At 48.6% G+C, this 124,960-nt stretch overlaps 1 protein-coding gene across 2 annotated transcripts; it reads right to left on the bottom strand.

Moving 5' to 3' along the window:
* Nucleotides 1-9,513: 9,513 nt before the first annotated feature.
* Nucleotides 9,514-108,478, bottom strand: LOC119967581. Of its 2 annotated transcripts, none has more exons than XM_038800294.1 (14): nucleotides 108,339-108,478; nucleotides 106,931-106,998; nucleotides 103,163-103,273; nucleotides 85,361-85,471; nucleotides 77,205-77,381; nucleotides 70,222-70,310; nucleotides 60,193-60,355; nucleotides 56,726-56,783; nucleotides 54,137-54,490; nucleotides 47,719-48,114; nucleotides 29,095-29,469; nucleotides 21,760-21,907; nucleotides 19,468-19,545; nucleotides 9,514-9,710 (listed from the first exon to the last, which is right to left on the bottom strand). In XM_038800294.1, exons 1-14 carry the CDS (start codon nucleotides 108,343-108,345, stop codon nucleotides 9,701-9,703), a joined length of 2,145 nt encoding a protein of 714 aa, XP_038656222.1. In that variant the 5' UTR covers nucleotides 108,346-108,478; the 3' UTR covers nucleotides 9,514-9,700. The 2 variants fall into 2 exon arrangements, with proteins under 2 accessions (XP_038656222.1, XP_038656223.1); XM_038800295.1 differs by having other exon boundaries at nucleotides 54,317-54,490.
* Nucleotides 108,479-124,960: the final 16,482 nt, after the last annotated feature.

Here is a 124,960-nt window from a genome sequence, read left to right as displayed (position 1 = left end):
CAGGAAGATGACTCGCGGATTGGGTGCCGTTTTTAAATGCTGGCCCAATCTTTTGACCCTCCTCAGGGATTCCACCCAGGCCTTTGATCTCCCACTGCCCTAACTGACCTCTTAGGGGGTCTTCTACCCCCCTCACCCCACCTCTAAAGGGCTGGGCACCCCCAAGCCTGATCCTTGTCACTGCTAGCCTGGCACCTTGACAGTGCCCCTGCCAGCCTCACAGCGCTACACAGGCATCTTGGCAGTGCCAACAGGGGTGCCAAGAGTCCGACCACTCAGGGGCATTTAATGGCCTGGAAGACCCCTCCACCCCCCAGATGCTGTTACGCCATGTCCACATTTGTGTGGACCAGTGCTAAACGGCACCCTGGAGAAGTCACCTAGGTGAGGCCGTTGTTATACGTTTAGCTGCTGTTGCATAAAGAGTCAGAGGTACTGCTCCTTTCCCACAGACACCATTAATTTACTCCAACAGACTGCACAAAACTCTAACATCACATCACCTGACACAAAGACCACCTGAAGCCCCTTTAAATATCAGTGTCAATTATTGGATACATAACATAAATGAGACAACTAATTGGAATGTCTCTTAACCCATTACTTAAGTCTCCCCTTCCTTGGAGAAAAAAAATAATGAGGTGAAAACAAAATTACAAGAAATTCAAAAACACACGTGCAATTTCCCCCCCCTTTTTTCATTTTTGGAAGAAAAGTAAAAACACTCACAGAAACAGAATCCCACCCGAGGTCAATTAACAATATCCAATAGTTTCTGTGAGTTAGCCCCTCTTTTTGTAAAACAGTCTGATAGTTGATAGCTACTGCCAACCCATTTAATCTTTGCTATTTCCCCTCTGTCCAACATCTGCTTCAAACTTGCGATGTCTGTCCTTAACCTTTTTTCATTGACACTTTTTGCAGAGCGCACATTTTTCCACAGGGATTTATTGTCAATGTGACATTCAATAGGTATGTTACCCAAATCTCCTAATACCAAAATTTCTGTCAATGTCTAAGATATATAAACGGCTATATCCAACGCCTCTACAAGGCTTAACGTCACAGCAGCCAAAGTGCTTTTGACCACTCTCCTTATTTTCTTTGTTTCCCACACAAGAGGGCAACATTTACCATTGTTCCCCAAAAGGAAAATTATTAAACCTCCTGCGCTTGAAGCCCCATCACATAAAATAGCATAGGACGAATCACTATAAACCAGTGTTTTTCAAACTTTTTTTCCGGGGACCCATTTTCACTAAACGGCCAACCTTCGGAATCCAACCCAGCCGACCTTCGCGACCCATGCAGTCTGACCTTCGCGACCCACGCTGGCCGACCTGCGCGACCCACCATTTTCTCTTACCTTGTTTGCTGCTGACAAAAATGGAGGAAATGGTTTTGGGTCCCTTTCGCACTCGTACACACTCCTCCAATGGAACCTGTTGGATGAAGATGAAGCCATCCGATTTTGGAAGGTATGGACTCTCTATCTGCCCAAAGTTCTGCATTTTTTTCCTGTAAAATTTTATCAAATAATACTCCCCCCCCCCCCCCCCCCCGAACTTGTAAAAAAATAAAAACAAAATGAATAAAATAAATGAAAAAATAAAAATTAAATAAATGAATAAAACCCTCCCCAAACGTGTAAAACAAAAAGCTGCGACCGTTTAAAAAAAAGGCGGCAGCACTGCACATGCGTGCCTCATCATTGGCGCGCTTGTGCATAGTTTTGCGCATGCGCGCCGATGATCTGGCACACATGCGCATTGTGGCTGCATTTTCTTTACATGTTTGTGGCCATTTTGAAGGCCGCTTGCAGCCAGCGTTATTAACAGCTGGCTGTTGCACGCAGATTTGCGCAATCGGGAGCGCTGCGACGAACGGCTCCGCGACCCTCCTGACACCCGCACGCAACCCACCCGCATGTCGTGCCCCCGAGTTTGACAATGCCTGCTATAAACTATGAGTTTCAAGTGCCTAAAGTCACCTAAAATCGGGAACCTCAAAACACACTCCTGCATTTTTAGTTTGACCAACACTTTATTTGCTCTTATTATGTCTTCCACTTTGGAATTGTTCATTTTTGTACTCAGCTCTAAGACATCAAAACTCACGTTCGGTCTAGTCTGACTACCTAACCAATTCAGTTGCCCAATTAAACTTTGCAGTTGCTCTTTTTCCATCTTCGAAACCATTGCTGCTTTTTGTGAAACCCAGCCACGGCTAATTGCTATTGAGCTGATGCTTTCCAAATAAGATTGCCAATATAAAGTTGCCCCTAACTTAGTCTGTCCGATTTCCAGTCCAATACATTTAATTGCACCGGAAGCCTGACGTCCAACCCTGAATTCTTTCCTCAAACCAGAGATTACAATAGCTTTGAAATCACTAGTCCCACTCCACAAAAAATCATCGACATGCATCATAAAGATGCCAGAAAGATTTCCAGTAGTGCCAGTAAAACATTGCTGGATCTGCTTTCAACTGGCAACAGCCTAACTTTCACAAAACTGACCTTACCGAAAAATACCAGACTCGAGTCGCATCATTTAATCCATATACACATTTGTTCAACTTCCAGAGTATCCCTTCTGTGTTAGCTGCTTCTTTAGGAGGATGGAGAAAAATGTCTCTCTGGAGCTGATGCCCCTGCAAGAAGGCAGCTTTTATATCTATAGGTTTGCATTCCCATGCCTTTGTGGCTAATAGAGCCAAGAAGATCTTTAAAATAACATTTCCTGCCGTAGGTGAATCTACCCGTAAATCCTGATCTTCTAAGTTTTCTTCAAATCCCCTCGCCACAAGCCTGGCCTTTGCCTTATAAGTTTCATCCGGAAGAACCTTTTCCGGGCAAATCCATCTGTGGGATAGAGCTCTTTGTCCCCTATCCGGTACTTTCGTGTATACCCCAAATTCACTCCAACTATGCAGTTCTTGCTGTTTGGCATCTTTGATAACTTTTTCATCTAACTTATTGGAAGCCACCAAAATCTCATGTGCATGTTGGCTTCTACTATTAGTATTTGTAGTCTTAATCATGTTCCGAGACCTTGATAAACTACATCCCCTCTCCTGCCTGGTTCTGTACTGCTACTGCTTGATCTTTCCCTTCTGCTGTGGGATGTCCTTTCAATAGTTCTCGACATTTTCCTGCGGACCTGTTCACTATCCGATGTACTATCTGACCTGGCACTGCGTTTCTGTGCCCTCCATTTTATGAACTTAGTTCATAAATCCATTTGTTCCCAATCCATTGTCTTGACTCCCTCCCCCGAATGCTGTACATTCAACCAATGTTTATACTTTCCAGTGGCCTTCCCTGCTCTACTAATAACAGTTGTGTCCTGCCATTGACGAGACCCTTCAGGCAAGTCTGTCACTTTTGTACCAACTTTTGGCAGTTGTCCTTTTGGAACAATGGCCTGTTCTAAATCATCAGAAGTGTTGTGTTCCTCTACAGAAACCCTGTCTATATCAGTTAATTGGTCTTCATAGTTCTGTAACATGTGCGTACCAGATGGCCCTGGTTGCTCATCATGTCTGTCTGCTCTGTCTAAATTTGAAAATTTGTAATCTGTACCCATTATCCTTGTTGAATGTACCCTAACAATTTGATTGTCATGTTGCAAGATAATTGTTTTGCCAACTATGCCTATGATGGGCAGCACGGTGGTGCAGTGGGTTAGCCCTGCTGCCTCACGACGCTGAGGTCCCAGGTTCGATCCCGGCTCTGGGTCACTGACTGTGGAGTTTGCAAATTCTCCCCTTGTCTGCGTGGGTTTCACCCCCACAACCCAAAGATGTGCAGGATAGGTGGATTGACCACGCTAAATTGCCCCTTAATTGGAAAAAATTAATTGGGTACTTTAAATTTATTTTAAAAAATAATAATAATAATAAACTATGCCTATGATCTTCCTTGGACCTTTCCATTCATTAAAAGTGTCTCTCTTATAGTATACCATGTCTCCTTGCTGAGAAACGGTATTTAATGGCCATACATTATACCTCATAATTCTGCAAATTCTTTCAGAGACTTCTGCTTCCAAAAAAGCTTTTCTACTGCTATGTAATCTATTTAAATGCTCAGCAAAGGCACAGATAATTGTAGTCCCTTCCCAAGCAGAGGCTGGTCATTCAAAATGGACGGAATTTTAGGATTTCTACCAAACACTAATTGATAGGGACCATAGCCCCAAATCATCTGCAATGCATTTTTTTGCACGTACTGCCCATGCTGAAGCTGAATTTAGCTTGCAGTTTAGTCTATCTGCCAAAATTTTGCAGAGCATGTCATCTAGTACCGCATGGTTTCTTTCACATACACCATCACTAAATGGGCTTTCTGCAGCTGTATTCAGAACTGTGATATTCAAGTTTTCACGCATATCCCTAAACTTATCATTAGCAAATTCTCCCCCATTGTCCATAAGGAATTTTATCGGTGGGCCCATTCCTGTCCCTATCCATTTTTCCACGATTTGATCCAGAATTACTCTCTTTTCTTTACTTCCTACAATCGTTGATTGACTAAATTTGGTTGCTAAATCTACAAAATGCAAAATATATTATTGGCTGTATCCCAGATCTTAAGGTCCACGGCCACAATGTCGGTAAAATCCCTGGCCAAAGGTACGGTTACTATTGGTCGTACTGGTGTCCTTCTGTACTTCCTACAAACTTCACAGCAATCACTAACCTGTTCTATTAGCTTAGTATCTTCTTTATCCCTTACCCCTGCATCCTTTAATAAATTTTTCAGCCTCCGAGGAGACGGATGCACAAATTGCCAATGCAGTTTTAATAGAACAAGCTTTTTTTATCAACTAAAGTCCCATTTTCAACTGCCATTAACACATCCTTAACAACTGTACTTGAAATATTATTTGTCAGTAATGGAATACAATAGTGTCCCGACTGTGTAAATTGTTAGTCCACAGTCTTTCGAAAAACTGTTGCCTTATCCTGTTCCATATCCAGTTTCGTGTGTGCTTTCTTCATCGACGGTCTGCTCAGAAGCAAAGGTATCTCACTTGATACAACAACCGTGCTAATGAAATGATTCACTCCGGCAATATTGCAAGGGATCACCACTCTTTTCAGCGACTTCAGAGTATTATCATCCCCAAACCTGAAACTTATAGAACTTTCAAATTCCTTAACCTTGTTACGATTTTCAGCATTCACGGAGCCCAGGTAACATTTTAACCAGTCAATCCCACACACAGTAGATGGCAGCCACTGTCCAATACAGTATAATTGAGGGATTCTGCAACCAACACCCTCATTACCGGGTTAAACTGCTTGTTATTAGGGCAATGCCTTCTTTCTGGTCACTATCTTTTTCCTCTTCTGACTCTTCCGTAATATGTGTGACTTCAAACACTCTTATTATAATGTGTTGGACAGTTGAAAGCATAATGGTATTGAGAGTCACATTGAAAACATCGATTTATCATGCCCTGTGCATTTCTGGGGTTCACCTTCCTGTTGTAGGTTCTAACTGGGTTTCTGTCTTCATAATTTCCGGGTCCCGATCTCCTTCTATAGTCTTGGAACCTGTTTGCAGCCTTGTGATTTCGCCATCCTGTTAGTAGTGTATCTTCCATATTCTGCTACATTGCAGACTGACCTATTTGGGTCATCAGAGCCATCGGAATCGAATGTTTCCCCATAAACTTTTTTAAAGCTTCTGTCATCTGATCGAATAAGGTATCCTTATCCGCAAACTGAACTCCTGTCAAAACCAGGAGCCTATCCATGTTGCTCACTCTAGCACAGTCAAGTAATTTAAAGGCCAACACAGACTGTGGAAATTCCAGGTTGTGTTTCTGCAGCCTTTTATATAGTCTGCCAAATTCCATTATATTGTCTTCAAAGGAGAAATCCTCTATTTTCCAGAACCTATCAAAATCCGACCATATTTCATACGCACTTAACAAGTCATCCTTCTTATAAATCTTATCCATATAATGTAATAGAATCTGCAGACCTTCTTCTGAGTCTAACTCTTCCAATTCCAGCTCAGAAAACACTTTGCTCCGGATTTTACTGTCATAAGGTAGAGAAAGAGCCAATGTCATATCTTGTTTTCTCTTTCCCTTAGTTCACATAACTACTGCACTTCTCCATTGGTCGTACGATCCCCTTTCAGAAAATAAGGTTGGGGGGGGGGGGGGGGGGGGGGGTAGTCATAACCAGCCATCTTTATCTTAGTTTCAGCCATATGTAGAACATAGAACATAGAACAGTACAGCACAGAACAGGCCCTTCAGCCCTCGATGTTGTGCCGAGCAATGATCACCCTACTCAAACCCACGTATCCACACTATACCCGTAACCCAACAACCCCCCCCCTTAACCTTACTTTTTAGGACACTGCGGGCAATTTAGCATGGCCAATCCACCTAACCCACACATCTTTGGACTGTGGGAGGAAACCGGAGCACCCGGAGGAAACCCACGCACACACGGGGAGGACGTGCAGACTCCACACAGACAGTGACCCAGCCAGGAATCGAACCTGGGACCCTGGAGCTGTGAAGCATTTATGCTAACCACCATGCTACCGTGCTGCCATATCTTTGGGTTTTTTTCTCACTCACTCCTTGGTTTGGTCTGGAAAAGTTGTATCTTTCAACCCTTCAAATTTGCATAGCAACTATTCTTTGCTACCATTTATTATATGTTTAGCTGCTGTTGTATAAAGAGTCAAAGGTTCTGCTCCTTTTCCACAAACACCTTTAATTTACTCCAACGGACTCTGCACAAAACCCCAACATCACATCTCCTGACACAAAGGCCACCTAAAGCCCCTTTACATAATCAGTGTCGATTATTGGATACTTAACATAAATGAGACAACTAATTGGAATGTCTCTTAACCCATTACTTAACAGACATTAGTTCCCGGATCTCGGGAAAATCCGGCGTCGACATATTTAAATGTGCCGAATGCCTCACTAAAATCTGGATCTTGCTCAACGAGGGCAAGATCCGGATCACATTATCTCGTGAGATTTCGTCACCTCTCGTAAGGCATTCCGAGCATCGCAATCTTGCAAGAGGCCTCTCACAAGATTTAACGGCTTCATCACATACCGAGTCGGGCACGACGATGCCATTAGATCGCATCAAAACAATTATTTAGGGCCGCACGCTGGCGCACAAGTTAGTACTGCTGCATCACGGCACTGAGGACCCGGGTTTGACCCAGGTCCCGGGTCACTATCCGCGTGGGGTTTGCACGTTCTTCCCGTATCTGCATAGGTTTCACCCCCACAACCCAAAGATGTGCAAGGTAGGTGGATTGGCCATGCTAAATTGCCAAAATAATGAATTGAATACTTTATATTTATTTTTAAAAACTGGTTGCGCCCAAAGTGTGGGACTGGAGAGACATATGTGAATATCTGTTTCCTGAAAGGCCCCATCCTCAGTGCATAAGGAAGTTGGATTATGCCAAAATTCCAGTGTTTCTCTCTGCAATGCTCCAGTCACTCTTGTAAGTGTTTCAAGTGTATTGTTAATAGTAGCTTTGCTGTATTGTCCAATATCCAATCATATAACTGAATGCATAATAATAAGGTCTGCTTATAATCTGAACCATGTATTGTGAATTTTGTACGTGCCCTGCTGTTCTTCAATTTTTCTTTAAACTAGATGAAAGTAATTTTGTGAGAGGAGGCCTGATATGAATACTTAAACTGCCTTCCATTTTATGGACATCAAGTGAACATACAGGGTTATAGGTTTGAATCGCTTTAATCAAATTCACATCAGGCACATCCTCAAAAAAATAAAAAACGTCTTCATACTTTCCTTATTAAGAAGAACATGTCACTTTTTTGGTCCACCTTTCTACTTTTGACTGGCTCTGGGCTTGAGATGAGTGTTGCATAATAGATTCATGTAGAGTCAGTGGTCAAGTAACAGAACTTATAGCAAATTAAGTTAAAGACAGAGAGTAATGATTATAGAACATAGAACATAGAACAGTACAGCACAGAACAGGCCCTTCGACCCTCGATGTTGTGCCGAGCCATGATCACCTACTCAAACCCACATATCCACCCTATACCCGTAACCCAACAACCCCCCCCCTTAACCTTACTTTTTAGGACACTACGGGCAATTTAGCATGGCCAATCCACCTAACCCGCACATCTTTGGACTGTAGGAGGAAACCGGAGCACCCGGAGGAAACCCACACACACACGGGGAGGACGTGCAGACTCCGCACAGACAGTGACCCAGCCGGGAATCGAACCTGGGACCCTGGAGCTGTGAAGTATTTATGCTAACCACCATGCTACCATGCTGCCTGAGTAGTTACTCAGAATGGTGGTTGCTGGGAAGAACTTTTCCACAGGAATTATTCTGGAACCTATCTGGTTTGCCATGTAAAAAAAAAAATTGGATTCAGGAAGTAGAATTGCAATGTCAAAGTTTGTGGGTGGCACCAACCTGGGGTATAGTTGAAATTGGTGATGGCTGCTACAAAATTTAAGATGTTAACAAACTTGCAAAATGGGGTGGTGTAGATGGGAATTTACTTTCAATATAATTAAGTGTGAGGTGGTGCCTTTTGGCAGGAGGAATGAGGAGGCCTCCTACTCTGGGAAAGATAAGGGCCTAAGAGAGGTAGAGGCACAAAGAGATTTGAGTTTTAGATACGCAAATCATTAAAAATAGCAATGCAAAAGCTTAGGGTTGGGAGAGCAGAGAAGGGTGGGGGGTGGGTCAAGGGGCACAAAGCAGAAGGAGATACTACCCTGAGTGTCGGATTTACAGGCAGAGACGAAAATACCTGGACTAAGAGCCAGTGCTGAAGGAGACTGCCGCTCTCGAGGCAGATGGTCACAGCCATATGTGTCGTCGACAGCGCAGACCTCTACAGCATCTCACAAGCAAATTCTGAAATGCATGGTTACTCTCCTGAAGCATATTTTAAAATTTGAGACAGTCGTCAGCAAAAAGGGTGGGCTTGACACAGCGATGTAAGCTCATGGCTGAAAGAGGTTTCTCCATCATCTGTATGGACATTTAGAACATCAATGAGACCAGAATCTTTTGATCAGCTTTTTCCCAATAAAAGCCAGGCCAACGCTGGTGATGCCTGTGGTGGCAGTCAACCGATCCAAAATCAAGTTAATGAGTTGATATTCTATTGGGACGAAATATGAATAGTGCCGAATGGTATCACCATTCAGTATACATTTACATAGTGGTTTATGATGAACAAGGTAGATTGATAATTGCTGTGGGAGGGAGCAAAGTGGGTTTAAGATTATGTCACACAGCAAAAGTAAAATGAGATTTATATGCCGAATTTCATGTCACCAACTACTTAAAAGGTCAGATATAATCACGTGCCAAATCGCTTCATCTCCTATCTCTTTATCCTTGACTTTAGGGAAGCACCTCCTACTGTATCTTTGTAAATGTTGCATTTCCCATGTCTGGCCTTTGTGTGACATTGCCCGTATGCTGTGTGTACCAACTAAAAAATTGAGTTGCAACCAAGTTTATTTCAGACATGATTTCTACAGTGAGCGGAGACAGAAGACCTTTAGACAGATAAAATCTAAAATGTTGACTGTAATGATGCATCAAATCACTTCGATATCAAGCACATCTTGTTCCTATCTAGGAGCCACCTGATAAAGTCGGAATGTGTTTTGTCCATCATTTAAATTCACATAGCTCTGTAACAGAAAAAATATCCAAGTTACATTTAATGGGACATATATCAACATTTCAATTGTTGACAATTCTACACAACTTTGGAGGTTATGTGAGTGGATCTAACTCTTAATCCATCGGCTAATAAGGGAACCCAATAGTCAAACCTACTGACTGTAAACTCAAATCAGGATTATTAAATTTAGTTTCTGAGGAAGAGGCCACCCTTATCGAGGTTTGAGGCTCTCCAATGACTCCAACAGAAATTAGGTGGACATGAGGAGGAAGTTTTTCATTAAAAAGATTTAAAAACTGCTTCATGAAACATCAATAATAACACAAATCAGTGATGCCAGAGTGTGAGGAAAAAAGATTAAGTAAGAAGTGATCTGAAACAAAGTCGTGAAACATTTTTAAGATAATAACATGCTTTCACTAATATATTAAAATACAACCGATAATGTATTTATCTGACTTTATAATGGCAGTAATTTCCCTGTTTTCCAGTATTCCTGAAATGTATGATGAATATATATATATTAAAAAACAAATAAATTAGTTTTTCTGAAAAGTTAAATGGAAAGTCACTTCGAACCTCCAACCATAACATTGTCAAAATATTATATTATAGTGAAGAAGGTTATATAAGTTTGCAACAGGATCTTGACCAATTGGGCCAGTGGGTCAATGAATGGTAGATGGAATTTAATTTGGATAAATGTGAGGTGATGCAGTAGATCAAATCAGGGCAGGACCTACTCAGTTAATGGTAAGGAGTTGGGGAGAGTTACAGAACAAAGAGATCTAGGAGTACAGGTTCATAGCTGCTTGAAGGTGGAGTCGCAGGTGAAGACGGCATTCAGCACGCTAGCTTTTATTGGTCAGAATATTGAATACAGAAGTTGGAACGTCTTGTTGAAATTGTACAAAACATTGGTAAGACCACACATGGAATACTGTGTTTAGTTCTGGACACCCTATTATAAGAAGGATATTGTTAAACTAGAAAGAGTGCAGAAGAGATTTACAAGGATGCTACCAGGACTTAATGGTCTGAGCTATAAGGAGAGGCTGGATAGGCTGGAATTTTTTCCCCTGGAGCATAGGAGGCTTACGGGTGATCTTCAAGGTCTATAAAATAATGAGGAGCATAGATAAGGTAGATAGTCACCATCTTTTCCCAAAGATAGAGGAGTCTAGAACTAGAGGGCATAAGGTTAAGGTAAGAGGGGAGAGATACAAAAGAGACCAGAGGGGAAATTTCTTCACACAGAGGATGAGCATCTGGAAGAGCCTGCTGAGGCAGTGGTAGAGGTGGGTACAATTTTGTCTTTTAAAATGCAGTTAGACAGTTACATGGACAGGGTGGGTATAGAGGGATAAGGGCCAAATGCGTGTGTGTGGGACTAGCTTAGTGATAGAAACTGGACAGCATGGACAAGCTGGGCCAAAGGGCCTGTTTCCATGCTGTAAACATCTATGACTGTAAGATTTTTACAACTTTTCATCTGTCAAAGCAATGCTGAGAAATAGGGAAGCCACTGGGAAAATTCTATCCTGGCACCCAAACTACATTAATTGAGTTGTAAACAATCCTTGTGAAGAGCCAAATGTTTACTAGAAATGGATAATATTGATCAGACCTGCCGATCGAACATTATTGTGATTCTGTTTGTAATTGCAGTATTAATATAGAGAACAATGGATTTCCAGAAATGGTTAAAAGGCAATAATTGCATTGTTCAATTCAAGTTAAAATCTGCTTTGACAAAGAGTCATCGATCTCGAAACATTAGCTCTATTCTCTCTCCACAGATACTGTAATTTCTGCTGAGATTGTCCAGCATTTTCTGTTTTTGTTTCAGATTTGAGAATGACAGTAATTTGCTTTGATCTTAAAACCTCATCTGTTGGACTGAGATTAGAGGTTGCAAAGGGTTATATAACCTGTGAATCTTATGCAGGTTGCATTACGTTTTCTTCCCTCACTGGCTTAGTGTAAAGGACGAGACATATAATCTGTCCATAGTTGTGAGGTTACGTTCATCGTGGTGAAACAATTTTATTGTTAAAAATACAATCCTACTGGTCAATACTCACTTAAATTATTGGGAAATTCTATTTGAAGTGTCTAACAATTACATAGAATCCGATATCAATGTTGCAACTTTGAGTCCATAAACCTTGACCCAGCCTGGTTGATTAGTATCTGAGTTATTTACTGCATACTCTTAACCCCAATGCAAACAATGTTTCACTTTGAACAGCATGACAGCTGTTTCCGTTTCAGCACAAAATGCATCAATTTTTTTGTCCATCGATAACAGTTGCGCCTATTTTTCATTTGAGAGACTGAAATTCACATGAGATGGATGCAGGACACAGGAACTTTAGTAAATTTAATATCAGCAATGAACAGGACAAAATAATAAGCGTTTTCAAAATAAACAGAACTCTGTGGCCCACAAAGATGATAACCACAACCCCAAAAGCACTGACTGGTTCAATGTTTTATGTTCTGTTTTAAAGTGGATATAAAAAGCCAATGTCCAAGAGGCTGGTTTAGCTCACCAGGCTAAATCGCTGGTTTTAAAGCAGACCAAGCAGACCAGCAGCATGGTTTGATTCCCGTACCAGCCTCCCCGGACAGGCGCCGGAATGTGGCGACTAGGGGCTTTTCACAGTAACTTCATTGAAGCCTACTCGTGACAATAAGCGATTTTCATAAAAAGCCAATGTCCTGCTCTCTAAAGCTGCTGTTTGCTCACTCTACAATAATGTTTCTCTGGAGTTTTTATCAATTGCAATTGGTCAAAGTGCCTGTTTACTGTGTTTTAAAACAGGGGTCAGGACTGCCCTCTATGGAAAAATCAGGAAAATAACAGTAAAAGTGTGAAAAGTACCACAATGCAGAAGTGTATGAGAAAATAGGAAACGTAAAAATGTTGAAACAGGTAAGGTGTAAGTAAATGTATGTATTAAAACAAAGTAGCTATGAGCAATGGAATTCTTAAAGCAGTGATTCCATCTTTAAATCCCGTTTTCCTTTTTCCTTGATATCCTTCCACTGTGGGTGACAGAGCCTTTGACCATGTGTGTTCCATTTCCTCTCCCTCCCGGAACCATGATAGGGTTTCCCCCAGTCCTTGTCTTCCACCTCCCAACCTCCACACTCAACAAACAGATCGTCCATGGCTATTGCTGCCACCTCCAGCATGATGCCACCACTAAACACCTCTTCCATTCCCTTCCCCTTTCAGCGTTGCAAAGGGATGTTCCCTCTGTGATATCCTGGTCCCCTCCTCCAATTACCTACAAACTCCTTGCCCCCTACCCACGGCAAGCTCAGGAGATGCAACACCTTCCCTTTTACCTCATCTTTTTCCTCTGTCAGAGCCCTCAACGCACCCACCAGATGAAAGAGGGATTTCCATGTACTTCATTCGTTTTTATACAATGTACTATACAATATCTCCAATACTCACGATGAGCTCACCTCTATGTTAAGGACACCAAATGCAGATTGGGTGCATGCTTTGTGGGAAACCTCTGTTCAGTCCACAAGTGCAGCACAGACATTACTGCCATTTTACGCTGCTCCTTATTCCTGCTCTGCCTTAGCCTCGTTCGTTGTCTCAAATGAAACTCAGAATGTAAACTCGACGAACACCTTTGGTCGGATTCTCCATTCCTGAGACTATGTATTGACGCCGGGGCAGGACTCATGGACTTCTACGACAGCAAAACTGGTGCCGCATCTGGACCAATTCAATGACTGTCAAGGGGCTAGCACTTGTGCCATGTGGAACACAATCAATTCTAATTGGAAATGGTGCGTGATTCACCGGATTCACGATTGACACAAAGGAGGCTGACAATCTGCAGCCCCAAATACACACTTCACTCCCCAGACACACACCATCCCAGCCAACAAGATGGTAGTGAGGAGAGCGGCACTCCGTTTCATGGATGCCAAGCTTGCAACCCTGCTCGACGCCGTGGAGGAGAGGCGGATGACCCTGTACCCCAGTCAGGGAAGGAAGCTGCCATTCGCTGGGCCTGGGTGCAGTTGGCAAAGGTCGTCAAAGCCGTGAGCAACACCATTCGGACCAACCAACAGTGCAGGGAGGAACTACACAACCTCCTCAGGACGACCAGGGTGAGTAAGCAGCACTATGTCCCAAGTGTCAACCCCCGCCCCACATACCAGTAACCTCATCCCCCCCCCCCCCCCCCCCCCCCCCCCCCCCCCCCACAGCCGGAGGGCTGTTGAACCCCCACCCTTCATCACATGCCGGTACCCATACCGGCAGCCAAGGCCAGGTGTCCTGGCCACTGAAGCCACCAGCTACCCACTCCCTAGGCTGCATGCGTCGGAGTGTCTAACACTGTTGTTTTCTGTTTCTCCCTCCCGCCCCAGGAGAAGGCCGTCCACAACCGCCGGGAGCAGGAGAAGATGGAGGGGAACCACCGGACCTGCGGCCCCTCACCGCAGCAGAGCAGCGGGCCCTGGACGTGACCGTCAGGCCTGAAGGAAGGGCAGCCGCCGGAGTGCAGGCCTGTATTGGGCAAGGAAGTGAGACCCCACTGAGTTGCGGTTCCCCATGACACGTATGTTATCCTCCCAACACCACCCCAACCTCCACCCTCACCCAGCCCCCTCACACCTCCACACCACCCCCTCCCCCCCACACCCCCACACAGCCCCCACACCACCCTCACACCAGCCCCACACCAGCACCACACCACCCCCACACCACCCCCACACCACCCCCACACCCACCCTCACACCACCCCCACACCACCCTCACCCCACCCCCTCACACCCCCACACCACCCTCACCCCCACCCTCACCCCACCCCCTCACACCTCCACCCCACCCCCACACCACCCCCACACCACCCTCACCCCCACCCTCACCCCACCCCCTCACACCTCCACACCACCCTCACACCACCCTCCCACACCCCCACACCACCCCCACACCACACCCACACCACCCCCCCACACCCCCACACCACCTCCCTCCCCCCCCACACCCCCACACCGCCCCCACACCAACCCAACACCACCCCCACACTGCCTTCACACCCACCACCCTCAGCCGGGGGTACGCCTCCTGTGCCAGGATGAATGTGTCGAGCACACTGCCCATGTATTGGGTGCAGACGTGCATGACATGCATCTGATGGTTACATATCAGCTGCAAGTTCATCGAGTGGAACCCCTTTGGTTTGTGTAGACCAGCCTGTCATCTGCAGGTGCTCGTAGGGCCACATGCAACCCCTCAATCACCCCCTGGACCCAGGGCATCCCGGCGATGTTGGCAAACTCTGCTGCCCGGTAATCTTGGTGGGCTCAGACCACACTGAAATGGATGTATTGTGCCGACTGGCCATATAGGATCCCCATGACTGCACAGATGCATCTGTGCATCGTGCTCTGTGAGATTCTGGATGTTCACACTCAGTGCCTGGAAGGACCCTGTGTCATAAAAGATCAGGGCAACCATCACCTTGACGGCCACCAGATGTGGGTGCCATTCTCCATTGCTCCATTGTTCCAGGCGCGCCATGATCTGGCAAATATGTCACACTGTCCCACGCTTAGCCACAGTCTTCAATGACATGCCGGTCTGGCAGGTCCTCAAATGACAGGCGGTGCCTCGACCCACAAGGCCTCATGTGGTGCCTCCTTTGCACCTCCTCCCCCTTGGCCTGTTGGGCGGCCGGCTGTCAGTCCTTGGCGGCTGTCTCCTGTTCCTCTGGGGCAGGCTCCACTGCTGCAGCTTCCTCTTTCTCCAGCAGCTCCAGCTGCAGAGTACAGTTGCAGTGCATCCCCCAGAGCTGCGGTAACTAGCAGGAAGGCCACCAGGTTGTAGTCCAATATTCATTGTATACAGGGGTTGGAAGGCCGCCATGTTAGCGTGATGCTTACCCTCGTGCCCAACCAGGTCTACCAGGCACACAGTGGCCCTAGTTGGCACTGCAAACTCTGCCCCCACATGCCCATCCTCCCCATCCCCGCACCCCTAGCTCTGTCGATGCCTGGCACTGGTGATCGGAACCTCTGGCCCTTGTTCCAATCCTGTTCTCAGAGGTACCGTCGGCTGGCGATGCCCATGCCAATGGTACACTCCGCAGCCCCCGACCAGCGCCTCCCCTATAGAGGCTCTTGTGGGCACTGCCCTTGGGCGGGCCGCGTGATGCCCTGCCAGCAGGTGGCTCCACCCCCAAGGAGCTTGGGGTGGAGGGTGGGAGTTGGGGTGAGGGCTGGTGGGGTGGGGGCACCCATATAGCCAGTGGCACTCTGCAGAACCATTGGCCAAGATGGGTGGTCAGTGGGGTGCACAGCAAGATGGCTGACTTGCAAGCTGCAGCAATGGCAGTCCATGCCTGCACACCACCCCAGTCCCCTGGGGGGTCACCAGAGCTCCACAGCCCGTCAACCCCCTCCAGGCCCTGGCAGGGCCCCCCCACCATTCAAACCAGCCCAGCCAGTGACAGGACTGGCAGCCAACGGTCACGCCTCTCCGTGCCCAACTCCTCTCTCTCTCTCATCAGCCACAGCAGCTGTTCCTCAAATTTTAAAAGTGCAAGTGAAACTCGACGTCGGGAATTCCACCCAGTGGAGGCGGAGAATTGCGGAGGCCCCCGAGAATATCAGGTCAGGTCCGCTAATGAAATGCAAACGGTGTTTACTGTACATGCGGAGTGGAATGCATTAACGCCGCTGTCAAGGCAACGGAGAATTGCAATTTGATGTGAACCCAACGCCTGCCACAATTTTGCCGTCAGAACCGACTTTCCGCCCAATTGCCTTTCCCGATTTCTGCATCGGTTGACGGAGAATCCTGCCCTTATTTGTCAATCAGGTAATTTCAGACTGGGATCAACTATTTTGTATGATAACTTTTCCCACCCTCCTCTTTCCTTTTGACCAGAATTCACTGGCTGTTCACAGTGGTGGGATTGTCCTGCCGGCAGCGCACAAACTTCCGCGGCCTTCCCAGGGGTGTGGGGTGGCTTCAATGGGAATTCTCATTGTCAGTGGGGCAAGCAGAGAATCCCACCATCAGCAAACGGCACATCGCCTCGTGCTGCCAAAAGTAAGGGTCATTCCTATTTATTTCCTTTCTTCCCCTTTAAAAATTTTAATTGTTATTATTTTGGTCTGTGGACCCATAATCGGGATGTACCTTTGAGTAGCAGACTTCATTGTTGAAACAGCCTGACTGCCAGGACACTGTGGGGGCAATTCTCTGAGCCCCGCGCTGGGTTGGAGAATTGCCTCAACCGCGCCGCGACAACGGCGCGCGATTCTCTGAGGTGCGGAGAATCGGCGCCATTTGCACCGGCGCGTTTGACGCGGCGCTGGCCGCGGGCCGCTGGAATTGGCGGGGCCACCGATTCTCCAGCCCGGATGTGCCGAGCGGGCGCATGGATACAACAGAGTCTCGCCGGCGCTGTTCACCCCTGGTCGCTGCCGGCGGGAACTCTGCGTGAAGGGTCGGGGGGGGGCGGCCTGTGGGGTGGTGCGCGGCTGGCCCCTGAACACCACGCCATGTTGAGTCGGGGCTGGCGCGCTGAAGAAGTCCCCCGCGCATGCGCAGGTTGGCACGACCCAACTTCGCATGTGCGCGTTGGCGCGGCCCAACTGGGCATGCGCAGGTTGGCAAGGCGCCCATTTGGCACCAGGAAAGGAGGCGTGAACCGCTCCAGCGCTGTGCTGGCCCCCTATGGGGGTGCCCGATTCGCACTGTCGTGAAATGCGACGGCGTTCACGACGGCGCAAACGCTATGTTTCCAATTGGAGAGAAGAAACCAGAGTCCTCGGCACCGAGTGGAACTTAGGAACCAGGTTTAGAGGGAGTTAGTTCAATTGGTTAACTGGCAATCAGTGGATTCAATAAGAAGTCTTACAACACCAGCTTAAAGTTCAACAGGTTTGTTTCAAATCACTAGCTTTCGGAGCACTGCTCCTTCCTCGGGTGAATGAAGAGGTGGGTTCCAGAAACATATGTATAGACAAAGTCAAAAATGTAAGACAATACTTTGAATGCAAATCTTTGCAGATAATTAAGTCTTTACAGGTCCAGATGGAGCAACTGGAGAGAGGGATAATCTCAGGTTAAAGAGGTGTGAATTGTCTCAAACCAGGACAGTTGGTAGGATTTTGCAAGCCCAGGACAGATGGTGGGGGATGAATGTAATGCAACATGAATCCAAGGTCCCGGTTGAGGCCGTAATCACGTGTGCAGAATTTGGCTATGCGCATCTGCTTGGCAATTCTGCGTCGTCGCGCGTCCTGAAGACCACCTTGGAGAACGGTTACCCGAAAATCAGAGGCTGAATGCCGTCGACTGCTGAAGTGTTCCCTGGCTGGAAGGGAACATTCCTGCCTGGCGATTGTCGCGCGATGTCTGTTCATCCGTTGTCGCAGCGTCTGCATGGTCTCGCCAATGTACCACGCTTCGGGACATCCTTTCCTGCAGTGTATGAGGTAGACAACGTTGGCCGAGTCGCACAGATATGTACCGCGTACCTGGTGAGTGGTGTTCCCACTTGTAATGGTGGTACCCATGTCGATGATCTGGCACGTCTTGCAGCGATTGCCATGGCTGGGTTGTGTGGTGTTGTGGTCGCTGTTCTGAAGCTACCCAGCTGTGTCCTTGGTTGCGCATGCGCACGGCGACGACCTGCAGCAGTCGCGCAGTACAGCATGGTGCCGGCCGCACGCGGACCAGACCTGCCAGATAGTGCCCCCCTCGACACCTCTGGGCCACCCCCCCACCAGTCCCCCCAGCCCTGCGGAACCCCCCCCCCCCCCGGCCAGCAGCATGGCCCTGTCCAACTGTGTGTCTCTCACTCTCTCTCACTCTCTCTCACTCTCTCTCTCTCTCTCTCTCTCGAATTTATAAAATGGAATAATTTTTCCCTGGATATTGTGGAATTCAGTTACTAAATGAGCTCCATATATTCCTCAACTGCATGAAACGTATTCGAACATGATGGTGAAGAAATGAAAAAAAAATTTAGAAGTGAAGGTGCCTTGTTGTTTATCTTAATGCAGTACCACCAGGTGGATTTTAAAGGGTACAAGACTGAATGAAGTGGGGGCATGGAGATCCCACTTTTAGGGCTGAAAGAGGGGTGGGGTATGGTGAGGAACCGTGCTGGGGTGGGAAGTGGTACCTGGGCAATATTTTGCACCATCTAATTGCTGCTGGCCCAGTCAGAGGGTCTAGCAACTCAGCAGCCTCAGCATCTCCACAATTAACGGTGGCCCAAAGCTCTAGCTCCAAGAAGGCACAGGGACCTCAAAGGAGAGGTGGAGGTCAGCCAGCCAGGCAGTTCCCAGTGATTTGAGCGGGTGGGGGTAGGTCATGTACCAGTGGCATCATTGCGGCGGTGGCAGCCATTTCTGCTGGGGTTGTGGAAACTCCTCCCAGGGTCATGGAATCTCTATCAAGGAGGACACCCATGGAAACCAAGGCCTAACTGGCAATTTCCCATGTAAAGGCTGGGGAGATTCCCCAAAAAATCCATCTGGCCACTTAAGTAGCTCAATTGGTTACCCAGTGGGTGACACACTGCCAAAGTTCCTGCTGTCATCGGCAATATGCCATAATGTAGGCTCTCTCTCAACATCTTCCCCTGCCATATTGCCAGCCCTCCTGCCTCTCAGCCAGTCACCAATGGACCAAGAAAGTCAGCTCAGTGTGCCCAATGCAAGTAAAGATCAGACATTAGTTAGGAGAGTTACACTAGTAGTTTCACCTGAGTTTCCGTCTAGCAGTTTTTATTTTTCGATGGGGGAAGCCACAGGATTGAACTGAGTTCGGCAGTCTTGGTGCTCTGTTACAAGAGGAAAAATGGAGAGCAGCCATTTCAGCAAATTGTTTCTCAGTAATTCCTTTCAAGTTACACAAGGAAAATTTAGACCCTTATTTCCAAAGTTTGCTTCTCATAAAGACGGTGGTTCGGTGCCATCCACTTCTGAAGTATGGCAGGTTCTTTTTCCAATAGATGTGATAAGCAAGTATTGAAATATTTAATTTAACCATAGCTGATGCTCAGCAAATGAATGTTTGAAAACTATGTTCCCTAAATGCAAAGCCAAAGGTGTCATTTCAGGCCCAGCTGTATCCTAAAGGCAAATTTCTGACAATGATTGTCCCGAATTATCACTTTCCAACCAGTTTGGAGACCTGAACTGGGGACTGCTTCTGGTTTGTATTTCAGACTAGATAAAAAGTTTAACGGTTTAACTGTTTACAGCCTTTTCCATTAGCTGATCCTATGAGAACTAGGGGACACAGATTTTAAAGATTTTGGCAAAAGATTCAGGTTGGTGGGTTATGTGAGGACGAACTTCTTTATGCAACGATTGATAATGACCCAGAGTTTTCTGCCTATGAGAGTGGTGGAAGTGGATATGATCAATAATAAGGAAACTGGATGGGCACTTGAAGGAAATAAACTTGCAGTGCAATGGGGGATAGAGCAAATGATTAGGGTTTATGGGATTACAGAACAGACAATGGCAAGGACTTGACGGCCTCTGTTTGTCAGATTTCTGCGGAGTGGAGCTGATTCCAGACATTTTAAAAACTGTTGAGCAGGATCTGGCTGTGGAAGTCCTGCCCACCATTTCCAATTCCCCTGCTTAGTTCAAACATACCCTATTTTCATTGTTCAAAGGGCCTCAACCCACAATGTGGGGAACAGGATTTTAATGAGGAGGCGTAAATGTTCATGAATAGCTTCTAAGGCCTGTTTTAGAGTCATGATCTGAAGTGTTTTAAATCTACAGCCAACTCAAAATAAACAAAACAGACGGCAGCTTTCAGTTAGATTATAAAAGCAAACACCTCCTGCTGGAGTGCGTTGATTAACAAACAATCTGGTGTTGCTTTGGAAAAAAACATTAGCCACCTGTTCTTGCAGTTTCAATGGATTTCATTGTTGACATTTCCCAAGGGTTGTTATTACAGCTCACCTTATTGCGAATGCCTGGCTGGATTTCAAAAGCTCTAAAATTACTTATCTCATCAGGGGTCTAGTTTACAGTTTGGCAGTTTAAAGGGTGATTAAATGATTAGCTATCTTTGATATGGTGAGTGAATATAAGTTGTTTTTGTAACAAACTGACCACTTGGGGGATTAAAAATTTTTGAATGTGTTTCAGAAAAGGGGATTTTTCAGTTTCAAGTGTGTACATGTCAGAGATCACTTCGATTTTTTGAAGCTTAACCTTTTTTCCATCTCCACGTGGCTTGTAAGATCTGTCCATAGATAGTGGATGAATGACTATGGAGTGGAAATGCAGATCATGAAAGGTCACGGATGTCTCATGGGGCATACGAGGGGATATGGGACTATGAGGGATCATGGAGGTGCTCTGGGGGTTATCGCGGCCATAGAAGTGATATGGGGGACATGGAGTAGTAAGGGGTGAGGGATAGAGAGCCTCACAGCTTTTTATACAACTGGATTGAATCTCAGAGAACTGAAGCGAGACTTCTAAGGAGCCTGTTTGGCATTCAGCCTCCTCCGTGGCCACCTCTGAACTGTCACTGGAGGTGACTGGCCCAAAGCCATTTTGCCCACCTCTCCACTGCTTCAAACTCCCTGGAACAGAACATATGCTGGGTGGGGGTCCTTTTACTGAAGATGAGTCTGCCAAGTTGGGAAATTTCTCCTGCCTCGATGGTGAAATCCCACCCTGTGACTACCACCTCTCTAAGTTCACAATTACCAATATTGAATGTGGAGAACTGTTCTTGTTTTAATGTGCTAGCTGCAGGTGTGTAGACTGCTTTGCAAATATTGTAAAGTATTGACTGAATGTGTCAATGATACCCTGTTAGTAGAACATTAATAACTACAGTAAGCTTTTCCAGATTTGGAGGCCTGTAATTCTTTCTGTGTCTGATATAAACTGGACAATTGAACATTTGGAGCATGGTGTCAAAACATTTTCATGAACACATTATAGTGGAAGTGTGTCACTGTCGCGCTGAGAATGGGGCAAACGGGAAAGTGGACGTGTTAAGTCACTGAACTTACCCAATGGTGACGATAGGTGTCAAACTGAATGATTCCTGGGAAATGTACTGGTTCTTGTTCTTTGCTCCAAATCGAAAGACCGCGTTATTGGTTGGATAACCAAAATTACAATTTGGAACCAAGTTACCAGAAAAATGGTAACCAGGCCCTGCAAAGAGATTAAAAACAAATGTTGACAAATTTCAAACGATAATCCATAAAATGCTATTAGACAAAACGCTAGTTGTAAATTTGATTCATTTTCAACGCATTTTTAAACATTTATGAATATACTGATCTGATTATGTAACTTTTGGTGATTTCATAAACAGAAAATGTACATGTGTCTATGGTTATCGATGCTGTCATGAAGAAAGAACTTGTATTTATCTATCACATTTCATGACCTCAGAATATCCCAAAGAGCTTCACAGCCAATGAAGCAGAGTCACTGTATAAGTGTGGCAGCCAATTTATGCTCAGCAAGACTCCACAAAGAGCAATACGATAACAACCAGATAATCTGCTGGAAGTATATAAAATCCAACTATAATTTACATGATGAGTCAAAATCTGGAATTATTCATGGTATAATGTAGAACCAATGCATCCTGATAGTCTGTGTCTATATGTTCCAGTACTGGTATTGTAATGTCCCTAAAATTGGCTTTGCACTGTATGTGCTATTTGCCTGATGGAACCTACTTGTGTTTATTATCAGAGATTTATTGCCTTTATCCAATGAAAATGTTGTATGTTCAATTACCATTATTACCCTTCATAAGCCTTTAATTGAACGAAACAGAATCACATTAACAGAATGGTTACTGCACAGAAGGAGGCCACTTGGCCAATCTTGTCTGCGCTACCCCTCTGAAAGAACAATTTACCTTGTGCCGCACCCTGGCCCTCCCCATGTGCCCCTCCACATTCTACCTTTTCAGATAATAATTCTCTCATAAGTTCTTCAATTGGCCCTGCCTCCATCACACCACTCTCAAGCAATGCCTCCCAGATTCCAAACACTTGCTGCATGAAACATTTTTCCTCATGTCCCGCAAACAGAGCAGTCCCATCGAGGATTTCCAGGGGACGTGAGGTGGATTCCCCAGGGACTAGCTGCCGTCCCGACGGGTCTCAGGTCTCTGAACAGGACGGTCCCATCAATGTTGGAGATGCAGGCACAGAGCCAGGTACTACAGGACAGAGTGTCAGTAACCATCCAGTGCCTGCAGGCGTCCAACTGCCTTCACGGGCAGGAAGCGGTGTCAACATTACGTGCCACCGAAGGCAACACCACATAGGTGGTGCCCGAGGTGGAGACCTTGGGTGCCAAGGCATCGGTCATGGGTCAAGATGTTCAAGGGCTGGGCACTCCCTGCGGGCAGTGGCCGAGGCCCAGGACAAGGCCGCCCTGTCACAGGCAGCCATGTACCAGACAACATGGTCATTGCAGCAGCGCTCCAGAGCTTGACCCACTCACAACAGGTCATAGCTGCGGGCATCAAGGACATTGGCCTGGCGCAGAGGGACATGTCTCAGTCCCTGAGTGACGTGGCACAGTCCCAGTGCTCCATGGCCGTGAGAATGGAGACCCTAGTCGAGACGAGAGCGTGCTTCCTGGACTGGCAGTGCCATGTGATGGAAGAGCCCTCAGAGCTCACTCTAGCTGCGCTCCAGTCCCAAGGAGTAGCCCAGGGGCCATCGGGCACCACAAGGGAGGAGGAGGTGGCGGGGCCTGTGCTGGTGACTCCCGCAGGGGATGTGCCGGAGCACCACAGCATCTCTGAATCCCCTCTACCTATCCCTGGCGCATCATATGGGCAGCAGGCAGAACAGGGTGGCACAACCAGTCGCTTCAGAGGATGGCTGCCAAAAGGTACACAGGTTGCAGGGTGGAGTTACGTAACGGGCCACCTCCACTTCTGATGTACCGTCTAGGGGACTCACTGGAAGGAGAATTCGGACATGTAAGATCAGAAAGCTAGACACCAGTTAAGTTGGCATGGGTAATTCACATAGGTTAGTGATAGGGGCAAGGGGGGGAGGCCAGTGCTGTGGGGCTCAGGTGTTGGAGGTGCACGCAGGCCAGGACCCCCTGGGCAGTCAGAGGTCACCCCCGGGGTTTCCCTTAGAGGCGGCAGGGGAGGGGACCAGATATGTGGGGGCCCGATGAGTGACACACCACCGCACACCGCCCGTGTACCCAAACCCGCCCCACCACCAGAACCCGTTCCCCCCCCCGTACCCCGATTTGCCTTCCTCCCCCTGCCTCCCCCCTTCTGCCTCCTCCTCCATCCCAGGGGTTCAGTGGGACTGTGAGATGGATTAGCTAGCATGCATGTAGGGGTCACCTGGGGCCGACGGTGGAAAGTGCTGCCTTGGACTGGAGTCAGACCTCATCAAACAATGCGGAGAACCAGAGCTCATTGTTGATTGAGTCGTCATCATCCTCCATCCCATGGACCAGCCCCAATGATACTGCCAATCTGAGGCCAACACCCTGTAGTGAAGCAGGTGGGAAGCATGGAAGAGGGGTGCAGATGGGGTGGGGGGGGGCATGTAGGTGGGGGTTGGACTGGATTATCTCTGCCAGTGGCCAGATCCCCGAGTGGGTGAGGCGATCAGATTGTCCCATGGGTGGCAGCTGGCCGGTGGCTTACTACCCCCCCCAACCTTGCGCCAACCCTGCTGGCGGGGTATCACACCGTGCGGTTTCCTGTTGCTGCCTGGGCCCCATGTCCTACCGATGGCCTACAGACCCTCCTCTGCATGCTCCTCATCGAACAAGGCCTGGTATTCATCCTCCTCCAGCATGTCTCCTCCCTGCTGAGTGACACTGTGGAGGATGCAGCAGACCCTTCTATGGCTATACTGGAGGGCCCCACCAGAGGGGTCAAGGCACCTGAACTGCAGCTTCAGCATGCCAATGTGCCACTCAATCACACACCTGGTCGCAGGATGGGCATCATTATAGCAGTTTCCTGCATTAGTCTGTGACCTCCGAATAGATGTCATCAACCATGACCACAGCGAATAATCCCTGTTGCCCAGGAGTCAAATCCTCACCCGGGGGTTGTGCCTGTAATGTGTCGGGCACCATCAAGTGCACCAGGATGAAGGCATCATGCATACTGCCCGGGTATCGGGTGCAGCGTGCATGATGTGCATGACGGCCACACACCAACTGCACGTTCAGCGAGTGGAACCCCTCATGCGACGGTGTTCGTAGGGGGAACCTGCATCCCGTCGATTACCCCTGTCGGCATAGGTACTGGTGGCTGGCATCATCCATACCAGTGGTACGATCTGCGGCCTCTGTCCTGTGCCCTCTTGTGGGGTTACTATGGAACCCCTCTTGGGTGAGCTGTGTGATACCCCGCCAGCAGGGTTGGCGGCAGGTTGTGGGGGGGGGAGTAAGCCACCAGCAGGTGTCATGCTTGGTGGCATACATGCTGGCAGGGCCATGGGTGGGGTTTGCCCAGGGAAGTGGGCATCTGTTGGAAGTGTAGCTGTGTTGTGCTGTGGGTCCTTTATGTGGTGCACCAGCCAGTGGCACAACTGACAGCCCACTGTTACGCCGTTGGTAATTTGGCTTGCCTCCTCTCCCATATCGGCCATAGGGCCTGTTTTCCAATTTTAAACACCACAAGTGAACCTCGCCGTCGTCTCTGCCGGGGGGGGCGGAGCATTGCAGGAGGCTGGAGAATATCGGGTCGGGCCCGTTAATGAAATACTCATGGTCGTTCTGTACAATTTACATGCCCATGCTGCTATCGAGACACGGAACATGGCATTCTGCTGGCCGCCCAGAGGCAACCTAGATTTTCGGCTGACTCACGATTCTCCGCCTGATCGTGATTCGCAATGACATCTTCACTGGACGGAGAATCCCGCTCGTATTAACCACTACTCTCTGTTCCTATTACTCAACCAATTTTGTGTCCATGTGGCACCATAACTTTTATTCCATACATTACAACTTTGCTCCTAAGTCTGTTGTACGGTATTTATCAAATGCTATTTGGAAGTCAGTGTTCACAATCAACAGCATTACCCTCATCAGCTCTCTCAGTAACCTTGTCAATAAAACTCCAGCATGTTAGTTGGTCACAATTAACTGCCTCAACGACTACCGACCGGTGGCCCTGACGTCTGTTATCATGAAATGCTTTGAGCGGCTCGTCATGAGATGGATCACTGCCAGCCTCCCAGACGGTCTCGATCCATTGCAGTTTGCCTATCACCACAACTCGTCCACAGCAGATGCTATCTCCCTGGCTCTACAATCAACACTCGAACACCTAAGTAAGACTGCTGTTTATAGACTACAGCTCCGCCTTTAACACCATTATCCCGTCAAGACTAATAACCAAACTCCGCAATCTTGGACTTAACCCCTCCCTTTTCTAGCTGGACTTCCTCACCAACAGACCACAATCTGTCAGGATAGGCAACATCACCTCCTCCACAATAGTCCTCAACACCGGAGCCCCACAAGGATGTGTGCTCAGTCCTCTACTGTACTCCCTATACACGACTGTGTGGCTAGATTTAACTCCAACTCAATCTGTAAGTTTGCGGACGATACGACTGTGGTGGGCCATATCTCAAACAACGACGAATCAGACTACAGGAAGGAGGTAAATCACTTGGTTGCATGGTGTACCGAAAACAACCTCTCTCTAAATGTTGGAAAGACCAAGCAACTGATCATCGACTTCAGGAAGTGACAGAGCATGACACACACTCCCATCTGCATCAATGGCTCCAAAGTGGAGATGGTCGATAGCTTTAAGTTCCTGGGGGTCACCATCACCAACAGTCTGGTCTGGTCCACTCACGTTGATGCAACAGTCAAGAAAGCCCAACAATGTTTCTACTTCCTATGGAAGCTAAAGAAATTTGGCATGTCTGCATCGACTCTCACAAACTTATACAGATGTGCGATAGAGAGCGTCCTATCCGGCTGCATCACAGCCTAGTATGGCAACTGCTCGGTCCAAGATCACAAGAAACTACAGAGTGTGGTGAACTCAACCCCACTCATCACACAAGCTTGCCACCCCCACATTGACTCTGTATACACCCCACGCTGCCTCAGGAAGGTAGACAGCATTATCAGAGACCCCTCCCACCCACTCTGTCTTCTTCCAGACCCTTCCATCAGGCAGAAGGTACAGAAGTCTGAAGACTCGCACATCCAGACATAGGAACAGCTTCTTCCCCACAGCTATAAGACTCTTCAACGACTCCCCCTCGGACTGACCTGTTCCCTGTAAGAACACTATTCACAACTCCCTTTGCTGCTCTTGCTCATGTATTTGGTTTGTTTGGCACGATAACCAATCACCGTTTGTCGATGTACCATTTATCAATGCTCTGTTGATTATTCTTTTGTCTACTATGTACGTACTGTGTACATGCCCTCGGCCGCAGAAAAATACTTTTCACTGTACTTCGGTACATAGTGACAATAAGTCAAATCAAATCAAATTAAAATTTGCCCTTAACAAATCCATGCGGACTTCCCTTAATTAACCTGCATTCACCCAAATAAATACTAATTTTGTCCTGAATTATTGTTTCTAGAAGCCTCCCCACCACTAAAGTTAAACTGACTGGCCTGAGACTTATATTTACATCCTTATTTTGAACATTTGCTTTTTGTGATTGTATAAACCGTGTCTGATCAATTCCAATTAGCTAGGATAGATCTTTAAAGTACAATTGGAAGTAAATTTTCCTTAAGGCACCACTTCAAGCCTCTTATTTTGCCAAGACAAACTCATCTGATGATTTCTGTATACTTTATTTCCTCTTGTTAGAAGAAGACATTTTCCAAAGTTCATCATAAAATGCATATGAAAGAGGAGAGTTTAGTGGAGTATTTTTATCAATGCACAACCTCACATCTTAGTTGTATGAAGGTAGATAGCAATCTAGATAATCCAAAGATGTGCAGGTTAGATAGATTGGCCATGCCAACTTGCCCTTAGTGTTTAAAAAGGTTAGGTGGGGTTACTGGGTTATGGGGATAGGGTAAAGGTGTGGGCTTAGTGCTCTTTCCAAGGATCGGTGTAGGCTCGATGGACCAAATGGCCTCCTTCTGCACTGTAAATTCTATGAATAAAAGGTACTACTTTTTGTACCAGATTGATTTTACTACCACTGGAATTCCTCATTTTCTGTAGCAATAATGGAGCTGTCTAACAGCGCCAGGGTCCCGGGTTCAATTCTGGCCTCGGCCGACTGTCTGTGTGGAGTTTGCATATTTTTCCGCATCTGTGTGGGTTTCCTCCGGGTGTTCCAATTTCCTCCCATAGTCCAAATGTGTGCAGGTTAGTTGGCCTGGCCATGATAAATTACCCCTTTAGTGTCCAGGGATGTGCAGATTAGTTCAAGGGGTTATTGGGATAGCGGGCAGGGAAGGAGTGCTCTATCAGAGGGTTGGTGCAGATTCGATGGGCCATTCTAAGATAGGGATTCTAAGATTCTATGAAAAGAAACTACTGTTTCGATTTACTTTGCAGACAACTTTGGCCTGGTTCCTCAAATGGTCCAAAGGCCCATTCAGGTGGTGGAGTTGCTCTAAGACACACAAAGCCCATTCCCAGTATGTAGGAGGGAGAAAAGGGAAGGGGACCCTGCTCTGTTAAGTCTATCTGGGCTGCTAGTAACTCGGAAAGGTTTCTGCAAAAATCAGATTTAGGGCTGGTGAGCACAATATGTGGCCATGACTCGTGCAACCAATTTCAGTTTGGTCGGCAACTTCAAGCCACTATGACTTACAGAATGGAACATAATTTCTGCGAATCACATGCAATGTAAAGTTCTTCCAGTCAATTTTTTAAAAAGGCAATTTTTCTTTTTCCTAAAATCAAATTGACAGGAAGAATTTCACCCACAAGTTCATTTGTCAGACTTGTAACTGGAAAGCCCTGTTTCATTAAATATAAGCCTTTAGGGCAACACGGTGGCCTAGTGGTTAGCACAACCGCCTCACGGCGCTGAGGTCCCAGGTTCGATCCCGGCTCTGGGTCACTGTCCGTGTGGAGTTTGCACATTCTCCCCGTGTCTGCGTGGGTTTCGCCCCCACAACCCAAAAATGTGCACATTAGGGGGATTGGCCACGCTAAATTGCCCCTTAATTGGAAAAAATAATTGGGTAATCTAAATTTAAAAAAAAAATATAAGCCTTTAATCTTGAATATTCTTCAAGTCCTGCTGGGTTTTTCCTGACCTTACACCAAAGTTTAAGACAGCAATCGAATGAGACCACACAAAAAAATCTACTCCAAAGTTTTTAGCGAAAGCTACTTGTCACAAAATGATCAGAAACTTCACAGAGCATACCAGTCAGTGGAAGCAACGATGAATTCCCAGTGATGGCAGGTTTAGCCACTCCACCATTGGTTGGGATATGAGTCAAAGCAGGGTATTTCCAGCCAAAGGCAGAAGGGAAAGTGCCAGCGGACGCAAACGTTCCAGAATTAAAATTGTTGCCGTCTGTTTTGGTAGAGCATCCAAAGAGGAAAGGAAAGAACTGAACTGGTTTGCTGGAGAATGCCGTTGTTGTCATGTCTGACTTGGTTGATGCATGGACATAATGCATAGGTCGTACTGCAGAATTGCTTGCCGCGTAGATAGGAGGCGGGTCAAAAACACACGGTAAAGAAATGGAGGCCATTGATTCTTGGATTCTGCAAACTTTCTTTGCTGCAGGTTCATCTGCACATAGATGGGAAAATTCATATTATTTGAGGAAATGTATCATATGCACACAGAAGATTATTATTTTCAGCGTCCGGGTTCAGCGGCAGTTTCATCGGGTTTGTCAAAAACTACAAAATAAGAGAGGGTGGTGAAGTTGTAATCTTAAATTCAAATTATTTCACAATGTTACCACAGCTCCAATCTGATCAGTCAATTATTGCACAAGTCATTTTCTCTTCTGGGAGCTGGTATCAAAAAATTATTTAATCAAGAGATTTTGATTTGATTTCCAACTGGTCCACGTCCTTCTTTACAAAGATGTCAATTTTTTTTTGAATCAATTAGCTGACACCAAATTTATATACACAAAAGGAACTTACTTTAGAAAGAACCTCAGAGATTTGAACACTTAAAGAAATGAATGGAAATTATTGACAAGCACTCTAATTGCATAATGTAGTCTACTGGATAATCTACTGGACCTCTACTTGTATAACCTGCAATATAAAACACACACTTCTGGGGCGAAATTCTCCGACCCCCAGCAGGGTTGGAGAATCGCCTGGGGCCGCCGAAAATCCCGCCCCTGCCGTGGAAGAGATTCGGGGGCGGGAATCACGCCACTCCGATCAGCGAGGCCCCTGCGGCGATTCTCCGGCCCGGATGGGTCGAAGTCCCGCTGCTGGGAGGCCTCTCCCGCCGCCGAGGTTTGAACCACCTCTGGTAGTGGCGGGATCGGCGCCGTGACCAGGCCCCCGGGGTCCAGGGGGGCGCGCGGGGCGATCGGACCCCGGAGGGTGCCCCCACGGTGGCCAGGCCCGCGATCGGGGCCCCCCGCTCAGACTCCGGGCTAGTGCCCTGGGTGCACTCTTTCTCCTCCACCGCCGCCACTGCCTCCGCCATTGCGGAAGTGGAAGAGAAACCCACATTGTGCATGCGCTGGTTATGACGTCAGCGGCAGCTGGCCGGCGAAAGCCTTTCGGCCAGCCCCGCTGCCGGGCGGCAGGCCTGAAAGGCCGCTGGCGCCGGTTTTTTGCGCCAGTCTTCTGGTGCCAACCGCTCCGGCGCGGGGCTAGCCCCCAAAGGCGCGGAGAATTCCCCACCTTTGGGGAGGCCCGACCCCGGAGTGGTTGGCGCCACTCCGCTACGCCGGGACCCCCCGTCACGCCGGGTAGGGGTGAATCCCGCCCCTGGTCTGAAATAAAAGCAGAAAATACTGGATAAACTATTCTGATATGGCTGCATCTGTGGAGCTAACAGCCAAGATTCTCCGATCTGAGTTCGCCCGCCACTACTGCCAGTGAGAACGGAGAATTTGGCGCTCAGCAAAAACTTAATTCACTGCAGAGAATCCTGCCGGCATGAATGAACAGAGAATTCCTGCAAACATTTCGAGTCCAAACAGCCCTTCGGCAGAAACCTATGCCCTGTTTCTGATCTGTTTTAATTCAATCTGTCGCATGTGAACATAGGAATTAGAAGCTGGAGTAGGTAATTCAGCCCTTCGAGCCTGCTCCGCCATTCAATCAGATTATGGCTGATCTCTTCCTGGTCTTAAATCCACCTCCCTACCTGTTCCCCATATCCCTTTAACCATTTGTTTTATCAAAAATATATCTATCTTCCTCTTGAAACCATTTAATGATTCGGCTTCACCGCACTATGAGGCAGCGAGTTCCACAAATTCCCTGCCCTCTGCGAGTAGTGGTGTCTCCTCATCTCAGTTTTAAATCTACTTCCTCTCAACCTATATCTGTGACCACTCGTTCTAGATTGCCCCAGAAGGGGGAACATTTGGTCTATGTTTATTTTATCAATCCCTTTTAGTATTTTATACACCTCGATCAGATTCCCTCTCATCTTTCTAAATTCCAGCGAGTATAAACCCAAACTATTTAATCTCTCCTCTTCCATCAATCCTTTCATCCCCGGAATCAATCTGGTGAACCCCTTCTGAACTGCCTCCAATGCCACTACATCCTTCCTCAAATAAGGAGACCAAAACTGGACACAATACTCCAGATGTGGTCTCACCAGCATCCTTATACAATTGCAAAAACACTTCTCTACTTTTATACTCCAGTCCTTTTGCAATAAACGCTAACATTCCATTTACTTTTCTTATTACATTTGTACCTGCATACAGACTTTCTGCGATTCATGAACAAAGATCCCTCTGTCCAGACACATCTTGAATCTGCTTTCCATTTAGATAATAATTTGCCTGACTAATTTTTCCGCCATGGATAACCTTACACTTATCCACATTAAATTCCATCTGCCAAATTTTGGCCCAATCTCCTAGCCTATCTATAACCGTCCAAAATATCTGAATCTCCTCTTCGCTGCCTGCTTTCCCACTATTTTAGTATCATCCACAAATTTTGGTATGTTACACTGTGAAGAAACTTTAATTTCCACTTCCATTTTATTCCTGAAAATTTTCTTCTGCTAGCATTGACTCCTCACTATAATATAGCACAGATGCTCTCCAACAAATCCCTCAATTAACTATTGGTCTCTGCGAGACAAGTCAGTGAGTGCCAGGGCGGCACGGTGGCACAATGGTTAGCACTGCTGCCTCATGGCATCGAGGACCTGAGTTCGATCCCGGCCCTGGGCCACTGTCCGTATGGAGTTTACACATTCTCCCCGTGTCTGGGTGGGTCTCACCCCCACAACCCAAAAGATGTGCAGGGTAGGTGGATTGGCCACGCTAAATTGCCCCTTAATTGGAAAGAAAATAATTGGGTACTCTCAAAGGCAGTGAGTGCCAGCAGGATATCTATGGATCCTAAGTTACCACAGTGGAAGGCGACTAACAAAAGCTCAATGGAATTATTGAGAGGTAATGCATCAGAACAGTGAGAGAATTTAATTCCTGGATCTATTCTCACTCTGTGCTTCCAAGTTTAATTTGGGGCTTGAGCCATAGTCGAGGTGAATGTCACAGCTAGTTAAAGTGTAGTATCAGTATTCTTTGTATACCCATTGATGTTATAATTGGTTGGGAAGATCCCAGAATGGAATTTTGGCTCAAAAGCCTGGAACTTTTACTTTTTTCAATAAAACATACATCACCAGAGTCACAGGACTGCTCATTAGTTTTAAAAAGGGAAAAACATTTACTAAAAGTGATAAAATTGGATTATGATACAATACTCCTTTACTCCTCATTTGGCTTAAGAAATACACACAGATTTTAGGATTAACATGAATTACAAAGTACAATGGTCTCTAACACAAAGTCCCTTTTAAGCACACAAGATGACTGTGGTCAAATACACACACACACACACACTCCGCTCTGAACCCAAGTTAGGCAGACTTTAAATGCATCAAGAAGCCCCTCAAGGTCCTTCCAGCAGCCTGCCAGCTCCTGGACTATAACGGTAATGCCATCACGGCACTTGGGACCTACCATCTAATCGTCTCCAACCGGAGCACCCATGCACGGCTAAGGTTTGAAATTGTTAAGCTGGACAGGGAATCCCTACTGGGCTCGCATGCCTGCAAAAAGTTAAACCTGGTGTAGCGGGTTTATTCAACAACATCCTCCAACGTGGATCTTCAAGCTGGCATTGACGACATCCTCGCTCAGTACCCAGATGTGTTTGACGGGATGGGCACTTTGCCGTATCAGTACAAGATCCTACTGCGACCTGATGCCAAGCCAGTGGTCCGTGCACCATGCCGGGTCCCGGCTTCGCTGAAGGAGCACCTGAAGGAGCAGCTCAAGTAGCTGCAGCAGAAGGAGATCATTTCCAGGGTAACCGAACCGACTGACTGGGTCAGCTCGATGGTGATGGTTAAAAACCCCTCTGGAGACCTGCGCATCTGCATTGATCCCAAGGATCTCAATCAGAATGTAATGCGGGAACACTACCTCATCCCAAAGCGGGAGGAACGGTTTTTCATGAAGTTAGATGCGTCACATGGATTTTGTCAAATCCAGCTGGATGAATCCAGTAGAAGGCTCTGCACCTTCAACACACCATTTGGCGGATACTGCTATAACCGTATGCCGTTTGGCATCGTCTCGGCATCGGAGATATTTCATCGCATCATGGAGCAGATGATGGAGGGCATCGAAGGGGTTCGTCATCATATGGTCCACGACCCCTGAGGAGCATGGTTCCCACCTCCAGCAGGTATTCCGCCGTGTCCACGCCAATGGCCTAAAGCTGAACAGGGCCAAATGTTGCCTTGGCATGATGACACTCAAGTTCCTAGGAGACCAGATCTCTCAGCAGGGCGTGTGCCCCGACACAGACAAGGTCAAGGCCATCGCAGCCATGAAGGTCCCGGAAGACAAGAAGGCTGTGTTGCGCTTCCGCATGGTCAATTTTCTGGGCAAATTCATCCCAAACATGACCTCACACACCACGACGGCCTTACGAAACCTAGTGAAGAAGTCCACTGCCTTTGAGTGGAAGGCGGCCCATCAGGCAGAGTGGTTGGAGCTGAAAGCCAAGCTCACCACTGCACCTGTATTGTCATTTTTCGATCCAGACAGGGAAACAAAAATCTCGACAGATGCGAGCCAGGATGGCATCGGTGCAGTCCTGCTGCAACATGATGACCGGTTGCCTACGCATCAAGGGCAATGACGCCCACTGAACAAAGATATGCACAAATCGAGAAGGAATGCCTGGGCCTTCTCACTGGCATTCTCAAGTTTCACGACTATGTCTCCGGCCTGCCGACATTCACAGTCGAGACGGATCACAGGCCCCTGGTCCACATTATCCACAAGGACCTTAATGACATGATGCCTCTGTTGCAGCGCATCCTCCTCAAACTCAGAAGGTATGACTGACCTGATCTGCACGCCTGGCAAGGAGCTCATCATTGCTGATATACTGTCCCGCTCCATCGCCATGCCTAGTGAACCACCGAACGTCATCCAGCAAATTGAGTCACAGGTTGACCCACAGGTGCAGCTGTGTGCTAGCACCCTCCCGGCATCTGATGAGAAGGTGATTCGTATCTGTGAGGAGACAGCCAAAGACTCCCTCTTGCAGCGTGTTATGCAATACCTAGCCAATGGCTGGCCAAAAGGGCAGTGCCCTCAATTTTTCAATGTAAAGGATGACCTTACAGTGGTTGATGGTATCCTCCTCAAATTGGACTGGTTTGTAATTCCACACAGTTTCCAGAGATTGGTGCTCCGTCAAATCCATGAGGGCCACCTGGGTGTGGAAAAGTGCAGATGCAGAGCCAGGTAGGCTATCTACTGGCCCGGGATCAGCCAGGACATCGCGAACATGGTCCTTAACTTTGCGACCTGTCAACGCTTCCAGCCAACGCAGAGTAAGGAGACGCTCCAGCAGCATGAAATCGAAACCTCTCCGTGGTCCAAGGCTGGCATTGACCTCTTTCATGCAAATGGTCATGATTATGTGTTAATCATTGATTACTTTTCCAATTACCCTGAAGTCGTGAAGCTCTCAGACCTCACATCTCGGACCCTGTCATCAAGGCCTGTAAGGAGACGTTCTCCAGGCATGGTATCCCACTCACTGACAATGGCCCGTGCTTCTGCACCATGAATGGTCTTTGTTTGCCCAGTCACATCAGTTCAAACACGGTCACTTCCAGCCCACACGATTCACAATCAAATGGAAAAGTTGAGAAAGGGGTGCACATAGTGAAGCAGCTCATCCGCAAGGCCGCGGATTCTGCATCTGACATTCACATTGCGCTGCTTGTGTACAGGGCGACCCCACTGTCCACTGGCATGTCGCCGGCTCATCTCCTGATCAACAGGGACCTGCAAATGACACTTCCAGGCATACACTTGCCCAACCCGGATCACCTCCTGGTGCTGCAGAAGGTGCAGCAACTCCAAGACCGGCAAAAACAGGGCTATGATGCTCATGCCACCGATTTGCCCGTGTTATCCCCGTCAGACACTGTTCAAGATCCCTGATGGAGGCTGGTCAGCTCCAGCTGTCATTGTTTGACAGCCTGCCCCCCGTTCGTATGTTGTACGTATGGCTGATGGTTCTGTTGTGCGACGAAACAGACGGGCGCTACACAAAGCTGCCTGCCCGCAACCGCTTTCTTCTCCAATTCCTTCTGTTGTTTTGCCACCACCTGATACCTCGACTCATGAGGCCACCAGTCAGGCTTCAATCCCGCCCATCAAGGTGCTGGCGTCCCCACCACCACCTCTCCTGGTCGACCAGGATCAGACGCAAGCCACAGAGACTGGACTTATGAATATTTGTTCTGTTTGCTATGTTGTGTTCTCGCATTAGACAGCTGTTTTCACATGTACAGATGTTCACATCCACTGCATGTATATATGTTAATATTGGCCTATTCTTGTAAATACATTCACATATGTCATCCAAACATTACAAAAAGGGGAGATGTCATGATATGCAGGCACACACACAACACACACACATAATGATATACAGACAAGCAGATAGTGGACACAGAGAACAGGATATGACCAATAAGCAGGCAGGACACTGAGGGGTGGGATCTGACTATAAAAGACACGAGGCACTCACACTCCGACTCTTTCCACTGATGAACATCTAGAGAGTCAGTCAAGGGTGTTGTTACAATCTCACACCTCCACCACGTGGCTAATAGCTAGTCTGGTTCAGTCAGACAGAACCACACTTAAGTTAACAGAGAGTCGAACTCATAGAGAACTGTGCTAACTGTGCTATTAGTTCAATAAACCTGATTGAACTAACTTCAAGGTCTGGAGTATCTTTCTGATCCAAGCTGCATCCAGTTGCAGCCAGTGTTTGACCAGTGTACCTAACACGACACTGACATTGTGCTCCAGGCTTTCCACTGTAGTTGCCACCCTAGCAGTGTTGGTCTCGGTGCCATACATTGCTGGCACCATCTCCTGTGCCCTTAACCTCTGGAACTCCTCCAGTCGGATATGGTCCCACTGGCGTTTTGCTGACATTTTCCTCTAAATCTCACAGCCACACTGCATCAGCTCCAGGATAGCCTGGTCCAGGCTCAGTATCAGGCTGGGACTCGGCTGCATCCTGGGTTCTAGCAGACCTCCGACTGCTGTCTCCCCTGGACATTCCTTCCTCCACCTGATGTGCATCAGCAACTGTGTGGTGTTCATCAGATCGTGCCCCAGATCTGCGGGATCGGTTTAAATGCTGATCCTCCTCATTCGTGAGGAGCTGCCAGGCACGGTCCCGGTGAATCAGCTGGTGGAACAGTCAGTTAGGGTGCAAAGCCTGTGGGGCATCATTAAGTGCCCTAATTAACATTAGATACCAGTGACGGCATCGGCGGTTCAGCCGTCAGGAAACACCCGGCAAATCCCCCTCGCTAATGAATTCAGTTAGATCAAGCCCGGTACATTATTTCTAATGTTTACCAATGCAAATATAAGTCCCTTAAAACTATGTTTGTTTTACTTTTTTTTAAAATAATTTTTATTCAAATTTTTCAACTACAAATTTTCTCCCAACAATAAAATAAACAGAGTATAAAAATAAACCGAAAGAACACCCCCCCCCCCCCATACGAAAATGAAAACCGCTTATTGTCACGAGTAGGCTTCAATGAAGTTACTGTGAAAAGCCCCTAGTCGCCACATTCCGGCGCCTGTCCGGGGAGGCTGGTACGGGAATCGAACCGTGCTGCTGGCCTGCTTGGTTTGCTTTAAAAGCCAGCGATTTAGCCCAATGAGCTAAACCAGCCCCTAAAAGCAATACAAAGCAATAAATTAATAACAATACAAAAAAACAAGTAAGTAGCAGACAAACTCGCAAAAACAAACCCCCTTAACAGGTCCCTAATCCACCCACCCCTTCCCCCCCCATCCCCCCCCCCCCCCCCCCCCCCCCCCCAACCACCACCACCACCACCCCGGGTTGCTGCTGAGATTGACCACCCTCTAACACTCCGCCAGAAAATCGAGAAAGGGCTGCCACCGCCGGAAGAACCCTTGACCGACCCCCTCAGGGCAAACTTGACCCTCTCCAGTTTGATGATGTCGTTAATCCAGGATTCCGGGCTCGGGGGCTTCGTGTCCCTCCACTGTAAAAGAATCCTACGCCGGGCTACTAGAGACGCAAAGGCCAGGATACCGGCCTCTCCCGCCTCCTGCACCTCGGGAGCACTGTCATCTTAACTGACTGGACCCTGCCCGCCAAAGAGAGTGGCAACGCGTCCCACCTCCTGAACACATCCTCCATCTGTTCCACCAACCTCGAAAAGTTTAGCCTATGCAGGGCCCCCCAGCTCCTAGCTATCTGGACCCCAAGATATCTAAAGTTCCTCACCGCCCTCTTCAACGGAGCTCTCCTATCTCCCTCTCCTGGTCCCCCGGGTGCAGCACGAGCAGCTCACTCTTCCCCAAGTTGAGCTTACAGCCCGAAAAATCCCCAAACTCAAGTATCTTCAGCACCTCTGGCATCCCCCCCCCCCCCCCCCCCCCCCCGGCCGCCAGATCCGCAATGTACAGCAGTAAATCATCCGCGTACAGCAACAAACGGTGCTCCCCCACAATCCCCCTCCAGTTCTTCGAGTCCCTCAGTGCCATGGCCAAGGGCTCAATCGCTAACGCGAAGAGCAGGGGAGACAAGGACTGCATGCATCCCGGTCTTCATGCTCCCCAGCGCCTCTATCAGCTCCTCCAACTCGATTGGGGCCCCCATACCCTCCACCCGCTCATCCTCCACTCTTGCGAACTCCAGCTTCTCCTCGTCCCCCGGGACAGCCGAAAGTCTTCCAACCTCCTCCCATTCGTCACCACGCTCGCTACCGGGGAACTATACGGCAGCCTCACCCAGCTAATAAATCCCTCACCAAACCAAATCTCCTCAACACTTCCCACAGGTAGCTCCACTCCACTCTATTGAAAGCTTTCTCCACATCCATCGATTCTACTATTTTCGCCTCCCCATCCGCTGACGCCATCATCAAAGCATTGAGCAGCTGCCGCACATTAACATTCAGCTGTCTCCCCTTCACAAACCCAGTTTGGTCCTCGTGTATAACCATCAGGACCACATCTTCCACCCTCCTGGACAGTATCTTAGCCAACAACTTTGCATCCACGTTGAGGAGCGAGATCGGCCTATAAGACCCACATTGGAGGGGGTTCTTATCCCGCTTCAGGATTAGTGAGAATATTGCTCGAGACATCGGCGGCGGCAAAGCCCCCCCCCCTTCTCCCCCCCCCCCCCCCCCCCCCCCCCCCCCCCCCCGCCATCGCCTCATTCAGGGTCCTCACAAGCAGCGGGCCCAGCAGATCTGAGAATTTCTTGTAAAACTCCACCGGGAACCCATCAGGCCCCGGTGCTTTCCCGGTCTGCATGCTCCCCAGCGCCTATTTCAGCTCCTCCAACTCGATTGGGGCCCCCAGACCCTCCACCCGCTCATCCTCCACTCTTGGGAACTCCAGCTTATCTAGAAAGCGGTCCATCCCGCCCACCTCCCTAGGGGGCACCGACTGGTACAGCTCCTCATGAAAGGATCTGAACACCCCATTAATGTCCCGAGCACTCCGCACCAGGTTCCCTCCTGCATCTGTGACTCCTCCTATCTCTCTCGCTGCCTCCCGCTTCCGGAGCTGGTGGGCCAGCATCTGGCTTGCCTTCTCCCCGTACTCATATACCGCCCCCTGCGCCCTCCTCCACTGCGCCTCCACCTTCCGGGTGGTCAGTATATCGAACTCCGCTTGGAGACTGCGACGTTTCCTCAAAAGCCCCTCTTCCGGGACATCCGCATACCTCCTGTCCACCCTTACCATTTCTTCCACCAACCTCTCCCTCTCAACCCTCTCCGCCCTCTCCCTGTGCGCCCGAATAGATATCAGCTCCCCTCTAATCACCGCCTTCAACGCTTCCCAGACCACCCCAACTTGCACCTCCCCATTGTCATTAGATTCCAAATACCCCTCTATGCACCTACGGACCCGCCCACATACTTCCTCCTCCAACAGAAACCCCACATCTAACCTCCACAGCGGGCGCTGATCCTTCCCCTCCCCCAGCTCCAGGTCCACCGAGTGCGGGGCATGGTCAAATATGGCTATCGCCGAATACTCCGCCCCCACCACTCTCGAGATTAGCGCCCTGCTGAGGACAAAAAAGTCAATCCGGGAATAAGCCTTGTGGACATGGGAGAAAAAGGAAAACTCCCTACCTCCCGGCCTCAAAAACCTCCAAGGGTCTACCCCTCCCATCTGATCCATGAACCCCCTCAGCACTGAGGCCGCCGCCGGCCTCTTACCCGTCCTTGACCTCGAACAACCCAGGGCTGGGTCCAACACAGTGTTAAAATCCCCTCCCAAGATCAAGCCCCCCGTCTCCAGGTCCGGGATCCGGCTCAACATTCGCCGCATGAAGCACGCATCGTCCCAGTTGGGGGCGTACACATTAACCAGAACCACCCATTCCCCTTGAAGCCTACCACTCACCATTACATATCTCCCTGCACTGTCCGCCATCACACTCAATGCCACAAACGACAAGCTCTTGCGAACTAAAATCGCCACCCCTCGATTCTTTGCATCTAGCCCCGAGTGAAACACCTGCCCAACCCAGCTTCGTCTCAGCCTCACCTGATCCGCCACCTTAAGGTGCGTCTACTGGAGCATAGCCACGTCCGCACCCAGCCCCTTCAGATGCGCCAAGACCCGGGCCCGCTTCACCGGCCCATTCAGCCCCCTCACGTTCCATGTGACCAGCCGAATTTGGGGGGTCTTCCCCCTCCCTCTGCGCCGGTCAGCCATAGCTCTCCCTCGGCTCACCACGTGCCCACAGAACCCCCCAGGCCCGTTCCCCATGGTGGCAGACCACCCCCCTCCCAACCCCCCCATCACCAGCAGTTCCCCTTCAGCCTCTGCAGCAGTAACCCGGTACACCCCCCCCATTCCCCCCCCCCCCCCCCCCCAAGTCCCCCCCACCCCCCAAGCTAGGGCCCTCCCTAGCTGCGTAACCCCTTCCATTGTACTTCCGTAAGTCAGCCAACTCCTGCTGACCCCGGCTGCTCCCGCCATCCCAACGACCCCCCCCCCCCCCGATGCAACACAACCACCACTCCCCCCCACCCATTGCCGGCCCCGCCCACTGCCCCTCCAGCACGGGAGGAAAGCTCGCGCTTCCATCCCAAACCCCGCCCTCCCGATCCAACACGCGGGAAAAGACAGGCACATGACCCAACTGGACCGCGAACCGCTCCCCAACCCTCCACCAGTGAAAAAAAACGAAAAAGCACCCAAGTAAACAAATTAAAAGCAGAACAGAGAAAAGGCATCATCAAATACAACCAATAAAAGCGAAAGGATACCAAGGAGGACAAAGCCTCCGGAATGTGTACATCATTCCCCAGCCCCCAGTCCTCAGTTCGAGTCCAGCTTCTCTGCCTGGACAAAAGCCCAGGCCTCCACCGGAGAGTCGAAGTAGAGCTGGCGGTCTTTTTTTTTAAAATAATTTTTATTGAAATTTTTCGATACAAACATTTACCCCTATTACATTTTAAATTATAACACCACAAGTCCCCCCTGGAAAATCCTCCCCACGCCCTCCCCCGCGCGCACCCCCCCCACCCTCCCTCCCCCCCCCCCCCCCCCCCGCGCTATCAGTCTAGCAACCAAACCGTTTTTCCCTTTCTGCCGATGGCCTCGGGCAGTCATTGCCCGCGACCCCCCGCTGACGTGCTCCCTTCGTTGCTATCCGCCCCCCCCCCCCCCCCTCCCCCCCCCCCCCCCCTTTTCTCCCCGGGTTGCTGCTGTTTCGGCCTCCAGTTCCTATCTATGATCCAGAAAGTCAAGGAAGGGCTGCCACCGCCGGAAGAACCCCTGTACCGACCCTCTCAGGGCGAATTTGATTCTTTCCAATTGGATGAAGCTTGCCATGTCGTTTAACCAGGTGTTAACACTTGGTGGCCTTGTGTCCCTCCACTGAATCAAGATCCTTCTCCGAGCTACCAAGGACGCAAAGGCCAATATTCCGGCCTCCCTTGCCTCCTGTACTCCTGGCTCCACCCCAACCCCAAAAATCGCTAGCCCCCACCCTGGTTTGACCCTGGTTCCCACCACTCTCGATACCGTCCCCGCCACCCCCTCCCAGAACTCTTCCAGTGCCGGACACATCCAGAACATATGTACATGGTTCGCAGGGCTCCCGAACACCTAACACACCTGTCCTCCCCCCCGAAGAACCGACTCATCCTAGTCCCCGTCATATGGGCTCTGTGCAGCACCTTAAATTGGATGAGGCCCAACCTTGCGCACGACGACGACGAATTGACCCTCTCTAGGGCATCCGCCCATGTCCCATCTTCTATCTGCTCTCCCAGCTCCGCTTCCCACTTGTCTTTCAGCTCCTCTATCGGTACCTCCTCCACCTCCTGCATTATTTTGTAGATGTCCGAGACCTTCCCTTCTCCGACCCAGACCCCTGACAGCACCCTATCACTCGCCCCTCCATCGGGAAGCAAGGGAAATCCTTCCACCTGTCGTCTGGCAAATGCCTTCACCTGCAGGTGTCTAAACGTGTTCCCCGGGGGGAGCTCAAATTTCTCCTCCAGCTCCCCCAGGCTCGCAAACCTCCCCTCTATGAACATGTCCCTCAGTTGCCTGATGCCCGCCCTGTGCCAGCTCTGGAATCCCCCGCCAGTGTTCCCCGGGACAAATCTGTGGTTCCCTCTCAGTGGCGCCGCCATCAGACCCCCCACTTCCCCCCTGTGTCGCCTCCACTGCCCCCAGATTTTAAGGGTGGCCGCCACTACCGGACTCGTGGTATACCTTGTGGGGGGGAGCGGCCATGGTGCCGTTACTAGCGCCCCCAGGCTTGTATTGTCGCAGGACGCCCTCTCCATACGTTTCCAAGCTGCCCCCTCCCCCTCCATCACCCACTTGCGCACCATCGATGCGTTCGCCGCCCAGTAGTATCCGGAAAGATTGGGTAGCGCTAATCCTCCACTGTCCCTACTCCGTTCCAAGAAAATCCTTCTCACTCTAGGGGTGCCATGTGCCCACACATAGCCCATAATGCTGCTAGTTACCTTCTTGAAGAAGGCCCTGGGGAAGAAGATGGGCAAGCACTGGAACAGAAACAAGAACCTCGGGAGGACCGTCATTTTGACTGACTGCACCCTCCCTGCTAGCGACAGCGGTACCATGTCCCACCTCTTGAACTCCTCCTCCATCTGCTCCACCAGCCTTGAAAAGTTCAGCTTGTGGAGGGTCCCCCAGTTCCTTGCCACCTGCACCCCCAAGTACCTGAAGCTCTTTACTGCTCTCTTAAATGGGAGCCGCCCAATTCCCTCCCCCTGCTCTCCCGGGTGTATCACAAAGACCTCACTTTTACCCACATTTAATTTATATCCCGAAAAGTCCCCAAACTCCGCTAGTATTTCCATTACCTCCGGCATTCACCCTTCCGGGTCCGCCACATATAACAACAAATCATCCGCATAGAGTGATACCCGATGTTCCTCCCCTCCCCTTGTCAGTCCTCTCCACCCCCCTGAACCCCTCAGTGCCATCGCCAACGGTTCGATCGCTAATGCAAATAGTAAGGGGGATAGGGGGCATCCCTGCCTGGTACCTCGATGGAGCCCAAAATACTCCGACCTCCTCCCGTTTGTAACCACACTCGCCATCGGGGCCGAATACAGCAGCTTCACCCACTTGATAAATCCCTCCCCAAACCCAAACCGTTCCAGCGTCTCCCACAGGTATTCCCACTCCACCCTATCGAATGCCTTCTCCGCATCCAGTGCTACCACTATCTCAGCCTCCCCCTCCACTGCTGGCATCATAATTACATTCAACAGTCTCCGGACATTTGTGTTAAGTTGTCGTCCCTTTACGAAACCCGTCTGGTCCTCATGGATTACCCCTGGCACACAATCCTCTATTCTGGTTGCCAGGACCTTTGCCAACAGTTTGGCATCTACATTCAAGAGGGAGATAGGCCTGTAGGACCCGCACTGTACAGGGTCTTTGTCCCGCTTCAGGATCAAGGAGATCAGGGCCTGTGACATTGTCGGGGGCAGAGCCCCCCCCTCTCGCGCCTCATTGAAGGCTCGCACCAGCACTGGACCCACCAAGTCCACATACTTCTTATAAAATTCCACCGGGAACCCATCCGGCCCCGGCGCCTTCCCCGCCTGCATCTGGCCTATCCCTTTAACTAGTTCCTGCAGCTCTATCGGCGCCCCCAGCCCCTCCACCCGTTCCTCCTGGACCTTTGGGAACCTCAATCTATCGAGGGAGTTCTCCATTCCCCCCCTCCTCCTGGGCGGCTCAGACCGGTACAATTCCCTGTAGAAATCCCTGAAGACCCCGTTCACCTCCTGCCCCTTCTGCACTACGTTCCCTCCCTTCTCTCTCACTCCCCCAATCTCTCTGGCTGCATCTCGCTTGCGCAGCTGGTGTGCTAGCATCCTGCTCGCCTTTTCCCCGTACTCATAGACCGCACCCTGTGCCCTTCTCCATTGCGTCTCCGCCTTCCTAGTGGTCAGTAGGTCAAACTGGGCCTGTAAACTGCGCCGCTCCCTCAACAGCCCCTCCTCTGGTGTCTCCGCATATCTCCTGTCCACTTCTATAAGTTCCCCCACCAGTCTCTCCCTCTCCTGCCTCTCCTTCCTTTCTCTGTGTGCCCTTATGGAGATCAGCTCTCCTCTGATCACTGCTTTCAGGGCCTCCCAGACTACCCCCACCTTCACCTCGCCCGTGTCGTTCGTGCCCAGATATCTCTCAATGCCCTTCCGGACCCTTCCGCACACCTCATCGTCCGCCAGCAGCCCCACATCCAGGCGCCACAACGGGCGCTGGTCCCGCGCTTCCCCCAGTTCTACCTCTACCCAGTGTGGTGCATGGTCCGAAATCGCAATGGCCGAGTACTCCGTGTCCTGCACTCTCGAAATCAGCCCCCTGCTCAGTACAAAAAAGTCTATTCTGGAGTACACCCTGTGGACGTGGGAGAAAAAAGAATACTCCCTCGCCCTTGGCCTGCCAAATCTCCAAGGGTCTACCCCCCCCATCTGCTCCATGAACCCCCTTAGTACCTCCGCCGCTGCCGGCCTCCTATTCGTCCTGGAACTCGATCTGTCCAGCCCAGGGTCGAGCACTGTGTTGAAGTCCCCCCCCATGATCAGGCCTCCTGCCTCCAGACCCGGAATGAGGCCTAACAGGCGCCTCATAAAACCCGCGTCATCCCAATTCGGGGCATATACATTTACCAGCACCACATTCTCTCCCTGCAGCCTACCCTTCACCATCACGTACCTACCCTCCTTATCTGCTACCACCTGCGCCGCCACGAACGACACCCTCTTTCCCACCAAAATCGCCACCCCCCGGTTCTTTGCGTCCAAGCCTGAGTGGAACACCTGTCCCACCCACCCCCTTCTCAGGCGCACCTGGTCTACTACTCTCAAGTGAGTCTCCTGCAACATTGCCACATCCGCCTGCAGTCCCTTTAGGTGTGAAAAAACCCTTGATCTCTTGACCGGTCCGTTCAGCCCCCTCATATTCCAAGTAATCAACCGGGTCGCGGAGCGACCCGTCCCTTTCCCCTGTCTATTAGCCATGTCCTGTCCCCTGTTCGCCCCGGGTCGACCCTCCCCTTCTGACCCGTTCCCCATGGCGATGGCCCCCCCCCCCCTCTCTCCTCCCGTTCTTCCCTTCCCGTCCTCAGCCTTTCCAGCAGCAACCCGGTATCCCCCCCTAACCCCCCTTTCTCCTCCCCCCCCCCCGACTAGGACCCCTCCTAGCCGCAGTGTATCCACCATCGTACTCCCGAGAGTCAGCTGGTTTTCGCTGACCCGGCTGCCCCTGCCACACTCCGACTCCTCCCGATGTGGGGGGGGAGGGGCCTCCCCCCCCCCCCTTGCCATCCCTCTCTGACCCCGCTTCAGCGCGGGAAAAGCCGCCATTGCTGGCCACACCCCACTCTTCTCTCCTCCCCCTTCCTCCGTCCCGCGCGCGGGAAACAGGGGAGAGCCCGCGCTTTCGCCCGGCCACACCCTACCCCGCCATCTTCAATTCCACCCCCGTCCCCATCCATGCCGATAACAAAGCCCCCTTAAAACGAGAGGAAGAAAAAAGAGAAAAAGAAAACACGCATAACCAACTTGCTTCCCCCCCGTCCCGCCTCCCCAACTTAACAATATAACAATATGAATAACAAATCGCAAATAAATACATAAATACATAACTATGCCTGCATAACTAAATAACTAAATAACTACCCAATAATAACGTACTTAACCATCACCCTCCATCGAACAGAACAGTAACCATAACCCTTAAAGAACAGATCAAAAAACAGTAAAAAAGCCCCCCCTACAACAACAATAATTAAGGGAAGTTGGCAACGGGAAGAGACACACAAAAAGGAACAAAGAAACCCCCCATAACACAAGTTTCAAAGAAACCAAACGATCCATCAACTTTAACCAAGTTCCGACCTGGCCTAAGAAAGACATGGGCCACTTGATCAGTCAAGGGTACTCGGGTGGCCTCGACCGCCGGCGTTCCCAAGTTCTAGTTCAGGTCCAGCTTTTCCTCCCGAACAAAAGTCCATGCCTCCTCTGGGGTCTCAAAGTAATGGTGCTGGTCCTTGTAGGTGACCCACAAGCGCGCTGGCTGCAGCATTCCAAACTTGATCCTTTTTGCGTGCAGCACCGCCTTCGTTCGGTTAAACCGGGCCCGCCGCTTTGCCACCTCCGCACTCCAGTCCTGATATATCCGCACCGTCGAATTCTCCCATTTGCTGCTTTTCTCCCTCTTGGCCCACCTCAGCACTTTCTCCCGATCGCAGAGACGCTGGAACCGCACCAGCACCGCCCTCGGGGGCTCGTTTGCCCTAGGCCGCCTAGCCATGACCCGATATGCTTCTTCCAGCTCCAGGGGCGATGGACCGGCCCCCTCTCCCATCAGGGAGCTCAACATCTCTGCTACATATTTCGGGAGATCAGGCCCCTCCAGGCCTTCTGCTAGGCCCAGGATCCTCAAGTTCTTCCGCCTCATTCGCGTGTCCAGCTCCTCAAAGCGGCTCTGCCATTTCAGGTGGAGTGCCTCGTGCACCTCCACCTTTCCCACGAGGACCGTGGCTTCCTCCTCCCTCACCGCCATCTCCTGCTGCAGCTCTCTTATCGACGCCTCTTGGGTCGCCTGGGCCCCCATCAGCCTTGTGGTCGTCGCGTTCATGGACTCTAAGAGTTCCACTTTCAGCTCCGTAAAACACCGGAGGAGAGCGGCCTGCTGCTCCTCCGCCCATTTTCTCCAATCTTCTAGTGCGCCACCGGCCGCCATTTTGGTCCTCTTCCCCCGCTTTTTTTGGGGAGCTGCTGCCGCTTTTTTTGTCGCCCCACTCCGAGTACCGACCATAAAGTTGGTCTCACTCTCCTCAGGGAGCCTTCCCCCACCGGGATTCGTCTTTACAGTACCGTCGGGGCCCTCCAATCGGCCCTTAAACACCTTTGTCGCAGGAGCTGCCAAATGTGCGACTTAGCTGGTCATAGCCGCAACCGGAAGTCCAGAGCTGGCGGTCTTTATACGTGACCTTGTGAAGTACTGCCTTCGTCCGATTAAAACCAGCCCTTCTCTTTGCCACCTCCGCACTCCAGTATGTTTGTTTTCCTAACAGTATCAGTTTCCCATTTGCATCATAGGATCCCAATAGTTGCAATTTTCTGAGGCCCTTGCTTCCCTGAAGCAAACACCTCTGCCATCTCTCACTCAGGAGAACATTGATAATGGGGGCAAGGGAAGCAAGTAGTCTGCCCCCATTTAATCTCCCTGCATGCCCCATTTTGTTCAGTGAAAGGTGGGGGCGGATGGTAACATTCAGAGAGAATAATGAGTAACAACTGATGGCAGAATTGCTGTTCAGCATTTAAAACATATCATCGAAAGCAGAACTGCAATATTTCGACAGATTTCTCAACACCATATTGGCAGCTGGTAGCATTTACTAAATTTGGTCAACAAAACTGTTTTTTATGGTTTCAGCATGGCAGAGACACAAGTTCTATATGAATATTGTATCATTTCAATTCTGAAATAAAATTAACAGAAGTCCCAGTGGGCGGGTGGTTGCTTTTTATCTTGAAAAATGGTTTGGCAACTCAAAATGTCACCATAGCTTCTCCTCATTCAGTTCCCCAGTTGGCCAACAATCGCACTTAAAGGGGAACCTCTACGTTATTGTTGAATGGAAAAGTCTTACAAAAATGACAAAATAAATGAATAATCACCGTCAATATAAATCAAGCTGAGCCATGAAATAGAATTTCACTCACCTGGATCAATGTCTTCTTTGTTGACATCCTGTGTCAGCGTTGGCTTTGAAGGAGGTGAGGTCGCATAAAACATATTTTCATTAGCTTTAGTTCCAGTGGACACAGATGAGAACCAAGCAGTGTTGCTTATTTCAGTGGGTTGGAGAATGGTTGCACACTCTGTGCCAGTTGGAAGAAATTCCATTGTCATTCTCTCTTCAGGACTAGGGGGTAAAGGACCGGCTGAAGAAGACACTTGTGGGACAGAGCAAATTAAATCAATCATGTGAGAAGAGGAGGAGGAGGTCGCCAATGACGCAAACATCTCTGTTCCAGAAGGAATCTGAGGGGCTGTTACTCTTTCAATTTCCACCCTGCATGGATTCATACTTCTTCTGTCAGTGCTCATTTCTGTAACTAAGCCATAAATGCAGAAGGTTTATTCAGAAAGGTGACAATCATTTTCATATACTCAACCACTAAGGTAAGGCAATCACAATCTTACCATTCCATCTACGTTCTGATTTTTGATTCACTCTGCAAAGGTCTGGCTTTCAACCAGATTGGTCCAGATCTCGGAGCTGGATTCCATAGAATCCTACAGTGCAGAATGAGGCGATTTGGCTCATCGAGTCTGCACTGACCCTTTGAAAGAACACCCTACCCGACTCCCCCGCCCTATCCCTGTAACAATGTAACCCCACATCACTGGACACAAAGGAGCAATTTTTTTCTCATGTCCAATCCACCTAACCTGCGCATCTTTGGACTGTGGGAGGAAACCGGAGCACCCGGAGGAAACCCATGCAAACACGGAGAGAAAATGCAAACTCCAAAGACAGTCACCCAAGGCTGGAATTGAACCCAGGGACCTGGCGCTGTGAGGCAGAAGTGTTAACCTATGAGCCACCGTGCCACCCTTCCATGACCCCTCCTGCTTGAATTCCTTCACTTAATCTCTAACTATGACTCTGCCTTGATTTTTTGCACTCAAATATTTTACTTCAGTGACTCCATCCTGCCTTCCTTGTTGAAATGTTCTGATGAAGTGAGTGTCTTCCGATCCCGTTCCAGAGATTTGCTCTTTTGGTGGCTGGAATCTCCCCAAAAAGGCAGTGTTGGCTCAGGTGAGAAAAACAGTGTGAAGCTCGCAGGCTGCACAGCATATTGTCACCATATTGAACAGATTTCTACAGTTTCAAAGGGGAAATAAAATTCACACAGCTGGAGGGGCAGGGATTAAGAAAGCTGACAACACCGGGAATCCCATGATTGAGGCATTCTTTCTAAAGGGCGCCCTGATCTCCCATTTCAATAAAATTCCTCCCCTGCCACGCACATCCAGACGCCAAGGGGCAGTATCAGGGCACAGTGCCAGAGTGCAAGGGGGCAATGCCCAGACATTTCCCTCACCACCTGAGGCTATACTTACCTGTGCACCTCCAGCATGGTCATCTCGACTGGTTTTCATTTTTGATGATGTAATTTTCCATGACGCCACACCGGCTGGGTGGGAAGTTCAGATGAGAGTGGAAGTAACGGCGTCAAGCTGGCAAATGTGATGTTAATCTGTGCAAATAAGGTTCATGCCTTTCCTGGGAGTTAACCTGGTTATGTGACCAGCAGGGGGACAAGGAAGATCTCATTCTGAGGTATCGCCAGCGCAAAATCCTGCTTCGGCCTCTTGTGAGATTTAGCGGCCATTGTGGGATTTGTGCCCACAGTCACAGGATGGTTGGATTGTGGCCAGTGATCCCAACTCTCCACCCTTGACAGAAATTTGCTCCAACTGTTGCAGTTTCATCTTCCTCTGCTTCACCTGAAATATTTTGATTGCAATGATTCCAATTGCCTTTCCAATTATTCCCTTCAGTGAGAAGATTTGCTCACCCAGGGGATTCATTTAATCACCATTTTGTCACAAAATGTAATAAGACATGCCCCAGAGCACTGTTCTCCCATTTTATTTAACTGTGAAGCACCAATTGGCACAGCAGAATAAATATTGTGCTACTTAATTTAAATGTATTTAAGACACACTTAACAACTTTGTGTAGAACACCAGAAGGGACAACATTTCTTTCAAAAGCGGACTTTCAATGATACACACAACGCTGCAGTGCGGGGCTCTGGCCAATGGGGAGGGCCCTTACTGAGAGGTGACTGTGGAAACAACATGGGAGCACCAATCAGAGCCTGGACGCTCTGAATTTGCAGGACATCATGCTCTGAGTGATGGACCCCACTTTAGAACGGGAAAACAGTTTGCCAGATGTTGGGAAGTGGCTGAGACTTGGAGCAGTTCAGATTTCCTGAATCGGTGTGAAGTTTCTGAACTTTCATTGAAGAAAGGTGCAAAGCAGTAGCCAGGCTGCTAAATTCAGCCCAGTGGACAACCTGGGACAAGTAAGGTCGCTGACCTAACATCAGGGTGCGAGACTGCAAAGCAAGGAGGAGACACTGGCCAAGAGCCGTCGAGGGAAGCAGTGAGGTGACTCTCCACTTCCAGGCCAGGCTGAGGAGGGAGGGAGAGAGGGCAGGCAGGCAAACAAAGCATAGATGCCTAGCCAGCAGCAGCAACACTCACCAGGAGCATGTGGCTGTCGAGGCTTAAGGCCCGGCCACCCAGGTGAGAGCCGAGAGGTGAGCAGAGCAACATGGGAGGAATGTGGTGGTCAGGTAAGTGCCTGCGTCATGGTTTTCGGGAAATCGGGGAGCAGCATCCACCGGGAGCAGGGTGACTCAACCAGAATCAAAGACCAGCCAGGGTGGGAGTGAGAGGGTTGGGTAGCAACCAACATCCTGTTGTTTTCACATGTTCAATTTATTGCCTTTTGGGGGTCATTTTGTCTCTCTGATCGGTGCCGGATTCTTTTATGATACCCTTGACCATCGCCATCTCACCTTTCACAAACATTTCTGCAGTTATTCTGGTGGGATTTTTCCAGTGAACTCACACCAATTCTTTTCACAATTTCTGAAGATTACCAATTCTCTCATAAACTTTGTTCAACTGGTCACTGCTTTTGAGCAGCTCAGACAATCAACTGACTTTGCTTAAGGAGGGTTCACTCGACAGAAGATTTTAAAGCTTCATATTCATTGAAATCAAGACATTTAGTCAAGATGAAGAGACGCTATGGAAGTCATACAAGTTGAAGGCGAAGCAACAGGATGAATCTGGGCAAAAAGACAGTTTGGCATTTTGCTTTAAAAGATTTGCAGTATTGAGCAGTGCCCAAACTGCACATTCAACCTAAACAACAATATCCAAATAGGTTTTTGAAAAATACATTTTTTTCACGGGATGTGGGCTTCGCTGGCTAGGTCAGCATTTATTGCCCATCCGTAATTGCCCTTGAGAAGGTGGTGGTGAGCTGCTTTCTTAAATGACTGCAGTCCATGTGGTGTAGGTACACGCACATTGCTGTTAGGGAGGGAGTTCCAGGATTTTGACCAGCAATGTGAAGGAACGGCGATATATTTCAAAGTCAGGATGGTGAGTGGCATGGAGGGGAACCTCCTGGTGGTGGGGTTCCCATGTATCTGCTGCTCTAGTCTTTCTAGATGGTTGTGGTTGTGGGTTTGGAAGGCGCTGTCTAAGGAACCTTGACGAGTTACTGCAGTGCATCTTATAGATGGTACACATGGCTGCCACTGTGCGTTGGTGGTGGAGAGAGCAAATGCCTGTGGAAGGGGTGCCAATCAAAAGGGATGCTTTGTCCTGGATGGTGTTGAGCTTCTTGCGTGTTGTTGGAGCTGTACTCATCGAGCAAATGGAGAATATTCCATTACACTCTTGACTTGTGCCTTGTAGGTGGTGGACAGGTTGTGGGGAACCAGGAGGCGAGTTACTCGCTGCAGGATTCCTAGTCTCTGACCTGTTCTTGTAGCCACAGTATTAATGTGTCTAGTCCAGTTCAGTTTCTGGTCAATGGTAACCCCCAGGATGTTGACAGTGAGGGATTCAGTGATGGTAATGCCATTGAATGTCATGGGGCGATTGTTTGATTTGCAGAGCTTAAATCTGATGCGTTGTTGTGGAATCGCTCAGCTCTGTCTATGACTTGCTGCTTATACTGTTTGGCCCACAACTAGTCCTGTGTTGTAGTTTCACCAAGTTGACACCTCATTTTTCGGTATGCCTGATGTTGCTCCTGGCATGCTCTCCTGCACTCTTCCTTAAACCAGTGTTGATCCCCAGCCTTGGTGGTAATGGTAGAGTGGGGAAATGCCAGGCCATGAGGTTGCAGATTGTGGTTGAATACATTTCTGCTGCTGCTGATGGCCCACATCGCCTCATGGATACCCAGTCTTGAGTTGCTAGATCTGTTAAAAGTCTATCCCATTTAGCACAGTGGTAGTGCCGCACAACACAATGGAGGGTATCCTCAATGTGAAGATGGGACTTTGTCTCCTCAAGAACTGTGCGGTGGCCACTTCTACCGATACTGCCAAGGAGAGATGCATTTGCAGCAGGCAGATTGGTGAGGATATGGTCAAGTATGTTTTTCCCTCTTGTTGGTTCCCTCACCACCAATCTAGCAGCTATGTCGTTTAGGACCTGACCAGCTCGGTCTGTGGTACCAACGAGCCACTCTTGGTGATGGACATTTAAGCCCCCACCCAGAGCATATTCTGCACCCTTGCCACCCTCAGTGCTTCCTCCAAGTGGTGTTGGGCATGGAGGAGTACTGATTCATCAGCTGATCATGACAGGTACGTAGTAATCAGCAGGAGGTTTCCTTGGCCTTGTTTAACCTGAAGCCATGAGACTTCATGGTGTCCAGAGTCGATGTTGAGGACTCCTAGGGCAATTCCCTCCTGACTGTATACCATTGCGCCGTCACCTCTGCTGCGTCTGTCCTGCTGGCGAGACAGGACATACCCAGGAATGGTGATCGTGGTGTCTAGGATATTTTCTGTAAGGTATGATTCTGTCAGTATGACTATGTCAGGCTGTTGCTTAACTAATCTGTGCACATTGTCCTGTGTTGTCCTGCACATTTAGCACTGGACACTGGTTCAATAGTTACCCCCTTATAGGTGCAGTGCCTAGAGATCCGTGTGCTTCCTGCAACATTGGAAATTCCACTATCTTGGCAAAACCACATACCCAATCCTTCAATTTCTCTCTTTTTAGAGGGAAGACAACAAAGTCCTCTCTACTGGTGGACAGGGTCTGGATGACCTGGATCAGTGCTAAATGGTGATCTGAGAAATGATGGTAATGTTGCTGGTGATTGCTGTCCATCCAGGAAGGATTTGCTAATATAAAAATTGAGGGGCCATGGAGACCTAGATGGCCATGCCATCCTTGCCTGTTGTGATCTGCAGGTCCAGATCGAGGATGTGACACAGTTCTGTAACCAGCTCCGAGTGATGTACAGCTACCGCAAACGCTGCTCCTGGCTAAGGAGCAGGTAAGAGAAATGCTCTGTGAAGATGCTGTGTAAATAGGAATTCCTGCTGGGAACTCTTTTCTTTCTCCCTCTGGGAACAGTTGCTCCTCTCTGCTGCCTCTACACAGGCTTCTCTTTTCTACAGAAAACAATCCCAGATTCATCTATTGCTTTGCACAGCTCTCTTTTTATGAGACAAAGGGTTCTTTTTGGCAGCATACGAGTGATCTGACCAACTTTCAAATTCTACTCGAAAACTTCCTTTATTGACTTGCCATCTTCTGGACTAATTTCCGAAGTGAGGTGGTATCACATACACATAAGTACAGCACAGTGTCACAGTGGTTAGCACTGCTGCCTCAGAGTGTCAGGGACCCGGGTTCAATTCCAGCCTTGGGTGACTGACTGTGGCGGAGTCTGCACGTTCTTCCCGTGTGTGTGTGTGTGTGTGTTTCTTAGAGGTGCTCCGGTTTCCTCCCACAGTCCAAAGATGTGCGGGCCAGGTGGACTGGCCATGCTAGGTTGTCCCTTAGTAGCCGCCTCCCGGGTTGCAAGGTGCTTATGTTTATTGTTGTTCTGGATTGCCGTTTTTGTTTGATTTGCACAGTTGTTCCTGGAATTCTGGAAATGTTGTGGTGACTTTGGTGCTAAAACAGAAAATTTAAATATGATGGGTTAAACCATCCTCTATTTAAAGCTGGAAGAAGCGTTCTAAAATCGATGCTGAAAATGATAGGAAACCTATCAGAACCTTCCCTCCACCCCATTGCACCCAAAGGTTAGGTGGGGTTACAGGGAGGGGGAAGTGAGCTTGCATTCGCTGCTCTTTTGAAGGGCCAGTGCAGACTCAATGGGCCAAATGGCCTCCTTCTGCACTGTAGAGATTCTATGATGTATGTAATATCAATCTAAAAACAATCTATATAAATTACCAAGCTGGTTACTTAGCAGTGTCAAATTAAAAGGGCGCATCTATTAACTTCAACATCTTGGTAAAGGTATCTATAGAACAAGACAGAATTCTATTGAGAATTTACCAGTGGACTCAATCCTTTTACAGCTCTGCAGTATAATTCCATATTTCAGTATGTTACAGCCCCTGCATCTCACCGCTGGAGCTTTATTTGGTAACGAACATGTGTCGCAAATCCATATCTCCTGTGAATTGGGAGGGTTTGTCTCATCGCAGCCATTGGATTCTTTCAGCAAACTGGTACCTGATGTGTTGAGCAGCTTTTCACTGAAGTGAGTATAAGACAAAGTCTCAGGGTTTGAGATAGCCGCCTCCCGGGTTGCAAGGTGCTTATGTTTTTTGTTGTTCTGGATTGCCGTTTTTGTTTGATTTGCACAGTTGTTCCTGGAATTCTGGAAATGTTGTGGTGACTTTGGTGCTAAAACAGAAAATTTAAATATGATGGGTTAAACCATCCTCTATTTAAAGCTGGAAGAAGCGTTCTAAAATCGATGCTGAAAATGATAGGAAACCTATCTGAACCTTCCCTCCACCCCATTGCACCCAAAGTCAATGGAACTAGCAGAATATAACAAAATGTCAAGCAACATGGGGACTCCATTGGTGTGAGTACAAATGAAAAAAAAACTCAACAAATTGGTTCTCATCTCTAAAATGAGCTTGAGGATGCAAAAGCAAAGAAATGCTCAATTTTAAATCAAAGTAATGGTATTTTGGGACAGGTGCGGAAACACACTGGCAATTGGTCACGCAGGAGGGCGTTTGAAGGTTGATGATCAGGGCTGGAGTGGGGAAGGCTGGGGTAGGTGGTCAGGAGCTGGGGTGAGCTGAAGGCATGTTCGAGGGGCTGGGCTTCTGGAGAAAGGCTCTAACCTCGTGGAGCCAGCACTTCCTGACTCCTTTCCACTTATAAGTTTTCAGACCCTGGGAAACCCGATCAGCAGCAATGGATTTTAAACTGGGCTGTGGGAGCCTGATTTAAAAAGTTAATAATACCCCCTAGCTCTCATAGGCAGTATATTCACACACATAGATTTTTATGGCTGTAACAAAGGTGGCAGTTTGATGCGCAGTATATTGGGGCGCTTATTCCTTATTCAAGTCTTTAGCCCATCGTCCTTTCATTGTAGGGCGTGGGGAGGGCCCAAGGTTAATTGTGTGACCAATATTAATAGTGATTAAGATGAAAATCCCATAACGACTTTGAATCTTTTCTAAACTGCCATTGAGATATCCCCCACCAAAAACTGAGAAATAGGATTCTGAAGTGCAAAGTTTTAACCATTATTAGTTGTTAGAAATTACCTTTAGTCAAACAATTCAGGATTGAAAGGTAATTACAAAAAATGAAAACAATGGGTGACACAAAACACACATAAAAATACAATACCCTGTGATATGGAAAGATTCTCTGGAAAAATATAAGAATAAAAGGAATGGTCTGATTAAACCTGTTTGGATTGGATTGGATTTGTTTATTGTCACGTGTACCGAGGTACAGTGAAAAGTATTTTTCTGCAAGCAGCTCAACAGATCATTCAGTACATGGAAGACAAGGGAATTAAACAATATTCAAGAAAAGACAAGAAAATACATGAGAATACATAATAGGGCAACACTCCATCTTCTCTTTGCCATACATTGGATTCAGTCAGAGCATTTTCATCTGCACCTATCTCTTTCAAAAGTAATTGCTAACAGTATGTTCCAAAAGAAACTTCTTGGGCTGGGTTCTTTGTTTTTGGGACCTTGTCCCCACGTCTGCATCAAAGCTGTGGACTTTCCACATATTGCTAGCCCTGCAGGGGGCTAGCAGGGACACGGCGTAAATCCAGCAGCTGCAGATAGCATGCGCACGGCGGCGGCATCCAGCGGCAGCGCCATTCTCCATGGCGGACTCGGACCACGGAGCTGGACACTGAAAATAGACCCCCCCCCCCGATCGGCTGCGCGCACAACCCTGACCGCCCGCCCAAACATTCCCCAGCCGCATATAAGGGTCCCCTAGCCCTCCAATCAGCCAGCCCCTGACCAGGGTGGCCGCGGACTGAGACCGCAGCCACCATGCTAGTTTCCTGACTGGCAGGACCACATTAGATCCATGCCGTCAGGACTTCGGCCGGTCGGGGGCAATGAATGGCGGAGCGGGCCTCCAACAATGGCCCCAGGTAGGTCCTAGGTGGCGCGGCATCGTTTTTCGAGGCCCGCAGAATCAGGGAACCGGCGTCGGTCCTGATTCCATGCAGGAAAATGGATTCTCCGCCCCACTGCTGGCCACGATTTCAGCATCGGGGTGCGATCTGGAAAGCAGATCTGGGAAGGTTAATCCAAACGAACATTCCAGATTTACTTGCAAGTTAGCCTCCAAGCCACTGACTTGGAGCAATAGCATTGGTCCTTCACTGTCACTGTGAAAATCCTGAAACTCCAGCCTTAAACATCCCTGTGGGAGAAACCGCTCCAGGTGAACTGCAGCTGCTCCAGAAGGTCATTCACCACAACCTTCTTAAGGGCAATTAGGGATGGGCAATAAATGCTGACTCAGCCAGTTAATGCACACATCCGAAGAAAAACAATCCCCTGTTTCCATTAAATTTCCAAAATAATGCAGCTTATAAACACTTAACTTTTCACAAAATTTAACAAACCTTACCTTCTTGGCAACATGTTGGAATAAATGCAGTATCCTCGGATTGGCCACCATTGTCTTTCTGTTAAAAGGGAAGAAACAGAATAAAATAACTGACTGCTTTAGCAGCTGTGAAAATCCATCATCATGAGTTCTCACTGAACTCAACACAAATATCTTGTGATGCTGAACATTTACTCCAATACCAACATGTTTTTGCTGAAAACCTTTTTAAAGTATTCATGTATTTTAGTTTTAGTCCTGATTTCACATTCCTTCTAAAGTAAACTTTCAGCTAGTATTATGCATATTGTGGTGAATTTACTCTTACAATGCTGTTAGGTAGTGGGTTCATGATATTGACTCAGCACCAAAGAAAGAAAAGTGACATACATCAGGATATTGTGTGACTTGAAGGGAAATGTGGAAGTGATAGAACATAGAACAGTACAGCACAGAACAGGCCCTTCGACCTCGATGTTGTGCTGAGCCATGATCACCCTACTCAAACCCACGTATCCACCCTATACCCGTAACCCAACAACCCCCCCTCTTAACCTTACTTTTTAGGACACTACGGGCAATTTAGCATGGCCAATCCACCTAACCCGCACATCTTTGGACTGTGGGAGGAAACCGGAGCACCCGGAGGAAACCCACGCACACATGGGGAGGACGTGCAGACTCCGCACAGACAGTGACCCAGCCGGGAATCGAACCTGGGACCCTGGAGCTGTGAAGCATTTATGCTAACCACCATGCTACCGTGCTGCCCCAAATGGTGAAACCAAGAAGAAAATGCTGGAAAATCTCAGCAGGTCTGGCAGCATCTGTAGGGAGAGAAAAGAGCTTCGACAAAGGGTCATCTGGGCCGGGATTCTCCAAAATCACGACAAGGTGTTGACGTTGGCGTAAACACCGGAGTGTTTCACGGCGGAGTCAACGGGCCTCTTGGCCCAGCGATTCTGCAACTCACAGGGGGCAAGCACGGTGCCAGAGTGCTTCACGCAGCTCCAGCTGCCGATATGGGCCCCAGCATTTCCAGCCGCGGATCCGTGCATGCGAACGGTGGCATTTTTCACGCCGTGCCCCATGCAACATGACAGCGACCTACAGCGGCCCGCCGCAGAATACGAATGCAGGCGCCCGCAGATCGGTTGCCCCCGATCGTGGGTCTGGCCATCGTGGAGGCCCCCCAGAGTCTGATCCCCCGCCACCCCCACCAGGACGGCCCCCACAGCTGCAATACGGAGCTCCCACCGGGTGATACCATCCGGGAACCATGCCGGCGGGACTTGGCGGAATACAGCGGGAACTCAGCCGGTCGACCGCGGAGAATCGCCGCGGGGGCTTCTTTCAATGGCCCCCGACCGGTGCCGCGTGCGCTCGACTGGCATCGATTCTCCGCTTGCCGGAGAATTGCGTCTCAGCGCCGGACCTGATCGCGGGCATTCTCCGCCCCCGCTGATCACGATTTTGGCTCGGAGAATCTCGCCTTAGGACTTAACACATTAGCTCTTTTCTCTCCTTACAGATGCTGCCAGACCTGCTGAGATTTTGCAGCATTTTCTTTTTGGTTTCAGATTCCAGCATCCGCAGTAATTCGCTTTTATTTGGAGGGGATGGTGTTCCTCAGCACCTGCTGCACTTGACCTTTTCAGTGGTAGGGGTCATGGGTTTGGGTCATGCTGCCAGATAAACCTTGGTGACTTGCTGTGATGCATTTGTAGTCAATACACATTTCAAGCATGGTCAGCAATTGGTGGAAGGAATGACTGTTTAAGAGGTGGATGGGATGACCATCACATGTACTGCTTAGTTTTGGGTGGTGTCAAGCTTCTTAGGTGTTGTTGGAGCTTCACTTTTCCAGGCAAATGGAGGGTATTCCCTCACAGCCCTGACTTGTGAACCATCAGCGGTAGAGAGGCTTTGAGGAGTCAGGCACTGAGCTGCAGAATGTTGAGCCTCTGACCTGCTCTAATAGCCGTGGCATTTATATGGCCAGTCCAGTGAAATTGCTCAACTTACAGTAATCTACAACAGAACTAAAAGCAGTTTTGTGATTTTGGACTTTAGTCCTTTAGAGGAAAGCATAACTTATATAAATAAGATGTACAAAATTATCGCATTTAAACATCACGGGGTTTGAAACATTTGTCCCCTCAGCCTTTTCTATTGCCTACAAGACACAAGTGGAAATGCTCTCCACTGCCTGGATAAATGAAGCTCCAACAACGCTCAAGATGCTCAATACCATCCAAGCCAAAGCAGCTTGCTTGCTTAATTGGCCCCACTCCACCACTGTCAACATTTACTCCTTCCACCGGTGAACAGTGACAGCTGTGAATACCATTAACAAGGTGCACTGCAGCAGCACCCCAAGGCTCTTTGACAGCGCCTTCCAATCTTGTGATCTCTGCCACCTATAATCTAAGGGCGGGAGGTCAAGTTACACACTCTCCTGACTTGGAATTACATTACCGTTCTTTTATCGTCACTGAACTTTCCTTGAACTCTCAGCCTAACAGCAAGATGGCTGCACCCACACCAATTAAGGACTGGAGTGATTCAAGAAGCCAACTCACCACCACCTTTTCAAGGGTAATTAATGATGGCTAATAAAGCTCATTTTAATGAGTAAAATGTAAAGTTAATAAGATCGAAGTAGAGTTTGCTGAAAGTGAAGGGACAATATAAATATTGCTAACCTTTCTGTCTCGTCTCCCCTCTCTTCGCATTGATGTACTTCCTTCCTCATTGATACACCATAGGCAGTGGTGGCCCTCTCGTACTTTGCTCAACTACATTACCCAAGAGCATGATCAGCTGGCTGTGAAACTGTAGAAGGCAGCGCACTTCTGCCTGATGAAGTTTTTACTTGACACTCCTCAGCCGTGCTGCTCTGCATTCGGGGCTGGTTTAGCACACAGGGCTAAATCGCTGGCTTTTAAAGCAGACAAAGGCAGGCCAGCAGCACGGTTCAATTCCCGTACCAGCCTCGCCGAACAGGCGCCGGAATGTGGCGACTAGGGGCTTTTCACAGTAACTTCATTGAAGCCTACTTGTGACAATAAGCGATTTGCATTTAATTTCATGCACACCATTTCGGTTGGATGTCCCATGATAAGAAATGGGAATGCTGACGTATCTTCTTCTTGTGGATAATTCTGGTAGAATCCTTGCTGAACCTGCTGAGATTAGTTAACTCAGCACCGACTGCTGATCTCTCCGACCTTTCTTGCTCAGAAACAGACTGCTTGTTTTAAATCCCTGAGTCTTCAACACAGCTATTAGTTTACTCTGTAATACATGGGGAGAAGCTAGATTTTCTAACCAAAATGTACATTTTGCTCATATCAATTGTCAACTTGTGATTTGGAGCAGAGGTGCATAGAAAATGAAAACTATTAAGTTTAGCAAAAATAAAGCCTTGCCACGTCATGAGAGGTAACTTAGTTGGTTGTCGAGTCAACTGCCATTCTCTAACATACCTGCATGTAGTAGAGGACTTCATCATCTTCTACCCCCCAAGCTGAAAAGTGACCAGTGCTCATCCGAATTGGTACAGGACTGCTCTTTATCGTGTAGGTGCAGCCTGTACTGGGAGTATTTACTGATGATACTTTTGGAGGAGGGGTTGAAAGAACCTTTTTTCTGTAAAATAATTCCAGAAGCAGTTCAAATTAGTATAACTATCATAGCTTTCACGACTTTCTGAACACGTCCATTTTCAGAAAGCTCCTGCCTGTATACATTTATAATTAGACAATAATGAATGACAAAAGTGTTCTAGTCAACAACTCACCTCTTGCAAAATGAACTGCAAGACGTTTATGAGTGGTCGCCCCCAAGGCAAAACTTCCAAGTCAAATTATTACCATTACTCAGCAATAAATATTGATTTAATGTTGACGTTAAACAGAATCAAAACATTAAGAGCTTCATCGGTAGTTGGTGCAATGTGCATACACACAGTTGAGCAGAGCACTGATGTGTTAAATCATAGAGATGGGAACATAGAATTCAAGCAGAGACATAGCATTGACTCCACAACTGCTTGAGAGGTTCACAAGATGTGTTATTTGTTTGAGGGGAATAAGTAATTTAAGAAGATGGACTGAATTTCATAGCATACGCTTTAATGATTGAGTCAATTGGGATCACTGTATAAATGAAGTTTAATTTATTGTGTGATTATATTGGAGTATCCAACATCCTCAACAATAGCACATTTTACGTAAATCAACTTAGTGCATCACTTCTGTATGCGGATGCAAACAGTTTCTGGAACATTCCACTAGATTGTACAGAAACAAATAAACATCATAAACAGTCTAATGAAATCAATAGACTTATACATAGAATAAAAGTAAAACAATTATGTAATTAGACAAATTAAAATAAATATTTTCAATAAGCCAATGTGGGGGCAATTCTCCCGGCCATTAGCCTGAGCCAGGATTCCCCCTGGTTGGCCTGTTGAATTGGCGTGAGGCACAAAACATGATTCTCGCCCGGTAAGTCTCCCATTGCAAGTCTCCCACCCTGCTCCCTCTGGCGAGATCAGGTCCTTGTCCAGAAACGATGAGAACCTGATCAGAAGTCATTAGCATCTACTTCAGTCTCATTAGCACGATTGGCGTGGAATTCTGAGACTGCTTGGGATGCTTCCGTGTCCCCCTCTCCCCGCCAGCTGGAAGTCCCGTGAGCGCAAATCATTACTGGTCCCTAAAAATGGGATCAGGCCAGGCACCAGGGACACTGAGGGCCAGAAAGGGGGTGAGTACCCTCTCTACAATTACCTCCAGTTTGCTGAGGGGGTCCTTCAATGGAGGTGGAGATCAGGAGGCATGTTCTGGGCTGGATGGGCTCAGGTAAGGGGTCATGTGACAAGTCTTTCCTCTGTAGTCTTGAAAACCTTGAAACTCCCTTTCAGCTTGTAAATTCCAATGACCTGTCTGATGAAGGTAAAAGTCTTCTCTTTGTTCTGTTGGAAACCTTCAAAGTTCTTTTTTCACATTCACTTTCATTCCCCTTTAACTTTTTCAAGCTTCTGGGCTTGCTGAGAAGCCTAAATGCTTTGAACAGCATTGCTTACATTCAATTTTGAGGACAGCTTGACTGACAAGTCCAGACTATTTCAGGCTTTGTTGCCGCAAAGGGGAAAGCTATGGAGATTCCCAAACTCTGGATTCTTGTAAAACATGATGAGAGAATTATTAGGAGCTGTTACTCATTCAATAAAAGATGGTGATCCGCCCAAAACCTGTGCAAACACTGCTGGTGTCACTACACATCACATGACACATAACCAGCAGGAATGGATTCTCTGGTACATAACACCTTTCCCCTTTACTTCATTAGTGCAATGACAACAATTAATATGTATACAACAGATCCACTGTTATTTCTACACATATATACAATTCAATAAGAGTCTCTGTGGTGGACATTTATTCCTTTTTGGTAGAATTCAGTGTTTTTGAACTTGACTACTTGCGACCTTTCTGCAGATGGTACTTCTTGAGTAGTTATTTCAGTATCTGTCACTATAGGCATTGAAAATTCCTCAGAAACAAAATCTGAACCCGTTACTGTCTCTGGTGTCTGCCCCGAAGTATAGCTCTAGGACTTCTTGAGAACCTCTTGAGAAATTTCATCAAACTTACTTGGTGCCGATCACCATGATGTCGCCAAAGTCTTCCACTGTCCATCTGTATGGTGTATGATATTGGATCTGTCTTTGTTCGGATCATAGCAGGTACTCATTTCACATTGGTGGTGTAACACCTAGCTAGCACTCTCTCTCTCTAGTTCAATACTTGTCTTTTAGAGATTTTATCCCTCCTACCAATTTGTGCTTGTTGATGTCATTTGACAATCTGTAAAGTATCAGGGGGAGTTAACAAATCACACTGTCTGTGGTTTCTTCTTGAACACCAGCATTGCCGGTGAACTTTGCGTGGTAGCATGTGCAGTGTTCTGGTAAGATATTAGAAATTTGTTTACTCTTAGAACATAGAACATAGAACAGTACAGCACAGAACAGGCCCTTCGGCCCTCAATGTTGTGCCGAGCCATGATCACCCTACTCAAACCCACATATCCACCCTATACCCGTAACCGAACAACCCCCCCCCCTTAACCTTACTTTTATTAGGACACTACGGGCAATTTAGCATGGCCAATCCACCTAACCCGCACATCTTTGGACTGTGGGAGGAAACCGGAGCACCCGGAGGAAACCCACGCACACACGGGGAGGACGTGCAGACTCCACACAGACAGTGACCCAGCCGGGAATCGAACCTGGGACCCTGGAGCTGTGAAGCATTTATGCTAACCACCATGCTACCCTGCTGCCCCTAATCTTCTATTATCTAATGCCCCTATTATCTTCTTGATAATATTTCCTGATTTTTCGATGCTTTGATAGAATGCTTTAATGACTGCACAAAATGTTCGGTCAATCCATTTGTTGCTGAATGATATCGAGCTGACTTGATATGGTCTGTATTGTTCCCCTTAAAGCTGTCCTCAAATTCCTTCAAAATAAATTGAGTATCATTATCACTGACAATCTGCTCCCGTATGCAAAAACTTCTGAATATTCCGTCTAGTTTCTCAATGGTCTGCCCAGTCGTCATTGAATTCATTATCGCGACTTTTTGAGTGTGTGTCCACAACCACTAAGAACATGTGACCCTCCAATGGACCGTCCAGTGTATTCTCTGCCATGGATATGTTGGTCATTCCCACAGATGTCATGGTTGGAACTGTGGAGTGTTCCTTAGTTTTGCACAAGATTGGCATTGCCCAACTTTCTCTTCAATTTTCATGTTTAACCCTGGCCATCAAAAATAACTGCTTGCCAATTTCTTCACCACACCAGGATGCCCCTCATTTAGTTGGTCAAGGACTCTGCTACGTGAGCACAGAGAATTAAACACACGGATTCCGATAATAAATCTCCATTCTGAACTGTCAACTCAAGTCTTTGTGTGATGTAGGGCTTGAGATCTGTATTTTTCCTATGAATGTCTGACAGCGTTCCTTTTTGGAGCAAGCCCCATCACTGGATTGGTCCTTTAATAGCTTTGAACTTGAGATGAAGTCACAGGTACTCTATCCACGATCAAGAAATACAAACTATTGACAAAATGTTCTTCAGGGTCATATTTGACTTGTAACACCAATCATGTTAAAGCGCCAGCATTTATATGCTGTGCTGACTTGTGATATTGGATATTGTAAGTATGTATTGACAGGATCAATGACCATCTTTGCAATCTACTAGCTGCCAAAGAAGGTATATTTTTAGACAGGCCAAAGATTTTAGTCTAGAGTGGATATTCTGTCAAAAGAGTAAAATGACATCCATAAAGGCACCAAAAATGAGCGTAATTCATCTCCACACCAATAAGGATGCGTGAAATAAAAGCTATTGGTCGTTCATCTGTTAAGGCATAAGGCGCGAGACAACTGCACCAAGCCCATAGGGTGAGGCACGCAAGCAAGTTGCATCTTTGTCTTGGGATTGCAATGAACCAACAGCTCTATCATCTGTAAAGCTTCTTTCGCTTCATTGTATAGATTTTCATATTTTTCTGACCAATGCCATACCTGTTTGACACATAGCAAAATGTGTAAAATTTGGCACAGATTTACCATTATAATTGAGCAATCCTAAAAGCAACCTTAATTGTTACATTTTGAGAGTGTGGATCTTCTAAGATTGCTGACATTTTCTTCAGCTCCTTGTGTAAACTCTCTTTGTTGATGACATGACCAAGATAATTTATGGATGACTTGAAAAAGTTGCATTTTTCCTTTATAACTCTCAGGCTGAGGCTCTGTAAACGCTTTCTGTGTTTTGCGCACAAGTACCTTGTGTTGCAGTTTTCTGCAGTTTTTCTCCATTTAAATAATAATCTGTTCTTTCATTCTTCCTTCGAAAATGGACTTCACATTTTCAAACACTATGCTCCATTTGCCAACTTACTTAACCCTATCAATATCTCTTTTCAAACTGTCTGTATCCCTCTCACAAGTTGCTACTAATCGGAAAATGCTTTCACCTTCTTCCTGACTATGGCAGTAGAACCAAAACCTTTCTGCAATCAGGAATGGTTTGGGATAGAAACGCCCCTCCGAGGTTTTCATTAATACAATATAGGAGGTAATCCCTGGTTTTGCTGGTTGAATTAGATTTTGTAGCAGCATAGACATTTTACAGCCAACTGGGCTGAGAAATGTTGCGATCTTTAGGTCCTCGAGTGTTTGATTAGCTATTATTTTTTTTTTGGAATAATTTTTATTCAAGTTTTCAACAACAAATTTTTATCACAACAGAGAAAAACAGTAACCCCTCCCCTCCAATACAAAAACAATAAATTAACAAGAAAAAGAAATAAGCATAAAACCATGCGAACAAACCCTCATGACGAACCCGTAGCCCCCCCCCCCCCCCCCCCCCCCCCCCCCGGCTACCTTCCCCCGATTCCCGTCCGTTTTCCCCTGATTCTTGGCTACCTGGCTATTCTTCCTCTTGTTCGTTGGCCACAAACAGGTCCCGGAACAGTTGCATGAATGGCTCCCACGTTCTGTGGAAGCCGTCGTCCGACCCTCGGATGGCGAATTTGATTTTCTCCATTTGGAAAGATTCCGAGAGGTCGGACAGCCAGTCTGCAGCTCTGGGTGGTGCTGCTGACCGCCAGCCAAACAGGATTCTATGGCGGGCGATCAGGGAGGCAAAGGCAAGGGCGTCCGCCCTCCTCCCCAGGAATAAATCTGGCTGGTCTGAAACCCCGAAGACCGCCACTATCGGGCATGGCTCCACCCTCACCCCCACCACTTTGGACATAGCCTCGAAGAAGGCTGTCCAGTACTCCACAAATCTGGGGCAAGACCAGAACATGTGGGCGTGGTTGGCCGGGCCTCTTTGGCACCGTTCACATCTGTCCTCCACCTCCGGGAAGAACCTACTCATACGGTTTCTTGTTAAGTGGGCTCTATGTACCACTTTTAGCTGCGTCAGGCTGAGCCTTGCGCACGTGGAGGTGGAGTTGACCCTATGCAGTGCTTCGCTCCAGAGTCCCCACCCTATCTCAATCCCCAGGTCATCCTCCCATTTCATTCTTGTTGCGTCCAGTACGGTGTCGTCCCTTTCTACCAGTCGGTCATACATGTCGCTACAGTTCCCTTTCTCTAGGACACTTGCGTCCAGTAGGTCTTTCAGTAGTGTCTGTCGTGGCGGTTGTGGGTACGTCCTTGTCTCCTTTCGTAGGAAGTTTTTGAGCTGCAGGTGCCGTAGCTCGTTCCCCCAGGCTAGTTGAAATGTCTCTGTCAGTTCGTCCAGTGTTGCGATCCTGTCGTCCGTGTATAGGTCCCTGACTGTCAGTGTCCCCCCGTCCTGCCTCCACCTTTTGAAGGTGGCGTCAGTCAGTGCTGGTGTGAACCTATGGTTGTTGCAGATGGGAGCCTTGTCCGACATTTTGGTCAGGCCAAATTGCTGCCGCAGTTGGTTCCAGGATTGGAGGGTGGCTGTCACCACTGGGCTGCTGGAGTGTTTTTTCGGTGGGGATGGGAGTGCTGCCGTGGTGAGGGCCCGGAGGGAGGTCCCCATGCAGGAGGCCTCCTCCGCATGCACCCACTCGGCTTCTGGCTCCTGGATCCATCCCCTTACTCACTCGGCTGTTGCCGCCCAGTGGTAGAATTGTAGGTTTTTTGTAGGTCCTTCTTTGGGATCCTAGCATTTTTACCCCCCCATACGAACGCCATGATAAGTTTGTCCAGCGCTTTGAAAAAGGCCTTGGGGATGTAGATTGGAATGGATCTAAACAGGAAGAGGAACCTGGGCAGTACGTTCATTTTGATCGTCTGGACTCTCCCTGCGAGGGAGAGTGGGAGTGTGTTCCATCTTTGCAGGTCCTTTTTTACTTCCTCTGTCAGGCTGGTGAGGTTCCATTTGTGGATCCCTTTCCAGTCATGGGCTATTTGGATCCCCAGGTAGCGGAATTTGTGTCGGGCTTGTTTGAACGGCAGCCCCTTTAGTTCTGCCCCCCCCTTGCGGGTGTACTGGGAAGATCTCGCTTTTGCTCATGTTGAGTTTGTAGCCCGAGAAGGCTCCAAACTCTTTCAGGAGCGCGATGATTCCGTCCATGCTGCTTTGTGGGTCCGAGATGTAGAGGAGCAGATCATCGGCATAGAGTGAGACTCTGTGCTCTCTGCCTCCCCTTCGGATCCCCCTCCAATTTTTTGCTGCCCTGAGCGCGATTGCTAGCGGTTCGATTGCTAGTGCGAACAGCAGCGGGGACAGTGGGCATCCTTGTCTGGTGCCCCTGTGCAGCTGGAAGTATTGGGAGTTGGTATTGTTGGTCCGTACGCTCGCCATGGGAGCGTTGTATAGGAGCTATACCCAAGCAGTGAACCCTGTTCCAAGCCCGAACCGCTCCAGTACCTCTATGAGGTATTTCCATTCGACTCTGTCGAAGGCCTTTTCTGCGTCCAGGGAGACGATCACCTCTTGTGTTCTCTCCCCGGAGGGGGTCATTATCACGTTCAGCAGGCGCCTGATGTTCGAGGTAAGCTGTCTACCTTTGACGAAGCCCGTCTGGTCCTCTGTGACCACCTCAGGTACACAGTCTTCTAGCCTTTTGGCTAGGATTTTGGCCAGTATTTTGGAGTCTGCGTTCAGCAGAGATATGGGTCTGTATGACCCACATTCCGTTGGGTCTTTGTCTTTCTTAGGTATCAGCGAGATTGAGGCCTGTGCTAACGTGGGTGGCAGTGTGCCCCTAGCTAGCGAGTCTGTGAACATCTCCCGCAGGTGCGGGGCCAGCGCTGACGCAAATGTTTTGTAGAAGTCCGCCGGGAATCCGTCCGGTCCCGGCGCCTTCCCCGTCTGCATGGAGCTAATGCTGTCCATGATCTCTCCCAGTGCTAGTGGTGCTTCCAGGTCCCGTTTTCTGCCCTCTCCCACGACTGGTATGTCCAGTCCATCAAGGAACCGGTTCATCCCAGCCTTCCCAGTTGGGGGCTCTGAGGTGTACAGCTCTTGGTAGAAGGCCTTGAAGGTTTTGTTAATCCTCTCTGGTTCTGTTTCCAACGTGCCTCCGGTACCCCTGATTTGCGCAATTTCTCTGGTGGCTGCCTGCTTTCTCAGCTAGTGTGCCAACAGGTGGCTGGCTTTGTCTCCGTGTTCGTACAGGGTCCCGCACGCCTGGCGGAGTCGGTGCACTGCTTTCCTGGTGGAGAGCAGGTCAAAGTTCCTTAGTAGTTCTTTCCTCTCCGCCAGGAGCTCTACGGTCGGGGCCTCGGAGTATTTACGGTCTATCTCCAGTATGGAGTCGACCAGTTTCTGCCTAGCCACCCTTTCCTCCCTATCTCTTCGCGCTTTGAAGGCAATGATTTCCCCTCTTAGTACGGCCTTAAGCGCTTCCCAGAACGTGGAGGGTCAGACTTCCCCGTTTTGGTTGTTCTCCGTGTACTCTGCTATGGCCCGCGCTATCCTTTTGCTGAAGGCCTTGTCAGCTAGTAAGGCACCGTCCAACCTCCATGTGGGACGCTGGGCCCTTCCTGTCTCTAGCCGCACGTCCATGTAGTGTGAAGCGTGGTCTGATATCACAATTGCGGAGTATTCCACTTTGTCTATCCCTGGAAGCACCGTTTTCCCCACCACAAAGAAGTCAAAGAAGTTGTGTACTGGGGAGAAGAAGGAGAATTCTTTCTCCCCCAGGTGGGCGAACCTCCAGGGGTCCACTGCTCCCATCTGCTCCATAAAGTGACTGAGTTCCCTTGCCATGCTTGAGGTTTTCCCCGTTTTGGGGTTTGATCTGTCCGTCTTTGGATCCTGTACACAGTTGAAGTCCCCCCCCATGATTAGTCAGTGCGTCGCTATGTCCGGGATTTCTGCCATGGTCTTTTTGATGAAGCTCGTGTCGTCCCAGTTGGGCGCGTACACGTTGACTAGACCTACCGGCGCCCCATCTAGGGCCCTGCTGACCATGACATACCGCCCCCCTGGGTCTTGCCGATCAGGATCGCCACCCCCCTGGCCCTTGTCCCATAGCAGGAATGGTAGGTTTGTCCCACCCAGCCGTTTCTTACCCCCCTCTCTTCCCTTCTTTCCTTTACCACTTTATTTTATTTATTTATTTATTAATTATTCCCCCCCCCCCCCTCTTTTATGCAACTCCTCTCAGGTGGGCTTACTTTTGATGGGAGAGAGTGTAAAAAGAGAGAAAATAATATATATACCCCTCCCCCCTCTCTCTTTAACAGTTTTCTTTTGTTTTTTTTAATAAAAGTCCTTTTTGTTTTCTTCCTTTCCCCACTCACCCAGGAGAGAGAGAGAGAGAGTGAGGCTTTTGTGCAGTCTCTTTGGCCTTGCCTCATGGTGGTTGCTGCCGGTTGGGGGGGGGGGTTGGGTCGGTCCCCGCTGTTCGGTCCCCGCTGCTCCGTTTGGGCTCCCGCACTTCGCACCCCGCGTCCTCCCGGTGGGGGTGGTTAGGTCGCTGGTCGCTGCCGCCGGCTGGGCCCCGCTTCGGTCCTGGCCTGCGTGGGGGGGGGAGGTGGACCTGCCGCCGCCGAACCGCTCCTGCTGCCGCCGCCGAGGATCCTCCGCCGACAGGTTTGTTGGGGGGGGGGGGGGTGCGTCTTCCCTTCCCTTCCCTGCTCTTTGTCGCTGCGGAGAGAAAGGCCCCGGCTTAGTTCCCCTGCGGGAGCCCCTCTCCGTACGACCGCCCCGCTTGCCGACCGGAAGTCCAATCTTGATTAGCTATTATAAACAACAGGAATCATTCTTCATATGAATTCCATGTTTCATAATCCTCATCAAACGTATCCATGGGCCCATTGTTCCCGCCATTTTTGGATCCTGGCTCCTCGGATCTATACTTCCTACCTTCCAATTGTTATGAAAGTATGTCACAAATGATCCCTTCAACAAGCAACTAGGAATTCTTTCCCCTTTTTGGGTGAGTGCACTTCAACTTGTTTTCCCGAGTAGTGTCCCGTGCAGAGTTGGAAGACTTCAAAATCTTCGCTCGCCGCAGCCTATGTAGCTTCATCACGTGTGAAGTCCCTGCACCCCATACCCCACTCACTACAATGCAAGCATGTCTTCATCGACTGCCGGTCTTCTTACTCATGGCTGTGGTTCAAAATATGTTTAAACCTTTTGCATCGGTGGCAGTACCAATGTTGTGTTATGCTGAAATTGTGCATCCTTTAAAAATGGTGGCCCAATCTCTGAGGATCCAGCCTTGCCAGCTTCTATGGGTCCAATGGTGTGAATCACCCGGGCTCCAAAATAATTTCGAAGTGTGTGTGGATCGTGCCATCCAACCGACAGGAATCGAACCTCGTTTCCTCCTGGAGATCACATTTTGAAATTTTTGGGGAGAATTCCACCCAATGTAAATGGCTGCAACTCATGTTCGCAAATGAACTTGTACTTCATTAACTTTACCTTTCAGCAGCTATCCAGATTTAAATGCGAGTCGGAGGGCGGCACTAACCTTTTTGGCATGTTTTCATTGATCGGTGTTTCAGCCAAACGTTTGCGCTGCCCTTGGTTAGTTGAAAGACTCGTGCTGGGCGTTGGATCCTGGAATTAGACACAAAGTGGAAGAGATTTTGTGGAGTAGAACATAGAACATACACGGTAGAAGGTGGCCATTCAGCCCATCAAGTCTGCACCGACCCACTTAAGCCCTCACTTCCACCCTATCCCCGTAACCCAATAACCCCTCCTAAACTTTTTGGTCATCAAGGGCAATTTATCATGGCCAATCCACCTAACCTAAATGTCTTTGGGACGAAACCGGAGCACCCGGAGGAAAGCCACACAGTCACGGGGAGAACGTGCACACTCAGCACAGACAGTGACCCAGCGGGGAATCGAACCTGGGACCCTGGTGCTGTGAAGCCACAGTGCTAACCACTTGTGCTACCCTGCTGCACGTTAACTCTAACACTACTTTAATAGCTACTGAGCAAGTGCATAATGTACTATATCATAATGATGTACTCAGAGAGAGACGAACCCCACCCAATGCCAGTGCCTATGTATTTATATTGTGTACCTTGAATGCCCTATTACGTATTTTCTTTTCATATACTAAATGATCTGTTTGAGCTGCACACAGAAAAATATTTTCACTGTACCTCGGTACACGTGATAACAAAGAAGTCCAATCCAATCCAATTTGTGTATAATTTAATAACTGAACTGTAAGTAAAGATAGGTGCCGTATGCATAGACTGTGATTCTAGCATCCGCCCACTAGGTGCCGTGGCAACAGGAGAACATCACTGGAGCGCACGAGATGTGCAGCAGAACATAGATAGCAGGCGTAGAGTCCAGTCACGTATCGAATAACTCCTTTTTCAATAGTAATACTAGTTAATCATTATCATTTTTATTTAGCCATAGTATCCAACTGTACTTATCATTCACATCGTAGAAACCTTTATGGTGTGTAGTTAGTTAATAAATAGATTTGTTCTTGCCGTATGTTCACTGATTCAACCGCAAAGACATCGCCATCCGTGAACATAGAGAACATTACAGAAGGGAATTTTCGAAACTCTTCAGAGGCTTTAGAAAATTGAAAACTGTACACATCACTCTCAAGATGGATGCATACCCATGTGTCCATTTACCGCCAGGAAGGTCTCACATTTCACTTTTAAAATCAAATAAGGAGTGAGATTGAGATGATGCTTCAACAACAGGTTATTTCACTCGTCACTAAACCAACCAGGTGGTGCTCCAGTATATCACCACTTCCAAAATCAAATGGCTCTATCTGAAGCTGCATTGACCTGCCTTACACAACTGAACATGGCGGTGGAACAAGAAATACATCCAATGGCGATGCTGAATGAGAACCCTTGTGAAGAATGCAATCTTTACCAAGTTTGACGCAAACAGTGATTCAGCAATTATTGCTGGATCAGGAGTCAAAACTTCCAACCACTTTCATCACATTTCAGGGACATTACTGGTTCTATCATCTGCCTTTTGGCATCATGTCCATGCTGAAAAGTTTCCAAAGAACAATGTCTTGAAGGTATGGAATGTGTCATATGCCAACCACATGGACAACATTTTGATCCATGAGTCAACAAAGGAAGAACATGAAAAAAGGGTAATATTAAAAGTAATACAGGCAACAGGAAGCACTGAAGACCCACAGAAGACAAAAGCTAGAAGAGAATTTCCACTGGCCAGGAATATCACCAAACTACAAACGTTTATGAATATTATCAACCAACTGGAAATATTCGTACCTTATCTAGCTCAAGTAAATGATCGTCTAAGACAACTTTTGTGACAAGACCAGACACGAGCCTCAACAGCAATGAATCAAAATGATGTAGAAATCTTCGGAGATCCAAGCTCACTGATGCTGAACTACTAACTATTGTAGCGGCAGATGCATTAGCAACAGGACTGAGAGCTTGTTATTCCAGATCCAGACCTGTCAATCATGCCTCAAGTCCCTTCACTGAGACTGAACAGTGCTTGCTGTCATTGAGAAAGATTTGACCTGGGCATGTGAAAAAAATTCTGATTACGTCTTGGATCTACAGTTCAAGATCAAAACTGATCACAAACCAGTAAAATCGGGCGTTGTGAAGAATGGGATCGGCGCCGGGCGCTGATCCATTTCCGATGCTCCTGCCCTCTGCTGGCTGTGGGATTGAGGTTTGTGCCTGCGTGTCAGTGGGAGGATGTAAATGGGTCTTAATGACTTAATCACTTAGCGGGACTGGGCACCATATTTTTTGGGCCCTCATGATTCTCCAGCCCTCTGGGCCGGCGATCACTTGGGCAATAATCACTACAAGTTTTTCCCAGGGTGGCCCTGACATGGTGGACCTCGCCGTGGACCATGGGCAGTTGCCCCTAAAGTCCATCCGTGGGTCACCTCCTCCCCACATGCTCACCCCAGCAAACCCCCTAGATAAAGAGAACCTCCACAGAGACCCCCTAAATAGGTAGATCCTCCACCGACCCCCGCAGAAATGACATCCCTGTCAGGGGGCCCCAGAAAAGAGAGTCCTATCAAGAAGCCATAAAGAAAAGAGACCACTTCAAAGAAATTTGTCAATTTCCAGCTGAGCACTTCAAAATCACACAAGGGTGAAGGGTCAGAAGGAGGAGGGGGTGATTAACTCTTTTTGAAGTAGTTGATGTTTGTAAACATTGTGGTTAGAGTTACTCAACCATGAAAGAATATGAATGAAGCAAGGTTGACAGCTGTGTTTGTGTTGAATCTGCCAATCACAGACTAGTGTGGGAAATTAATGAATGGCTTGCAGTTTAAGGTTCTGAGGGGTTTAAATACAGGTCACTGGTTTCTCTTTCCAGGAATAGACACAAGGTGCTTCCTCTGTCTGAGCCAACAGGTGTATTGCCCAGGTAAACATTACAACAGTAATTTTTTCACTGCCTCTGTCTGGACAGTTCTCTAGCCTCCAGAAAGGGATTTCTTTTCTTGGGGGCTTCCGGACAGGTTTTTCGCTTTTCTGGGGGAATTCCTGACAGGGGTCTCTTTTCTGGGGTCTGTGGGTTAGCTCCCTATTTAAGGGATCTTTGTGGTGGTCTCCCTACTTATGGGTCTTGGGGGGGGAACGGGTTGGGGCTCCTCCGTATTTGGAGAAGGGGAGGACTCAGAAAATCTGGGGCAGAGGGCTGATTTGTGATGCGAGGGGGGTGGCCAGCCACGGGATCTCGTTATCGGGCCTCCCGCTCAAAATGGCGGCCCAATAGTGGGATTCTCTCTGCAATCACCATGCATAAATTTGCATGGTGAAGGATAGTGAATTGCTTCCTGATCTGTGCTCCCAGCTTGGAGGGGGCATGAGGGGGAGATAGGAGAGAAAGATGAGAGTTCAGAGCTAAGGAAAGTAGAACATTCAAGAAACTTTGGGTTGGTGAGCTGGGAAAAGGAGGAGAGCAGCAGAAGCATCCGATCAGACTTCTCAACGTTGGTGACAAAGAAATGCATTCATTCCTCATGCTTATTGTTGGTGATGAGGGTGGGAGATACAGGGTAGAGGGGTTCAAGAAGATACTTTGCAGTAGAGAACAGAAGCTGGGGGTTATCTTTGCACTTGGCAATGATCCTGGAATGGTGAGCAGTTTTAGCAGATGAAAGCAGGAGCTGATCATACTTTATATGGTCCAGCAGATGAGAAATACTGAATGGCTTGTTGGACATATCTATTTAAGTCTGAATCCCTTGGATATAAAGAGGCTGAGATGATAGTTGTACCGTGTGCAATGTCCAGAGTGAGAGAGAGCAATGGTTTTGTTGTGTACTAAGCTGTAAAAGGTGCAGGTGAGGTTGAGGTTGAGCCATTCGTTAACTGCAGAAATGTTGTGATGAATCAACGGCCAAAGACTGGCAATTGAATTTTGAAAGTGCAGTTGCAAGTGAATTGAGGATCAGTCTTTCCCAGGGAAGCAAAGGAGGTAGCGTTAGGACATGGAAGAAGGATGTTGTGGAGACTGATACAAGGAATTGATCAGAGATACCTTTCAGTATTTGATATGATTGAGGTAGTGAAGTCACACTGAGATGGCAAAGTGAAGGGTGTGGCGGTGAACAGAGTTGGAGAGCTTGGATGGAGTGGAGATTACGAGAGGATAAGTGGGCAGTGAACTCAGGAGAGCATGGTGAGTTGAGATGGAGGTTGAAATCAGCAAGAATAACAAATTGATCGGTGTTGATCTTCACAGAGTAACACAGAGAAGCTATCATGGTGAGAAAATGTTATGGTGCTTGGGGCATCAGAAAAATAAGGATTTTAAATGAGAGGTGAAAAAGGTGGGACTAAGTGAAATGCTCAGAAGAGGGAAAAGTTCCAGAGGAGTAAGAGCCAAGGTGAGATTGGTTAGAAGAACCACACCACCACCGCAATGCTTTATAAAATTCATTTATGGGATGTGGGCATCACTGGTTAGGCATTTATTGCCCATCCCTAGTTGCCCTTCAGAAGGTAGTGGTAAGTTGCCTTCTCGAACTGCTGCAGTCCTTGAGGTGTAAGCACATCCACTGTGCTGTTAGGGAGAGATTTTGCCCCAGAAGGGAAAGGGAAGTGGTGGAAGGTGTAACCATGCAGTGGGGAGGGTGGGGGTGGCTTCAGGGAACGTGTTATCACCCCTCAGCCAGGATTTTGTTACGGCTATGATGTTCTTGCATTTGTCCATAATATATTCTTTTTTTAAAAATTTAGAATACCCAATCATTTTTTCCAATTAAGGGGCAATTTAGAGTGGCCAATCTACCTATCCTGCACATCTTTGGGTTGTGGGGGTGAAACCGACGCAGACACGGGGAGAATGTGCAAACTCCACACGGACAGTGACCCAGGGCCGGGATTCGAACTCAGGTCCTCAGCGCCGTAGGCAGTAATGCTAACCACTGTGCCACCGTGCTGCCCTTCCATAATATATACATGATGCTGATAGAGATTGTTTAGCTCAGTTGGCTGGACTGCTGGTTTGAGACGCGGAGCGACGCCAACAGCACAGGTTCAATTCCTGTACCAGCTGAGGTTACCCACGAAGGCCCTACCTTCTCAACCTTCCCGCGCCTGAGGTGTGGTGATCCTCAGGTTAAATCACGACTAGTCAGCTGTCTCTCTGAAAGGGGAATGCAGCCTATGACCTTCGGGAACTATGGCGGCTTTCTTTGTTCCATTCATGGATGACAAGCTCCTTGCCTGAAGCACTGGTATAATTCGCAGGGTCAGCAGTGGGATGGGTGATTTGGACGGGAAAGAGATTTATGAGATTAACCCCCTATTGGATGCGCTGGGTGTGAATGTCAGTGAGATAGTGGGATTGTGCAATTGGGGTTGTTGCTCATAATGTGTCTGGAGCAAACGCCGTTTGGAGCCCTTCAGAGTACATCAAGGGAGGCAAGGTTGATATACGCGCTTATCTCAGGAGACAAAATTGGCAAAAGGCAGAATGGTCAGAGTACTACTGGTTTGAAGTAAGGAATTGAGTGGGCAAAGTATCTGAAAAGGGAGAAATGAAAGATGGCATTACAAAAAAAGAGAAGGGTCCAGGAGGGGCAAAGAGAAGCAGGTTTAAACAAAGCGAGAGAAAAGTGGACAAAGAAGTGATGGGTCCGGCCCAGAGAGGCAACCAAAATGTGCACACAAATGAACACAAGGAAAACTCAGGTTCCAATGGCAGGTAGGAGGCAGAGTAAAAATCTTCTTAGTCCATCAGTCTCGGCTGGATTCAAACCACAAAGTTCAGAACTAAAATGGTAATGAAGACAAATTTCACACAGTGTCTATTGGGCGGGCTGTGGGTGGGTCCATCTGCTTCACCCAGTCAATGTTTGTGGTCAGGCCTCATTTACACTGAATAGGTGAGCTGCCAGCACTAATCACAGTGTTCATCAGCAGCTGGATGATTGGGAGGGTGGGGAATCTGATGGGGCAGCTGATCAGAAATCAGTTGAGTGCAGCACTCAGTGGGGACGAGTGACAGTGTCGGGGAGTGAAATGAGGCAGCAGTTTACAGCAGCAAGGAAATGTTTCCAATCCTGCCAACAAGGAGGGGACATATTGGACGCTGTTAAGGTTCAAAACATGTGAGTGACCACAGTAAAAATAAAGAGCAGACCGACTTTCACCTTTCCCTAACTGAAGCGAAGGTTCATTGTCTAGACTTGTAGCGGCCAGTGTTTGTGAGTGGGTTGAGAGTGGTAGCAATGCAGACGAGCATGAAAATGGCACCGAGGTCCTGATCCAATCTGCCGATATAAATGAGATCTCCAGCCGTTTCTGGCAGAGGCACTGGATGCCTAAATTGAGGTCCTGTGAAAATTGTAATGGAAGAAACTCCAGCGACAAGTTGGCAGCTAGGTGTTGGCATGATATGTATATTGACTGTGATGTAAAGAGTTAACCAGTTAACGATAATGCTTCTTACCACTAGAGGGAACCACAGAACAGTCATATATATATATATATATATACATTTCATGTGACTTCTAGGATGCTGGGTAGAAAATGGTTAGGCATAAGATAGATCGGTTGTATTTGAGAGTTCTGTAGGTAGAGATAGCATAGCTTAGTTTAGTAACCTTATACTTTGGGAATACATACAAATCTTATTTAGTAGTGTTAATAAATTTGTTGTGTTCATTAACAAAGCTCGTTGTTCTTTGGTCAACACTATGCATCCAAGCCATCCAGGTAAAGCAAAGCAGAGAACAACACAAGTGTGTTATGTAATTTTGACTCTGTTATCACCCAGTAAATGTCTAAAACCAGGACAGCCTTTCTGTGGGATGGGAATGAACTGGAGGTATACAGAAAATGCAAGTGGTTTTAACACTGAAGTCTTTGAAACAACCAGGATGTTTTATCTTGTCCTGGATTGCCATCACTCCCACAAAGCAAATCCCATGTACATGAAGCTGACCCTAATCCCAACACATATACAGAGTTTACTCCACCTTACCTGCACAGGCATTTCCTCTATTAGCACCTCTTTCTGTGGTTCACGTTCTTTACCCTGAACCCAAGACTGAACTGCATGGGTCACTGGAATTGACAGATCTTGAAACTGAGCTCCGAGTGAGAGCAATGGCTGGATATGTAAACTAGCAGCAGGTTTATGGTCAGGTTTACTGTTTTCCTGAAAGGAGAAATGGGGCAGAAATTATGTTCACTTTAATAATAAATGACTCGTGAACAGACATTGAAAATAATGCCACCCATGGACAGTAATGCCTTGCAATCAGAATAAAGTTCACCTTTCTAACTAACTGATTCAACAGTCTGTGCTGATGAGTTGAAGGGTGTAAAAATCTGCACCAATGCAACTGTTAACTTTACTCCTTGAAAAGGCCGTCACGATGAGATTGTCTACTGACGAATCCGTGCAGTGACCACCAGGAAATGATGGTAGGGTGCAAAGACTGGAGGCAGGATTCTCCAGTCCGCCAGCCGGGTGTTCCTCGGCAGCACCCTCGTCAGCAACGGGATTCTCCGTTCTGCCACCTGCCAATGGGATTTTCCATTAAGGCCACCCCACTCTGCCGGGAAAGCACCAGGCGTGGCTGCACTGCCGGTGGAATGGAGAATCCTGCCGGCGGAGAATCCCACCCAGGGTTTATTAACAGACGTAAACTAGACTACTCCACTCCCCAAAGGTTTCTCCCCTCCCCTCCCTTCACTTTGGCCGGGGTTTTTAAACTACACAGGCTCCCCTTGTTAAGGGGAAGCCCCGCCCTGTTACTGGGGAAGTTCGTACTCAGCAGAGGGCACAGAGAACCTGATGGTCCACACTCCGTGACCACCGTGGGGGCTGTAACATTTACACTGATCCAGCATTTCCAGAAATGTGTTGTGGGTTTAGAAGGTACTATCTAATGAACCGTGGTGAGATCCTGCAGTGCATTTTGTAGATGGTACATACTGCTGCTACTGGCAGGGTGGTTAGTGGTGGAGGGAGTGAATGTTTGTGGATGGGGTGGCAGTCAAGCGGGTGTCAAACTTCTTGAGCATTGTTGGAGCTGCACTCATCCAGGCAAGTGGAGAGTATTCCATTACACTCCTGACTTGTGCCTTGTAAATGGTGGACAGGCTTTGGGGAGTCAGGAGGTGAGTTATTCGCTGCAGGATTCCTAGCCTCTGCTCTTGTAGCCACAGTATTTATATGGCTAGTCCAGTTGAGTTTCTGGTCAATGGTAACTCCCAGGATGTTGATAGTAGGGGATTCAATGATGGCAATGCTGTTGAATGTCAAGGGGCGATGGTAAGATTCTCTCTTGTTGGAGATGGTCATTGCCTGGCGTAACGCGAGGAAGATATTCGGAAATTGGGTCTAGAAATGAGACTCCAACGTAGTAGGCAATTTAGGGGTTAAACAGACTGAGGGGAAGAAAAGAACCTGCCAACTCAGAGGGATGCCCCCATACCTGGCCGAGTTACATTGTCCCATTCAAACTTAAACTCATAGTGGTAATACACAGGATGCCCCAGATCCATTGTTCTTTGGGGCACTCCTGTCTGATCAGCTATTAGCCCATTACAGAACCTGGTGGCCTCTTTTTCTGTCAATGGGAGGTTAGTTGCATATCAATAGCATGGCTCTGTTCTTTTGTATAAACAGGAGTGGGAAATCAAGCAGCCAAGATAACGATAATGTGTTCAAGCATAGAAACCCCAGTGAGAACCTTTGTTTGAGGTGCTATGCAGAGCTTAGTGAGGGAGAAAGAAAGAATGTTGTTCTGAACAGTTACACAAACAGAAGACTTTGAAAATCAACCAAGAGAGATCATGAAAGTTGCCACTGAGGTAGTCATTGAAAAAGGATTCAGAATGAATTTTCCTTGTTTTTGTGGAAGTGGAATGAGAGCTACATGTTTATTTAAAGTGGTGTTTAATGGGAACTAATGCATTAAGGATAAGAAACTGAGCACCAGTGAGCAGGTTATTGCAGACTATTGCTAAGAAAGTGTCTGTTGATGACCCCTCCCATCACTTTACTGATGATTAAGAGTAGACTGATTTGTCCCTCTTTTCTGTACAAGACACACATGGCCAATTTTCTACATTCCCGGGTAGATGTCAGTGTTGTAGCTGCACTGGAACAGCTTGGCTAAGGATGCAGCAAGTTCTGGAGCACAAGTCTACAGTACTATTGCCGGAATATTGTCAGGGCCCATAGCCTTTGCAGTATCCAGTGCCTTCAGCTGTTTCTTGATATCACGTAAATTAAATCAAATTAGCTGAAGACTGCTATCTGCGATGTTGGAGACCTTCGGATGCAAGATGGAACATTCACTCGACACATCAGGCTGAAAATTGTTGCGAATGCTACAGCCTTCTATTTTGCTGATGTGCTAGGCTCCTCCATCATTCAGGATGAGGATATTTGTCTAGCCTTCCCCTCCAGTGAGTTGTCTAATTGTTCACCAATATTCATGACTGGATGTGGTTGGACGGCACAGCTTAAATCTGACCTGTTGGTTGTGGGATTTTTTAGCTCTGTCTATCACTTTCTGCTTGTACTGTTTGGCGTGAATGAACCAGATGGGTTTTTATGGGTTTCATGGGCGTTCAGAAATTGCTGTTTTTGAAAAATTGAATTCAAATTCTACCGTCTGCCATGTTGGATTCATACCTGGGTCCTCAGAGTATCACCCGAGGTCTCTGGATTGCTAGTTCAGTGGCAAAACCGTAACCTCCCCGATCTGCCGGTGAATAGATTGATGGATTGATGGAAAGCTGTGTGGCCTTGGAGTTTTGAATAACCACAGGTTTACGGTGGGTAGAATCTGGAATGTTTTCCAGGAGTGCTATGGAACAATTAAGACTTGAGGTTACAAATGCATGAATGATTTTCAACAGCAGACGAAGCAGGAGCGGAGTTCCGGCGATATTAAGAGTTATATGAGTTATAAGAGTTTGGTGTCTTAGTGATGACACCAAAGTTGTGGATCGTCCGGTTCAGCCTCAGGACATTGTCAGGGAAACGGTTAGAATCTGCAGTTAGGGTGTGAGTTTGTAGCGAGGAGTGGACAATGACTTTGATCTTTCCAATGTTTCACTGGAGAAAAGTTCTGCTCACCCAGTGCTGGATGTCAGAAACGCAGTCTGATAATTTAGTAAGGGTAAAGAGTCAAGAGAGATGCCGGTGAGGTCGAGCCGGATGTTGAAAATTGATGCTGTGTTTGTGGATAATGTCACCAAGGAACAGCATGAGAAATGAGAAAGGGACCAAGGATAGATCCTTGGGGACATCAGGGATAGATCCTTGGGAACAGGAAGTGAAAGCACTGCCGGTCATGCTCCGACAGCAATGAGGTAAGTAAGAATGGAACCAATTGCATGCAGTCCCACTCAGTTGACTGATGGCTGAGGGACCTTGGAAGAAGATGGTGTGGTCAACTTTGTAAAGGACTGCAGAAAGGTCTTGAAGGATGAGGAAAGATATTTTTTGTCACATTTACATAGCATGCCATTTGTAACTTTGGAAAGCAGTACTGTGGCAGGGAGGAAATTTAATTCATAGAATCATAGAATTTACAGTGCAGACGGAGGCTATTCGGCCCATCGAGTCTGCACCGGCTCTTGGAAAATGTGGCCACTTAAGCCCACACCACCAGCCCATCCCCATAAGGCAGTAACCCCATCTAAAATACCTAAGGATAATTTAGCATGGCCAATCCACCTCATCTGCACATCTTTGGACTGTGGGAGGAAACGAGAGGAAATCCACGTGACACGGAGAGAACGTACAGACACTGCACAGGCAGTAACCCAAGCCGAGTATCAAACCTGGGACCCTGGAGCTGTGAAGCAACTGTGCTAACCACTGTGCTACCGTGCCACCCCCAATTGGAAACGCAGGACGTGATTCAGAGACTGTTGCACCTGGAACAGATCCGGGCACAATGGATGAATCGCACGAGAACCCCAACTGTGGCTCCGCACTGGGGACTCTGACGATTGTTAGTTACCTGACTCGCTTTGTCCGAAGTGATCTGAATCTCACCCTTACTAGGCGAGATCCAGATCTGCAAATTTAAATGCCCGGATGCTGGATTCATCCAACACCCTGGACTCAAAGGCCCTGCCCTTGAGACCTCGTCAGGGCGTCGTTTAGTACTGGTCCACACAAATGTGGGCCAGGCAGAACGTACCTCAGGGGGGTTTCACCGGCCATTGGTACCCTGCCACTCCTGATGGCACCTGGGCATCTTGACACTTACACCCTGGTACCCTGTCAGTGCCACAAGGCACCAGGGCAGTGCCATCCTGGCACTGCTCAGGTACCCAGGTGGCATTGCTATGGGCACTGCCAAGGTGTCAGGCTGGCTGTGCCTGGGTGCACAGGAGCCAGGTTGGCACTCCCAGTGGTCGAGCAAGGTGAGACCTTGCCACTTAGAGATGGGGTGAGGGGCCTCGGCAAGGGTAGATGGGGTGTGAAGGGGGGGGGGGGGGGGTGGTCAGCAAAGCAGGGCGGCCAGGCCTGAAAGTTGGGGTGGGGAAAGATCAGGGCTGTCGATCAAAATGGTGTCCTGATCTGAGAGCAGCCGCTCCTTTTGGCGAGTTGAGGTTGGATACACCCGGGAGGGTTATTGCAAGGACAACTGCAGCCTTGGCGGAGAGAAACTCCCAAGGCCAAAAAACATGGCAAAGTGCTGCTGCGGGCTGCTTCTCAGCACTTCAGCCGCCAAGAAATACCTTGCTAAATGCACCTGACTGCGGCCTTAGTTTTAAGTTTGCTGAATGCACCCATGGAGCTGTGGGAAAGATAGATATGGATTTGTGTTGCAACAACATATTCACGACTTTGGAGTGGAAATGGAGGAACAAGAAACAGTGGGTGTCACTGAACAAAAGTAGAATGAACATTAACAAAATGTGATCAAGAACTTTTTCAATGTAAACATTTCCAAATGTAACCATCTCCTTGACTGAACCTGTTCACCATTACTGAAGCAGTGTGATTTCAATGGAGAAGTGTTGGTGTTAATGACCACCTCTGCTATTGAGTCTTCAGTGCATTGCAAAAGTCCCACATTATGTTATGTTCTGTGCTCTAACCGTTGTAATGATGCACACAGAACATATAGTTGTTTAACTAGGAAGATGATTTATTAACATATGGAAAGATAACTAATGAACTATAACACATTATGGCTCTTGAATGAATTTGGTGAATTCTCCTGGAGCTACACTAGGTGCGACTATCTGCTTGTATGACTTACTACCAACTGGTGGGTGTCTTGAGTCACGTGATATATCTCTAACGCCACCTGCTGTTTGGAAGTCATACCAATAACTATCTGCACTGATAGACAACTATATACATTGATGTGTACATGCATATCACCACATCCCCCTTCCTTTGGAAGTATTAATATTTACAAATGTGACTGTTATTTAAACAACCTGATAAGCATGATAACTTTAAACATATATTGTACACAGTTTATTACAAGTTCAGTCTGTCAGGTTTGCAACATAATCTGATTAATCTCTTGGGTGATGGCTGAATCTGTGATCATGTTCCACCTTCATTTGTTGTTGGTGTTCCTGCATGTTCTATATTCACTGCTGGGGATCCTTCTCTGATTGCTGGCTCTGGTGGGCGGTCTGTGTCCTCTTCAAGTGTTTTGGGATTGCATACCAGCTCTTCTGCTGGACTCAACACAAAAAGACGTTGCAATTTTAACAGCACTCTTAAGTTCCTTCACAAGACTGAACCATCCTCAATAAGAACCAAAAACGAATGTGGACCTGCCTGTTGCAATATCTTTGCGAGCCTTGCCCATCCATTTCCATTGGCATCCTCGAGTCTGAACTCATAGAATTCTTTCTGCCTGCTCTTTTCATATAACTCCAGTCCTTGATCCACAGGGTGCGTTGCAATGGAAGGCAGGGTCATTTGCTGCTGTCTGGTCATTAGCAGCTGTGCTGGTGATAGTCCATTCACAGGTGGCGCCAAACGAGAGCTTAGAAGCGCCAGATAGATGTATTCCTGGCTATCAATGGCTTTTTTTAGCAGCTGTTTTACAATGTGCACACCCTTTTCTGCCTTCCCGTTTGACTGGGGATAAATGTTGTTTTTCTTTCGAAAAATTTACAGTACCCAATTACTTTTTTTCCAATTAAGGGGCAATTTAGCGTGGCCAATCCACCTACCCTGCACGTCTTTGGGTTGTGGTGGTGAAACCCACGCAGACCCGGGGAGAATGTGCAAACTTCACACAGACAGTGACGCGGGGCCGGGATCGAACCTGGGTCCTCAGCGCCATCGGCAGCAGTGCTAACCACTGAGCCACTATACCGCCCATTTGACTGGGGATATAGAGGACTTGAGATGATGTTCCTAAAATCATAGGGATGGGCAAATTCAATCCACTCATAATTTTTGAAACAGGGACCATTGTCGGACATAACAATGCTTGGTATGCCATGCCGGGCAAAAATCACTTGAGCATGTTGTATGACACACTAGGCAGTCGAGTTTGCCAACTGTGCTACCTCCGGATAATTTGAGAAGTAGTCAATAACTACAAGGTGGTCTTTCCCATTGAAGTGGAAAAGATCGATGTCCACTTTCTGCCACGGACCTGTGATGATTTCAAGTGGAATTTCTCACACGCATCACAGTGGTCGACCATGCTTGCAATGTCATGGGTGATCCCTGGCCAATAAATTGTATCCCTGGCTCTGCGCTTGTACTTCTCAGTGCCCAGGTGCCCTACGTGGAGCTTCTTAAGCATGAGCAGCCTCAAGGAGTGCGGAATCACAATCCTGTGCTGTCGCAGAAGAAAGCCATTTCCCTCACTCAATTCTTTTTTTTTCTTTTTATAAATTTAGTGTACCAATTCATTTTTTCCAATTAAGGGGCACATCTTTGGGCTGTGGGGGCGAAACCCACGCAAACACGGGGAGAATGTGCAAACTCCACATTCAGATGGAACCTGGGACTTCGGTGCCGTGAGGCTGCAGGGCTAACCCACTGCGCCACTGTGCTGCCCTCCCTCACTCAATTCTGACTGCACATTGTAGTAACCCGAGCAGGAACCCTTTAGCCATCCCTCTTGGAAACACTTGATTGCTTTCTGTTGGACTCCGTCCGTGGCTGTTTCTGCCTTTATTAGGCGTGACTTCTCATCGGAGACTGGAAACGACACAGCGATTGACTTGTAGTGAAAATGAAAATGAAATGAAAATTGCTTATTGTCACAAGTAGGCTTCAACTGAAGTTACTGTGAAAAGCCCCTAGTCGCCACATTTCGGCGCCTGTTCGGGGAGGCTGGTACGGGAATTGAACCGTGCTGCTGGCCTGCCTTGGTCTGCTTTAAAAGCCAACTCGTTAGCCCTGTGCTAAACCAGCCCCTATCGTTGCACATCCTCATCAACCAGAAGTACATCCTTGTTGCCCGTGGCTCGTGAAAGTGTGTCAGCGACAGCAAAGTGCTTGCCATGTGTATAGAGAAGGTCACAATAGTAGCGCTGGATCTTTAGCATCATCCGCTGGATTCTTCTGCACAATGGTTACAAGTGGCCTGTGGTCAGTCTCCACCAGAAAAGTCGGAAGCCCATACACATCATCATGGAATTTTTCCAAACCCCTGACTAACCCAAGGCATTCTTGTTCAATTTGCGCGTATCTGCGCTCCATTTCAGACATCACTCTGGACGCGTATTCCACCGGCAGCCAGCTATCGTCTGCATCCTGCTGCAGCAACACCGCTCCAAGGCCGTCCTGAGGGGCACCGGTCAAAATCTTTGTCTTTCTCGCCAGGTCAAAGAATGCGAGCACTGGGGCTGTCGTCAGTGAGGTACGCAATGCTTACCACTCCTGCTCATGCTTGGGAGACCACTGAAATACTATGTTCTTTTGTGTCAGCACCAGTCCTACACCACGCCCCAGCTGATGTTGTTAGGTTACAGCATGAAAGCACTGTCAAAATAACAAACTCACAACAGAAAAAAAGGTAATTTTCATAACATAATTCCTGTAATTTGTGATGCACACTATTTTTAATCTTGCAATCTGTTAATATTCACTCGGTTTAGCTTTAACCTATTCTATGGCATGGCACTGGCCTACAAATGTTACAGCTAAATCTATTTGTTAGTACTCACAATTTCCGGAGTTGAACATTTCATCAGGTCATATATGTTTTTAACTTTATTGTTGTATAAGCCAAACTTTGTGGAGCTCTTCGAGGATATTTTTATCCTTCTGACTGTAAACTGGAAAATAACAAGCGAGTGCATTTGATTACATATGTCACTTACTGCTGTGAACTGGAACAAAACTGTTCTCAGATTTTATAATTGCTAAAAGGAATTCAATTTCAATTTCTTATATGCCAAAGACATTCTCAGGTTTATTGCAGTGAGTCACTCCTGTAAGTGGTCTGACTTGCTCTGCAATGGGAAGGAGAAGGCTGGTGATCAAAAAAAAATCATTCCACTCTTTGGACAAGAGATTTGATTTTGCCAAATAATTCTGAAATGTTGCAATTTGCTTGGGAAACTTAAACTTCATTGGAATGGCACGAATCATTTAATAAAACGAGATATTCTCCTAACGTGTTACACTTAAGGAATTTAGAAAACAAATGTAATCTTCAAGCTGAAGAGAACTGGAAGGCGGGAAATAATTGGACCAGGGTTAAAATGACCGTGGAGATGGGGGTCATGAAACTGAGTGTCACTGAGTCTAGTTCTCTGAAAAGCCATTGACCTGAAACGTTAACTCTGTTTCTCTCTCCACAGGTTCTGCCAGAGCTACTGAAATTTCCAGCATTTTCTGTTTTTATTTCAGATTCCGCTGCACCACAATATTTCTGATTTTGTGAAAACACTGGGGTCCGAAGGAAGCATTGAAGCTTTACACCATACACCTTCTTTCAGTCTTTTCTTATGCATGACGTTTAATTTGTATTTATACACATTAGATACAGCAGGGAGGTTCTTTAGCGCCTGATTTGAGGCATTACGCAGTCTCCTAAAAGTGGAAACTAGTTTCTGAAATGCATGTGTACATTTCCAATGGGATTGAGTGTGCACCTAACAACCTTCAGAGCAGGTAGACTATGTCATTGTTGCCACCTTGAGATGCTACCCTTCCAGCATATGCCTCACCTTAACCTCACACATGATGTTAAATAGCAACACTCCCCAACCATCTCCTTCCACCAGTAATGCTACTTAGAAGAATCATAAACCACTTACAGGTTAATTGCTAGATTACATGTTCTGGTTGCGGGCACAATAGAATGTATTTTTTTTAAAGCTTTTTTAGATTTGTCTAAAGTTTCAATAATGTACAGGAAGGTCTCTGATTGGTGCTGAAGAACTTTTTCATGCTGAAACAAGTTGCTTCCATGTACGATTGGCCTGGGTCAGCTAAGCACCACAATTGTGCACCAGACCACCTGTGAGCAATGCCATCGGAGGTCAGCTGGTATAAATCTACATTAATCATAGTTATGCAGCACTATTAGAAATTATAAAAAATCACCAATCATTCACTCAACCCATATCACTATTATCGCTTTCATTGCAGTAAAGGTTTATAATTAATGAAATAATTAACTGACAATCAATATCAGTGACTTGGCTGATGGGGCCAAAGGTATGGTTGCTAAATTTGTTGATGACATAAATATATCTGAAAACAGATAGGGATAGGTTTGGTGAGTGGGCAAAATGTGGTAAATGGCCTGTAATGTTGAAAATATGAATTTGTCCACTCCTGTATGTCTCGAAGCCACAGGAAGACTGAAGACATTCATGCAGATCCTGAAACAGTTCGGAACCTTCTCGGGTTACAAACTCAACCTGGGCAAAAGTGAGACATCCCAGTGATCCACAAGTGGTACCTGAACAGACTGGTGGAGGAAGTCAAAAAGGACCTACAGAGGTGGGACGCACTGCCACTCTCCCTGGCAGGGAGAGTGCAGATGATCAAAAAGAACGTGCTGCCAAGGTTCCTCTTCCTGTTCAAATCCATCCCGATCTTCATCCCCGAGACCTTCTTCCAAAATGCAGACAGCTTAATCATGGCATTTGTGTTGGGGGGGGGAGGGGGGGGGGGGGGGGGGGGGGGGTAAGAACCCAGGAATTCCCAAACCAACACTCCAAAGGAGGAAAATCAAAGATGGCCTGGCATTTCCAAACCTGGGCAGCAATGTCGGAAAAAGTGAGGGGATGGGTAAACCAACCCATTTCAGAGTGGGTACAGATGGAGGAAACCTCCTGCAAGAGGATGACCCTCCGGGTCTTGGCTACAATTGTATTCCCAGCCCCCTCGGCAAAATACACATCCAGCCCAGTGGTAGCGGCCACACTGTAAACGTGGGCCCAATTAAGACAGCACTTCGGGCTGACTAGGATGTCCTCCATGGCTCTCATCTGCGGCAATCACAAATTCCCCCCAACTATGCTAGACACTACCTTTAGGAAATGGAGACGGGACGGGAGCACATTGACCGGCAGGGACTTTTAAGTAGGGCATAGACGGCGACACTGAACGAACTGATAGAGGAATGGGAACTGCCGACAGGACAGGAAATTAGACACCTGCAAATAAAGCACTTCCTCTGCAAAGAGACAAGAGACAGTAGGGTACTCCAGGGCCCCAGAGACTACACTATTAGTGGACCTGATAAATATGGACAGCAAAGAAGGGGATTCTGTAGGAAAATGCATGGACAGCTACTGGACAGAATCCAAACATCACTAGACGAGACCAGATGGAAGTGGGAGGATGAACTGGGGACAGAAGTGGGTTGGGAACTCTGGAGTGAAGCACTGAGCAGGGTCAACTCCACCTCCTCCTGCGCAAGGCTCAGCCTCCTGCAGTTCAAACTAATGCACAGAGCAAATCTGACCAGAACCTGAATGAGCTGGTTCTTCCCGGAGATGGAGGACAAATGTGAACAGTGCCAGAGAGGCCCAGCCAACCACACCCACATGTTTTGGGCTTGCCCCAAGCTTGCTGGGTTCTGGACAGCTTTCTCCGAGGCAATGTCCAGGGTTGTGGGGGTGAGGGTGAAGCCATGTCCAATAGTGGCACTCTTCAGGGTATTGGAGCAGCCAGAGCTACACATGGGGAAGGGAGCCAGCGTCCTAGCTTTCGCTTCCCTAATCGCATGCCGGAGAATCCTGCTCGGCTGGCAATCAGCAGCACCACCCAAAGCTGCAGACTGGCTCACTGACCTCTCAGAATTTCTCCACCTGGAGAAGATTAAGTACATCCGAGGGTCAGAGGAAGGCTTCCTAAATGCATTGGGGCAGTTTGTCGGCCTGTTCCAAAACCTGTTTGAGGGTCCCTCCCCCCCGCCCCAATCACAGGGGAAACACAGCCAAAGTTGACGGAGGAAGAAAAGAAAGAGGGGGAGGGGAGAAGAGGGGGGGGGGGGGGGGAACACACCAACCCCAAAACCGACTGGGGGGGACACAGGGGGGTTGGGGGGAGGGGCAGGGAGTAGCGAGCTGGGGGAGAACCACAAGCCGAGCCAGATGGCGACAGACTGTATATAAGAGAACTTAAAGGATTTTTCTGTATTGTACAGTGAATGAACATGTCCAGCAATGCACATAACTGTTTAAAATTTTTGAAAATGCCAATAAAAAGATTTTTTTTAAATAACTGCACTAGAAAAAGTTCAGAGGAAGGTCACTCAACTTACTCTTAGGATGAGGGGCTTATTTTACAAGGAAAGGTTGGGCAGCCTGTGTCCATTGGAGTTTAGAAGAATGACAGGTGACCTTATTGACCACACATAAGATCCTGAGGGGACTTGGCAAGGGGGATGCTGAGGGGATGTTTCCCTTTGTGGAAGAGACTAGAACTAGGGGACCAAAATAAGGGGTCTCCCATTTAAGATGGAGATGAGGGCGGCTTCCAGTTGCGGCTATGCGGAGCTAAGCCGCACGTTCGGCAGCTCCCGCCAGGAACGGACCTTTGGGCTCTTTTAGGGCCCCCAGCGGCACTTTTTTGACGATTCCCGACGTGGGAAGGAGTCAGCAGCAGTTCCCCATCGGTATATGGCCTGGACGAGGAGTGGGGTAAGCAAGAGAGCGGTGGCAGCGCCAAAGAAAAAGCGAGGGAAGAAGCATAAGATGGCGGCTGGCGGAGACCTAGAGGAATGGAGGTAGTGGGCGCAGGAGCAGCAGGAGACTCTCCAGCGCTGCTTTCGGGAGCTCAAAGTGGAGCTGCTAGAGCCGTTGAAGGCTTCCATCGACAAGCTGCTGGAGGCTCAGACAGCCCAGGGGGTGGCAATCCGGGAGATCCGACAGCAGGCCTCTGAAAGAGAGGATGAGGCCTCAGCCCTCACGGTAAAGGTGGAGGTGCATGAGGCGCTCCACAAAAAGTGGAAGGAGCGGTTCGAGGAGATGGAGAACCGGTCGAGGCAGAAATATTTGCGGATCCTGGGCCTCCTGGAGGGGTCGGACTTGGGAGCCTACGTGGTTGTCCTGCTGAATTCGCTGTTGGGAGCTGGGTCCTTCCAGGGGGCCCTGGAGCTGGAGGGGGCCCACAGAATACTGGCCAGGAGGCCCAAGCCGAATGAGCCGCCACGGGCGGTGCTGGTGTGGTTCCACCGGTTCTTGAACGGGAGTGCGTGCTTAGGTGGGCCAAGAAGGAGCGGAGTAGCAGGTGGGAGAACGCGGTGGTGCGGATCTACCAGGTCTGGAGTGCGGAGGTGGCTAAGCGGAGGGCCGGGTACAACCGGACGAAGGCGGTGCTCCACAGACAGAGTGTGAAGTTTGGCATGTTGCAGCCGGCGCGTCTGTGGGTCACCTACAAGGACCGACACTTTTACTTCGAGTCTCCGGAGGAGGCGTGGGCCTTTGTGCAGACCGAGAAGTTGGACTCAAACTGAGGGTTGGGTGCGGGGGTCTGTATGTAACTGTGTTATTTTCTGAGGGGGGGGGCTTTCTGTTAAATGCTGGTTCTGTGTTGTTTTCAGGGCGGGTGGGCACTGTCTTTTTGCGTGGGTTCGGTGGATGGGCTCGAGGTGGGGGGTAGATTTGTAGTGTGGGGAGCTGATGGTGGGAAGGGGGCTGGGGCCCCGCGAGGGGCTTGGGCCAACAATGGGAGCTGCCTTAGAAGGGGCGGGGTCGGACAGATGGAAAGCGCTGAGGGTGGATGGGGGCGGGGTTGGAGCTGAGAAGCGCGGGCTTTTTTTTTCTTTTTTTCCCGCGTGAGAGCGGGGGGGGGGAGGAGGAGAGCCTGCTGGTGGGCACTGGGGAGGACGGATAGCCCCACGCTGGGAGGGGTCGGAGGAGTGGTGGGAGTTGCCAGGGTCAGCAGGAGTCAGCTGACTTACGGGAGTATTATGGAGGGAGTAACGCGGCTAGGAGGGATCCTAGCTTGGGGGGGTGGTGGGGGGGGGGGGGGTACCGGGTTGCTGCTGGAATGGCCAGGAAGGAGCTGGAGTATGCAGGGGGGTCAGGATGGGGGTTTGCCGCCGTGGGGAACGGGCCGAGCGGGGGCGCTGGCCAGTGGCGGGCAGGGGAAGGGTTATGGCTAGTCGGCGGGGAAGGGGGGCAGGGAGCCCTCTGATCCAGCTGATAACTTGGAATGTGAGGGGACTGAATGGGCCGGTCAAACGGGCCTGTGTGTTTAGGCTGAGGCGGACGTGGCCATGCTCCAGGAGATGCACCTGAAGGTGGCGGACCAGGTTAGACAGAGGAAGGAATGGGTAGGCCAAGTATTTCATTCGGGGCTGGATGCAAAAAATCGGGGGGTGGCGATCCTGGTGGGAAAGAGGGTGTTGTTTGAGGCGTCAAATGTGGTGGCTGACAGCGGTGGGAGGTATGTCATGGTGAGCGGCAAACTGCAGGGGGAGCGGGTAGTGCTGGTGAACGTATGTGCCCCGAACTGGGACGATGCGAGTTTTATGCGGCGCATGTTGGGCCGCATTCCAGATCTGGTGACGGGGGGGCCTGATAATGAGGGGAGGGGGGGCTTCAATACAGTGCTGGATCCCCCATTGGATCGATCCAAGTCCAGGACGGTAGGAGGCCTGCGGTGGCTAAGGTGCTGAGGGGGTTTATGGACCAGATGGGAGGGGTGGATCCATGGAGGTTTGCGAGGCGGAGGGCCAGGGAATTTTAATTCTTCTCCCATGTGCATAAGGCCTATTCCCGGATCGATTTTTAAAATTCTGAGCAGGGGCTGGTTTCGAGGGTGGAGGATGCCGAATATTCGGCGATAATCATTTCAGATCATGCCCCGCACTGGGTGGACCTCGAGCTGGGGGAGGAGAGAGACCAGCGCCCGCTCTGGCGCTTGGAGGTGGGGCTGCTGGCAGATGAGGAGGTGGGCGGACGGGTTCGAGGGTGTATCAAGAGGTACCTGGAGGCCAATGATAATGTCGGAGGTTAGAGTGGGGACGGTCTGGGAGGCATTGAAGGCGGTGATTAGAGTGGAGTTGATTTCCATCTGAGCCCATAGGAAGAGGAGAGAGCAGAGAGAGGGAGAGGCTGGTGGGGGAGTTGGTGAGGGTGGACAGGAGATACGCGGAGGCTCCGGAGGAGGGATTGCTGGGGGAGCGGCGTAGTCTTCAGGCCAAGTTTGACTTACTGACCACCAGAAAGGCGGAAGCTCGGTGGAGGAAGGCACAGGGAGCGGTTTATGAATATGGGAAGAAGGCGAGTAGGATGCTGGCGCATCAGCTCCGTAAGCGGGATGCGGCCAGGGAGATTGGTGAAGTTAAGGATAGGGGAGGGAATGTGGTGGGAAAGGGGGGGCAGACATCAATGGGGTCTTCAGGGACTTTTACGGGGAATTGTATCGGTCTGAACCCCCAGCGGAGGGGTGGGGGGGGGGGGGGTGGGAATGGGGTGCTTTTTGGACCGGCTGAGATTCCCGAAGGTGGAGGAGGGGCAGGTGGAGAGACTGGGGGCACCGATTGAGCTGGAGGAGCTGGTCAAAAGGATTGGGAGCATGCAGTCGGGGAAGGCGCCGGGGCCGGATGGGTTCCCGGTCGAATTTTATAAAATATACGCAGACCTGCTGGGTCCCCTGTTGGTTAGGACCTTTAACGAGGCAAAAGGGGAGGGGGGGGGCACCTGGACTCCCAGGTACCTAAAGCTCCTCTCTGCCCATTTTAGTGGGAGCCTACCAATCACCTCCTCCTGGTCCCCCAGGTGCACGACGAACAGCTCGCTCTTCCCTGAGAATCTTCATCACCTCCGGCATTCCCCCCACTGGGTCCGCCACTTGTAGCAATAAGTCATCCGCATAAAGCGACACTCGGTGCTCCTCCCCACCCCGCACCAGTCCCCTCCAGTTCCTCGACTCCCTCAACGCCATGGCCAGGGGTTCGATCGCCAACGCAAAGAGCAAGGGGGACAAGGGACACCCCGTCTCATCCCTCGGTATAACCGAAAGTACTCCGATCTCCTCCTATTCATGGCCACGCTCGCCATCGGGGCCTCATATAACAACCTCACCCATCTGACAAACCCCTCCCCAAACCCAAACCTTTCCAGCACCTCCCACAAGTACTATGTCCCGGGCGCTGATTTCATTGATCCTTAAACGGGACAAGGACCCCCTGCAGTGTGGATCACACAGGCCGATCTCGCTGTTAAATGTAGATGCCAAGCTGTTGGCGAAGATCTTGGCCACAAGGATAGAGGACTGTGTGCCGTGGGTCATCCACGAGGACCAGACGGGGTTCGTGAAGGGTAGGCAGCTGAACACCAACATACGGAGGCTCTTGAATGTCATTATGATGCTGGCGGTAGCGGGGGAAGCGGAGATAGTGGTGGCGCTAGACATAGACATAGACATAGAATTTACAGTGCAGAAGGAGGCCATTCGGCCCATCGAGTCTGCACCGGCTCCTGGAAAGAGTCAACACCACCACCCTATCCCCATAACCCAGTAACCCCACCCAACATTAAGGGCAATTTTGGACACTAAGGGCAATTTATCATGGCCAATCCACCTAACCTGCACATCTTTGGACTGTGGGAGGAAACCGGAGCACCCGGAGGAAACCGATGCACACACGGGGAGGATGTGCAGACTCCGCACAGACAGACAGATAGACAGAAAGACAGACAGATAGACGCGGAGAAGGCCTTTGATAGGGTTGAGTGGGGGTACTTGTGGGAGGTGCTGGAAAGGTTTGGGTTTGGGGAGGGGTTTGTCAGATGGGTGAGGTTGTTATATGAGGCCCCGATGGCGAGCGTGGCCATGAATAGGAGGAGATCGGAGTACTTTCGGTTATACCGAGGGACGAGACGGGGTGTCCCTTGTCCCCCTTGCTCTTTGCGTTGGCGATCGAACCCCTGGCCATGGCGTTGAGGGAGTCGAGGAACTGGAGGGGACTGGTGCGGGGTGGGGAGGAGCACCGAGTGTCGCTTTATGCGGATGACTTATTGCTACAAGTGGCGGACCCAGTGGGGGGAATGCCGGAGGTGATGAAGATTCTCAGGGAAGAGCGAGCTGTTCGTTGTGCACCTGGGGGACCAGGAGGAGGTGATTGGTAGGCTCCCACTAAAATGGCAGAGAGGAGGTTTAGGTACCTGGGAGTCCAGGTGGCCAGGAGCTGGGAGGCCCTACACAAACTTTTTAAAAAAAAATAATTTTTATAGAAAAATGTTGAATTTATACAACAACATCGAACCACAATAAAATACCAACAATAACAATAATGATAGCAATCATAAACGTTCGCCCCTCCTCAATGAACAACACAACATATTAACAACTTAAATTAATACAATGTTAAGTTACATCGTTGTGGCGATTTCGGAGACATGGGTAGAGCAGGGACAGGAATGGTTGTTGCAGGTTCCAGGATTTAGATGTTTCTGTAAGAACAGAGAGATGGTAAAAGAGGGGGGGGTGTGGCATTGTTAATCAAGGAAAGTATTACGGCGGTTAGAAAGGACGCTTGAGGACTCGTCTACTGAGGCAGTATGGGCCGAGGTTAGGAACAGTAGAGGAGAGGTCACCCTGTTGGGAGTTGTCTATAGACCTCCGAATAGTCCCAGAGATGTAGAGGAAAGGATTGCAAAGATGATTCTTGACAGGAGCGAGAGTAACAGGGTAGTTGTTATGGGGGACTTTAACTTTCCAAATATTGACTGGAAATACTATAATTCGAGTACTATAGATGGGTCAGTTTTTGTGCAGTGTGTGCAGGAGGGTTTTCTGACACAGTATGTAGACAGGCCAACAAGGGGCGAGGCCACATTGGATTTGGTACTGGGTAATGAACCCGGCCAGGTGTTAGATTTAGATGTAGGTGAGCACTTTGGTGATAGTGATCACAACTCGGTTATGTTTACTTTAGCAATGGGCAGGGATAGGTATATACCGCAAGGCAAGAATTATAGCTGGGGGAAAGGCAATTATGATGCTATTCGGCAAGATTTAGGAGGTATAGGATGGGGAAGGAAACTGCAGGGGATGGGTACAATCGAAATGTGGAGCTTTTTCAAGGAACAGCTACTGCGTGTCCTTGATAAGTATGTACCTGTCAGGCAGGGAGGAAGTTGTCGAGCAAGGGAGCCGTGGTTTACTAAGGAAGTTGAAGCACTTGTCAAGAGGAAGAAGAAGGCTTATGTTAGGATGAGACATGAAGGCTCAGTTAGGGCACTTGAGAGTTACAAGTTAGCCAGGAAGGACCTAAAGGGAGAGTTAAGAAGAGCGAGGAGAGGACACGAAAAGTCGTGGCGGATAGGATCAAGGAAAACCCTAAGGCTTTCTATAGGTATATCAGGAACAAAAGAATGACTCGAGTAAGATTAGGGCCAATCAAGGATAGTAGTGGAAAGTTGTGTGTGGAATCAGAGGAGGTAGGGGAAGCATTAAATGGGTATTTTTCGTCAGTGTTTACACTGGAGAAAGCCAATGTTGTCGAGGAGAACACTCAGGTTCAGTCGACCAGGCTAGATGGAATTGAGGTTCAAAAGGAGGAGGTGTTAGCAATTTTAGAAAATGTCAAAATAGATAAGTCCCCTGGGCCAGATGGGATTTATCCTAGGATTCTCTGGGAAGCCAGGGAGGAGATTGCAGAGCCTTTGTCCTTGATCTTTATGTCGTCTTTGTCGACAGGAATAGTGCCGGAAGACTGGAGGATAGCAAATGTTGTCCCCTGTTCAAGAAGGGGAGTAGAGACAACCCTGGTAATTATAGACCTGTGAGCCTTACTTCGGTTGTGGGTAAAATGTTGGAAAAGGTTATAAGAGATAGGGTTTATAATCATCTTGAAAAGAACAAGTTGATTAGCGATACTCAACACGGTTTTGTGAAGGGTAGGTCATGTCTCACAAACCTTATTGAGTTTTTTGAGAAGGTGACCAAACAGGTGGATCAGGGTAAAGCTGTTGATGTGGTGTATATGGATTTCAGTAAGGCGTTTGATAAGGTTCCCCACGGTAGGCTATTGCAGAAAATAAGGAAGTATGGAATTGAAGGTGATTTAGCGGTTTGGATCAGTAATTGGCTAGCTGAAAGAAGACAGAGGGTGGTGGTGATGGCAAATGTTCATCCTGGAGTTCAGTTACTAGTGGTGTACCGCAAGGATCTGTTTTGGGGCCACTGCTGTTTGTCATTTTTATAAATGACCTGGAAGAGGGTGTAGAAGGATGGGTTAGTAAATTTGCAGATGACACGAAGGTCTGTGGAGTTGTGGATAGTGCTGAAGGATGTTATAGGATACAGAGGGACATAGATAAGCTGCAGAGCTGGGCTGAGAGGTGGCAGATGGAGTTTAATGCGGAAAAGTGTGAGGTGGTTCACTTTGGAAGGAGTAACAGGAATGCAGAGTACTGGGCTAATGGCAAGATTCTTGGTAGTGTAGATGAACAGAGAGATCTCGGCATCCAGGTACATAAATCCCTGAAAGTTGCCACCCAGGTTAATAGGGCTGTTAAGAAGGCATATGGTGTGCTAGCCTTTATAAGCAGGGGGATTGAGTTTCGGAACCACAAGGTCATGCTGCAGCTGTACATAACTCTGGTGCGGCCACACCTGGGAGTACTGCGTGCAGTTCTGGTCACCACATTATAGGAAGGATGTGGAAGCTTTGGAAAGGGTTCAGAGGAGATTTACTAGGATGTTGCCTGGTATGGAGGGAAGGTCTTACGAGGAAAGGCTCAGGGAATTGAGGTTGTTTTCGTTAGAGAGGAGAAGGCTGAGAGGTGACTTAATAGAGACATATAAGATAGTCAGAGGGTTAGATAGGGTGGACAGTGAGAATCTTTTTCCTCGGATGGTGATGACCAACACGAGGGGACATAGCTTTAAATTGAGGGGTGAGAGATATAGGACAGATGTTAGAGGCAGTTTCTTTACTCAGAGAGTAGTAGGGGTGTGGAACGCCCTGCCTGCAATAGTAGTAGACTCGCCAACTTTAAGGGCATTTAAGTGGTCACTGGATAGACATATGGATGAAAATGGAATAGTGTAGGTCAGATAGGCTTCAGATGGTTTCACAGGTCGGCGCAACATCGAGGGCCGAAGGGCCCGTACTGCGCTGTAATGTTCTATGTTCTATGTTCTATAACCGTAGAAAAAAAATAGAAACTATAATACCCCCCCTCTCTCCCCCCCCCCCCCTCTCTCCCCCCTCTCTCCCCCCCCCCCCCCCTCCCCCTCTCTCCCACCCCCCCCCCTTCCATCCCCCGGTTGCTGCTGCTATTGACCAAGATACCTATCTTTGAGCCAGGAAGTCCAGAAAAGGCTGCCACCGTTTATAGAACCCTTGTATTGATCCTCTCAGGGCAAATTTGACCCTCTCCAATTTTATAAATCCCGCCATGTCACTGATCCAGGACTCCACACTTGGGGGCCTCGCATCCTTCCACTGCAGCAAGATCCTCCGCCGGACTACTAGGGACGCAAAGGCCAGGACACCGGCCTCTTTCGCTTCCTGCACTTCCGGCTCCACCGCAACTCCAAATATCGCGAGTCCCCACCCTGGTTTGACCCTGGATCCCACCACCTTCGACACCGTCCCCGCCACCCCCTTCCAGAATTCTTCCAGTGCCGGGCATGCCCAGAACGTATGGGCGTGGTTCGCTGGACTCCCCGAACATCTGGTGCACCTGTCCTCACCCCCAAAGGACCTACTCATCCTAGTCCCGGACATGTGGGCCCGGTGCAGCACTTTAAATTGGATGAGACTAAGCCTCGCACATGAAGAGGAAGAATTGACTCTCTCCAAGGCATCCGCCCAAGTCCCGTCCTCTATCTGCTCCCCAAGTTCCTCCTCCCATTTAGCCTTCAGCTCCTCCACTGACGACTCCTCCACCTCCTGCATTACCTTATAGATGTCAGACACCTTCCCCTCTCCGACCCACACCCCCGAAAGCACTCTGCCCATCGCCCCCCGCGAGGGCAGCAAAGGGAACTCCTCTACCTGTCGCCTAGCAAACGCCTTTACTTGCAAGTATCTGAACATGTTCCCTTGGGGGGAGCCCAAATTTATCTTCCAGTTCCCCCAGGCCCGCAAACCTCCCGCCAATAAACAGGTCCCTCAATTTACTGATGCCCACCCTTTGCCACCCCCTAAATCCCCCATCATTGTTCTCCGGGATGAACCGATGATTTCCACCCAATGGAGCCTCCATCGAGACCCTGCTTCCCCCTATGCCGTCTCTACTGTCCCCAGATTCTTAGGGTCGCCGCCACCACCGGGCTCGTGGAATACCTCTTAGGAGAGAGCAGCAACGGCGCCGTTGCCAAGGCACCCAGGCTCTGCCCTATACAAACTTAACCTTACAAGGTTGGTGGAGCAAATAGAGGAGGAGTTTAAAAGATGGGACACGTTGCCGCTGTCACTGACGGGCAGGGTGCAGTCAGTCAAGGTGACGGTGCTCCCGAGGTTTTTGTTCCTGTTCCAGTGCCTCCCCATCCTTATCCCGAAGGCATTTTTTAGGAGGGTCAACAGGAGTATTACGGGATTTGTGTGGGCGCATGGGACTCCGAGGGTGAGAAGGGTGTTTTTGGAACGGGGCACGGATAGGGAGGGGCTGGCGCTGCCCAACCTCTGTGGGTACTGTTGGGCTGCCAACGCAGTGATGGTGCATAAGTGGGTAATGGATGGGGAAGGGGCAGCATGGAAGAGGATGGAGATGGCGTCCTCTGTGGGCACGAGCTTGGAGGCGCTTGTATCAGCGCCGTTGCCGCTCCCTCCAACGAGGTATACCATGAGCCCGGTGGTGGCGGCTACCCTCAAAATGTGGGGGCAATGGAGACGGCACGGGGGGAGATGGGGGTCTCGATGGGGTCCCCGATACGGGGGAACTACCGGTTTGTTCCAGGGAGAATCGATGGCGGGTTTCTGCGTTGGCACAGGGCAGGAGTTAGGAGGTTGAGGGACCTGTTTGTAGATGCGAAGTTTGCGAGCCTAGGTGAGTTAGAGGAGAATTTTGGGCTCCCCCCGGGGAACATTTTTAGGTATATGCAGGTAAGGGCGTTTGCCAGGCGGCAGGTGGAGGGGTTCCCTCTGTTGCCGCCGCGTGGGGTCCAGGACGGGGTGCTTTCGGGGGTGTGGGTTGGAGGGGAGAGGATTTCGGACATATACCACATGATGCAGGAGGTAGACGAGGCCTCGGTGGAGGAGCTGAAGGGTAAATGGGAGGAGGAGCTGGGTGAGGAGATTGAGGAGGGGACGTGGGCTCTGGAAAGAGTGAACTCCTCCTCTTCTTGTGCGAGGCTTAGCCTCATACAGTTCAAGGTGCTACATAGGGCTCATATGACCGGGGCGAGGATGAGCAGGTTCTTTGGGTGCGAAGATAGGTGTACTAGGTGCTCAGGGAGCCCAGCGAACCATGCCCATATGTTCTGGGCATGCCCAGCGCTGGGGGAATTTTGGAAGGGGGTAGCAAGCACGGTGTCGAGGGTAGTGGGATCCAGGGTCAAGCCAGGCTGAGGACTCGCAATATTTGGGGTTACAGTGGTGTCGGGAGTGCAGGAGACGAAAGAGGCCGGTGTTCTGGCCTTTGCGCCCCTAGTAGCCCGGCGGAGGATTCTTCTTCAGTGGAAGGATGCGAGGCCCCAAGCGTGGAGGCCTGGATCAACGATATGGTGGGGTTCATCAAATTGGAGAGGGTAAAATTTGCCCTGAGGGGATCAGTACAGGGGTTTTTCAGGCGGTGGCAGCCTTTCCTGGCAGAACGGTAGGGGAAAAAAAAGGCCAGCAGCAGCAGCTGCAGCCCGGGGGAGGGGGGGGGGGGGGGGGGGGGGGTCGTTTCGGTGGGTTGGGTTGAAGGGCCGTGTACATATCTTCTTTGGTTATGACGGGTGTTAATCTCTTTCTTCTTTTTTTTATTTAACGGGGGGGGGGGGGGGGGGGGGGTTTGTTCTTTGTTGTTTTTCTTAATTGTTAATATTTTTGTTTTTTGTTAAAATTTTCTGTTATTGATATTTTGTGAAAGTCTGAATAAAAATTATTTTAAAAAAAATAAAAATAAAATAAGATAGAGATGAGGAGAATTTTTTTCCTTTTGAGTGCCTTTAGTCTGTGGGGCTGTCTTCCCAAGGAACTGGTGGAGGCGGGGTCATTGAATTGTTTTAAGGCTGAGTTGATAGATTCTTGATTGATAAGGGAGTCACAGGGGTAGTAAAGAAGGTGGAGTTGACACCACAATCGGATCAACCATGATCTTACTAAATGGTGGAGAAGGCTTGAGGGGCCGAATGGATTACTCCTAATTTGTATGTTTATATGTTCATACGCTTGTCCGTTCATAATCTCTGTGTTGTCAGCAGTTCCATGCTCATATTTTCATTTTTTTCAGCTCATTTAAGATAAAGTAAATTTTCAATATTGTGTGGATTTTCTGAAAGGCAATTGATAGCATGAACATAATATTCATAAAAATCACAGAATCTTAGAACGGTTGCAGTACCAAAGCTAGCTGTTTAATCCTAGATGCACTCACCCACCTTTTCACTGTAGCCCTTAAAAATTTTTCTTGTCAGGTAATTGTCTGATTTGCTTTTGAAGTAGAGATGCCGGCGTTGGACTGGGGTGAGCACAGTAAGAAGTCTTACAACACCAGGTTAAAGTCCAATAGGTTTGTTTCAAATCACTAGCCTTCGGAGCACTGCTCCTTGCTCAGGTGAATTGCTTTTGAAGGCCTTGATTGAATCTATCTCCTCCATGTTCTCAGGTCCTGCATTCCAGATTCTAATCACTTGTTAAAAACATTTTTTCCTATGTTGCCTTTGCTTCTTTTGACAATCCCCCTTCAATCAGTGTCCCATAGTTCTTTTTAAAACAATAATTTGCAATTAAGGGGCAATTTAGTGTGGCCAATTCACCTATCCTGCACATAGAACATAGAACATAGAACACTACAGCGCAGTACGGGCCCTTCGGCCCTCGATGTTGCGCCGACCTGTGAAACCATCTGAAGCCTATCTGACCTACACTATTCCATTTTCATCCATATGTCTATCCAGTGACCACTTAAATGCCCTAAAGTTGGCGGGTCTACTACTGTTGCAGGCAGGGCGTTCCACACCCCTACTACTCTCTGAGTAAAGAAACTGCCTCTGACTTCTGTCCTATATCTATCACCCCTCAATTTAAAGCTATGTCCCCTCATGTTGGTCATCACCATCCGAGGAAAAAGACTCTCACTGTCCACCCTATCTAACCCTCTGACTATGTTATATGTCTCTATTAAGTCACCTCTCAGCCTTCTCCTCTCTAACGAAAACAACCTCAAGTCCCTGAGCCTTTCCTCGTAAGACCTTCCCTCCATAACAGGCAACATCCTAGTAAATCTCCTCTGAACCCTTTCCAAAGCTTCCACATCCTTCCTGTAATGTGGTGACCAGAACTGCACGCAGTACTCCAGGTGCGGCCATCTTTGGGTTGTGGGGGTGAGACGCATGCAGACAGGGAAAGAATGTGTAAACTCCACACGGACAGTGACCCGGAGCCGGGATCGAACCTGGGTCCTGGACGCCATGAGGCAGAAGTGTGTCCCCCATAGTTCTTGATCCTGTCACCAATGGGAACAGCTTCTCTCTGTCCGGACACCTCATGATTTTGAATACCTCGACAAGATCTCTTAATCTTCAATTCTCCAAACTGAACATTGGCTTCAAGCTATTCTCTCCGTACATACATGCTGAAGTTCAATCCTCCCATTGATTTAAAATTATACTTGAGTATTCAACAATACTAAAGTTCAAAGATCTGGGGCGGGATTCTCCCCTACCCGGCGGGACGGGGGGTCCCGGCGTAGGGGAGTGGCGCCAACCACTCCGGGGTCGGGCCTCCCCAAAGGTGGGGAATTCTCCGCACCTTTGGGGGCTAGCCCCGTGCCGGAGCGGTTGGCACCACACCGACTGGCGCAAAAACCGACGCCAGCGGCCTTTCAGGCCCACCGCCCGGCAGCGGGGCTGGTCGAAAGGCTTTCGCCGGTTCGCGCATGCGCCGGCGGTGACGTCACCACCGCCGCATGCGCTCTGTGGGTTTCTCTTCCGCTTCCGCCATGGCGGAGGCCGTGGCGCGGCGGAGGAGAAAGAGTGCCCCCAGGGCACTGGCCCGACCCCTGAGCGGGGGGCCCCGATCGAGGGCCTGGCCACCGTGGGGGCACCCCCTGGGGTCCGATCGCCCCCCGCCCCCCCAGGACCCCGGGGGCCCGCTCGCGCCGCCGATCCCGCTGCCACCAGAGGTGGTTCAAACCTCGGCGGCGGGAGAGGCCTCCCAGCGACGGGACTTCGGACCATCGCGGGCCGGAGAATCGCCGCAGGGGCCTCGCCGATCGGAGTGGCGAGATTCCCGCCCCCGCCACTTCCCGGGTGGCGGAGAATCTCTGCCACGGCTGGGGCGAGATTTTCGGCGGCCCCAGGCGATTGTCCGACCCTGCTGGGGGTCGGAGAATTTCGCCCCAGAAATTGGGGGGCGGGATTCTCCGTTAGCCGTCACAAAAATGAGGAAAGGTGTTTGGGCGGAGAATCGGTTCCAACGCCAAAATTGCGACAGGTGCCGATTTGATGCCAAATTGCAATGCTCCAGCACCTAGACAGTGGCATCAATGCCTTTCAGAACGCATGTACGGTAAACACCTTTTGCATATCATTAGTGGACCTGACCCGGTACTCTCTGGGGCCTCCGCAATTCTCCGCCTCCGATGGGCTGAGTTCCCGACGGTGCGGTTCACTTCACTTGTGCTTTTAAAAATCGTGAAACCGGCGTGACGGCAGCTGAGGGAGGGAGAGGGGGTATGGAAGGTGTCCATCATTGCCATAGTTTGTTGACCGTTGTGCCACTGGCCGGGGGGGGAGTATAATGTGTATGTGCGGCTGCAGTTTGTCAGCTTCCCGAGTGTCGATCACCTGGTGAACCCTGCACTGGTTTCCATTGCAATCAATTATGTTCCACGCGGCACCCGTCCAAGCCCCTTAATTGTAGCGGAATCGGTCCGGTGTGACGTCAACACTCAGTCTCAGAAACGGGGAATCCTGCCCTTTGTCTCCCTTTCAATCCATTTAACTTTCTCCAGCTGTTAGCCATAATGAACTAATGATCATTCCTCTTATTGAGTCTTTGATGCACAGGAAGACTACTAGAGTAGGGCAGCTGACTTTGAACTGGAGGAAGGAAACACAACTTGGGCGGCACCTGTCCCACTAATAGCTAATCAGATCAGTGACCCATCCCACTGATCTCTGTTTTTAATTTACAACAAATGTCTGAGGGGGCAAAGGAGTTAAGTCCATTGAAAACTGTACTGTTTATGTTACTGCATGAAACCACTTGTCAAAATAACAAACTCATAAGAAGGAGGAAGTACTTTTCATAATGTGATGTTGGGACCCATGGCACACCAAGTTATTTTCTTTAATCTTGCTATCTGTGAATGCTCAGATTAGCATTAACTTAAAAACACAGCACTGGCCTCTAAAGGATATATCTCAATCTATTTGTTAGTACTCACAATTTCTGGATTTGAGCATTTTACCAGGTCATATATGCGTTTAACTGAAGTGTTGTATAAACGAAACTTTGACGACCTCTTCAAGGATGCTTTTACCCTTCTGACTGTGAGCTACAAAACGCAGCAAGTGAGCACATTTGATCATGCACATTTTTACTACTATTAGCAGGATTAAAATATTGTTCAGGGCTTTTATAATTACCACAAAGAATTAACACACACACACAGCAATATTCATTTCAACATTTTGTGTGCCAAAGCTCATCTCAGGCTTAATGGAGTCAATCACTCTGAGTTGGTTTATGCATGGGAGGTAAAGACTGGTACATCACCATAGAGCATGATACTGGTGATTAAAGGAAACCATTCTGCTCTGGAGACAACATGTTCACAGATTTTTCCAAATATTCTTGTTGGGATATGCTCAGGAAACTCAAACTAGAGTTTTCACGACGGCGGCAAACATACCTGGTCGCTGCCGTCGTGAAACAGGCGCCAGATGCCCGTTTGGGGCTTCTAGGGGGCCGTTTGGGGCAAGAGCACCACGACTGTGCTCGGGAGGGGACAGGCCCACGATCGGTGCCCACCGATCGTCGGGCCGGCGTCCAAATCGGACGCACTATTTCCCCTCCGCCGCCCCGCAAGATCAAGCCGCCACGTCTTGCGGGGCGGCTGACGGGAATGACGGCCAACACACATGCGCGGGTTCATGCCAACAGCGTCATGTCGACAGCGCGCATGCGCGGGTTGGAGCCGGCCAACCTGCGCATGCGTGGCTGACGTTATTAAGCGCGCCGGCCGGGTAATTCTTGGTGCGACGCCCCCGTGGCCGAGATTTACGGAGCGCCGCTCCTAGCCCCGCCGGGAGGGGAGAACTGGGGGCGAGGAACGGCCTCAGAGGCCGTCGTGAAACTCGGCCAAGTTCACATCGGCCGTCCCGAGTTTTCCCGGGAGCGGAGAATTCCGCCCCATATCTCTGTTAGGTTTCATTAAGTCTTTACGCGAGAGATCGAAGAAATAACAGAAAACAGAACTCCTGAACATCTTGGGCAAGAAGAATAAATGTTCAATTTGTATCTAAATGTATCCCATGTCAAAGATGGATATGGTCAGCAACCGGTTGCTTGTGAATTTGGGATTTTTTTTTAAAGATTTAATTTTGTTTGCGTTTCAGGGTTTTGCCATCCTAGTAATGTTAGATTTATTCATCCTTACAAAGGATTTCCTCTGGGAGGAATGTCATTGTACAAACACTGGGCGGAATTCTCTGCCTCGTGCCACTGGGAGCAGAATTCCCGGTGAGGCGGAGAATCCCGGTGAGGCGGAGAATCCAGCACTGGGGAGAAAACAGAATCGACGCTGGGCTCCGTCCTTTTAAGTTACTCCCACCCGCTGTTGCTGGCGGGATCGAGGTCCAAGGTTAAGACCCATTTGTATCCACTCTCGGGAGGGGGGGGGGGGGGGGGGGGGGTCTGATCACCCCCCTGTACTCAGGGGTTGAGGGGGGGATCCACAAAATCCAGGGGTGGGGAACTGAATTGTGATGCGGTGAGTGGGGGTGGAGGATGATTTACATTGTGGGGGGGGTAGCCAGTCGCAGGACCCTGGTACCGGCGTCTCATTCAAAATGGCGGCCCGATAGCAGGATTACCAAGAGAATCCCTTGTAATCCTTGTCATAAATAAATTTTCATGATGAAGGGAGAACAAATCAGGTAGAATTCAGCTTCGGCAGGAGAATATAGTCCCCCAAACGGAGAATTTCGTCCACTGTGGTTAAATAATGGGATCAGCTAACAGGGCACTCATCATTTATCAATAATAAGTTCATATGTTCATAAGATATGAGCAGAATTAGGCCATTCAGCCCATCGAGTCTGTTCCTCACCTGCTATCTACAATGTTACAGGCCAAGAGCTGGATTGCGAAATCAGCCAGTGCAACTCCTCCCTGAAACACATGACCTCGGAGCGGGAGTCGGCAATTTAGCCTCCCGAGCCGAACACCCTGAATGTGATCATGGCTGATCCCATCCTGGCCTCAACTTCACCGTCCTGCCCATTCTCCATAATCCTTCAACTCATTACCAATTAAATATCTGTCTGACTTCTCCTTAAATCTATCCCTGCATCCACCACACTCTGGGGTAGTGAATTCCACAGATGCACAACCCATTGGGAGAAGTAGTTTTTCCTCAAATCTGTTTTAAATTTGCTACCTCTTATTCTAAGACTATGACGTCTCATTCTAGAAAGCCCCAGAAGAGGAAGCATTCACTCCACGTCTACTTTATCCATACCTTTTAGCATCTTGTGTACCTCAATCTGATCTCCTTTCATTCTTCTAAACTCTAGAGAGTATACGCCTAAACTGTTCAATCTCTCCTCATATGACAAACCCCTCAGACTGGATTCTCCGCCTGCCGGATGCTCCATTTTTCCGGCAGCCCAGGGGTTTCCCAACGGCCCACAATGGGAACTCCCATTGACTGACCGGCGTAACGGAGCATCCCGCCGGCGTGCTGAACCAGGAATGTGGCGGGGAGGAGAATCCTGCCCCTCATCTTTGGACTAAATCTACTGAACCTCCTCTGAACTGCTTCCAATGCCACTAAACCTTTTCTCAAATAAGGCGACCAAAACTGTGTACAATACTCCAGGTGCGGTCTCACCAATGCCTTGTATAGTGGCAACAACACTTCCTTACCTTTATACTCGATTCCTTTTGCTATAAATGCCAACATTCCATTTGCTTTCCTTATTATCTGCTATCGCCAACCAAACTCCAAAACACCAGCTACATTATATTTAGAACAGCAGTTAACGATAGTAAAAATGCCTGTGGCCCGGATGAGCAGGTTCCTTGAAGGGGTGGAGGTAGATGTGGGCGGTCTGCAGGTGGGCCTGTGAATCATGTCCATATATTTTTGTCATGTCTGAAGCTTAGGGGATTCTGGCAGGGGTTTGCTGACGTCATGGTGGAGGTACTGAAGGGGTAAGGGTGATTCCGAGTCCAGAGGTGGCAATTTTTGGTGTGTCAGAAGACCCGGGAGTCCAGGGGGTGAGAGAGGCCGATGTCTTGGCCTTTGCCTGCCTGGTAGCCCGGAAACAGATTTTATTGGCATGGAGGGACTCGAAGCTCCTGAGGTCGGGGGTATGGGTCAGTGACATGGCTGGGTTTCTCCGGCTCGAGAAGATTAAGTTCGCCCTGAGGGCATCGATGCTAAGGTTTTGGAAAAACTAAGCTGTCAGCAGTGGGTGGGGCGGTGGCGGTGGGAGGTGTTAAAAATGGGAGGCATGGGGAGGGTGGGGGGGTGGGGGGGGGGGGCGGTTGGCTAAGGTGGGAGAAGGTTTTTTTTGTTTTTTAAAATAAATTTAGAGTACCCAATTATTTGTTTCCAATTAAGGGGCAATTTAGCGAGGCCAATCCACCTACCCTGCACATCTTTGGGTTGTGGGGGCGAACCCCACGCCAGCACAGGGAGAATGTGCAAACGCCACACAGACAGTGACCCAGAGACGGGATCAAACCTGGGACCTCGGTGCCGTGAGGCAGCAGGGCTAACTCACTGCGCCACCGTGCTGCCCAGGTGGGAGAAGGTTAGTGGGAAATTGGGATTGGGGAGTTGTTTATGTTAGCCATATTGGCTGGGTTTATTCTTTACATTTTGTTCTTTTGATATCTTGTTGTTAAAATTGTTAAAATTATAAATGCATCAATAAAAATATCTTTTAAAAAACAGGAGCAGATATATATCTACAATACTTACAGGGACATGAGTCTGAGAAGCAGGCAATCCCATTTTGCTCACACCTTGGCTGGCCATTTGAACTGGATCTATTATCAAAATTTTAAAGAAATATAATGCAATAACATAGAACATAGAACATAGAACAGTACAGGCCCTTAATGTTGTGCCGAGCCATGATCACCCTACTCAAACCCACGTATCCACCCTATACCCGTAACCCAACAATCCCCCCCTCCCCTTTTTAGGACACTACGGGCGATTTAGCATGGCCAATCCACCTAACCCGCACATCTTTGGACTGTGGGAGGAAACCGGAGCACCCGGAGGAAACCCACGCACACACGGGGAGGACGTGCAGACTCCGCACAGACAGTGACCCAGCCGGGAATCGAACCTGGGACCCTGGAGCTGTGAAGCATTTATGCTAACCACCATGCTACCGTGTTGCCCCAATAAATGTCTTCATTCTGTACACATTGAGCAGTTTGTGTATGAAAGTTCAACAGTTTTGTGAAAAATATGTATCTTTAACACCATGGGGACCGATTAGGATGGTGGATTGTTTTAAGTAGCTGGTAGCTAGATATTAGCATATTTATAATCCATAGAATCCATACAGTGCAGAATAAAGCCATTTGTCCCATCGAGTTTGCACTGACCCTTCTAAAAAACACCCTACTTAGGCCCACTCCCCCATCCTATTCCCGTAACCCCATCTAACCTCCATATCCTTTTGGACACTGAGGTGTGATTGAGCATGGCCAGTCCACACAGCTTGCACATCTTTGGATTGTGGGAGGAAACCGGAACCCCCGAAGGAAACCCACACAGACACGGTGAGAATGTGCAAACTGCACACAGACAGTCACCCAGGGCCTGAATCGAACCCAGGTCCCTGGCGCCATCAGGCAGCAGTGCTAACCGCTGTGCCATCGTGTCTATTCCTGGTTTCTACCACTATATGATTTTCATTTAAGAAAATTATAATATATGTGTATAAATGTATAACACACAGGATATGCCATATCCCACTCCCAAAACAAATCATACTGATCTCACAAAAGGAATACAGTGAGCTTCGCTAAAAATAATCTCACTTTGGCATATATAGTTAAATAAGACATTTGAATTTAAATTCTAATTTTTCTGAGGTGAAAATCTTTCTTTCTTGAGAATGCTATAATATGAGTAAGAGCACCACTGGGATACATAGGTTTAAACCTTGTTCAGGCAATAAGGAAAGATCCTTGTTCTGCTGTTTTGAAGAGTTTTCTATAATATGATTCTGAACCATCTTAACACAGTTTTCAGTTGATATTAAGTACAGCACAAACTTCTATCTATAACAGTGAAACCATAATGTCTGAAATGGAAACATCACTTAAGTAGTGCTGTTCTGCAGTAATATAACAGAGTTATGTCATACCTGACATGGATCTGCTTGATAGAGACGCTGTGACTGAAATGAGAAAGCTTTCGATTTTCCAGAAATACCATTTTATACCTCAACTAGATTCACTGAAATATAAGTAAATTGAAAATAAGCCTTCTCATTTGATAAATTGCCTTGCAAAACAATCCATTTGTTAAGTAAACAGAGGTAAGCTTGATGACACAATAGACAATGGGATGACATAATCTTGATTGTACCTCATAAATTATACATCACTTATGACTTTTTTAACTCAAAGAAACTTGCATAACTAGGGATTCAGTACGCTGCTGCATAACAGCATTTGCACAGCCTATTATTTTAATTTGTATTACCTCATTACCTGAGTTAAGTGGTCCTTCACCATCATTCTGGCTGAATGATGCCTGTGTCTTTCAATAAGGTAGAGCAAATCAAATAGCCCCAAATCTTTCACTACAGTCCCAGAGGTTGCTCTCTACTTTGAAAGCTGAATGGTGGTGTTTTAACCTGAGGGTCACTGCACCTCCGGCGAGGGGCAAGGTCGAGAAGGCAGGGCATTCATGAATAACCTCAGCCACTATGGGAATTGAACCTATTGGATGTTGGCGTCACTCTGCATCACGGACCATCTGTCCAGCCAACTGCGCAAACCGACCCCCAAATACAACCTGATTAGATAATGCTGTCACTGACTCTCATGTATAGTGACGAGGGTCCATTTCACATGCAAAGCCCCTTCAAGGTGATCCATACCGAAAATTAAATTCAGCACTAAAAAAAGAGGCGATGCACTTGAGGTGCCATACCAAGCCTGTGGGTCAAGAGGTGGCATGTTGAATTGACTAAATGGCCATGGAAATGTCTCTCCCAATGAAAGATCCTCTTATCTCAATTCAGGATACGGTACTCGGTCTGGTTGATGATGTATACAAATACTCTTTATATTTCAAGAATTTACTTAATACATTTGCACAAAATTAAATCAAAAAGTACAGAGAAAAGTCCTTGAGATACGGGAGAGTAAAAGAAAATGGCTTCAAAATAAAAGTAATTCCAGAAAAGACTTACAAAGTAAAAATAATTTCAGCAAATGCTTTGTCAGAAGTCTTACAACACCAGGTTAAAGATGAACAGGTTTATTTGGAATCACGAGCTTTCGGAGTGTAGCTCCTTCATCAGGTGAGTGAAAAGATAAGTTATACAAACACAGCATATATACTGTCATGTGAGTGTCCCTTTAAGAAACGTTTGTATTATCACATGGCTTCAGTGATATCATTGTGTGGGTGGAGCAGGGCTGTGGCTCTGGGTTTTACTTTCGGTTTACACTCTTAGAAGCCGGATTCAGAAAAAGAAGGCTTCTCCTCTCTCTCTCTCTCTGTATGTTAAAAGGTGTCAAGATCACTTGATCATTTAAAAGTGAGAACTGTTTTCTGTAAAGAATTCAAACCTACTGTTTTGTTAAAAGGGTTTTCCTGGTTTTATTGGATGTTGTTATCAAGTTGAAACAGCAGAAAAGGAAGTTTTTAAGGGTTTTATATGTATATATATATACAGAGAACTGTAGCTGTGTGGGGATATATGTTTGCAGTTGATTAAAAATGCTTACTGTGTGTGTTTATAAAATGTTAACTGAATTCGTAGAATAAACTGTGTTTTGTTTAAAAATGCTTAAGGCCTCTTGTTGAATAATACCTGAAAGGTAGGCCTTTATGCTCCACATAACCAAAATCTATAAATAGTTGTGGGTCAGGTGAACTCGTTGATATACTTTGAAGTTTTCTAAACCCTGGTTAATAACAATAGACAAAGCCAATGATGCAAGATGATACTTTGAATGTGAGTCTTTGCAGGTAATTAAGTCTTTACAGATCCAGACTGCACGACTGGAGAGAGGTATAATCACAGGTCAAAGAGTGTGAATTGTCTCAAGCCAGGATAGTTGGCAGGATTTCTCAAGCCCAGGCCAGATGGTGGGGGTGGGGGTGGGGGGGGGGGTTAATGTAATGCGACATGAATCCAAGGTCCCAGTTGAGGCCATACTCACGCATGAGGAACTTGGCTATCAGTTTCTGCTTGGCGATTCTGAAGGCCGCCTTGGGGAACGCTTAACCAAAGATCAGAGGCTGAATAGCCTTGACTGCTGAAGTGATCCGTGACTGGAAGGGAACATTCCTGCCTGGTGATTGTTGCAGGACATGGTAGCACAGTGCTTAGCACTGTGGCTTCATAGCACCAGGATTCCAGGTTCCATTCCCGGCTTGGGTCACTGTCTATATGGAATCTGCATGTTCTCCCCGTGTCTGCGTGGGTTTCCTCTGGGTGCTCTGGTTTCCTCTCACATGTCCCAAAGACGTGCTGTTGGACACTCTGAATTCGCTGTGTACCCGAACAGGTGCCAGAATGTGGCGACTAGGGGTTTTTCACAGTAACTTCACTGCAGTGTTAATATAAGCCTACTTGTGACTTCTGGTGGCTGTGATGGAGTAGGAAGCCACACATTTGGGAGCTCCCGTTTTAAAGAGACTTTTCAGCTCTTTTGAGAGCTCAAAACGGAAATTTTTCGACGTCTCCCAGTGGGGGAAGGTGTGCTGAACAACTTTCCCCGCAGTCAATGCCTCGAACTCGGAGTGGAAAGGGGGAAAAAAACGGCAGCAGCTCCTCAGAAAAAATAGGGGAAGGGATCCAAGATGGCCACCGACAGAGCTCCAGAGGAATGGAGGCTGTGGGCCCAGGAGCAACAAACTGATCTCCTGCGCTGCTTTAAAGAATTCAAGGATGAGGTACTGAGCTCTCTGCAGGAAACAAACAGAAGGCTGTCAGAGATTCAGTCCACTCAGGGTGCTGCCATCAAGGAGTTGCAGACGCAGGCCACTGAATGAGAGGAGGCTGTGGTCCTCGTGAGTAAGGTGGAGGGGCACGAGGCACTCCACAAGAAGTGGCAGGAACGCTTCGAGGAGCTTGATCACCGCATGAGGCGGAGAAACCTGCGGATCTTGGGCCTTGCGGAGGGGCTAGAGGGGTCGGACCTGACAGCCTACGTGGCTGTAATGCTGAACTCGCTAGTGGGGGCCGGGTCTTTCCATCTGCCCTTTGAGCTGGAGGGAGCGCACAGGGTGCTGGCCAGGAGGCCCAAGGAAGATGAACCCCCACGTGCGGTGCTGGTGAGGTTCCACCGGTTCAGTGATCGGGAGTGCGTGCTGCGCTGGGCCAAGAAGGTGAAGAGCAGCAACTGGGAGAATGGGGTAGTACGGATCTACCAGGACTGGAGTGCGGAGGTGGCTAAGCGGCGGTCCGGATTTAATCGGACGAAAGAGGTGCTTTATAGAAAAAAGATAAAGTTCGGAATGTTGCAGCCCGCGCGCCTGTGGGTAACTTATTTGGACCGGTACCATTATTTCGATTCCCTGGAGGAGGCGTGGGCCTTCGTGCGGACGGAGAAACTGGACTTGAAGTAGGGGTCGGCTGTAATATATTAGTGCTGGATTCTGCTGTTGCTGTGTTCTCTTTTTCTTCTGTTTTTCTCTTCTTGTTTTAGTACTTTTGCAATTTTGATATGGTTATTTACGGAGGGGTTGTTCTGCTATGTTTTTGTTTTTGTGCTGTGGGGCATTGTCTGGGCTGTGTATCTTGAGGGGAGGGTCGGGGGGGTCTGTTGTATTCTATGTCGGAGTGGGGGTATGGAGTGGGGCTGATATTTGGGAGCTGCGTCAGAAGGGTGTGGTGGGGCAGGGCGAAAGCGTGGGCTTTCCTCTGGTTTCCCGCGCTGCGGGGCTGGGGGGTGGAGACGGTGACGGGGGAGGCGGGGCCTTAACTGGTTCTTCCCCGCGCTGGAGCGGTGCCTGGAGGAGGGATAGATTGGGGGATGACCCCACTTCGGGAGGGATCGGGCTATTGGCGGGAGTTTCTGGGGTCAGCAGAAGTTAGCTGACCCACGGAAGTACAATGGAGGATGGTTCGCGGCTGGGAGGGTTCCTAGCCTGGGGGGGAAGGGAGGGGGGGGGAAAGGGGAATACCGGGTTGCTGCTGGTAGGGTCAAGAAGGAGCTGGGAGGGCTGGGGGGACAGAGGTGAGGGGTTGTCGCTATGGGGACTGGGTCGGGCAGGGGGTGCTGGCCTGGGGCGGGCAGTCGATGGGCTATGGCTAGCTGATGGGGGAGGGGGGGCGGGACGCCCTCTGATCCGGTTGGTCACCTGGAATGTGAGAGGGTTGAATGGGCCGGTGAAGCGGTCGAGGTTACTGGCTCACCTGAAGGGGCTAAAGGCGGATGTGGCAATGCTTCAGGAGACCCACCTGAGGGTGGCGGACCAGGTCCGCCTGAGGAAGGGATGGGTGGGGCAGGTTTTCCACTCTGAGTTGGATGTGAAGAACCGGGGAGTGGCGATTCTGGTGGGGAAAAATGCGTTGTTTGAGGCATCGGAGGTGGTGGCGGTTAAGGGGGGTAGGTATGTGATGGTTAGGGGCAGGCTACAAGGAGAGAAGGTGGTACTGGCTAGTGTGTATGCCCCAAATTGGGACGATGCGGGCTTTATGAGGCGTATGTTGGGACGGATCCCGGATCTGGAGGCGGGAGGTCTGATCATAGGGGGGGACTTTAATACGGTGTTGGATCCTTCACTGGATCGGTCCAGCTCTAGGACGGGTAGGAGGCCGGCGGCGGCCAAGGTACTGAGAGGGTTTATGGATCAGATGGGTGGGGTGGATCCATGGAGGTTTGTGAGGCCGAGGGCACGCGAGTACTCTTTCTTCTCCCACGTACATAGGGTCTACTCTCGGATAGGTTTCTTCGTGGTGAGTAGGGGACTGATTCCGAGAGTGGAGGAGGCCGAGTATTTGGCCATTGCAATCTCCGACCACGCTCCGCATTGGATAGAGTTGGAGATGGGGGAGGTGCGGGACCAACGTCCGTTGTGGCGGTTGGATGTGGGGTTGTTGGCGGAGGAGGAGGTGTGTAGGAGGGTCCGGGCAAGTATTGAGGGGTACCTCAAGGTGAATGATACGGGGGAGGTTCAGGTGGGGATGGTCTGGGAAGCCCTGAAGGCAGTGATTTGTGGGGAGCTGATATCCATCCGGGCACACAGGGAGAGGAGCGAGAGGAATGAGAGGGATAGACTGGTGGGAAAGATGCTGGAGGTGGACAGGAGGTACGCAGAGGCACCAGAGGAGGGACTGTTGGGGGAGAGGCGCAGCCTGCAGGCTAAATTTGATTTGCTGACCACTAGAAAGGCGGAGGCACAGTGGAGGAAGGCACAAGGGGCAGTGTACGAACATGGTGAAAAGGCGAGTAGGATTCTGGCTCATCAGCTCCGTAAGCGGGATGCGGCTAAGGAGATTGCTGGAGTGAGAGACAAGAGTGGGAATGTGGTGCGGAAGGGGGTAGAGGTGAATGAGGTCTTCAAGGACTTTTACGGGGAACTGTACCGGTCAGAGCCAACAGGGGAGAGGAGGGGAATGGAAAGGTTCCTTGACAGGCTTTCTTTCCCGAAGGTGCAAGAGGAGAAGGTGGAGGGGCTGGGTGCGCCAATTGAGCTGGAGGAGCTAGTTAAGGGGATCGGGCAGATGCAGTTAGGGAAGGCACCGGGGCCGGATGGGTTCCCGGTGGAATTTTATAAAAAGTTTATGGACCTAGTGGGCCCCTTGCTGGTGCGGACACTCAACGAAGCGTGGGAAGGGGGGACTTTGCCCCCGACGATGTCGCGGGCACTGATCTCGTTAATTTTAAAGAAGGACAAGGACCCCCAGCAGTGTGGTTCATACAGGCCCATATCTCTCCTCAACGTGGATGCTAAGGTGCTGGCAAAAATCCTGGCCATCAGGATAGAGGACTGTGTGCCAGGGGTTGTGCACGAGGACCAGACAGGTTTTGTGAAGGGAAGGCAGCTGAACACGAATGTGCGGAGACTGCTGAATGTCATTATGATGCCGGCTATTGAGGGGGAGGCAGAGATAGTGGTGGCGCTGGATGCGGAGAAGGCCTTCGTTAGAGTGGAGTGGGGGTACCTATGGGAGGTGTTGGGGAGGTTTGGATTTGGTGAAGGGTTCATTAGATGGGTAAGGCTGCTATATGAGGCCCCGATAGCGTGCGTGGCCACGAATAGGAGGAGGTCGGAGTACTTCCGGCTTTACCGAGGGACCAGGCAGGGTTGCCCCCTGTCCCCCTTGTTGTTTGCACTGGCAATCGAGCCTCTGGCGATGGCGTTGAGAGATTCAGAGGGGTGGAGAGGCTTGGAGCGAGGTGGAGAGGAACATAGGGTGTCGTTGTGTGCCGACGACCTGTTACTGTATGTGGCGGACCCGGTGGGAGGGATGCCGGGAGTGATGGAGTTGCTAGCCGAGTTTGGGACCTTTTCAGGTTATAAATTAAACTTAGGCAAGAGCGAGGTGTTTGTGGTGCACCCTGGAGACCAGGAGGAAGGAATTGGTAGGCTCCCGCTTAGGCGGGCAGGGGAGAGCTTTAGGTACCTGGGGGTGCAGGTGGCCAGGGACTGGGGGACTCTTCACAAGCATAACTTCACCAGACTTGTAGATCAGATGGAGGAGGAGTTCAAGAGGTGGGACATGCTGCCATTGTCGTTGGCGGGGAGGGTACAGTCCGTCAAAATGACGGTGCTTCCGAGGTTCTTGTTCCTCTTTCAGTGCCTGCCCATATTTATCCCCAGGGCCTTCTTTAGGAGAGTGACCAGCAGTATTTTGAGCTTTGTGTGGGCACATGGGACTCCGAGAGTGAAGAGGATGTTCCTGGAGCGAGGAAGGGATAGAGGCGGGCTGGCGCTGCCCAACCTTCTGGGGTACTATTGGGCAGCCAATGTGTCAATGGTGCGTAAATGGGTGATGGAGGGGGGAGGGGCTGCGTGGAAAAGAATGGAGATGGCGTCATGTAGAGGTACGAGCCTGGGTGCCATGGTAATGGCACCGTTGCCGCTCTCCCCTAAGAGGTTTACCACGAGCCCGGTGGTGGCAGCGACCCTAAGAATCTGGGGACAGTGGAGACGGCATCGGGGGGAAACAGGGGGCTCGATGGAGGCTCCACTGGGTGGCAACCATCGGTTCATCCCGGGGAACACGGATGGGGGATTCAGGGGGTAGCAAAGGGCGGGCATCAGTAAATTGAGGGACCTGTTTATTGGCGGGAGGTTTGCGGGCCTGGGGGAACTGGAAGATAAATTTGGCCTTCCCCAAGGGAACATGTTCAGATACTTGCAGGTAAAGGCGTTTGCTAGGCGACAGGTAGAGGGATTCCCTTTGCTGCCCTCACAGGGGACGATGGACAGAGTGCTTTCGGGGGTGTGGGTCGGAGAGGGGAAGGTGTCTGACATCTATAAGGTAATGCAGGAGGTGGAGGAGTCGTCAGTGGAGGAGCTGAAGGCTAAATGGGAGGAGGAACTTGGGGAGCAGATAGAGGACGGGACTTGGGCGGATGTCTTGGAGAGAGTCAACTCTTCCTCCTCATGTGCGAGGCTTAGTCTCATCCAATTTAAGGTGCTGCACCGGGCCCACATGTCCGGGACTAGGATGAGTAGGTTCTTTGGGGGTGAGGACAGGTGCACCAGATGTTCGGGGAGTCCAGCGAACCACGCACATATGTTCTGGGCATGCCCAGCACTGGAAGAATTCTGGAAGGGGGTGGCGGGGACGGTGTCGAGGGCGGTTGGATCCAGGGTCAAACCAGGGTGGGGACTCGCGATTTTTGGAGTTGCGGTCAAGCCGGGAGTGCAAGAGGCGAAAGAGGCCGGTGTCCTGGCCTTTGCGTCCCTAGTAGCCCGTCGAAGGATTCTGTTGCAATGGAAGGATGCAAGGCCCCCAAGCGTGGAGACCTGGATCAGTGACATAGTGGGATTTATAAAATTGGAAAAGGTCAAAATTTGCCCTGAGAGGATCAATAAAAGGGTTCTATAAACGATGGCAGCCTTTTCTGGACTTCCTGGCTCAGAGATAGGTAACTTGGTCAATGGCAGCAGCAACCCGGGGTGGGGGGGGGGGGGGGGGGGGGGGTGCATTATTGTAGTGTTTATTCTGTAACTTTATAGTGTGTTAACTTGCGTTGTTGTTAAAATGCTGGGTTGTTCATGGAGATGGGGGCGAATGTATATGATTGTTAATATTATTGTTATTTTCGGTATTTTACTTAGGTGCGTCAATGTTGTATAAAATCAAAATTTTTCAATAAAAATTATTCAAAAAAAATATATATAAGCCTACTTGTGACAATAAAGATTATTATTATGCCCATTCATCCTTTGTCACAGCGTTTGCATGGTCTCACCAATGTACCACACCTCGGGACATCCTTTCCTGCAGGGTATGAGGTAGACAATGTCGGCCGAGTCGTACGAGTATGTATCGAGTACCTGGTGGGTGGTGTTCTCACATGTAATGGTGGTACCCATGTCGATGATCTGGTATGTCTTGCAGAGGTTGCCATGGCAGGGTTGTGCGGCGTTGTAGTCATTGTTACCAAGCAAAGGTTGCTCAATTTACTCGCCTCCTCTAGATTCTCCTCTTCATATTAATGCCTGATTGAAATATTCCAATGAATTGCACCCAATATTCCAATTCCCATTTCCTGTTTTGATTTCCTGCCTCAATTGTCTACCCTCAATTACTTAATACTATCCCAACCATGAGCCCTGGAGTAATTTTGCTGTCCCATAAAATATCTTCATGTCTAAAACAGAAATCAGACATTTCCATTTGATTCCAGGCAGTAACGTTTTGATTGCTTGTCTTGTGACAGTTGAAGAGTATTGTACCTAAGATCTTCCTGAGTAGTCAAGGTTGTAAGCTACCAGACAAGGTCTTGTGAATATCTAAAGTAAGACTCGCTATATGGGAGTTCTAATTATAGTATACACAATGTGCCTTGTGTTCACTACCTTCAGTGTACAGTTTAGACTATGACTTAGATGGCTATCTTTTCCTTAACGTCGACTAATTATTTTGAATTCTTGAGAGCTCGGCATGGGCAAGTGACCCTTCAGATAGCCTCAAAGGGTGAGAATATGATGAGTCTTGGTTAAATGTTACTCTTATTTATTAAAATAGACACGGATCTTTATGGTAAAATATATACGTAATTTTTTTTTAAAAGAATAATACAAGTATTTTTATAAATGATACAGTTTGACAATGACAGGATATGTGATGAGTTAGGCTGTGAACTCCTTAACTACATAATTGCTTAGGCTATAAACATTTCATACTTACAATGACTAGTAGTCTCGGAATTCGACACTCAATCAAGAGCAGAACTCTACGAGTCGAGATAGCAGTTTAAACACCCAGTAATATCCTAAACATATCTCCAAGTGAAACTCTAACTTTTGCAGCTTTTGCTTAAATATTTATATCCTTTTCTTACTTAGGGAGTTTGACTCCCCAGTTATTTCAAGACAAAGAACAGTCTCTCTTTTGGTCGGCAAGACCTTGGTTTCTAAGGAGGTCTAACAAGACACTAGATACGAGGTTGATATCTCCGGTAGTTATCTCCAGAAAATCACCAGCCTCTCTTCTTGGCAGGGTCTCTTGCCAAGCAGTAGCCCCCATAGTGGCAAGGCCACTCTACAAGTGATATCCTCCCTTAGTTGGCAGAGCTTATTTCCAGACAAGGCCACAGGACTTAATGAGTTCACTGCATCTGGACTCTTACAAAGATAATGTCTGTAATACATATTAAACACATTATTGCGATAAGTAATGGTTTAAAATAGATAAATGACTTCATCCGTCATCAGTTTTTAATATAGGGTTAAATACATGATTTAATATAAAATCAGCTCTGATCAGCTTTCAATATAGAGTGAATATATGATTTAATATAAAATCAGTTCTGATCAGCCTTTAATATAGGTGGATACCGCCACAGTCTTTTGTCTTAAATTACATTTTTTTTAAAGTAACTTGCTAAATTACACAGCCTTTCTACATCCCAGAATTGTCCCAAATTCAAACGACAGTGTTGTTGGCTTTCAGATTTTTAGTAATGTCCAGTTCATCTCTTCTTTGTCTTAAGTTGTAGAATTGCTTCTTCTTCAAAAAAGAGGCTTTGTCTTTGTGCCCATGACGTCAGCTAAGTGCAAATCTTCGTCCACTTGCAATTACCTGCAAAGTAAAACACAAAGATCCATTCTGCTTGGGGTAAAATGGGTTTATTAATCAGAACATATCTAACAATTCAAATTAAAAATTTGTAATTCCCAATTCCTGCAAGTATGTAAATACATCTTCAGCAATGAACAGGCAAGGGTTAATTCTCTGCTCGTTTGAAAAAGGGGCAGAGTAAAAGTTTTCAACTGGACGCCATTACATCACCACCCCTCTCTGTTTTGACTCCAGGTTTTTTGGCTGTTTACTCAAAGATTACAATTTCGACAGAAAACATCAACACCTGAAACAGACACACATGAATATCATTCACAAACAAGCAACAAAACATATCAAATACTTTAAAACAACATTTTGTCCAATTAAGGGGCAGTTTAGCATAGGCAATCTACCCTGCATAGTGGCCGGGATCGAACCTGGATCCTTGACACTGTGAGGCAGCAGTGCTAACCACTGCGCCACCGTGCCTTTCTTGAGCTCCCATTCCTGACATCATCACACTGGTTTCAAATAATACCATACGCAGGTGGGTCAAAAAGGTAGGAACCAGCCCGTGTATTTAAAATATCAATTTAAATGCCAATTGAGGCAATTAACAATCAGTTTGACTGGAATAATACTACCAGAAGACAATATTACTCAGTTAAGGTGAGATTCATGTCAGATGGTGAACTCATTTTTTCAAGGGCAAGCATTTTTGGACAGGTTTTTAAATTGCAGTTGAGAGCAGAGTCTTTTGACTGCAGGCTCTGCTTATTTCACTGGGCAGAATTGAATTGTGGGGATCTCCTCTACAGAACGACTCTCCTCTTGTCTTTTGGAAACTTTATGTAGTATTCTACTGTTCTTAACCCTGGAGTCAGGGGGGGTCACCTCTCAGACCATAGATGGGAATTGTGCTCTTAATAGGTGACAACCTTCAGTGAGGAGGAGAGGAAGATTAGGAGGAGGAGAAAGAGGAGAGGGCTAATGGATCAGAGGCAGCCCCAAGATGCTATGAGTCCTCAAGATGGGGGACAGAGGAGTACTGAACCCCAATGGTCAGGAGGATCCTCAAGACACTCATCGGATGCACAGAAGAAATTATACTTCATCTATGATAAACAGGCAGTGATTTATCTACCTGAGAATCAGTGCAGAAGACAACTGAGGATCTCAAGGACCCTTTTGGAGGTACTCACAGGAGAAATCTCATCAACGTCCCTTGGGGACACCCGATGGCTGGCACCTTGAAGGCTACAGTGGTGGCAAACGTTTTCATGACAGGCTCTTAGCAGTCATCCTGCAGTGACCAGACAGAGATAACACAGCCGGCTGCAGACCATTGCATAAAGGTGTTTCACTGAGGTAATGTCCCAGAGGGTTGGTAATCACAGAGCTTTTACCCATGATGCCCAATGCCAGATTGAGAGAGCCTGAGGACTTGCTGCCGTTGCTGGTTTACGCAGGGTGCAAGCAGAAATTGATTACAACACGTAGCCATCAAGGCTGCTGTGGGGCAGCCCTGCACTTTCATTAACAGAAGAGGATTTCAATAACTCAACATACAGGTGGTCAACAACCACAAATGGCGGGTCACACAGGCGTGTTCCAGATATCCAGGCAGGAACCACAATGCCTATATTCTCAGGAAGTTTCATTCTCCATTCATTGTGGGATTGGGGCTGATCTTGTGATAATGCTCAGGCGGTCCAGTTGCAGGTGGGCAAGTGATAGTTGGGAGGAGAACAGATTGTGTTGTGGTGGTCCTATTGTGGCAGGTGGTGCAGATGATGGTTGGAGGGGTCAGATCATGTTGGGGGAGATATCAGACAATGGTTTGGGTAGTCAAATTGGGAGCGAGGGTGCAAGAAGAGTGAGGTGTTGCGTAGCAGAAGGTAACCGGGCAGGGAAGCAGAAAAATCTCATAATAAAAATTATTTTATGGGATTTGGACATTTATTACTCATCCCTAATTGCCCTTGGTGGTGCCCAGGATCATGTGTGGCTTTGAGGAAAACTTGCAGGCTCTTGTGTTGTCATATCCCTGCTGTCTTTGCCCTTTTAGCGGTCATGAGCTTGGAAGGTGCTGCCTAAGGAGCCTTGGTGTTTCTGCAAACACAGTGTGTATCAGTGGTAGAGGGGGTGAATGTTTGTGGATGGGGTGCCAATCAAGTGGCCTGCTTTGTCCTGGATGGTGTTAAGCTTCTTCAGTGTTGTTGAAGCTGCACTTATCCAGGCATGTGGGGAGTATTCCATCACCCTCTAGACTTATGCCTTGTAGATGGTGGACAGGAGATTCAGGTGGTGAGTACTCGCCACAGGATTCCGAGCCTCTGAACTGTATTTGCAGTATTTACATGGCTAGTCCAGTTCAGTTTCTGGTCAATGGATGGTGGTGGTGGGGGGGGAGCAATGGAAATGCCATCAATGCAGCGGGCCAATGATTAGGTTATCTTGTATTAGAGATGGTCATTGCCTGGCACTTGTGTGGCACAAATGTTAATTGTCACTTGTCAGCCCAAGCCTGGTTTGTTGCATTTGGACATGGACTGCTTCAGTGTCTGTGGAATAGCAAATGGTATTTAACATTGTGCAGTCATCAGCGAACACCTTCTGATGAAAGAAGGTCACTGATGATTTTGAGAGTTAAATAGTCTCAATGGTCTGACCATCCCCAGAGTTTTAAAATTGAGGACCATATTTGGTAGCTCTCTTTGAAAGTTTGTATTGTACTTTATGTGTTTTGTGGCATTAAACGGTTAAGTGCTATGTGATGAACGTAAGAATTTTGATATAGATTGTATATATATTTCTGTTACAGTGATTTTATGAGGGGCTGGTTTAACACAGTGGGCTAAACAGCTGGCTTGTTATGCAGAAGAAGACCAACAGCGTGGGTTCAATTTCTGTACTGGCCACCCCAAACAGGTGCAGGAATGTGGCGACTAGGGGCTTTTCACAGTAACTTCATTGAAGTCTACTTGTGACAATAAGCGATTATTATATTATTATTAAAAGTCTGGGTTATGGTATACATTTCTGTCGCAAGAATGTTTTTTTGAAATCCTGGTTTAACCTGCAGGTAGGTGGTGTGTCTGCAAAAGGTGATATTAAGATGTCAGAAAAGTGAGATCATCATTCAGGTCAACCAGGTATTTGATTACAAAGAGTGGACTAATGGAATTTTCTTATGATTTATGGAAGTTCCCTGGAGAGTAGATAATTTGAGACATTGAGGTAACTTGTCCGCTGATGGGATTCTCCATTCTGCCGGCAATGCACCCCACAGAAGATCAAGAATATTTAGGAGCACTGAGTAGACATTGGTGAGGTTACTATCTGTAGCTAGGGGGAATGGAAATCTGTCACACTAATATGCTCACTATTAAAACATGATCCCCACCCCTGGTGAGGGGAATAGGGTGAAAGGGAGGGAGAAGGGGTGGAAGCATGGGGATTGAGGGAGTGGGAATTTGGTGGAGGACAGAGAATGGATGAGGGAGGGATTTGAGGGAAGGAGAAAAATGGGGAGGGGGAATTGGGGGAGGGAGGGAAATGGGGAGAGGTATTGGGGATAAGGGAGGGAAAGGGAAATGGGTGGGATGGGGGTGAGAGTGGGAAATGGGAGGGATGGAGAGAAATGGTATTGAGCTGACGGACACAACCTTGTCCTAGGAGAATCTGGAGAAGACGTGGGTCTCCCTGGTCCTTGTCGCATGTCAGTTTGTTGCCGCTGCCTGTCTTCCATCCACTCCTGCTCGGTTGGAATTGTCTGAAACCGCTTCCTCCTCAGACTAGGCTGCCTTGTCCTATTGTCACCTCCCCCTTCTCCTCCTCTTCCAACATGTCGTCCCACTGCTTTGCCAGATTGTGGAGGGTACAGCTGATCACCACAAAGTGGGGGACCCTCTGGGGCGAAAGGAAAAGGAGTGAGCAGGTAAAATATTAAGTGCACATTTTCAATCTTGTCACAAATTGTCCCAAATGAAAAGGGCAGCACGGTAGCATTGTGGATAGCACAATCGCTTCACAGCTCCAGGGTCCCAAGTTCAATTCCCGGCTGGGTCACTGTCTGTGCGGAGTCTGCACATCCTCCCCGTGTGTGCGTGGGTTTCCTCCGGGTGCTCCGGTTTCCTCCCACAGTCCAAAGATGTGCAGGTTAGGTGGATTGGCCATGCTAAATTGCCCGTAGTGTCCTAATAAAAGTAAGGTTAAGGGGGGGGTTGTTGGGTTACGGGTATAGGGTGGATACGTGGCTTTGAGTAGGGTGATCATGGCTCGGCACAACATTGAGGGCCGAAGGGCCTGTTCTGTGCTGTACTGTTCTATGTTCTATGATACTGACACTCTGAGGGTTCAGACACACTGTTCAGGTAGGAACATTTGATGGACATGTAATGCACTAATCATCCTCTGAGACAAGACATATGTGGTCTCGATGAGGCACTTGAGAGTTGAGGAGTGTGAAGTGCTATCTAACTAACAAGGCTAATTCCTCATTTTAAATAGCCTTAAACTGTGAAGTTAGATTCTGCTCACAGACAAAGGGAGTGAAATTGACTTTCAAGATAGAGGCCGCAGTAGGGCTCTGTCCTAGAATCATAGAATTTACAGTGCAGGAGGCCATTCGGCCCATCGAGTCTGCACCAGTGCTTGGAAAGAGCACCCCATTTAAGCCCACAATTCCAATCTATTCCCCTAACCCAGTAACTCCACCTAATCTTTTTGGACACTAAGGGCAATTTAGCATGGCCAATCCACCTAAACTGCACATCTTTAGACTGTGGGAGGAAACCGGAGCACCCGGAGGAAACCCACGCACACACGGGGAGAACGTGTAGACTCCGCACAGTCAGTGACCCAAGCCGGGAATCAAACTTGGGATCCTGGAGCTGTTATGCAACTGTGCTAACCACTGTGCTACCATGCTCGTCCTGGAGGTATTTGGTAGGACAGGGAGGCAGCAGCTGTAGTTTCCACTGTTGTGGGTCTCCACAGCATTTAAAGGCCTCACAGACGCAAAGCCCCTCACCCCAACACTTCCCCCAACTCAGTGATCCAGGGCGAGCCCCAACTGCAAAACATCAGCCCCCTGACCAAGCCCAACCCTCCTGAAGGGATCACCCAGGACAACCCACCCCCCCGACCCACCCCCACCCCCACCCCCCAACCCCTGAGCACTGAGGCAGCAGCTATGGTGCCCTTGAGCTGAATGCCGGATTATAGAAATGGCTACTCACCTCCTCACTTCTCCCCAGAAACCATTGCTTCAGCTTCATGTTTTTGAAAAGGAGTACTAAACGTCCGCTGCATTCGACTTCAATCTCGTTAATGAGATTGAAATTAATGCTAATGAGGATTAATGATAATCTCACCATTGTTAGGTGTAATCTGGAATTTACCATTGGGAGCGAGTTGGGTGAATTGCAAAATGGTTCACGCCCAGCGCGAATTTCCATCTTGCACCCTCCCGCTATTCACTTAGCATGCCCGGATCTGCACCTGAGTCGCGTTCGTCGCCTTTCCCCCAAACCAGCAGGGATCCTTGATCAAGGTTGGTAAAGACAATCAACAGTAGGTGCCTAATTTGTTTGGTGCAGATATTCATTATGAATATCAATTATACAATGATTGACCACCTTTATCACAAACTAGCAAACTGATCATCCTTTTGCCTATCCTGATCGTGCATAAGGAGTATGTTCTTGATACTGGGCAGCATTCTCCGTTCTCCCAGCCACAGATTTTTCGGCAACGATTTTATCTTCCTGCTGTTTGTCAATGGGATTTCCCATTGAACCCACCCAAGTGGGTGGAAAACAAACGGTCGGGGGTGTGCTGTGTGGTAGTATGGCTAGAGAGATCATATTACCTTAGAACCAAGCTGCCATTGGTACAGCAGCCTCGCTGCCCATTTACCCAGGCAAGTCATGTGCCTCTCTGCCAATTGGTTGTGACTGGTCATGTGACTCCCGCCGATTGGCTGAGAGGTTGGTAGCTCCGCCTACAAGGCGGGGTATAAAAGCTCGTACCGGCTGGCAGTCGGCCTTTCTCTGTACGACCACTGCCGGGCTCACATCTAGCGTATTAAAGCCTGTTGTTTGGAACTTCACTACGACTCGAGTCCAATTGATGGTGCATCATGCTGCCAGCCGGCAAAAAGGATCCCAGCAGCCGGAGAATTCAGGCCACTGGCACAGATCTGCAGCCACTGTGGAAAGGCGAAACACACCCCCTCTCACCGTGAATGTACCAGAGATCCCAGATTCTAACTCACTGTTGTTCACAGTCAATGCAGAGACAGCTGGGAACAAATGGAAGAATCGAGCTGGGAGCAGGGAGTCTTATTTGCACAATTACAGGGCTAATTAAAGAATCCATCCAGAATAAACAGCTCCTCTCTGCATCTCTCCCTGCACGTCATCCTCCTTAAATCCTGTGGGCGGGATGCTCTGTCCAGCAATGCTGGAATTGTGAAATGCGATTGGGCGGAGAATCACGTGGGAGCTGAAAATCAGGGTGCCTGACGGAATGCCATGCTCCGGTGCCTC

The sequence above is a fragment of the Scyliorhinus canicula genome, chromosome 6 (assembly GCF_902713615.1).
Source record: "Scyliorhinus canicula chromosome 6, sScyCan1.1, whole genome shotgun sequence".
In the NCBI taxonomy this organism is placed as follows: Eukaryota; Metazoa; Chordata; class Chondrichthyes; order Carcharhiniformes; family Scyliorhinidae; genus Scyliorhinus; species Scyliorhinus canicula.
This window is presented reverse-complemented; position numbering and strand designations above follow the sequence as displayed.

Excerpts from the sequence above, each read along its gene's own strand:
- LOC119967581 (XM_038800294.1), bottom strand. Across the intron at positions 77,382-85,360 it reads AATGTTCAACTCCGGAAATT|GAAAACAGTAAACCTGACCA; the intron begins GTGAGTACTAAC and ends TTCTCCTTTCAG. Across the intron at positions 29,470-47,718 it reads CAAAGAAGACATTGATCCAG|ATGAACCTGCAGCAAAGAAA; the intron begins GTGAGTGAAATT and ends ATCTATGTGCAG.